A 144,179-nucleotide genomic window follows, 5' to 3' on the forward strand; every position below is an offset into this window, starting at 1 on the left:
GTGTGGCTAGCTCTGTTTGTTTTTATTATCATTACAGGCAGACTTTGCTATCTCAACCTGTGTTATCTTGTTAGCCCAGGGAAGTTTGAAGTTGAGAAATGGTCCCATGACGTATTTTCATAAACTATTATGGTTATCCTGAGCCACCGATCCCTCCAGCTATTTGCTATCATCCTTCCAACAATAAGGTAACCACCTTGATTGACTGTATACATGCTAGCAATTTGTTGATGGTCTCGGGGGGGCAAATCCAGGATTTTGTAATATGGAGAGGGTGTCACAAAATTCTTAAATAGCAAATTGAGTATGTCGAAGGCAAATAAACTGAGCTCCCAAAGGGGGTAAGATTAGGGGGGGGGGGGGGGGGGGGGGGTTGAGGTGTTTGCATGCCAAATATTTTTGAAATAAATATGCTTAGATGCATTTTCAGGGCAAAGTTAATGGTGTATATTGTTGGTGAATTAAAAAAAAAAAAAGTAATTAAAAAGGGTATTTCAAACGGGTCATGTGAGCAGTTTTAATAGTTTTATTTTTTTAATTATTTTTTATTAGCCCAGAAATGTCGATAGTGTCAGGGATGGGGCCCTGAATCACTATCTTGGGAATTTTGAAGTTGAAAAATTGTCTCATAGCGTATTTTCATAAACTATTATGGTTATCCTGAGCCACCGATCCCTCCAGCTATTTGCTATTGTCCTTCCAACATTAAGATAACCACCTTGATTGACTGTATACATGCTATCAAATTGTTGATGGTCTTGGGGGCAAATCCAGGATTTTGTAATATGGAGAGGGTGTCACAAAATTCTTAAAAGGCAAATTGTTGATGGTCTTGGGGGCAAATCCAGGATTTTGTAATATGGAGAGGGTGTCACAAAATTCTTAAAGGGCAAATTGAGTATCGTATGTCGAAGGCAAATAAACTAAGCTCCCAAAGGGGATGAGATAAGGGGGTGGGGGGGAGTTGCATGCTGAATATTTTTGAAATAAATATGCTTAGATGCATTTTCAGGGCAATTTAGTGATGTATATTGTTGGTGAATTTAAAAAAAGAAAGAAAAAGGCATTAAAAAGGGCATTTCAAACAGGTGATGATGGGGTCATGTGAGCAGTTTTAATAGTCGAAATCATATTGACCTCTTATAAATTATATAGGTTTCATTATTACAAGAATGTTAAAGAAATGAACAGTACTTGAAATGATGAACCTTGATCTCTGAGATGTTGAACTAGTAGTTGTAAATACAGCTTTAATAAAAAAAAATATGGAACTGTGTTGCGATTTCTTGTCGTTTGTATCATCTACGTTCGTATGTTTTTAAATTATCGAAGGTTAGTTTAAACCACTTTCCATGGCGATGTGATTTCCACCAAGCCATGTATTGGTTACTGCACATTTTTAGTCACCTACCAGTCCAACCGGAGGGGACTATAGGTTTCGTCTCTGTCTGTCTGTCTGTCTGTCAGTCAGCCAGTCAGTCAGTCAGTCTGTCTGTCTGTCTGTCTGTCTGTCTGTCTCACATATAGATTTCCAGACGTTTTTCTCCTGCAACTCCATCAGTTGAAATTTTCTGTAAAGCTTTTCAATGTATTGTTACAGATCAAGTTTGAGTTTCATGACGATATACCCTCTTTTTTTGGACAGTTATGGCTTTTGAACTTAGGAGGCTCCATTGGTGTCGTTAAACAAAACAAACTTTGAACTCCAGAGACACACAAAAAAAAATCTTTTCCGGACTATTTTCACAAGACCTCAAGATACTGAGCTGAAATTTTGTGTATAGCTTTATCATATACCGTTACTGTTACAAAAATCAAGTTTGATTTTCATGACAATTTTGCCAATTTTTCACAGTTATTGCCCTTTAACTTAGGAAATTGGGTTTTTTTTTAGTTTGTAATGAAAAAATTAGGTTTTTTTAAGAGGTTTTTATATGAATTAAATTTAAATCTACATATAGTTGTCGATATGTCTGTATTATGGACTACAACTTGCAGGAAATAATTCAGCAGTGTCTGTGTGTGTGCGCGTGTTTGTGTGGTTTGTGTGTGTGTGCGCGCGCACATGTTTGTGTGTGTGCGCGTTTGTTTGTGTGTGTGCGCGCGCGCGTTTGTGTGTGTGTGTGTGCACACGTGTTTGTGTGTGTGTGCGCGCGTGTTTGTGTGTGTGCGCACGTGTTTGTGTGGTTTGTGTGTGTGTGTGCGCGCGAGAGTTTTTGTGTGTTTGTGTGGTTTGTGTGTGTGTGTTGTCTAGACGTTTATTATGTTATTAAAGTTGTTAACTATTGTTATATTTTAACACTGCATCGTTTGTTTACGTTGTAGAGTCAATTTCAACATTACTTTGATGATTTTCATTTCAACTTATTTTTGTGCTTATATCCAATTGAAGTTCAAGCACGCTGTCCTGGGCACACACGTCAGCTATCTGGGCTGTCTGTCCAGGACAGTGGGTTCGTTGTTAATTGTTAGTCACAAGAGTATATAGTGTCTTACACCTACCCATTAAGTCGTTAAAACTCGCTCTGAGCGGGAGCCAGTACCGGGCTGCGAACCCAGTACCTACCAGCCTTATGTCCAATGGCTAAACCACGACACCACCGATGCCGGTACCGGGCTGCGAACCCAGTACCTACTAGCCTTATGTCCAATGGCTAAACCACGACACCACCAATGCCGGTACCAGGCTTATGTCCAATGGCTAAACCACGACACCACCGATACCGGTACCGGGCTGCGAACCCAGTACCTACCAGCCTTATGTTCGATGGCTTTACCACGACAATACCGAGGCCGGTGATATATCTGTTTAATATGCAGTTACGTGCCGCAGTCTGTTACAGCTTAACGCAAGACGTGATTATGGCTTTACAATGGTCATGCAGCAGCTGGGACAGTGTATCAGAGGCGGATCCAGTGGTAGGGGAGGACCAGGAGACACGCCCTTTTTTATATGTTTATTTTTTCCATTGACGAGTTTTTCCATGTTTCCTTCTCCCGTTAGTATACCGCCCCCCCCCCCCCCCCCCCCCCAAAAAAAAATAAAAAATAATAATATATAAATAAATAATATATAAAAAAATCCTTGATTCACCTCTGCATATTTGCTCATGCCAAATGGGTTGTCCCGTCTCGTATAAACCAGATACATATTTATTCTGACAACTAATGAGGGTTAGACATAAACTGGGCACGTTAACTATTACCAAGACTAGGTAAATGGAAATTGTGTGTGTGTGTTTATGCATTTATGTACTGTATATGTGTGTGTGTGTGTGTGTGTGTGTGTGTGTGTGTGGTGTGTGTGTGTGTGTGTGTGTGTGTGTACACGGATGTAGGAAGGTGCCAGAAAGTGGGGGAGCACACCCATGTACATATAAACTCGTATTAATATATAAAAATCATCGATGCTGTTACAAAGTGGGGTGCACATGCCGCCCTAGCCCCCCCCACCCCCCCCCCGCTTCCTACGCCAGTGGTGTGTGTGTGTTAAATACGCACGTACGCATGCAAAACCCAATTCTACCAGTTGAAGTACCAGACCCTAGTTTCTAAACACTACCGCGTATTTTGCAGTATTAGAGCGGGGCGGGACTTAAGTCAATCGCTTAAGGTGTTTGCGTCACAGGATCGAACCACTTCGGTGGCCAGGCACTGAACCGGAGCCCATTCCTTCAGTGGCCAGGCAGCGCCCGTGACCAGGAAGAAGAGTCCGACACTGGACCGGAGCCCATTCCTTCAGTGGCCATGCAGCGCCCGTGACCAGTAAGAAGAGTCTGAACCGTAGCATATTCCTTCAGTGGCCAGGCAGCGCCCGTGACCAGTAAGAAGAGTCCGACACTGAACCGGAGCCCATTCCTTCAGTGGCCAGGCAGCGCCCGTGACCAGTAAGAAGAGTCCGACACTTAACTGGAGCCCATTCCTTCAGTGGCCATGCAGCGCCCGTGACCAGTAAGAAGAGTCTGAACCGGAGCATATTCCTTCAGTGGCCAGGCAGCGCCCGTGACCAGTAAGAAGAGTCCGACACTTAACTGGAGCCCATTCCTTCAGTGGCCAGGCAGCGCCCGTGACCAGGAAGAAGAGTCCGACACTGAACCGGAGCCCATTCCTTCAGTGGCCATGCAGCGCCCGTGACCAGTAAGAAGAGTCTGAACCGGAGCATATTCCTTCAGTGGCCAGGCAGCGCCCGTGACCAGTAAGAAGAGTCCGACACTGAACCGGAGCCCATTCCTTAAGTGGCCAGGCAGCGCCCGTGACCAGTAAGAAGAGTCCGACACTTAACTGGAGCCCATTCCTTCAGTGGCCAGGCAGCGCCCGTGACCAGTAAGAAGAGTCCGACACTTAACTGGAGCCCATTCCTTCAGTGGCCAGGCAGCGCCCGTGACCAGTAAGAAGAGTCCGACACTTAACTGGAGCCCATTCCTTCAGTGGCCAGGCAGCGCCCGTGATCAGTAAGAAGAGTCTGACACTTAACTGGAGCCCGTTCCTTCATTGGCCAGGCAGCGCCCGTGACCAGTAAGAAGAGTCCGACACTTAACTGGAGCCCATTCCTTCAGTGGCCATGCAGTGCCCGTGACCAGTAAGAAGAGTCCGACACTTAACTGGAGCCCGTTCCTTCATTGGCCAGGCAGCGCCCGTGACCAGTAAGAAGAGTCTGAACCGGAGCCCATTCCTTTAGTGGCCAGGCAGTGGCCGTGACCAGAAAGACGAGTCAGACACCGAACCAGAGCCCTTTCCTTCAGTGCCCATTCCTTCAGTGGCCAGGCAGTGCCCGGGATGCGATTAAAACGTAAACGTTTCTTTTTGTAGAAGGGAATCAATATTCTGATTTACAATGTTTATAAATACTTAAAATATTTTACATTTTTTACCTGGTTGTTTTTATTTTATTTTAGTTTTGTTATCGTTCGTTTGTTTTATTTAAAACATGTCATTCTGTTGACATTTAGGAACTTAAAAAAAAAATATTTGGTAGTAAACCCAAGACACTATACCGCCAACTCGACATAACGCCAAAAACTGCATTGGTAATTTGTGATCGTTAAATCGAGGTTATACTGTACTTTGATTTTATTGTTTAGATTATCCATTTACCTACATTCGAAGCGTTTCTGGTCATCCTTATGAAAAGAAATGTTTTATTTAACGATGCACTCAACACATTGTATTTACGTTTATATGGCGTCGGACATATGGTTAAGGACAAACACAGATATTGAGAGAGGAAACCCGCTGTCGCCACTTTATGGGTTACTCTTTTCGATTGGCAGCAAGGGATCTTTAATATGCATCATCCCACAGACAGAGCAGTACATACCACGGCCTTTGATATACCAGTCGTGGTGCACTGGCTGGAACGAGAAATAGCCCAACAGGCCCACCGACGGGGATCGATTCCAGACCGACCATGCATCGAGCAAACGCTTTATCACTGGGCTACGTCCCCGGGGAGACAGACCAATACATGGTATATATAAGGTTGTGAGAAAATTAAGAGATATGATTGGGGAGCCATGGTTCCATGATAACACCCCCCCCCCCCCCCCCATTTGGCTATTTCGCTGCCCGATAGTAAGGATTTCGGAAAGTGTTCGCCCTTTGTAAATTTATATAGTATTTTTTTTGTCCTACTGTATATAAAAAGGTAAAAAATATGGCTTTGTGCCCCCCCCCCCACCACCACCACCACACACACACACACACACACACACACACACACACATACACATACGAGGTTGTGCCCACCCTTTAATACTCCAGATATCTTTCCGTCAGGGCGTTGAATATAAACGCAAAATAACTGCCGCTTTGAATACAGTTTATGTTGTGTAAACAACAATTCAGTAACTAAAATACACAACACTATATGCAGTGAACACGCTATAAAATCAAAAACACAACACGAATTATAATATTATTATATAGTATAGTATAATAAAATCATAAACGACTAATTCCGAACATTGCCGACAGTTTCCGAATATATACTAGCTACTATCTTGCCTTACTTCTAAATGTTGGTCAACTAATATAAAGGTCACCCGTTTCCTGTCGTGTATCTCTTACCGAACGTATGTAAGTAATTTTTATATGCATCAAAATTAAAACTTAGAAGTGTTTAATTATAATGCTGATTAAGCCAGTCACTCTGCAACATTTTTGTTTTACTTAAAAGAAAATTAGTTACAGTTAAAGGATGGAAGTTGTAAATAACCTACATATGTCATATAGCTTTACGTGTCACACTGTCAGTGGTGCGGGGTTTGTGGAGGTGGTGGTTCAATGAACCGTCCGCCTTAGTAAGTCATGTTAGGATAGACGGGTCAATATATAACATGGGGTTGGGGGTGGGAGTGCACTTCACTCTAGCTACGTGTCATGTGTGTACCTGTTGAAGATACCTGGCGTTAATGTAAACAAGGAAGGTGTTTCGACTCGAGCTGTGTAACTGTAACATACATAGCCCTTCATCTTCTAGCATTGAACATCTCAGCATGGCCGTACCACTTTTTTTTCTTCTTTTTTTTGTGGGTTCGTTTTGTTATATCTGTGACATGGACGTACATGGGGGGGGGGGGGGGGGGGGGGGGGGGGGTTCGATGGGTTCGACCGAACCACCCCTGAAATCGCTTTTTTATATTTTAATATATCTGACATTATTATATTTACTCAACAAAGAAATATATGCCCAATATCTCTGCAATCTACTTTGGAACCCCCCTTTTCAAAATCCTATGTACGCCCATGTGTAAAAATGTCGTCACAGATGAATTTGATAGGAGAGTGTGGCAACCTCGAGCCGTACCACTACACTGTTCCGGGTAAGACATTTATGTACGGTAAGCCAGTAAGGCCATGAAGAGTACCGTTACATCGACAAAGATATGAGCTGCGTCACGATTTGGACAAATTTGTTATTTTAATACGGACGGTCAAGCAGAACAGGTTAAGATACCTTTGATAACCTAAATGGAATTACATTAAAACAGTGTGGTGGGAGTCAGGGTTAGGTTAAGTCTATGTATTGCTACTTGGGGAAAATATTTTGAAAGGTAAAATATTAATTAATGAGCATATTTATACAATAAAACCAGCAAAAAAAAAACCCCAACCCCCCCACCCTACCCCCCCCCCATTTTGTTAAGAACGCCATTTTAAAAATAATTTCTTTGAAAAATGACCAATACATATTCCACGCATCCTACCCCCAACCCACTAAAAAGAACAAAAACAAAAACAAAGAACCCCAATCCCCCCCAAATAATAACAACAAAAAACAACCCTCCACCCCTCCCCCTCCCAACACCCCCCCCCCCAGCAAAAACAACAACAACCGTCCCACACAAAATACCCCTACAACAAAAACAAAACAACAAAACAAAACAAAATCCAACAACTAGAAACATCTACTCTTCGCATTACATATACTGAACTAGGTAACTCCAGATGGCGTCCAACAACACTTGGTACGGATAATTATCGTTCCGCAAAGTTTTCATTCCATATTTTCGATATCCCATTACCTGAGGTTAAAAATAAAGCCCGCAATAAATGTCACAATAATGAATAACGAGCCCAGACGTGTATCATAAGATTATTGATGAACTAGAAGTTTATGAATATCAGACATGATGTAATAAGTAAAGAATGCTTGCTCATGATTCTCGCATATCTGGACGTCAACATTTTTTTTTTATGGGGAATGATTAATTTCTTCCCTAACTTAGTTAAAGATTTGTTTTGTGTAAAAACACCACTAGAGCACATTGATTTATTAACCATCGGCTATTAGATGTCATACATTTGGTAATTCTGATATATAGGCTTACTTAGAGAGGAAACCCGCAAGTAGCAAAGAGTCCTTTATATGCACAATCCCACAGACAGGATAGCACATACCACGGCTTTTGATATACTAGTTTTGGTGTACTGGCTGAACAAGAAATAGTGCAATGGGCCCATCGACGTGGATCGATCCTAAACCGACGGCGCATCAGGCGAGCGCTTTACCACTGGGCTACGTCCCGCCCACTTCCTGATTTGGATTATGGGGAACCATTTAAGATATTGCCATATTGAGGATTGATATTTAATCCTTTTTTTTTATATTACTTTCATTTAAATTCATAAGCTAAGAGGAGTTAAAATTACTCACCTTGATATCGTGGAGTGACAGAGAGCCATATTGGTAGCTCCCTTTAAAGTGCGAGATCTGGCTCGTATGTGGGTAATTTCTGGCATATTTCTATCAGAGAATTGTTCAAACACGCCTGTCGTGGGCACGACCTCTGACATCGCCAGAGACTTCTGACTCGTAGTGATATGTAACGGCGCTATGGCACTGAATATGTCACTTGCTTAACAGCGACCTCTGGCGGATTAGTACCGGTACTGCGGTACCTCGATGCCATTATACTATGCCAATCCCCAGATCTTGTTTCGATTAACACGGTTCAGTTACAGACGAGCGAGCGATGCCGCTCGTGAAGTACCGTGACGCTGGCGGGGACACGTTTCTCGTGCTGGAAGTCGACGGCTATCTCTACCCTAGGACGTCGGAAGAGGTGGTGCGAGGCATCAAGGATGTCACCATACGAGATGATGACGTCATGATTTGCTCCTACCCAAAGAGTGGCATGTACCTTTTTTATTTTGTTTAAAGCTTCATTTTCATGTTTTCGAGATAACAACCCCCCCCCCCCCCCCCAAACCCCCCCTCAACAACAACAACAAAAACCATAATCGCGAAAAACGTCGAGGTGCTTTTGAGCCTAGTATATTTTTTCTTTCTGCCTCCCTACCTGGCCTGCGTTTCTCTCTGTCCTCTTGTCTGTCTGTCTGTCTGCCTGTTTTTATTTCTATTTATCTGTCTGTCTGCCTGTCTGCCTGTCTCTCTATCTCCTTGTCTGTCTGCCCGCCTGCCTGCCTGCCTGCCTTTCTGTCTGTCTGTATGTCTGTTTGTCTTTCTATCTTTGACTGTCTGCCTGTCTGTCTGCCTGCTTGTCTGTCTGTTTATCTATCTGTCTATCTGTCTGTCTGTCTGCCTGCCTGCCTGCCTGCCTGCCTGTCTGCCTGCCTGCCTGTCTGTCTGTCTGTCTGTCTTTTTGTTTGTTTGTCTGTCTGTCTTTCTATATATCGGTCTGTCTGTTTGTCTGCCTCTTTGTCTATCTGTTTGTTTGTCTGCCTGCCTATTTGACTGAATGTCTGTTAGCATGTCTGTTTGTACTCACTGGGTGTGGGAGAACACGACTGAGTTCTATTACTATGTTTTATCACCAGGTACTCACTGGATGTGAGAGATAACACGACTGAGTTCTATTATTGTGTTTTATCACCAGGTACTCACTGGGTGTGGGAGATCTCACTAGGTGTTGGGAGATAACACAGCTCAGTTCTATTACTGTGTTTTATCGCCAGGTACTCACTGGGTGTGGGAGATAACACGACTGAGTTCTATTACTGTGTTTTATCGCCAGGTACTCACTGGGTGTGAGAGATAACACGACTGAGTTCTATTACTATGTTTTATCTCCAGGTACTCACTGGGTGTGGGTGATAACACGACTGAGTTCTATTACAGTGTTTATCACCAGGTACTCACTGGGTGTGGGAGATAACACGACTGAATTCTATTATTGTGTTTTATCACCAGGTACTCACTGGATGTGGGAGATAACACGACTGAGTTCTGTTACTATGTTTTATCACCAGGTACTCACTGGATGTGGGAGATAACACGACTGAGTTCTATTACAGTGTTTTATCACCAGGTACTCACTGGGTGTGGGAGATAACACGACTGAGTTCTATTACAGTGTTTTATCACCAGGTACTCACTTGGTGTGGGAGATAACACGACTGAGTTCTATTATTGTGTTTTATCACCAGGTACTCCCTGGGTGTGGGAGATAACACGACTGACTCCTATCACTGTGTTTTATCACCAGGTACTCACTGGATGTGGGAGATAATACGACTGAGTTCTATGACTGTATTTTATCGCCAGGTACTCACTGGGTATGGGAGATAACACGACTGAGTTCTATTACTGTGTTTTATCGCCAGGTACTCACTAGGAGTGGGAGATAACACGACTAGGTTCTGTTACTGTGTTTTATCACCAGGTACTCACTGGGTGTGGGAGATAACACGATGCATCCTGTCGGGGACAACCGATCTTGTCGTGGCGGAAAAGGATGCACTGCAGCTGGAGTTTATTCCGAATTCCACCCTGGAAACGTTCGCCTCGCCAAGAATACTGAACTGTCATATCTGGTACCGACAGCTGCCCGGGCAGTTAAAGCAGAAGAACTGCAAGATCATCTTTGTGAGCAGAAACCCGAAAGACGTGGCGGTTTCGTTCTTCCACCACCACAAGAAGCTGAGGCAGTATTACGAATATACCGGACAGTGGGAAAACTACCTGCCGCTCTTTCTAAACGGACAGGGTATGTTGATACTGCTGAAACAGGCTTTGGCAAGAAATATCATAAATAAGCTGTGTGTGTATAATGTGTGTGTGTGTGTGTGTGTGTGTGTGTGTGTGCGCGCGCGCGCGCGCGCGATCGCGTATAATGTATGTGCGTGTATGGAATGTGTGTGTGTGAATGTGGGTACGTTTGTGTGTATAATGTGTGTGTACGTGTGTGTATGTGTGTATACTGTGTATGTGTGTGTGTGTGTGTGTGTGTGTGTGTGTCAGTGTGTGTGTGTATGTGTGTACAATGTAATTAAAATTAGCTCCACTATTACATGTGGATCTAACAGCAGCTCGTTGGAGCTCATGTCCAGTTGACCTTTCATTCGACCAATCAAAACCTTACTTCCAAAATCATGCCAGTGATTTGAAAAGAATTTGAAAACATTCGGGATTATGCCGAGGGTATACGAAATAATTCGGGTGAATTACGAAGTATGCCGAAAACATAATTACAATATAAAATTTTATGTAAAATTCGTTTCAACACAACAACAACAAAAAAAAAAACCGTGAAGGTATAGCCATAAAATCTAGTTTATTACGATGCCAGGGTTGGGGTGCCCTGATTCATCGCCTCACAGAATATGAATTAGATTATACACGCTAAATACTGGGAGTGCATACACTTTGTGGTAGTATGCTGATTATAGTAATAGTAATACTTATACAAATAATGGTGATGGTGGTATATTTAATATTCATGCATATGTACATGTAGATAGTAGTATTATAAATGGCTAGTTAATAGAAATATATTTAAATAGGCTGGCTGATGTTGAAATAGACCAACAAGTTCACCTATTGCATAAATAGGTTCGCCCGATATTTTTAGAATTTGTATGCTACCGAATAACGCTATAAAAGGCGAAGTGTAATTGGTCGATATTAAAATTATTATTTATAGATGAAATGTCACCTGGACATGGGAGTCCACGGAATGCTGTTAGATCTACTGGTAGACCCAGTAGAGCTAATTTTAATCAGATTGGTGTGTGTGTATGTATAACGTGTGTGTGTGTATGTATGTGTGTGTGTGCGTGCTTGCGTACGTGCGTGCGTGTATGTGTGTGCGAGCAAAATCTATAGAAAAATTCAATTCATGTTCCCCACACAATATTTAAAAAAGGAAAATTCGCTTTGAGCAGTGAGAAGGGATTTCGACCCCTGAAACCCAGCCTGTGCCCCGTCTACTACACAAGTGCCTTATATGGACGCATGTTCGAACACACAAGTCAGCTAGGTGTGGAGAGGGTAGGGGATAACGTTTGCCACAGTGTGGATACCAGGCACAGGCGTACGGGCTCCCATTTTTGAGGAGACAGGCTGGCTTTAGTTCAAATTAAACGAAAATGCCTGAATCTGCATAACAACATTTCGAGGGGTTAGTGCCTGAACCACTTATCTCCTTTCCACTTCAGTCTGAGAAAACTGCACTGAAAACTTTAGAATATTTTACTTTTAGATGCTAGCAGTTATTTGTTTTAGTATAAACCTTAAAAGTTTTGTCTGCTAGTAATAATAGATAATGATGTAATTAGATGAAGTACTATTTAATTTATTCTGGCTCCTGGAACTTGAACACAAACAGCTTCAACCAGCATGCCCGAGCAAGCTATTTTATAAACAGTTTTTCTTACAGTCCAGCATATGTGACAAATTGTGTGAAATCTAAGTCAAGAATAATGATATCTTGCAGTGAGTCCACGTGGCATACAGTAAATGTTTAATTTCGCAGCAGCTCCGAGACACCTAATTGGGTCTGTGTTGTTAATACTTTGAAAATGTACTGGCGGCAGGAAGTAATTGTAAACAATAACAAATTATCTTTGGATGGCAGACACTGGAAATGGTCATGGGTGTTTCCAGCTGTGTGCACAGTAACCTTATCCTACACTGAGATGGTGAATTGGGCTCCCTGGTATTGTAGAAGGTTGCTAGAAGCTCTTAACAACTTTAGAAAAACAATTTGTCAAACAAAGCAAAACCTTAAAACCAGTTATAACAGATACATTTGTTATACTAATTATTACATGAAATGTAAGCTATCATACCAGTTATAACAGATATATTTATTACACTAATTAAACACGAAATGTAAGCTATCAGAGTAAACTGCTCCATCTGTAGTCTTGAGCTACTGACCGTTAAAATAAGTTAATACGTTTAATGATTTTTAATACACAGTAATTTAACAAAACTAAATAAATAAGGGCCAGTAATTATATTCGGCTTTTTACCTTAAAAGTGTTCACTCGTTCTAAAGGGTCTACGTTTTGACATGTTCTAAAACAAATGTTCTTCAACAGCAATTTAGAGAGAATAAAATGACAAATATATTTACAATCCACATGTAATGATTGCTAGCAGAATGCGCATTTTCGTAGGTTTTACAAAAATGCAAAAAAATCTCATTATGTGTAAGATGTTTACATGTAACATAGGTCAGATGTTACTGAAACAATGTTTAGAAGTTATATGTGATAAAAACTTATGACATGACATGATATGACATTAACAAATAATTACCACAATTCTATTGTCCCTTAATTCATTTTGTTGAGTACATTTTAAATATGCAAGTAATACTACTAAAGGTACCCGTGTTGAAACCAAAATCTATTGATTGATATACTTTAAATTGCACATATATGCACTGGCGTATCCGGGTAGCCAGGGATTGGGCACAAGAGGACCTTGCCTTCTCGAATATACCTCTTTTTTCACAATACCAACATTTATAATGCATGTCACCCCATAACATGTGTAAAAGCAGTGCCCTCTATCTCCACTCCACCCCCAATAAACAATCCTGGCTACGTCAGCACATGATATTTTTAATGCCTTCTAGCCTATACTTGAACAGACAAAAACGATTCCTAATAAAACTCGCCATTTTATTGACACTGGTACTCAAACGTGTTATTCTTAGTAATACACTGTAGGCGAAACGCAAATGGTCAACAGTCAAATTCACAAAATTAGATTTCATTGTTGATAATGTAAACATTTTGTAATAAAACATTTATCTGATCAAAACAATGTATCGATTTACTCAGGAAACACATACAACGTGTGGTACCTTGCATTTTATTTTACCAGCAAAACTTAGGGTGTCTCGTGGCATTTGAGATAAAATAAATGTGTTAATTAGAAACCCCCAATTTTGTAGAAAGTAAAGTTTGTATTTTTAAATTTTGTCTTAAACAAATGTCAACCTCAGGTGAACTGTAGATGCATTGCAATTGTACATTAAATGGAATTAATTTAATGGGATAGTTTTAACATGGTATGTGCACAAATATTTCACAAATTGCGTGCTAATTATTAAAGTGATTATAAAAGTGTTTTGGTCATGTTGGATTCTGGTTTTATGTTCTACTTGTAGTATTATTAGCACCAGTGTACTGTATACACAGGAGAAGGGCTGGTAGGTGTTTTACTATGGCTAATGAATTGTTAAAATCACCTATTCCATGTTTAGTGCATTTTATTTTTTTAATCCTCAAACTCTAGGCGTTTGATGCTTGTGGATAGTTGTGTATCAAGTTTTAACTGTTATTTTTGTTCCCCTAAGAATTCAATATGGCGGAGGTGGGAAGGTGTGTGTGTCCCGTGATCGTGACTATGTGGATCTACAAAACAAAGCTGGCTATGACACAGCACAACTCGAAACGAATCCGGCAAGTGATATCTTGAAATCTGAGCTGGATTATTATCACATCTTAAGCCACTGTCTTTCCGCAACGTTAATTGTCAATCCAGACCCCGGCAACCTGATCTGGAAGTTGTTTAAACCATAGTTATCACAATCTTTAATGTACCAGTCCTGGGCACTGGTTGAAGTAAGATAAAAGGCGATGGCTCCACTAAGGGCAATCAGTCATATATCCCATCGCATCTACCTGTACCACTGAACTATGCTGACATGGGTGTTATACTGCATGCATGCGTGAACTACTACACTAGTATATAAATTGCAAATACATTGCGGTAAATGTAGATTAAAAATAAGAAATTTTCAGGTATAGTTTCATGTTTTGATTGTCAATGTTTTGAAAACATTTTAATTTGTTAATTGAATAAAGATTGTTGATTAAAATATTTAATAAATTGCTGTTATAATAATGACAACAGTGAATGCCATTAAGTACAATAAGACCAGGTGTAAAAAAAATATCTAAATACAGTTTAATGCATTCGTCATCAGCATTGATCTGGTGCGTGGTTAAGTATAACGTTTGTCTAATGCGCTCGGAGAATGATATACATGTACACACACACATTTTATTTAAACACACTATAGCAGTAACCACTTTGTTATAATGACCAGAGATCCCTCATCATTGGAACATCTGATATGTTACAATTATTCCAGTTAATGTAGTAATATCTAGATATTTTAGCCCAGAACATACGAATGTGCATACATTTCAACTACTAGAATGAACAATATTTATTATTAGTATGCATATTTATTTTATGCCATTTATATAAAGGGGTCGCTTCTTCTAACCAATTAGTTATAATATGAACTACCATGAACGGACTCCGATTTAAAGAAAAAATACTTGACCTTTATCTACTACTTCATGTTCAACTATATGTCAAATATTACATAATGTCTATAAAATATACAATGACTGGAAAAGTTACAATCCTGTGATGATGCCTTTGAAATAATATAAACTAATTCCCCTCTATGCTAAGTAAATTAAAATATTTTATTGCGTATGGTCATAAAACATTTATCATCTTAGGGCCGGCATCCTTTTTACAATAAACAGTTCCCAGGCATTTTCATTTTAAATTGCAACTTAAATTTATTTTTTATATAATATTCAAATTGTCTACAAAATACAGACATAGCTAGACCATAATTTTTAACTAAGGTTGTTGCATATGGGAACCATGTTTAAAAAAAAGAAAGAAAGAAAGAAAGGAATTTTATATTTAATGACACACCCAACACAGCTACAGGTATGTGGTGTCAGACATGTAGTTAATGACCACAAATATATTTTAGAGAGGAAACTATGGGCAGCTATTTTTTGTATTAGCACCAAGGGATCTTTAATATATGCATCATCCCACAGACAGGATAGCACATATCATGGTCTGTAACACCAGTTGTAAAGCACTCGCTCGAACGAGAAATAGTCCAATGATTCCACTAACAGGGATCGATCCTAGACTGACCGTACACCAGGCCAGCACTTTACTACTGGGCTACGTCCTGCCCCAGGCAAATTAATTTAATTATATTATTTTTTCTCTAATACACATAGTAACTGTTCAAACTAAAATAAGGGAAACAACTTTCCTGTTTAACTAGTTTCTCTATGTCTCTGTTCAGTTAATATTTTCTCAACTGCGTGTTTCTTCTGTAGAACTAAATGAACTTTGCAATCACTTCTGATTAAACTATTTACATAATCGGCATTTATTCAGCGACTAGTTAACAACTCACACACATTCCAGATGTCTAAGCACTAAAGACCGGTCATTGTGATGCGTAAACAATTACTTCTAGCTACTTCTGCCAGCGTTGTTATTTCTTTGTAAGCCAAAACACCCAGCCAGAGATAGTTTACATAAAACACCATTGCTGGATGCAAACACTTAGAGCTAGCATGTGTCATTAGCATGTCATGCGCTATGGCACCTAGGATTCAATCTTCTCAGACCGTTTACAGCCCACAACACTCCAGTGTTGTGAGCTAACGTGTTATGTCTGTCAGCTATGGGTAATTCTAAAGAGACAGAATAAGGTAGTGCTGAAAACATGGTTTTTGCCTTTTGTGGAAATGGACATAAAAAATAATTGGTTTGGGTTCTGTTCTATAAAAGCATAAATAAATGATTGGTTTGAATGAGACATTGTGAAATGATAGTACACCTTCCCATGATGCTGACAAGGTGATTAACTCATGTTTGTATAATTCACCATATAATGGGTTCTGGCACTAACCCCTCGATTTATTCATATTAGCATAACCGTGTGAAAGCTATATACGGTTTCGTACGAATCACTACGCATTTTTACATGGATTACAACTAATTTTGAGCGTAGAATGATGGAAATACATGGTAAAAAGGCCTCTGGTCAACACGTTTTGACCGAATATCTATTTCGTTTTTGCCCGAATTTGAGGATTCACCCCCCCCCCCCCCCCCCCCCCCGCCACCGATTCGTATGCTACCAGGGGACGATGTTTTAGCTACTCTGCAAGAATTCACGCTGTTGAGCATTAGCGTTAATTTTCCCAATAACTTACATTTATTTATTTATTTATTTATTTATTGAGAGTGGTACTAACCGCAAATATTGTAATCATGTTATTGATCACCATCGCCGTATGCTACATACATTTAATACTGTAGTACTTTAGTAAATAACATCCAGCTGACAAAGATTTCAAAGTGCACCCTACATTTGTTAGCTCAGTTAGCTACAAAACATAACCTCTCAAAACCGAATTCCTCTTATAACCGGACTTAAGGACAGGCGCGGATCCAGGATTTTTTAACAGACGGGGGCCCAAAAGCCGTTCTTGTTTTTGAAAATAGAATTTAAAGGTCCTTGACAGATGGTCGGGATAAGTTTGCATTTTTGGTGTATTCTGTAATATATTGTTTGACCAGAAGTAGGGGTGGGGGGTGGGGGGGGGGGGGGCCGGAATGAGAATCACTGTATATATATTCTGCTGTAATTAAATTGAATCATTTATACCATGTGACTGAACAATAATTACTAGTCTTCTTCACAGAAACATATTAATTACCAATACACACATTACAGGAAAAAATGTGATCAATCACTTCAGAGAGTATTGGGTGCAGGACGTAGTTCAGTGGTACAGCGCTCACTCGATGTGCGGTCGGTCTGGGATCGATCCCCGTCGGTGGGCCCATGGGGCTATTTCTCGTCACAGCCAGTGCACCACGACTCTGGTATATCAAAGACTGTGGTATGTGCTATCCTGTCTGTGGGATGGTGCATATAAAAGATCCCTTGCTACTAATGGAAAAACATAGCGGGTTGCCTCTCTAAGACTAAATGTCAAAATTACCAATTGTTTGACATCCAATAGCCGATGATTAATAAATCAATGTGCTCTAGTGGTGTCGTTAAACAAAACAAATTGCGTCACTTATACCGTGTGATTGAACAATAATTACTAGTAGTCTTCTTCACGGAAAGCCGATTATTAATAAATCAATGTGTTCTAGTGGTGTTGTTAAACTTGTAACAAACTTCACAGAAATTTCGCTAAAAAGCGACGTTGAAAATCCATACTGGACGCTAAAAATTGATATTTATTAAAGAAAGAAATGTTTTATTTAACGACGCACTCAACACATTTTATTTACGGTTATATGGCGTCAGACATATGGTTAAGGACCACACATATTTTGAGAGGAAACCCGCTGTCGCCATTACATGGGCTACTCTTCCGATTGGCAGCAAGGGATCTTTTATTTGCGCTTCCCACAGGCAGGATAGCACAAACCATGGCCTTTGTTGAACCAGTTATGGATCACTGGTCGGTGCAAGTGGTTTACACCTACCCATTGAGCCTTGCGGAGCACTCACTCAGGGTTTGGAGTCGGTATCTGGATTAAAAATCCCATGCCTCGACTGGGATCCGAACCCAGTACCTACCAGCCTGTAGACCGATGGCCTGCCACGACGCCACCGAGGCCGGTATATATTTATTAAAGGGACACACCCTAGTTACGGCTATTTGTTAACCATTACGGCGTTGTTTTTCGCTATTAAACCCCATTTTTCACAAATAAAATTGCACTTTACTTACATTTTATTATTTAGGATACACATTTCCATTCACCTGAAGTGCTTTTTGGTAATCCTGATGTTTGTAAAACCACGAAATGCATTTTTTGCATTTTTTCACAAGACGTGTTGTCGAGAAAAAACCGTTAAGCAAGCGAGGTCCAATCTATTTTTAGAGGGGATATTTCCATTTCAATGTCACAGACGGTTCGCGCAATCAACATCCGATTTGTTGTTCATTTGTGAGATTTTTCTTCACAGTTCGTGAACATTTTCAGTAACAATAAAGTTCAGACAAGTAAGTGTCTCAATACAAAACGTTACAAACCCTTAAAACCAATAATTTTGCTAAGTCTTACGATATCTGGAGAGGGGATACAACCAGGACAGAACAGTTGGAACATGTCCAGGAGAGGTGAAACGAACGCACCCCAAGTCTGTGAAATTTGTCGTGACGTAGGCATTGTTGTGCTTCGAGCGACATCTACCGGTGACATCAGAATACTAACTTTCAAAATAATTTCAAGCAATTGGGACATGGGGATTCCCATGGTATTTATCGATATAAAACCTGCTTTTTCACTCCATTTGATAAAAACGTGATCTAAGTGTGTTACAGGTTTGTAGATTAACCAAATTATAATTTATTTTCGCTGGATGGAACTAGGGTGTGCGGCTTTAATATTATATTATATATTGCCTCTCTTTCTGTGTTAACTAAACAGTGGATTCGGGATCGTGGTTCGAGTATATGCTTGAGTGGGAAGCAGCGATCGCCAATAATGCAACACAGCCCATTCTTGTACTGCGATACGAAGATATCAAAGAGGTGAGTCTTTAACTTTCATTTCAAACTTGTCTTTCTTCCTATAGCCACGTTCTAGCCAGTGCTCCACAACTGGTGTAATAAAGGCCGTGGTATGTACTATCCTGTCTGTGGGATGGTGCATATAAAAAATCCCTTGCTGCTAATCGAAAAAGAGTAGGCCATGGAGTGGCAACAGTGGGTTTCTTCTCTCAATATCTGTGTGGTTCTTAACCATATATCCGACGCCATACATGTATTGAGTGTGTTATTAAATAAAACATTTCCTTCCTTCCTTGTTATAGCCAGTTTATGTTCCATCACACTGTCATGTGTCTCTGGCTGAACTTATCCCTCTCATAATATATATGCACGGTCAAAGTGGAGTCTGATAACAATGTATGTTTTTGTTTAACGACACCACTAGAGCACATTGATTTATTAATCATCGGCTATTGGCTACTGTCAAACATATGGTCAATTTGACAGTCATAATGAGGAAACCCACTACATTTTTCTTTTAGTAGCAAGGAATAATTTATAGGCATCATACCACAGACAGGATAACACATACCACGACCTTTGATATACCAGTCGTGTCTGATAACAAAAGCAGGACAGAGAGAAATGGAACTGTGCAAGCCCCAAACCACACTTACTAGGAAAACCTCATTAATAGCTTATATTCGAATTTAAAAAAAAAAAAAAAAAAAAAAAAAAAAAAAAAAAAAAAAAAAAAAATTATTTAAATATTAACAGAAGAATAATAAATAAAATAAAATAAAAGTACAAATTTTTTAAAGCCTTTTTTAAAATATTAATTTTACCGGCCTTGATGGTGTCATTGTTAAGCTGTCAGAAATAAAACTGGTAAGTACCGGGTTCGCAGCCCGGTTCCGGCTTCCATGCAGAGTGAGTTTTAACGACTCAGTGGTAGGTGTAAGACCACTACAGGTAGGTGTAAGACCACTACACCATCAGCTCTCTCACTAACCACTAATCCACTGTCCCGGACAGACATCCCAGGTAGCTAAGGTCTGTGCCCAGGATATCGTGCTTGAACCTTAATTGGATATAAACACGGAAATAAGTTGAAATGAAATATCAATTTTTATGTATATATTTGTTCTTTGAACCCCAGAACCCCCAGAGAGAAGTGTCTAAGATCGCCAGGTTCCTGGACAAGGACTGCACTGCCGAGTTCCTGAGCCAGGTGTGTGACAAGTGTGATTTCGGTAACATGAAGCGGACAAAGGGCCACCTTCTCACCTCGATCGACGACAAGAACGACTCGGTCATGTACAGGAAAGGTAAAGTTAAAAGGGCATTAAGGTCAAATAGAACTCAGTCATGTAAAGGTAAGTTAAAGTTAAAGGGGCAGTCAGGTCAAATATGACTCAGTCATGTACAGGAAAGGTAAAGTTAAAGGGGCAGTCAGGTCAAATATGACTCAGTCATTTACAGGAAAGTTAAAGTTAAAGGGGCAGTCATGTCAAATATGACTCAGTCATGTAAAGGTAAGTTAAAGTTAAAGGGGCAGTCAGGTCAAATATGACTCGGTCATTTACAGGAAAGTTAAAGTTAAAGGGGCAGTCATGTCAAATATGACTCAGTCATGTGCAGGAAAGTTAAAGGGGCAGTCAGGTCAAGTATGACTCATTCATGTACAGGAAAGATAAAGTTAAAGGGGCAGTCAGGTCAAATATGACTCAGTCATGTAAAGGACAGTTAAAGTTAAAGGGGTAGTCAGGTCAAATGTGACCCAGTCATGTACAAGAAAGATAAAGTTAAAGTTAAAGGGGCTCAAATATAAGCCTTATTGATTGAAAACTTACTTTATTGCATATAATATATATGCACAAAAAGATTGGGCACAAGTTATTCAACTTACGAGGCCCTCTCTTAATTATAAACATGAAACTGTACAATAATGGCGACGGCAATGTTTGTTCAATCAACCGATCAATCAATCAATCAACCAACGAACCTAAAACCAACCACTCACTCCCTCACTCACTCAATCAATCAAAGTAAATGTGTGTGAAAACGATTGAATAAACTGAAAGGACAAAAAAGGAAAAGAGGTAGCAATAATCGATGATATAACAGTCTTCATTTTAAACCTTTTAACATCTGAGACAGCCGACGACTACGATTAGGTCTACAACAACTACAACTACTATATATATGACGAACTACTACGACTTTTACCTTAAAATGTCACAAAATCTGCATTTTAATTTTTAAAAACAAATACTGTGTATTTTAATTTCAGTTGTGTATACAGTGAAACTTCTCAAAACCGGACCCTCTGTAAACGGGAATTCCCTCAAAACCGGACCTCTGTAAACGGGAATTCCCTCAAAACCGGACCCTCTATAAAGGGGAATTCCCTCAAAACCGGACCCTCTGTAAACGGGAATTTCATTAAAACCGGACGTTTTACAGAATCCCGTTTTCAAAATCAGAACAGAACGTAACCTCTCTAAACCGGATCCCTCTTTAAACCGGACACAAGAGTGTCCGCTTTGGAAGGGTTTCACTGTATATTATCATGGATAAAATAAAATAATTGTGTCCATTTTCATCTTTCATTTTAGGCCAAGTGGGAGATTGGAAAAATTACTTTACAGTTGCACAGAATGAAGTTTTTGACCGAGTATTTGCGGAGAAAATGAACCAATCGTCAATGAAGTTTAAATACGAGCTATAACACAGTGCAGTAAATGTTATCTTATTGTTATCTCACGACTGTTATTGCTCATTGTTGACGTTTAACTTTATATTACATGTATATTGTTTATCACCCGAAGTGTGCTAGGATGCACGAAACGCCTGGCGATTATATATTTACATATTTACAATCTTTATGTGATCAGGTTTAGCATTAAACACAGATAAGCACTTTTATTGCATTTTTTAAACTTTCGACTATATATTTATATATTTACAATTATCTAAGATCAGGTTTGGCATAAACACAAATAACTACTTTTATTGCATATTTTTTACTTTCAACTTTATCACCCGGTGTGTGCATGTGCGTGTTGGTGCGTGCAAGTACAGATTCGACGAAATAGCAGTTCTTGTAAGCTAATTGTCTTTTGTGTAGCACCTTTTAAAAAAGTATTTATTTACAGAAAAATTATGTTATTTACGCAGATATTCAGTTATTTATAATAAAGTACAATATATACACAGTGATGACAAATGTTGGCGTTTTTGTTTTGTTTTAGTGAATGCACAGTTTTAACGCATGAAGGAAGACATTTTTAATGGAACGGGTTGTCACTCTTCTGTATATTGGACTCTACCATGTTCGACCGGCCTCGGTGGCGTAGTGGTTAGGCCATCGGTCTGGTAGGTACTGGGTGCGTGCGTGTGTGCGTGCGTGCGTGTGTACACAGAAACTCCTATTAACCGGACATCCACGGGGCCAAGTACAGATTCGACGAAACAGTAGTTGTTAATACTAATAATAGCTAATTGTCTTTTGTGTAGCACCTTTTAAAAAAGTATTTATTAACAGAAAAATTGTGTTATTTACGCAGATATTCAGTTATTTATAATAAAATACAATATATACACAGTGATGACAAATGTTGGCGTTTTTGTTTTATTTTAGTGAATGCACAGTTTTAACGCATGAAGGAAGACATTTTTAATGGTACGGGTTCTGTATATTGGACTCTACCATGTTCGACCGGCCTCGGTGGCGTAGTGGTTAGGCCATTAGTCTACAGGCTGGTAGGTACTGGGTTCGGATCCCAGTCGAGGCATGGGATTTTTTAATACAGATACCGACTCCAAACCCTGAGTGAGTGCTCCGCAAGACTCAATGGGTAGGTGTAAACCACTTGCACCGACCAGTGATCCATAACTGGTTCAACAAAGGCCATGGTTTGTGCTACCCTGCCTGTGGGAAGCGCAAATAAAAGATCCCTTGCTGCTAATCGGAAAGAGTAGCCCATGTAGTGGCGACAGCGGGTTTCCTCTCAAAATCTGTGTGGTCCTTAACCATATGTCTGACGCCATATAACCGTAAATAAAATGTGTTGAGTGCGTCGTTAAATAAAACATTTCTTTCTACCATGTTCGATATTCACACACTACAGGAAGAAACCCGACAGCAACTGCAGCTTTGATTTCTAGTTTACGGTCACGGTGTTTACGTCTGCAGATTCTATCATTCATACTAAGTAAACAAATAAATTAATATATTAATATTTAATGTACAGAAGAAAACGGGGACCTTTCATAACTCATAATGATATATTTAGAACACCGCTATTATTTCGTACGCAATTGTAGTATTTAGTTTTACAGGTGTCTCACACGTATGCCAAGCACCATGGAAGGCCTACTTAACACAGCGGTGCTGAATGAAATGAACTTGTAAATATTGTTGCCCAGATATAATACATTTTTTTTTTTTTAAATGGACAAAAACACGCATTTTACACCACTGGCAGGTATTAACTGCTCTATCAAATGTTGGTGTCACTTCGAACTTTGACCCATCAAATGGGGTAGAGACGTAGCCCAGTGGTAAAGCGCCCGCTAGATGCGCGGTCGGTGTGGGATCGATCCCCGTCAGTGGGCCTATTGGGCTATTTCTCTTTCCAGCCAGGGCACCACGACTGGTATACCAAAAACCGTGGTATGTGCTATCCTGTCTGTGGGATGGTGCATCTAAAAGATCTCTTGCTGCTGAAAAAGAGTAGCCCATGTAGTGGTGTGCTCTAGTTGTGTTGTTAAACAAAACAAACTTTTTTCTTCATAGAAAGCCTATGATTAATAAATGAATGTGCTCTAGAGGTGTCGTTAAACTTGTAACAAACTTCTTCATAGAAATTCCTCTAAAAAGCCATATATTCGTCGTTGAAAATCCATACCGGACGCTAAAAATCCATATTTATTAAAAACATGTATATTGCTTCTCTTTCTGTGTTAACTAAACAGTGGATTCCGGGTCGTGGTTCGAGTATATGTTAGACTGGGAAGCAGCGATCGCCAATAATGCAACACAGCCCATTCTTGTACTGCGATACGAAGATATCAAAGAGGTGGGTATATAGCTTTCATTTCAAACTTGTCTTCCTTCTTATAGCCACGTTCCAGCCAGTGCTCCACAGCTGGTGTAACAAAGGCCGTGGTATGTACTATCCTGTCTGTGGGATGGTGCATATAAAAGATCCCTTGCTGCTAATCGAAAGGGAGTAGCCCATGAAGCGGGTTTCCTCTCTCAATATCTGTGTGGTCCTTAACCATATGTCCGATGCCATATAACCGTAAATAAAATGTGTTGAGTGCGTCGTTAAATAAAACATTTCCTTCCCATCAGATGTTACGGTGGCTTCAAACTTTGACCCAGCCAAAATGCTATCTACAGCGTTGAAAGAAAAACGTTTTGTGTGAAAATTAGTTCTAATAAAACATTTCATTTTCTCGCAAGTAGATTTCATGTGGAGACTTGGATGCTACTCTTTGTTCTACATATAACTGTTTGGCATGCTCGTCTGCTCATATCACCGTGTTTGTTTGTTTTGTTTTGTTTTGTTTAACGACACCACTAGATCACATTGATTTATTAATCATCGGCTATTGGGGTGTCAAACATATGGTCATTTTTGACATTCATATAGAGGAAACCCGCTACATTTTTTCATTAGTAGCAAGGGATCTTTTATATGCACCATCCCACAAACAGGATAGTACATACCACGGTCTTTGATATACCAGTCGTGGTGCACTGGCTGAAACGAGAAATAGCCTAACGAGGCCACCGACGGGGAACGATCCCAAACAGACCAAGCGAGCGCTTTACCAGTGAGCTACGTCCCGCCCCTTTTTTTGTTTTGTTTTACAAAATGTTAACACTATTCAAAACTTGAAAGATACATGTATACTCAACAAAATTAAACAAGGGCCGGTAGATATTTCCGCATTTTTCTTTTTATATACTCTTCAAAAAAGTAGGGGAACCTGAAATATTAATGTTAATATCAACTATTAGACCGAACATACGTTTTGACCACAGACATCCTAGTAAAGAACATTCAGGTCTGTTTATCAACACAATGAAACACATTTCATAGTTTGCACGTGCATCACGCAATTGTCCCGTACACGTGCGTGAGGTGTCATCCTCGATTTTGTCAATTTCCAGGAAGGTCGATTAATCACTGTGGAACATTATTTCTTTCAATCTTTATCATTCTGTTGATCATACAGTTGTTATCGTTTTGTTTTTAGTCATTTTTATTGTTTGAATTTGCGATTTACTGATAAAAAAACCCCGTCAACTTTCAAATAATTTCATTTCTGACTCCAATCGGCCTTCAAGATCTTTAGTGGTAATAAAACCTACTGTACTACTGAACTACCGGTTGTAATGTTTGCCCAATTAATTCACTATTATCATATAATCATTCCCCACAGCTAATATACCTTACAATTTTGGCAACTGTAAATTCTTATTAGAGTTCCCCTACTTTTTTTTAAGAGTATATATAGTACAAAATACGAGAAAAAAAAAATCATGTGCGAAATTTTTGCGTGCATGACTGCTGAAAATTTACTCAAATAACGTTCAGAATCATCTGTGACGAAACCTTGCTTACAATATATCACTAGCAAAAACCGTCGAAAGCGTTTACTAGATCTTGATTAATTTTGTTGAGTATAATTGGTGTAATAAGCCGTATGATAAATTGACCGCATTCTCCGTCGTATTGCATTATTCATTAAACTGTTGGACGTGACAGCCAAATTGACTTCTATTTTATAACTGTACTTCCGGAACGAATGCATGGTGTGAGTGTTGGGGATGCGCATCCCTTCCCTGAAAATCCAGTTTTTAACAAACATTTATATAGAGAACAATACATGAGTATTTATCTCACAATGAGTTGTTTTAAATTGTATCTAACGAGTTGTAAGATAAATGGTATCTAATAGACACGAATGTATTATTCTATTTCTTACATATCCTTACATTTATTGTACCACACCATGGGCGGATCTAACCTAATTTCAGCGATTGCTGAATGGCTTAAGGATGTTAACTCGAACAATGTTTTAAGTTGTAGCTAATCAGAGGCATTAGAAATAGCATTATGGCAATTAATATAAAACAGATCTATGAAAACATTGTAAATTTTTTCTCTTTTGTTCAAAAACAGAAATATAATAAAACATTTTGACAAGCCAAAGAAAAAGGAAAATTAAACAAATAATATTCCTCTAAGCTGAAAATAATTTTTAAAAATATGTTCACCCCACGTTAAAGCTGCCACAACTCCCAATTTTACAGATCTTTGTCTTGACTAAAATACAAACACAACTACACTTTTAAGTAACTGGTTTTCGTTTTCAACCTATACCTATGTACATGTACATGCTTATAAAACATTGAAACTTCTGGACTTGCTGCATGCTGTATAGTTTTGCCATGACTTTAGTTTGACTTTATTAAAATTGTAAGAAATTCTCGATACTAGCCCTTAGCAGGACTTAAATTACCACTTACAGCTGAATGGTGTGTAATGGATCGGATCGGTAAAGTTTTAACGTGCATATGTGCCACGAGAGCTTCACGCGGGGGGGGGGGGGGGGGGGGGGGGGTAAGTTTGAAGTGGGCGGAATTTGGAATAAATTTTTTAGTAAAGGTCTAAAAAGCCTAAGTCGACGGAGAATAACCTGCACCCCAATCATGTCCGGACTAAGAAATTAAATCCAAAAATATATTTGACTGCTCGGCCTAAAAGGTTTTAAGGTGATTTGAGCAATTGAACTGGCGCCAAAATGAAGTGCGTTGGACTATTTATGAAACAAATAAACATAAGAATTTTGAGCCACGGCCAAACAAATTTAAAGTCCAACTAAGCCCAAAAAAGGAGGTTACCTGTCCTAGGTAAGGTTGGCGTCTACGGTGAGGCGCTGAAGAGGGGCACCAACTTCCTGAAGTTGTGGGTTCGTAGGCAGGTCACAAGCTGAAGGTACTGGGCGCCGACGATGATCTTGATGATCCTGTGTACGATGTAATTGTCCATCTCGTTATAGAGGATCCCCTGTCTGTACAAGCCATCCTGGCGCAAGGTGACCACTAGAACCTGCCCGAGTCCCCGTAGATCCTTCGGGTGGATGGCGATCTGGTTGCCATCCGGGAACGTCTGGAAGTCGACCTCGTTGATCCCGCCTGGCAGTGTGTCGGGATCAGAGACGTCACCCACCACGTACTTAGAGTACTGGCTCTTGATCTTCCGTTTCGCGAGCTGCCAGTCGTCCCTGGCGGAAGCAGAAGGCCGCCTCTTGGCTGGTTGGTCCCCCGGGGGGGTCACGGCCTTCCGCTTGGCAACTCCAACATCCAAAGTCGCCGTCGCGGAGTCCCCCGTGGGGGGGGGGGGGGGGTCTCGACGCAGACGAACAACGGGCGGGAGCAGGTAACGCTCGCCGCGGTGCATTTGTTGGCTGCTCCACTTGCCGCATCTGTACAGTCGGTCCGGTTGGTTGGCGAGTCGCCTCCCGTCGATCCGTCCGGTCTAGTCGTGGTGGGGGCGGCGACGCAGACGGGACCGCCGCTGGCGGTTGAGCCACCAGCTTTGTCCCCGCCTGAACCGCCCCTGGCGCACGTTTCCTCTTCCTGGTTCCCTTCCTCTTGGCTGTAGCCGAGTCGCCATACACCAAGGTCACAGTCGCCCGTGACCCGGTGTACGCGACGCGGTACTCCAACAGTTTTCCGTAACTGGCGATCAGTCCCCCCAGGTGGGGGGGGGGGGGGGGGGGGTGGCAAGTTGAGAGCGCATGAAATGACGTCCAACTTCATCGCTGGTCAATCTGAGAGTGTAATGGGGGAGAAATTCAGTTGATTATTCTAAATGGATTAAATGCATGTTAAACGACATCCCCAAAGAAAGAAAGAACGCCTTTGGGTGTCAATCAGTGTAGGGATCACTGAAGTAATGTCAATAAACAGTTGCGTTAATATAGAGCTGTGAATAATTATACATTGTTTCAAACTTTACCATAACAAAATTTGAGCTGTGGTGAGAAAACATACTTATCGGGTCATTTTTTATTACTAACCTGTATACAAAATAAATAATAAATAATAATAATAAACACTTTAAAAGAAAAGCAACTTCAATATTCTCTAGTCCAAAATATATAAATTATGATGGAAAAAAACCTCTGGACATTGAAATACAGACTTTATGAAAAACACAATGGGGGTATAATCTGGACTAGAGGGGTATATTCTGGGCTAGCCTGTTTCATACCCCGGGGTATATTCTGGGCTAGTCTAGTTTATACCCCGGGGTATAAAACAGGCTAGCCCACTTTAACCCCGGGTATAGTTTGGCGGGGGTATATTTTGGTTATTACACTGGTCATCCTTATGGAGATGAGCTTTGGTCTATGTTTAAGGATATTTCACGGTTTTAACGACATAGAGTCTTGTTTAACTTTATTGTAATTGAAAATGTGTTACAGGTTTGTAGATTAACCAAACTTACTGACTATTTTCACGGACTGAATTATGGAAAAAAGAAAGAAATGTTTTATTTAACGACGCACTCAACACATTTTACTTACGGTTATATGGCGTCAGACATATGGTTAAGGACCACACAGATTTTGAGAGGAAACCCGCTGTCGCCACTTCATGGGCTACTCTTTCCGATTAGCAGCAAGGGATCTTTTATTTGCGCTTCCCACAGACAGGATAGCACTGAATTTAAGATCTGCGACTTTAAAGCATGTTGTATATGGAGAACTAGGAAGAAGGCCTAGACTGACAATATAACTGTTTGTTGAATAATTAATTCAGTCGTGGTATGGGCGACAGACAAATACATGACATATATAAGCAGTGGCTAATCCAAAAAATCCATTGGGGGGGGGGGGGGGAATGACATGAGGCGGAATGCCAAGGGAACTTTGGGGGAGGTTTGGAAGGGGATCATAAAAATTAAAATTAATATGTAATAAAATTATAACTGTCGCAAAATTTAGTTGGGGGGGGGGGCGGGCCCCCCTAGATCCGCCTCTGATAAGGTAGTGGGAAAATTAAGAGATATGATTGGGGAGCCATGGTCCCATGATAACACCCACCCAACCTTCTGTCTGGCAACTTCGGTGCCGATAGTAAGGATTTCGGAAAGTGTTCGCCCTTTGTAAATTTATATTGTGAATGATACCGATGTTTTGTTTAAAAATATTAAAGATAAACATTCTCATAAATGTGGTTATAATCATTTAAATCTGCTGTGGAATAAATGTTACAAATATTTCCATACATTTATTTATAAAATTTGACTCAAACTAATATGTGAATACAGGCCCGTGGGAACCGCAAGGTTGGGGTGTGACACAGCTCTCTCCACTCGAGGACGAGGGTTTTTTGTCCTACTTTATATAAATAAAGGTAAAAATATGGCTTTGTGCACCCCTCATACCCCCTCCCCCTACACACACTGGAAGTTGTGCCTACCCCCACTCCAGATATCGTTCCGTCAGGGCGTTGAATATAAACGCAAATATAACTGCCGCTTTGAATACAGTTTATGTTGTGTAAACAACAATTCAGTAACTGAAAAACACAACACTACATGCAGTGAACACGCTATAAAATCAAATTAAAACACAACACGAATTATATTATATAGTAGTATAATAAAATTATAAACGACTAATTCCGAACATTGCCGACAGTTTCCGAATATATACTAGCTACTATCTTACCTTATTTCTAAATGTTGGTCAACTAATATAGGTTGACTATACCAATTGAAATCCCATAGGCGACCATGTTAACGTTTGTGTTTTAAAACACTATATGCAATATATCAACCAAACTATGACCCATAAATATCAGTACTACAACCCCTACCTCAAAGTATTAACTGCAGAAAATGGTACCTTTCATGGCTCATTTTCGGTATAACCAGATGTTTTTACAACACACCTAGTTTCGCACAACATGTTAGTACTTTTTTTACATGTACCCCATACATGTTCCAAGCACAAGACTACTTGACACAGTGGTACTAGATGAATTAAAATTGTATACATATTTAGCCCAGATGAAACTATTTTTTTTTACAACCAACACACTCACATTTATAATCAACCACAGGACTTGTGGTGTTAACTTCTCTATCAAAAGTTCGCTGTACCTCGAACTTCAACCCAAGCGGAAATTAATTGGTTTAGTGCTACCTATATACATGTAGGTCACCCGTTTCCTGTCGTGTATCTCTTACCTAACATATGTAAGTAATTTTTATGTGCATCAAAATTAAAACTTAGAAGTGTTTAATTATAATGCTAATTAAGCCAGTCACTCTTCAACATTTTTGTATTACTCAAAAGAAAACTAGTTACAGTTAAAGGATGCAAGTTGTAAATGACCAACATATAGCTTTACGTGTCAGTGGCGTGGGGTTTGTGAGTCATGTTAGGATTGCAAGACAGATCAATATATAAGATGGGGTGGGGGTGGGGGTGGGGGTGGGAGTGCACCTCACTCTAGCTACGTACACCCCCAAAAAGAAGAACAGAAACAAAAACAAAAACCCCCAATCCCCCCAAATAACAATAAAAAAATTAGCAAAAAACTCCACGCCCCGCCCCCCACCCCCAAACAAAAACAACCGTCCCACAAAAAAGCAACCCTACAACAACAAAACAACAACAAAACAACAACACCACCACCACAACAACAACAACAACAAAACAAAATCCAACAACTAGAAACATCTACTCTTCGCATTACATATATTGAAATAAGTAACTCCAGATGGTGTCCAACAACACATGGTACGAATAATTATCGTTCCGCAAAGTTTTCATTCCATATTTTCGATATCCCATTACCTGAGGTTAAAAATAAAGCCCGTAATAAATGTCACAATAATGAATAACGAGCCGAGACGTGTATCATAAGATTACTGATGAGATAGAAGTTTATGAATATCAGACATGATGTAAGAAATAAAGAATGCTTGCTCCAAGTTCTCGCATATCTGGACGTCAACATTTTTTTTTTTTAATTTTATGGGGAATGATTAATTTCTTCCCTAGCTCTATAGAAAAACATTTATATTTGAGTAAGAACAGTCTTAGCAATTTTTTTTACCAAGTGGTCACTGTATCATTCATTAGTTGAAAATATTTAATATAATAATTTTTGTATTATTATTATTATTATTATTATTATTATTATTTAAATCCTCTCGTCTCCAGCAACAGATGTAATATATAGTAATTTAATAAAACATCTACTTCCCGCAGTATTACAGAACATTAATAAACTATAATACAACTGATAGGAAACTAATCACATGTATACAATTGTTATCAGCTATGTTGCGTTCTGTTACATGTGTGTGTATGTGCGTGTATGCTTTTTTAATGTTAAAACTGTCTTGCTGTCCTGTTTTACTTATATCTCTCTCTCTCTGGGCCAATAAAAATAAATAAAAAATTCTTCCCTAACTTAGTTAAAAAGTGTAATGGGTCCACCTGCCCGAGTCCCCGTAGATCCTTCGGGTAGATGGCGATCTGGTTGCCATCCGGGAACGTCTGGAAGTCGACCTCGTTGATCCCGCCTGGCAGTGTGTCGGGATCAGAGACGTCACCCACCACGTACTTAGAGTACTGGCTCTTGATCTTCCGTTTCGCGAGCTGCCAGTCGTCCCTGGCGGAAGCAGAAGGCCGCCTCTTGGCTGGTTGGTCCCCCGGGGGGGTCACGGCCTTCCGCTTGGCAACTCCAACATCCAAAGTCGCCGTCGCGGAGTCCCCCGTGGGGGGGGGGGGGGGGGGGTCTCGACGCAGACGAACAACGGGCGGGAGCAGGTAACGCTCGCCGCGGTGCATTTGTTGCCTGCTCCACTTGCCGCATCTGTACAGTCGGTCCGGTTGGTTGGCGAGTCGCCTCCCGTCGATCCGTCCGGTCTAGTCGTGGTGGGGGCGGCGACGCAGACGGGACCGCCGCTGACGGTTGAGCCACCAGCTTTGTCCCCGCCTGAACCGCCCCTGGCGCACGTTTCCTCTTCCTGGTTCCCTTCCTCTTGGCTGTAGCCGAGTCGCCATACACCAAGGTCACAGTCGCCCGTGACCCGGTGTACGCGACGCGGTACTCCAACAGTTTTCCGTAACTGGCGATCAGTCCCCCCAGGTGGGAGGGAGGGGGAGGGGTGGGGGGGTGGGTGTAGCGGATGGGAGGGGTGGGGGGTGGCAAGTTGAGAGCGCATGAAATGACGTCCAACTTCATCGCTGGTCAATCTGAGAGTGTAATGGGGGAGAAATTCAGTTGATTATTCTAAATGGATTAAATGCATGTTAAACGACATCCCCAAACAAAGAAAGAACGCCTTTGGGTGTCAATCAGTGAAGGGATCACTGAAGTAATGTCAATAAACAGTTGCGTTAATATAGAGCTGTGAATAATTATACATTGTTTCAAACTTTACCATAACAAAATTTGAGCTGTGGTGAGAAAACATACTTATCGGGTCATTTTTTATTACTAACCTGTATACAAAATAAATAATAAATAATAATAATAAACACTTTAAAAGAAAAGCAACTTCAATATTCTCTAGTCCAAAATATATAAATTATGATGGAAAAAAACCTCTGGACATTGAAATACAGACTTTATGAAAAACACAATGGGGGTATAATCTGGACTAGAGGGGTATATTCTGGGCTAGCCTATTTCATACCCCGGGGTATATTCTGGGCTAGTCTAGTTTATACCCCGGGGTATAAAATAGGCTAGCCCACTTTAACCCCGGGTATAGTTTGGCGGGGGTATATTTTGGGCTATTACACTGGTCATCCTTATGGAGACGAGCTTTGGTCTATGTTTAAGGATATTTCACGGTTTTAACGACATAGACTCTTGTTTAACTTTATTGTAATTGAAAATGTGTTACAGGTTTGTAGATTAACCAAACTTACTGACTATTTTCACGGACTGAATTATGGAAAAAAGAAAGAAATGTTTTATTTAACGACGCACTCAACACATTTTACTTACGGTTATATGGCGTCAGACATATGGTTAAGGACCACACAGATTTTGAGAGGAAACCCGCTGTCGCCACTTCATGGGCTACTCTTTCCGATTAGCAGCAAGGGATCTTTTATTTGCGCTTCCTACAGACAGGATAGCACTGAATTTAAGATCTGCGACTTTAAAGCATGTTGTATATGGAGAACTAGGAAGAAGGCCTAGACTCTGACAATATAACTGTTTGTTGAATAATTAATTCAGTCGTGTTATGGGCGACAGACAAATACATGGCATATATAAGCAGTGGCTAATCCAAAAAATCCATTGGGGGGGGGGGGGGGGGGCAATGACATGAGGCGGAATGCCAAGGGAACTTTGGGGGAGGTTTGGAAGGGGATCATAAAAATTAAAATTAATATGTAATAAAATTATAACTGTCGCAAAATTTAGTTGGGGGGGGGGGGCGGGCCCCTGTGGCCCCCCTAGATCCGCCTCTGATAAGGTAGTGGGAAAATTAAGAGATATGATTGGGGAGCCATGGTCCCATGATAACACCCACCCAACCTTCTGTCTGGCAACTTCGGTGCCGATAGTAAGGATTTCGGAAAGTGTTCGCCCTTTGTAAATTTATATTGTGATTGATACCGATGTTTTGTTTAAAAATATTAAAGATAAACATTCTCATAAATGTGGTTATAATCATTTAAATCTGCTGTGGAATAAATGTTACAAATATTTCCATACATTTATTTATAAAATTTGACTCAAACTAATATGTGAATACAGGCCCGTGGGAACCGCAAGGTTGGGGTGTGACGCAGCTCTCTCCACTCGAGGACGAGGTTTTTTTGTCCTACTTTATATAAATAAAGGTAAAAATATGGCTTTGTGCACCCCTCATACCCCCTCCCCCTACACACACTGGAAGTTGTGCCTACCCCCACTCCAGATATCGTTCCGTCAGGGCGTTGAATATAAACGCAAATATAACTGCCGCTTTGAATACAGTTTATGTTGTGTAAATAACAATTCAGTAACTGAAAAACACAACACTACATGCAGTGAACACGCTATAAAATCAAATTAAAACACAACACGAATTATATTACTACTCAAAAGAATTTAAGGGTCAAAAATTTATAACCAAATAAGTTTCAGAGTGTATTAGATTGATGATGTAAACTACACCAACATTTTTATTTATTGTTCCATATTTACAAAAAAACACAAATAAACGTCACTGTATACAAGAAAGTCACATGACATGCTGTCAAAGTTGAAGGTTGTCAAACATGGATTTTACACATTAGAACATTCGTTTAATAGTGTGTGAATCCACCCCTGGCGCGAATACACTCGACACATCGTTGCCTCATGGTGTTGTTCAGACGTCTGAAGAACTCTTGGGGAATGGCCTGCCACTCTGCCATACGACGTTGACCCAGATCATGAAGGTTGGCCGGAGGGGCATGGTTATCCCGAACTCTCCTGCCTAATTCGTCCCAGGCGTGCTCTATTGGGGCCAAGTCAGGCGAATATGCTGGCCAATCCATCCTGGCGATACCTTGTTGTCTGAGAAAGTCCGTTACCACCCTGGCGCGGTGGGGTCTGGCATTGTCATCCTGCAGAACTGCCCCGCCGCCAATCTGCTGAAGGCCTGGGAGAACCAACGGCCGGATAATCTCATTCAGATAGCGGATTCCATTCAGATTGCCATCCACCACATAGAGGGGGTCCTGTGGTGGATAGAGATGCCGCCCCACACCATGACGCTGCCACCACCGAAACGGTGACGTTGTCTAACGTTAACGTCAGCGAAGCGCTCCACAGGACGTCTGTAGACACGAACCCGACCGTCGTTGAACTGGACTCATCAGTGAACATCACTCGACCCCACTGAACACGTTGCCACCGCAGATGAAGCGTGCACCAGTGACGTCTGGCCGTTCTGTGACGTGGTAGGAGTGGTGGTCGAACAGCCTGGCGACGGCAGCGTAGATTATTGGCTCTCAGACGATTGCGTATGGTTTGATCAGACACTCGAGTTCCAGTCGCAGTCCGCATATTGTCACGTAATCGGCGTGCAGTGGTTGTGCGTTGACGTAGAGCCATATTGGTGATGTAGCGGTCCTCTCTATTTGTAGTGCTTCGGGGTCTTCCCGAACGTGGACGATTTCGAACAGAATTCGTTGCTTGGTACCGTTGCCACAGTCGGCCAACGACACTCTGACTGACACCAAGTCTCAGAGCAACATTTCTTTGCGTATTGCCATCCTGAAGCCAAGCAATAGCCCTTCCTCGATCTTCGATAGTCAGTTGAAGTCGTACCATTGTCGAATTTGGAGTGTGCACCGTACACGAACGCAAGCTCCAATTATACGGAAATTCAGCATTGGGAACATGGAATACGCGTGCAAAGCGTGCAAATGAAGCGCTTTGTGAAAAAGCAAGTTATGGGCACTTAGCAGACCTTTCGCTTTCGCCCTAATTTACGTGCAAATGTAAGCATGTTTTCGCCATTAGAACTAGTCGACAGTGTCAATGACAGTGGATTTTAATTCATTTATGGGTTGCTTAGACCCACTTTCGTCAAAATGGAACAATACCATGCGTGACATTATGGTCTAGCTAATATAACTGACATTCAGAAAATAATGTCGAAAATATCGTCTGACCCTTAAATTCTTTTGAGTAGTATATAATAAAATTATAAACGACTACGAACATTGCCGACAGTTTCCGAATATATACTAGCTACTATCTTACCTTACTTCTAAATGTTGGTCAACTAATATAGGTTGGACTATACCAATTGAAATCCCATAGGCGACAATGTTAACATTTGTGTTTAAAAACACTATATGCAATATATCAACCAAACTATGACCCATAAATATCAGTACTACAACCCCTACCTCAAAGTATTAACTGCAGAAAATGGTACCTTTCATGGCTCATTTTCGGTATAACCAGATGTTTTTACAACACTCCTAGTTTCGCACAAAATGTTAGTACTTTTTTTTACATGTACCCCATACATGTTCCAAGCACAAGGCTACTTGACACAGTGGTACTAGATGAATTAAAATTGTATACATATTTAGCCCAGATGAAACTATTTTTTTTTTTACAACCAACACACTCACATTTATAATCAACCACAGGACTAGTAGTGTTAACTTCTCTATCAAAAGTTCGCTGCACCTCGAACTTCAACCCAAGCGGAAATTAATTGGTTTAGTGCTACCTATATACATGTAGGTCACCCGTTTCCTGTCGTGTATCGCTTACCTAACATATGTAAGTAATTTTTATATGCATCAAAATTAAAACTTAGAAGTGTTTCATTATAATGCTAATTAAGCCAGTCACTCTTCAACATTTTTGTATTACTCAAAAGAAAACTAGTTACAGTTAAAGGATGCAAGTTGTAAATGACCAACATATAGCTTTACGTGTCAGTGGCGTGGGGTTTGTGAGTCATGTTAGGATTGCAAGACAGATCAATATATAAGATGGGGTGGGGGTGGGGGTGGGGGTGGGAGTGCACCTCACTCTAGCTACGTACACCCCCAAAAAGAAGAACAGAAACAAAAACAAAAAACCCCAATCCCCCCAAATAATAACAATAAAAAAATTAGCAAAAAACTCCACGCCCCGCCCCCCACCCCCCAAACAAAAAACCCCCAACAGAAACAACCGTCCCACAAAAAAGCAACCCTACAACAACAAAACAACAACAACAACAAAACACCACCACCACCACCACCACAACAACAACAACAAAACAAAATCCAACAACTAGAAACATCTACTCTTCGCATTACATATATTGAAATAAGTAACTCCAGATGGTGTCCAACAACACATGGTACGAATAATTATCGTTCCGCAAAGTTTTCATTCCATATTTTCGATATCCCATTACCTGAGGTTAAAAATAAAGCCCGTAATAAATGTCACAATAATGAATAACGAGCCGAGACGTGTATCATAAGATTACTGATGAGATAGAAGTTTATGAATATCAGACATGATGTAAGAAATAAAGAATGTTTGCTCCAAGTTCTCGCATATCTGGACGTCAACATTTTTTTTTTTTAATTTTATGGGGAATGATTAATTTCTTCCCTAGCTCTATAGAAAAACATTTATATTTGAGTAAGAACAGTCTTAGCAATTTTTTTTACCAAGTGGTCACTGTATCATTCATTAGTTGAAAATATTTAATATAATAATTTTTATATTATTATTATTATTATTATTATTATTTAAATCCTCTCGTCTCCAGCAACAGATGTAATATATAGTAATTTAATAAAACATCTACTTCCCGCAGTATTACAGAACATTAATAAACTATAATACAACTGATAGGAAACTAATCACATGTATACAATTGTTATCAGCTATGTTGCGTGCTGTTACATGTGTGTGTATGTGCGTGTGTGCTTTTTTAATGTTAAAACTGTCTTGCTGTCCTGTTTTACTTATATCTCTCTCTCTCTGGGCCAATAAAATAAAAAAAAATCTTCCCTAGCTTAGTTAAAAATGTGTTTTGTGTAAAGACACCACTAGAGCACATTGATTTATTAACCATCGGCTATTATATGTCATACATTTGGTAATTCTGATATATAGGCTTACTTAGAGAGGAAACCCGCAAGTAGCAAAGAGTCCTTTATATGCACAATCCCACAGACAGGATAGCACATACCACGGCTTTTGATATACCAGTTTTCGTGTACTGGCTGGAACGAGAAATAGTGTAATGGGTCCATCGACGTGGATCGACCCTAAACCGACAGCGCATCAGGCGAGCGCTTTACCACTGGGCTACGTCCCGCCCACTTCCTGACTTGGATTATGGGGAACCATTTAAGTTATTGCCATGTTGAGGATTGATATTTATTCCTTTTTAATATTACTTTCATTTAAATTCATAAGCTAAGAGGAGCTAAAAATTACTCTCTTTGATATATGGGAGAGATAGGGAGCCATAATGGTAGCTCCCCTTAAACTGCGAGATCTGGCTCGTATGTGGGTAATTTCTGGCATGCTTCTATCAGAGAATTGTTCAAACACGCCTGTCGTGGGCACAACCTCTGACTTCGCCAGAGAGTTCTGGCTCGTAGTGATATGTAACGGCGATATGGCACTAAAGATGTCACTTGCTTAACAGCGACCTCTGGCGGATTAGTACCTGTACTGCGGTACCTCGATGTCATTATACCATTCCAATCCCCAGATCTTGATTCGATTAACGTGGTTCCGTTGCAGACGAGCGAGCGAGCGATGCCGCTCGTGAAGTACCGTGACGCTGGCGGGGATACGTTGCTCGTGCTGGAAGTGGACGGCTATCTCTACCCCAAGACGCCGGAAGAGGTGGTGCGAGGCATCAAGGATGTAACCATACGAGATGATGACGTCATGATTTGCGCCTACCCAAAGAGTGGCAAGTACCAGTTTATTATTTTTAAAGCTTCATTTTCATGTTTTCGAGACAACAAAAAACAACAACCATAATCGCGAAAAACGTCGAGGCGCTTTGGAGCCTAATATAGTTTTTCTTTCTGCCTCCCTATCTGACCTGCGTTTCTCTCTGTCTGCTTGTCTGCTTGTCTGCCTGTTTGTCTATCTGTTTGTCTGTCTGTCTGCCTGTTTGTCTATCTGTTTGTCTGTCTGTCTGCCTGTTTGTCTATCTATCTGTTTCTTAGTCTGTCTGCCTGTTTGTCTCTCTGTTGTCTGTCTACCTGCATATTTGTCTGCCTGCCTATCTGACTGAATGTCTGTTAGCATGTCTGTCTGTCGTTTGTACTCACTGGGTGTGGGAGATAACACGACTGAGTTCTATTACTGTGTTTTATCACCATGTACTCACTGGGTGTGGGAGATAACACGACTGAGTTCTATTACTGTGTTTTATCACCAGGTACTCACCGGATGTGGGAGATAACACGACTGACTCCTAGTATTGTGTATTATCACCAGGTACTCACTGGATGTGGGAGATAACACGACTGCTCCTAGTATTGTGTTTTATCACCAGGTACTCACTGGGTGTGGGAGATGACACGACTGAGTTCTATTACAGTGTTTTATTACCAGGTACTCACTGGGTGTGAGAGATAACACGACTGAGTTCTATTACAGTGTTTTATTACCAGGTACTCACTGGGTGTGAGAGATAACACGACTGAGTTCTATTACTGTGTTTTATCACCAGGAACTCACTGGGTGTGGGAGATAACACGCTGCATCCTGTCGGGGACAACCGATCTTGTCGTGGCGGAAAAAGACGAACTGCATCTGGAGTGTATTCCGAATTCCACCCTGGAAACGTTCGCCTCGCCGAGAATACTGAACTGTCATATCTGGTACCGACAACTGCCCGGGCAGTTCACGCAGAAGAACTGCAAGATCATCTTTGTGAGCAGAAACCCGAAAGACGTGGCGGTTTCGTTCTTCCACCACCACAAGAAGCTGACGCAGTATTACGAATATACCGGAAAGTGGGAAAACTACCTGCCGCTCTTTCTAAACGGACAGGGTATGTTGATACTGTTGAAACAGGCTTTGCAAAAGAAAAAAGAAAAAAGAAAAAAAAAAAAAAAAACCCCCACCAACAAACAACCACACCTCCCACCCCAAATAAAACCCACCAAAGAAAACAAACCACCCAAGAAATATCATAAATAAGCTTTAAAATAAGTGCATATATTAGTCCAGGGGCGTAGCGTGATCTTTGTATTTAGTTTTGCACCACCAGAAACCATATGTATAAACCTGTATGTTTGAGTTCTGGAAGCGGACCATTTGCTTCACGGGGGGGTGGGGTGGGGTGTGTGTGGGGGGGGGGGTGTCGTCTGGACCCCCGAACCCCCCCCCCCCCTCGCAGCCTACGCCTCTGATTACCGTAGCTTATATTATCTTACCGTATCTTATCTTATCTTATCTTATATTATATTATATGTACACACAGTCGCATGTGCAGGAGTTATGCGGGGGAGGAGGGAGTTCAGTCTCGGGGGAGGGGAATTCAGTCTCGGGGGAGCGAAGTCTATAGAGGGGTTCGATTCATTCTCCCCACACAAATATATTATACTGAAAAAAGAAAGATCGCTTTGAGCAGGGAGAAGGGATTTCGACCCCCGTAACCCAGTCTCTGCCCCGCCTGCTACACACGTGCCTTGCACATGCACGCATGTTCGTACGCAAAAGTCATCAAGGCATTCGTACGCACAAGTCAGCTAGGTTAGAGGATCACACATACGCGTACGAGACAGGGGGCAAGGGGAGGGCAGTCCTGGATCAAACCCACAAATTCGGGAAAAAATTATAAAGTTATTGGGCAAAATGTGCTAACCTGAGACCTTTTTACAATGTATTTCATGTAAAAATGTAAAAATGCGACCCTATATAGCTGTTTGGTAGTAATGGTAATATGATTAAATGTTGTTATTCAGATTCGAGCATTTTCGTTTAATTCGGACTAAAGCCAGTCTGCCACCCCCACCCGCACCCCCCAAAAATAACGGGAACCTGTATACCTATGGGATCACGTTAGCCACAATGTGGTTACCAGGCATAGGCATACCTACTTTACATGCCACCCCCCCCCCCCCCCCCCCCCCCGTTCTCGTATGCTTATGCTACCAGGGGATACCGTTGTAGCTACTCTGCAAGCATTCACAATAACGTACATTTAGTTATTAAGAGTGGTACTAACCGCATGTATTGTGACCATGACCGAGTGTTACATACCTTTAATACTGTAGGTAACACTATAGTAAATGACATCCGGCTGAGACAAATTTCAAAGTACCGGACACCCCTTATAACCGGACTTAAGGAGAATCGCTTTCTGAATTCTGCAGTAATCAAATTGATTCATTTATACCACGTGATTGAACAATAATTACGAGTCTGCGCAGAAAGGGGCGGAACGTAGCCCAGTGGTAAAGCGGCCGCTTGATGCGCGGTCAGTGGGCCCGTTGGGCAATTTGTCGCTCCATCCAGTGCGTCACGACTGGTATATCAAAGGCTGTGGTATGTGTCATCCTGTCTGAGGGATGGTTCATATAAAATATCCCTTGCTACTGATGTAAAAAATGTAGCGGAGTTCCTCTCTAAGGCTATATGTCGACATTAACAAATGTTTGACATCCAGTAGCCGATGATTAATAAAACAATGTGCTCTAGTTGTGTTGTTAAACAAAACAAATGTTTTTCTTCATAGAAAGCCTATGATTAATAAATTAATGTACTCTAGAGGTGTCGTTAAACTTCTTCATAGAAATTCCTCTAAAAAGCCATATATTCGACGTTGAAAATCCATACCGGACGCTAAAAATCCATATTTATTAAAAACATGTATATTGCTTCTCTTTCTGTGTTAACTAAACAGTGGATTCGGGGTCGTGGTTCGAGTATATGTTAGACTGGGAAGCAGCGATCGCCAATAATGCAACACAGCCCATTCTTGTACTGCGATACGAAGATATCGAAGAGGTGGGTACATAACTTTCATTTCAAACTTGTCTTCCTTCTTATAGCCACGTTCCAGCCAGTGCTCCACAACTGGTGTAATAAAGGTCGTGGTATGTACTATCCTGTCTGTGGGATGGTGCATATAAAAGATCCCTTGCTGCTAATCGAAAGGGAGCAGCCCATGAAGTGGCGACAGCGGGTTTCCTCTCTCAGTATCTGTGTGGTCCTTAACCATATGTCTGATGCCATATAACCGTAAATAAAATGTGTTGAGTGCGTCGTTAAATAAAACATTTCCTTCCCTCTTATAGCCAGTTTATGTTCATCACACTGTCATGTACAAACATCTCTGGCTGAACTTATCCCACTCATAATATATATGCACGTCAAAGTGGAGTCTGATAACAATGTTTGTTTTTGTTTAACGACACCACTAGAGCACATTGATTTATTAATCATTGGCTGTTGGATGTCAAACATATGGTCATTTTGACAGTCATAGAGAGGAAACCTGCTACATTTTTCCTTTAGTAACAAGGGATCTTTTATATGCACCATCCCACAGACAGGATAACACATACCACGGCCTTTGATATACCAGTCGTATCTGATAACAAAAGCAGGACAGAGAAATGGAACTAAGCAAGCGCCAAATCCCACTTACTAGGAAAACCTCACTAATAGCCTATATAGCATTAAGGAGTTAAAACGCAGTAGTCTATCACTATAAAAAAGTTTTTTTTATTTTTTTTTTAAATTATATATATATATTATTTTTTAACTAAGCAGAAGAATAATAAATAAAATAAACTAATTGTAAAAATTATTAGTACAATATTGATACAAGAAAACACCGTTATTGAAAATTCGTTTTAAAGCCTTTTTTAAAATATTAATTTTACCGGCCTTGATGGTGTCATTGTTAAGCCATCGGAAATAAAGCTGGTAGGTACTGGGTTCGCAGCCCGGTACCGGCTTCCATGCAGAGTGAGTTTTAACGATTCAGTGGTAGGTGTAAGACCACTACACCATCAGCTCTCTAACTAAGCACTATCCCACTGTCCTGGACAGACATCCCAGATAGCTAAGGTCTGTGTCCAGGATATCGTGCTTGAACCTTAATTGGATATAAACACGGAAATAAGTTGAAATGAAATGTCAATTTTTATGTAAATATTTGTACTTTGAACCCCAGAACCCCCAGAGAGAAGTGTCTAAGATCGCCAGGTTCCTGGACAAGGACTGCACTGCCGAGTTCCTGAGCCAGGTGTGTGACAAGTGTGATTTCCGTAACATGAAGCGGACAAAGGGCCACATCATCACCTCGCTCGACGACAAGAACGACTCGGTCATGTACAGGAAAGGTAAAGTTAAAGGGGCAGTCAGGTCAAGTATGACTCATTCATGAACAGGAAAGGTAAAGTTAAAAGGGTAGCCAGGTCAAGTATGACTCATTCATGAACAGGAAAGGTAAAGTTAAAGGGGCAGTCAGGTCAAGTATGACTCATTCATGTACAGAAAAGGTAAAGTTGAAGGGGCAGTCAGGTCAAGTATGACTCATTCATGAACAGGAAAGGTAAAGTTGAAGGGGCAGTCAGGTCAAGTATGACTCATTCATGAACAGGAAAGGTAAAGTTAAAGGGGCAGTCAGGTCAGATATAAGCCTTATTGATTGAAAACATATTTTATTGCATATAATATATATACACAAAAAGATTGTGCACACATTATCCAACTTACGAGGCCCTCTCTTAATTACAAACATTAATTTGTACAATAATGGCGACGGCAATTTTCAATCAATCAATCAATCAATCAACCACTCACTCACTCACTCGCTCACTCACTCACTCGCTCGCTCAATCACTCAAAGTAAATGTGTGTGAAAACGATTAATAAACAGAAAGGACAGAAAAGGAAAAGAGGTAGCAATAATCGATGATTTAACAGTCTTCATTGTAAACCTTTTAACATCTGAGACAGCCCACGACTACGGTTAGGTCTACGACAACTACGACTACGACTACTACTATATATGACGAACTACTACGACTTTTACCTTAAAATGTCATAAAATCTGCATTTTAATTTTTAAAAACAAATACTGTGTATTTTACAGTGAACCTTCTGAAGACCGGACCTTCTGTAAACCGGAATTCCCTCAAAATCGGACATTTCACAGAGTCCCTTTTTAAAAACCAGAACAGAACTTAACCTCTCTAAACCGGATCCCTCTTTAAACCGGACCCAACTTTACCTTTCACTGTATATTATAATGGATAAAACAAAATAACTGTGTCCATTTTCATCTTTCATTTTAGGCCAAGTGGGAGATTGGAAAAATTACTTTACAGTTGCACAGAATGAAGTTTTTGACCGAGTATTTGCGGAGAAAATGAAACAATCGTCAATGAAGTTCAAATACGAGCTATAACAAAGTGCAGTAAATGTTATCTCATTGTTATCTCACGACTGTTATTGCTCATTGTTGACGTTTAACTTTATATTTTATTATTTATCACGGGAAGTGTGCACAAAACGCCTAGCGTTTATATATTTACATATTTACAATCTTTATGTGATCTAAGATCAGGTTTAGCATAAAACACAGATTAGCACTTTTATTACATTTTTTAAACTTTCGACTATATATTTATATAAATAATTACTTTTATTGCATATTTTTAAGTTTCAAATTTATATTGTTTACCACCCGGTGTGTGTGCGTGGGTGCGTGCGTGTGTGTGTGTGTGTGTGTGTGTGTGCGTGCGTGTGCGTGTGTGTGTGTGTGCGTGCGTGTGTACACAGAAACTCCTATAAACCGGACATCCACGAGGCGAAGTACAGATACGAAACGGGCAGTTGTTGATAGCTAATTGTCTTTTGCGTAGCACCTTTTAAAAAAGTATTTATTAACAGAAGTGTGCTAGGATGCACGAAACGCCTGGCGATTATATGTTTACATATTTACAATCTTTATGTGATCAGGTTTAGCATAAAACACAGATAAGCACTTTTATTGCATATTTTTTACTTTATCACCCGGTGTGTGCATGTGCGTGCGTGCGCGTGTTGGTGCGTGCGGGTGCGTGCGTGCGTACGTGTGTACACAGAAACTCCTATTAACCGGACATCCACTGGGCCATGTACAGATTCGACGGAATAGCAGTTGTTGTAAGCTAATTGTCTTTTGCGTAGCACCTTTTAAAAAAGTATTTATTTACAGAAAAATTATGTTATTTACGCAGATATTCAGTTATTTATAATAAAGTACAATATATACACAGTGATGACAAATGTTGGCGTTTTTGTTTTGTTTTAGTGAATGCACAGTTTTAACGCATGAAGGAACACGTGTGTGAAAATTAGTTCTAATAAAACATTTCATTTTCTCGCAAGTAGATTTCATGTGGAGACTTGGATGCTACTCTTTGTTCTACATATAACTGTTTGGCATGCTCGTCTGATCATATCACATTATTTGTTTTGTTTTGCAAAATATTAACACTATTCAAAACTCGAAATATACATGTATACTCAACAAAATTAAATAAGGGCCGGTAGATATATCCGCATTATTTTTTTTAAAATACGAAAAAAAAAACCCCCATCATATGCGAATTTTTTGCGTGCATCACTGTTGAAAATATACTCAACGTTCAGAATCATCTGCAATGAAAACTTGCTGACAATTTATCACTAGCAAAAACTGACGAAAGCGTTTACTAGATCTTAATTAATTTTGTTGAGTATAATTGGTGTAAAAGGCCGTATGATAAATTGACCGCATTCTCCGTCGTATTGCATTATTCATTAAACTGTTGGACGTGTCAACCAAATTGACTTCTATTTTATAACTGTACTTCCGGAACGAATGCATGGTGTGAGTGTTGGGAATGCGCACCTTTCTAGGATACACAAGTCCCTGAAAATCCAGTTTTTAACAAACATTTATATAGAGAATAATACATGAGTGGACGTTAGATACCGTTTATCTCACGAGTTGTTTTAAAATGTATCTGACGAGCGAAAGCGAGTTTGATACGTTTTTAAACAACTAGTTGTAAGATAAATGGTATCTAACGGACACGAATGTATTATTCTATTTCTTACATATCCACAAAAAACCAGGTTTTAAGCAAATTTTAACATCTTTTTCGACTAAACGTTATTAACAGCCGTTGAACTTGTAGCTAACTTACGCGTCACATACCCATGATTGTCAGGTTAACTATATGTCACAATGTAATCGATTTCCATCGTGTAGTTTTTCATTAGATGTATGGCAGTGGTGACCTGGGCCCCGTTCCACGAAGCGATCTTAGTCCTAGGAGCAGCCAATCGTGTCTTAAAATTGTTAACACACGTACATGTGTAAACAAGTATATGTTATATATAAAAAAAACCGAATGGTGTTCAAAACGAACGGGTGTGCAAGAAAAGCTGCTTATGTTTTAGTGGGGGTTAGGTATGCAGTGTCGGTGGATCTACTCATTTTGTAGTGGGATATTTACTTCATGAATAACTACTAATACAATCAAAAATGAAGTAAACTCAACAAGCATTGTTCTTAGAGTTTTGTCATGTTTTGTCGTCATGCGACACTATAAATGAGGTTTAAAAAATCAAATGTAGAAATAATTGAATGCTGATACAATAAATACAAACTGTGTATCAACCATGTGTCCCATGTAACCATGTAATCAAAATAGAAGTTGATCGACCCTATGTTACGTGTAATTTGATTAGAACACACATTTTATTTTTTGCCAAAAAATATACATTTTGTAGGCATACATACATATTTATACTCTTCAAAAGAAGAAACGCAAAACCACATTGTCGTAACATTTGGAGAATTGATTTAATTACCGTCCGATAATTACCAAATGTTGCAGGATTGTTCACAATTCACTCTAGTCCATTGTGAGTAAGTGATAGGACACACCACCAAGGTCAAGGTCATCTGGCGTCAATACCGGGTGTGGCCTCCGCGTGTGTTGACAACTGCCTGGCACCGCCTGCCCATTGAAGCTACCAGAGTACGGATGACGTCCCGGGGGATGGTGGCCCACTCGGCCTGCAAGGCTGCTGCCAGCTCGGGCAGGGTCTGGGGCTGTGGTTGTCGCTGTCGGAGGCGTCGGTCCAACTCGTCCCATAGATGCTCAATTGGGTTCAAATCCGGTGATATCGATGGCCAAGGAAGGACATTAATGTTGTTGTTCTGTAGGAAAGCCGTTGTGAGACGTGCTGTGTGAGGCCTGGCGTTGTCATGTTGGAACACTGCGTTGGCGTTGGCCATAACTGGAACGATGTGTGGCCGGAGGATCTGGTCAATGTAGCCCTGTGCATTCAGGTTGCCCTGCACGTGGACCAGGTCAGTTCTGCCAGTGTGTGAGATGGCTGCCCACACCATGACACTACCCCCGCCGAATCTGTGCACTTCCTGCACGCAGTTTGCCGCATAACGTTCACCACGACGCCTATACACGCGACATCTTCCATCATGACGTCGGAGCAGAAATCGGGACTCGTCACTGAACCACACCTGTCTCCATCGCAGTTGAGGCCATTGTCGATGAATCGACGGTGTTGTGGTGTTAAGATGACACCTCGAACTGGACGTCTGGCACGAATTCCTACCTCACGTAGGCGGTTCCGTACGGTCTGGTCGGATATCCTGCGCAAACCTGATATTGCTGCGGCTGTGGAGGTGGCAGTAGTCAATCGTTCCCGAAGGTGGCGTACCCGGATGTAGCGGTCCTGCCCGGGGGTAGTGACCTGTGGTCGACCGGATCTAGGGAGGTCACGTGTTGATCCATGTTGCTGGTAACGGTCCCACAGTCTGGAGATGGTGCTTGGGGACACATGGAATGCCCTGGCAACGGCCGTTCTGGATTCGCCTGCGTCTAGTCGGCCGATGGCATTGTTTCTCTGCGGTTCACTGAGACGTGGCATGTCCTGGATTGTCAACTGTCGGCCAGATACAGAGGCCAGGCAAGCGAACACCCTGCACTTTTATACTGTCGGTGTTCATGTTGTACGTGCAGACAACGCACGTGCAGTGGTGACATGGTTTGCACGTGGCTGCGTTTTTGCGAATATTCACATTTTGGAACTTTATTGTACAGTAGCTGCGTTTTATCGAATGTAACCGTGGGAATGTGTTTGGGACATGCAATGACCTTATATTCACAAAGCATGAACCGGTAGGAAACATAAAATCGGAGTTATAACCCATTTGTACCCTTTTGCGTTTCTTTTTTTGAAGAGTATATATAAAATAATATAATGTGCACACTGCGGGGAATGGTATGTAGCACCGGGTTACAATCGATAAAATTCTATTGTGAATGGGTAATGCATGCATAGCAATAATATACAATAATAACATATGTCATGTATCAATGTTGTCTGTTCATGCGTGGTAGCAGTTTTCAAATATTTACACAATTTAATTAGCTGTTTTGAATTGTCGCTGGACAGTAGTTGCGTTAATTTAAATGTTGATGGTTTATTGTAATAAAAAGGTTTAATATATTTATCTCTTATGTTAATGAAGAAAGGACACACTACAAAAAAGTGATATTCGTCTTCTACTACATTCATTTTGCACAGACGACAAATTCTATTATTCCTGTCAATATTGTGGTATCTGCCCGTTTCTATAAAGAGATTATGGGAAGATAATCTATATTTACTCAAAATATGTTTGTATTTCAAGGCAATAGGTTTCTGCAGATAAGGTTGTAAGCAATAATTATTAACAACGAATTTGTATAACAGACATTTTGGAGAATTGTTGAATACAGCATACATAGATTGGATAAATTGATCAGTCATTCTCTGAATAGTGATATAAATGTATAAATGATTAAGCGTATTCTGATATATACTGTTTTAATGGTATACACGTATTCTGGTATCATATATCATATACAAGGTTCAGCAAATGAACGTGTAACTTGAATAGGTACTTTAGAGCAGTGATTGGTCTTTAATATTGTGAAAACATTTGCCGGATTAGGCTGTAGTGTTTAGCACGTCAGATGACCTTAATTAGTCCTCACGAGAGGCCAGTGTGCATGAAACGTGTTCCATGGGTGACATTAAACGGTATTGGTAGAAAAATTATCATTCTAGGAATCGACCGATGTACGTTTTGTGGTGTAAATGTCTTTTTGGCTTCTATAATTTTTAATCGACCCTAACTCAATGTTATAAACTACAATACACCGTAGGGCGCATGACTCGTTTCATCGTTGGTACTAACTAAACACCACAACACTCCAATCAGGACCCGAACGTCCGTGCATATTAACGCCAGGTCCACGCCAGGAACTGTCCAAAACTGAGCAGTTTCAAAAATTCAAAACAACCAAATCTTTTTTCACATTAAGTTTATTTTATTTTACAACAATATATACAAATATACAAACATACGTGCATGCATCAATACATACATGTGTGTGCGTGCGTGCGTGCGTGTGTGTGTGTGTGTATATATATATATATATATATACAATATATATATATATGAAAATATATCTAGTTTTTTACTGGTCAAAAACCAGTGACATGACCTTCCGTAAATAGTGATATTGTCCTCAAACAGTCTCACCAGTCCGATCAAAAGCGATATTGCCCTGGTAGATTTAACCAATGAAAATAAAGATGAGACAAAAGTCTATCAAATTAATGAGTACGTAGCGTAATGCAACATTGACTGCTAATTATAATGTAAACAACCATAAACTTGTGACAGAACATACTCTTTTAGATTCTAGACTGGCAAGCAAAGCTTTTGCCCTGAAAAATATATTAAAAATAGAAAATGTGCTCGACCATGGGGAGTGGGGTGGTGTGTGTGTGTGGGGGGGGGGGGGGGGGGGGGGGGAGTGGTTTGGAGTTTGGTCGATCCCCGAAAACTCGTTAGAATACATGGCCCCCAAAATCCAGTTTTCAACAATTGTTTATAAACTGGTTGACAGGCCAATGCTGTTGTATATGTACTTTAAATTGTCATTAAGTTTTGGTTTGTGAAAAGTATCTAAAGACAAAACTTATTTAAATCTATCATAAAAAAATAATATCCAGTTTACACTTCTGGTAAAGACGAGTAATGTGAAACTTCAAAACATCTTCATAATGATGCAGTGTACATTGCATTTTCTTTAATCCTTAGTATAAACTCATTAGTGAAATCATGAGCCAAGTGTGAAATATACCGTAATTATAGCCGTTTCTGTGAGTAACTAAATATCTAACACATCATTTTTTGATAGCACAAAAATAATCAAAATGTACTCTTTTAGCAAACAGTTTATTTAAAATAAAAACCTTGATATAATGATTGTTCATTTAATTAACTGGTCTCTTCTTTGACTTGCCTTGACGTGTGATTGCCGTTTTCAGATGTATGTGCTAACGTACAGCCACTGACCGAGACTTAATATAATGGGAGATGTCATTGGAGTCTATTGTGGAGATGTTTTATAAGACAGAGGTGTTATTTGGCAAAAATCAATTTGATCAAGTTCAGTTTTCTATTTAGCAGTACTCACTGTCAACACACGACCACGGTAGGTTGGAATTAAAAAAAACAATTCTTAGAACATTGCAATTATACGAGAGAAACATCCTCCCGGGAGAAACATCCTCCCGGGAAGGTGAACGGGAGACGTAATCAAGTACCGGGAGATTCCCGCTGAATCCAGGTTGGTTGACAGGTCTAGATGTAATCAGATAATAAATAACGACAAAACATCATGTTGTTTTATTTAAAGAGAATTATTTCTATAGAGAACAGAACTTAATAAATTTTTATCAAATTTGAGACACCAGCACATATGTATGTGATCACAGGTCGGGTGAAATCACTCCAAGTCCATCTTGAGAACCGGGACAGCCATTGATGAAATCCTTGTTTGTTTACTTCTGGACAGAATATAAATGATACCTGCAAAATAGAGCACCACAGCCGTACAGAGTGGACTACAGGTGTCAAAGCACCAGCAAATTAATTATGTACTCGGGAGCCTTCAATGTAGCTTTGTAAACAGTATCTGTAAAACGTATATCTATGTTTCAATAAGACAGCAATTGGTTATGTTTCAGAACACTATATATACATTGTTCATTATTACATCTATGCTATGTGACAAATGGCATGTCGGAGTTGCACCTGTTACACCGAATAGATGCTTCTAGGTTAACCCCTATACCGCCAGTCATGTTGTGCTTCGATTAAAGTAAAGTAAAGTTTGTTTTATTTAACGACGCCACTAGATCAAAATGATTTTTTAATGCTTCGATTAAGCTATTAAAAGTTAGTTTGTTTTGTTTAACGACACCACTATAGCACATTGATTTATTAATCATCGGCTATTGGATGTCAAACATTTGGTATTGTGAAACAGTCTTAGAGAGAAAACCCTGTATATTTTTCCACGGCCTTTGATATACCAGGCGTGGTGCACTAAAGTACTAATCAAAATTAAACCCAAGTGATTTTCCAGTCTTATATATTAGTTATGAAAATCCCTGGAATAAAAACCATAAAAATGTGTCAGTATTATCATGACCTGTTATGGTATTCAAACAACCGGTAGAAAAAAATGACGATAAATGACCTGTTATAGATAGAAATAAGAGATTTTTACTTATTAACAATTATACTGCAAAACATATGTAATTTGGAACAGACTATAACACCCAGATTGATATTGATTAAAGCTGACAGGTAAAATCACAAGTACTAAGCTAAGCAGAGGGTTGGTCTCAGGTGTGTTCAATATCAAACTGGGTGTTTCAAATTACATATGTTTTATAGTAAAATTATAAATACATCTCATATTTCTATCTATAATTGGTCATTTATTGTAATTTTTGGTATCAGTTGTTTGAATACCATAACAGGTCATGATAATACTCACACATTTGTATGGTTTTTATTCCAGGTATTTTTATAACTAATATGTAAGACTGGAAAATCACCTGGGTATAATTTTGATTAGTACTTTAGTTAGAACGATTAATACGGAGAAGAAGTGTAAACCCTGTGTATTTGTGTTTAACTACGTACCAGCTCTGCTCGGTGCAATGCAAGTAACACCAAGGATGAGGCATGCCGTTGAAGGACGTCGACAAACACACGGAGTAAGCTCCCATGTTCTCGAAGAAGAGCCAGTCTCCAACATGAAGTTCTGGCAGGCGATAGTCCTCCACTATAAGATCAACTCCGCAACAAGTTGGTCCCCAGATAGTTGAGGTAAACATGGTTTCGTCAACACAATCCTGAAACAAAAGATTTATCAATAGGCTGAAACTAAATAAATATAGAAAACAGTGAGTCACACTCAATTATGATTCACTATAGCTATATTTATTCCAATGAGATCTGTTCTGAGCTAGTTTTGATTTAGTAAACTAGTCTGGGAGTGGCAGTCTTCTTTGTGGGGGCACAAGAAGGATGCATTGTCCAGTAAAGATCTTCTCGGGAGTGGCTGTCCTCCTATATACAAGGCACTAGATACAGGTAATAGCAAACCCTAGCCCGAGTACCCTGACTGTAATAGAGCTAGACGGACATTTGGACGGTTATGATGCTCTGTAATAAGTGATGCTCTGTAATGAAAGCGTCAGAACCGTCCAAATGTCCGTCTAGCTCTCTTACAGTCAGAGTACTCGGGCTAGGTAAACCTTAAAAGACACTTCAAGCCATACATCGTAACTGAACTAAGGAAACCTCATATCTGCATAGTTTATGTCTTTCAGGAGGCAGAAAAAGACCTGTTTGGTTACAACCTGATTAAATGTAACAAATGGCTCTTAAAGAACTATAACTGTTTAAAATGGCTTTATGCTTTATGTTATAGTTCTCAACAGCCATATGTTACATTGAATCGTCTTGTAACACACAGTTTTTGTCGTCTCCTGAAATCTTTTTAAAATTCAGATACAAGGTTTTCTAGTTCAGCAATGAAATGAAGTACTTGTGGCATAAAATAAGAAGCAAAACCATACAACCGATAGTTATGGTATAAACAAAAAGTATACCAATAAAACGGAGATTGAAACAAAAGATACAACCAAAACGTGTGTGAGTGTAACCATAAGCATACGAGACAGTGGGACGGGGGGCACATATCGTAACCATGACAGTTTCTGTAACACCTGGGTCCAGTTTGCCAATAAGATTTAATGGAATCTCAGTACTATTGTCAGACTGTCACAACATATAATATCACTGTAACATATCATAGACAATGTTGGCTACTGTAACACCTGGGTCCAGTTTGCCAACAGGGTTTAATGGAATCTCAGTACTATTGGCAGACTGAGACAACATATAATATCACAGTAACATATCGTAGACAATAGTAGCTACTGTAACAGATAGGTCCAGTTTGCCAATAGGATTTAAAGGTCCTATGTCAAAGTTGAAACTATAATATTTTGTTATTTTCACAGTTATGTGTAATACATAATTACAAATTAATCACGCATAATCTTTTCATAATTAACTGAAGAATAAAATTTAAAAATATTGTATTAGACGACAAATGTGGCTCTTTCATATATACATCATATATACATCTATCTATCTATCTATCTATCTATCTATATATATATATATATATCTATATATATATATATATATATATATATATATCTCTATATCTATATATATATATATCTCTCTCTCTTCTCTCCTCTCTAGCCGTATATATATATATAGTTCATAGGCTTTATTACAAACATTAAAATATAATACATATATCATTAAAAGGGGAAAACAATATACACTGTATTGAAAGTGATGAAAATATTCTATATAAAATGTAATAAAAAGTATCAATATAACAAAGAGTGTATATAATAAAGAGAATGTATCTACTCCATTAATATATTATCATGTCTCTGCGTGGTTGCCCCTAGTACATATTTACACAGTGTTATTAGCTGCTTTACATTATCTATGGACAATAGCTGTATTAATTTAAAAGAGGATGGAGTCAGGTGTAATAATATGGTTTTATGTGCCTGCATCTGATAGTATTGTAAAAAGGACATACCAAAATAAAATGACACTCATCTTCAACAGCATTGCAGTCTACACTATTTTGATTAATAATATATCTTTCTTTGACACCCAATAGCCACTGCTTTTTATTGTTGTGCTTGGATGTCGTTAAACACCCATTAACTTTCATCATCTCATTGTTGGCTGCTTTTGTGCAGCCAAGTCATTTTATATTACCACTGAACAGAGTTCCCACATGCATGAAAACAGTAACATGGTTTCTCTGTTGTAAGAAAACAAGAACAGATATATTTTGTGGAAGAAATGTAGTGGAATATTTTCAAATCCACGTTAAACGTGTGCAGATGTTTTTGACAGACACTGACCTTGCAAACAGTGGGGTGTTGTGAGCATGAAACCACCTGATAGCGTCAAAAATGTTTGAAACAAATAGTGGCTATTTTCGAAGATAGTGGACGTTCCAGAAACAGATATTCATAACTTGGTAGTCTCGACCCTCTATCCCTGTTTCCGCATAAAAAAACGCCAACTAATTTTAAAGTGCCTATCCGTAAATGCAAACTACTTTGGGAGTGGCAGTTCTCTTTGTGGCGGTGCAAGAAGGATGCAATCTCCAGTAAAGGATCTCCTCGGGAGTGGCTGTACTAAAGACGAGTCACTGAACAGAGAATCATGGAATCATCCACTATTTTGCCAAATGCTCATTCGATTCTGCATTGTGCGGAAATACGGCCCTGAACAAGTATTACGGTTTTGTCGTTCAGACGTGTTCTATTATATATAAAGTTTGGTTCTCGAATATAAATAGTTTTGGACACCCCCTGCAAATTATCCTACCACTTTACTTCTCGGTGCATATACTAGAATATCAGTCCTTTGATAGTATTATGTAAACCAAATTGAACATACCCGGACTACACGTGGTTGGACCGTATCGTGATCAAACAGTAGATTGCCGAATGAGCCAAACAGTCCATCATTAACATAATACATGTACCCTGGCTCACTGTTCGGTGATGCTAGCATTTCTTGGCCATCATCTGAAGTAAAACATGACCACCACGTTAAATTCAGACAGACAGCAACAAAACAAAGACACTGCAATGAAACGAAGGCATATAAATAATGTAGTAATATAATTATGATACTGGTCACACACACACACACACACACACACACACACACACACTCTCTCTCTTCTCTCTCTCTCTCTCTCTCTCTCTCTCTCTCTCTCTCTCTCTCTCTCTCTCTCTCTCTCTCTCTCTCTCTCTCTCTCTCTCTCTCCTATTCACCCCCCCCAAAAAAAAAAAAACAAAAACCCAACCCCGATAACCTTACTGAATATGCAATTATTTTTATTAAAGTATGGGGTCTGTAATTTTGATATTTCACACCCATCGCTATATGGGTCTTTGCCATATGCAGTGAAAACGTTTGGTACATAGATCAAATATTGTTAAAATAGCAACAGATTCAAAATTGTAAGTAAAGTACATGCAACACCAAAAGCTAAGTGGTCCGCCTCAAACAACGAGAACCTTATTGAATATGGAATTGTCTAAAAAGTATGGGGACTGTAATTTTTATATTTCACACTCATTACTATATGGATATTTGCCACATTCAGTAAAATTGCAGGCCCATGGGTTAAATATTGTTAAAATGACAACATTCAAAATTGTAATAAAAAATACGTTTTAAAAGTTTGTTTTTGTTTAACGACACCACTAGAGCACATTGATTAATTAATCATCGGCTATTGGATGTCAAACATTTGGTAATTATGACTCGTAGTCATCAGAGGAAAACCTGCTACATGTTTCCATTAGCAGCAAGGGATCTTTTATATGCAATTTCCCACAGACAGGAAAACACATACCACAGCATTTGACCAGTTGTGGTGCACTGGTTGGAATGACAAAACCCCCAATCAGTTGAATAGATTCACAGAGCAGCAAGCACTCAACCGACGGAGCTAAATACAGCCCGTGTAATAAGTCAACAATGCAACGCCAAAAGCTAAGCGAAATTATATAAGAGTAATCCATGCATGTGTTTTATAAAATGATATCATATATAATGATATAACTAATGATATCATATATCAATCGTGTCACTACCTGATACAAAACCTTTATAAATATTTGTAATCAGTTTAGTTTATATCTTCGCTTGATGGGCGGTCGGTCTAGAATCGATCCCCGGCGGTGGACCCATTGAGCTATTTCTCGTTCCAGCCAGTACACCACGACTGGTATATCAAAGGCCGTAGTATGTGCTTTTCTGTCTGTGGGATGATGCGTATAAAAGATCCCTTGCTACTAATGGGAAAATGTAGCGGGTTTCCTCTCTAAGACTGCACCAAATGTTTGACATGCTATAGCCAATGATTAAAGGGACATACCCTAGTTTCAACCCGTGAAAATTAACACTAAGTTTAGTTAATCTACAAAACTGTAACACATTTGGATAAAGTTACAATTGAGTGAAACATGAGTCTGTGACTTTGAAATGGTGAAATACCCTCTAAAATAGACTAAAACTCGACTCCATAACTGTTACTTCTCAGACGCACGTGCGTTTTTTAAAATATAAGAAATACATTTTGTGGTATTAAAAACACCACGATGATCAAAAACACTTCGAATGTATGGAAACTGATAATCTAAACAATAAAATCTAAGTAAAATATAATTTAAGTTATGAAAAACGGTTATAATAGTAAAAAAAAATATGCGTTAGTGTTTAAAAACTATGGTATGTCCCTTTAACAAATTAATGTGCTATAATGGTGTCGTTAAACAAAACAAACATTTTTTTTAACTTCTGTATAATTCATGATATCATATATCAATCGTGTTACTTCTGTATATCAACCTGATAGAAAACCTTTAACTATATCTATAATCAGTTTATTTTAAATCCTAAAGTATCAGTATTTCAGACTTAAGGCGCATACAAACTGGAAGCGGCGCGAGCTGCGGTCCGATAGTTACGTCTGTCCTATACGATAATTATTTCATTGCTGCTGGCCGCATGCGTTGTAGCAGACACACACATCCAATCTAGACGCGCTCATTGAAGACCGGCCTCGGTGGCGTCGTAGTTAGGCCATCGGTCAACAGGCGGTTAGGTACTGGGTTCGGATCCCAGTCGAGGCATGGGATTTTTGTATCCAGATACCGACTCCAGACCCTGAGTGAGTGCTCCGCAAGGCTCAATGGGTAGATGCACACCACTTGCACCGACCAGTGATCCATAACTGGTACAACAAAGGCCATGGTTTGTGCCATCCTGCCTGTGGGAAGCACAAATAAAAGATCCCTTGCTGCTAATCGGAAAGAGTAGCCCATGAAGTGGCGACAACGGGTTTCCTCTCAAAATCTGTGTGGTCCTTAACCATATGTCTGACGCCATATAACCGTAAATAAAATGTGTTGAGTGCGTCGTTAAATAAAACATTTCTTTCTTTTTCTCTCACTGAAGCTAATGTATTTCGATTTATTTGTTTAGCCGGACCGCACGGATACACCGCATCCTGTCTTTAATGAGCCTTTACCGCAGTCTGGTTTGTCTTGTGGTGCCATGCGTTTGGCGATGACGTTAACTGCTAGCGTGAAGGCTGACGCAACAAAGTATCTTCCCGGTTCTGCTATTATTTTTACTCCAGCGCCCTCTGGGAAGTATTTGTCCAACGCCGTGTTGAGAACGTCAGCAATCTGAACACACGTGAACGAATTTATCAATAAGCTTGAAAATTGATAAGTAGGTTTGTGGTGGGTTAAAGAATAATAATTACTTTCAAGGATATTTGTGTAATTAAATATGATTTTGATTCAATTTTCTTTTGTATATTATACCATAACCCAACATATTTAGCGAACAATCTATCAGTAAATGGCAAACCACAACAGTCATGTACTAAATTAAATAGAAATAAAAATCGTGTTATTTATACATTTTTATAATACTAAAAACATTAATACAATATAATATTAATATAATCCAAGTTTATGAAAATAAATTAAAAATAAACTACAACTACACACTGTTTTATTCTGGATTCATAACTCAATATTTTTGCATTACTTTGATTCATGGCATTTTAGTAGGAGGGGGTGGGGTGGGGTGGGGGTGGGGCCAGGCTGATTTTTGCCCAAATTAAACAAAAGTGCCCGAATCTGGATTACAACGTTTATTCATATTAGCATTACTGCCAGACAGCTATATGAGGTCGCAAACAAATCCCCACGCATTTTGACATGGGTTACAACTAATAGTTTGGGTGGAATAATGAAATTACACGGTGATAAGTGTTCAGGCCAGCTCATTTTGCCCGAATTTCTCTATTGGTTTTGCCCGAAGATATGTGTTTTGACAATTTTGTTTAGATTTTAAGTGTCTGACCTCTCTGAAGGTGAGTGTTGTATTCTCCACTCCTGGAAATCCTCCTCCAACATCGAGCAGCTCAAATTTGAAACCCATTTCCCGCCCTAACTCAAACACGTAGTACGCATGCTCAACTGCTGAAGCATATGCTTCAGCCTTCTCAACCCCACTTCCAATATGAAAACTGGAAACAAACAAAGATAGTAAATACAGAATATCAGTTCACTACGTTTTCACATCGTGGTTCTTTGGCGAACATAACGATAGTAAATACAGAATATCAGTTCACTACGTTTTCACATCGTTGTTCTTTGGCGAGGTTTACATAACGATATAACAGGCGAGGTTTACATAACGATATAACAGGCGAGGTTTACATAACGATATAACAGGCGAGGTTTACATAACGATATTTACATAACAACAGGCGAGGTTTACATAACGATATAACAGGCGAGGTTTACATAACGATATAACAGGCGAGGTTTACATAACGATATAACAGGCGAGGTTTACATAACGATATAACAGGCGAGCTTCAGGGGGCGGAGAGGAAACACTGAAACATAAAACAGGGGCGGCACAGTGTGAAAACGTGGTATGGCTCGAGGTTGCCAGTATCCTTTCAAATTCACCAGTGAAGAATATTTTCACAGATACAACAAATATAACACACACAAAACAAAAGAGTGGTGCCGTCTGCGCCGCCCCAGTAAAAGGTATTCTAATGTTACAGAAAGTGTAAAAGTTACATTTATTTATGCAGTTCAATATTTATTACTAAAAATGTATGTTTGACAAAATGAGGAAACGAACCACTGTTATGCATAGAACAACAGACTGTCTTGCGCAGAATTCATTTCCTAGTGACCCGATAATACATTACAACGTCAAAGTTATCACGCTAGCAACGAAGGTATTATCAAACAGTGACGTTATATTAACACTTCGAATTATCAGATAGAGGTTATCAGGTTATAGGAAACTTGGCTGCATGGTAAACACAATTCGTATTATTTTACAGTCATGTTCACAGGTGAATTAAAGGAACAGACCCTACTTTTTAAACACTACAGGCATATTTTTCACTATTAGAGCCGTTTATGATCACTAAAATCAAACATTGCTTGTATTTTATTGTTTAGATTATCCATTTCCGTACAACCGAAGTGTTTCCGGTCATCCTGGTGTTTCTAATACAACAAAATGCAATTTTTGTATTTTTACAAACGCACGTACGTCTGAGAAGTTAACGGTGATGAAGTCGCGTTTTAGTCTATTTTTAAGGGTATTTCAATGTCACAGACTCTTGTTTCACTCTGTTGTATCCAAATGTGTTACAGGTTTGTAAATTAACCAAACTTAGTGTCCATTTTTACGGGTTGAAACTAGGGTCTAGGTGAAAAATATGACTTAGTGTTTAAAAACTAGGTTCTGTCCGTTTAATACACTTGACACATCTAAAGAAGTCATGGATGCTACTTGTGGATCTGAACTTGGACAAGTAAGCCCTTTCCATCCATCTGGGTGAATTATACAGATATGATCACCATGAAATAGTCACCAAAAATGTTAGAGCGCATTACACAGTAATGAATGATTTGCAACTTATATCGATTTATGGGAGCATATTGTCACGATGTTGTTAAAACGTCCTTTGGACTCGTTTTGTGCAGAGATGCGAGTGTGAAAAGTTAGTTTGTTTTGTTTAACGACACCACTAGAGCACATTAATTAATTAATCATTGGCTTTTAGATAACAAACATTTGGTAATTCAGACATATATTCTTAGAGAGAAAACCTGCTATATTTTCCCCATTAGTAGCAGGGGATCTTTTATATGCATCAGCTCACAGACAGGATAGTACATACCACAAGCTTTGATATACCAGTTGTACGCGTGGTGCACTGGCTTGAAAGGAAAATATCTCAATGGGCCCACCGACTGGGATCGATTCTAGACCGACCGCGCATCAATCGAGTGCTTTACCCGGTACTGAAGTTTTTCGTCAGTTGGTTTTTGTACATATGGCGGCGTGTTTCCTTTGATGTCCAGTGTGCATTTTGAAATAGCGGAGCTGGATGCGGGAAAATATAGTAGGATGCGGGAAAATGCGATGGGGCGCAGAAAAATAAAGGAGGGTGGCAAAAGACGAAAGCAGGGCGGCAAAATCCAATGCCCCGCTTAAATGGAAAAGCGAGAAGACTGTTACCACTGGGTTACGCCCCGTCCCCTGCGAGCTTGAATGTTAACGGTTTTCTCATCAGGTCATATGATACAACTTAATTGCCAATGTTATAAAACGACCGACTTATGAACACTATGACCATTAGTTAGGCTTCAATAAGTTAGCTCTAAGACTATATATACGTCAGAATTACCAGTTGACATCCAATAACTGTGTCTGTGCTCTTGTGGTGTCGTTAAACAAACTACCCTTTTTAATAAGTTAATAATTCAGGACAACTTTGTCATCGTTTGCTAAAATATTTGAATGGAGGCACGTACCAAATTCCTACGACATTGAGCCCAAGTTCTTTGGCTTTCGTCAGTAGGTTGGCAGCATTCTTTGGGTCACATCCAAATTTGTCTCCAACTCTAACCTGAACCTTGAAATTACCCGGAGGCAAGATGCGTAAAACCAGTCTAAAAAAAAGAGGAAAAAATATCCTAGTTGTACGTCAATTGTTTCAAGAGCATGTTGTTTTCAATTATCTCGTACTGATGTGTTGTTTTCCAAGAAATGACGTTTACTTCTTGATGACAGGAAAGTAATAGATTATAAACAACAACACACACACACCCAAATCAAAACAATAACAACAACAAAACAAAAAGAACTGAACCCCACTGCTTCAATAATTTTAAAAAATCCCCACATGCCCCAATTTACCTGGCTTCTGGGAAGAACTGTTTGATCTTGCACAGCTCTGCTTCGTTGTCAAACGGCATTGTGTTCACGTTGTGTTTCGCCGCATAGCGTATGAATGATTCCTGTTTACATGGATTCGCATAAATAATGCGAGATGGCGACACACCAAGATTCAAAATCGTTTTAATTTCGATCTGAAAACATAAATCATAAGTATATATAACAAATATTGTAAATGTATATGTCCTAAAACTATTAAAAGTGATTATGACAATTTAAGTCCCTATTATTATGTATTAACATTTTGAGAGCGAAATAAACTGGATTGTTCTTTTAAAAATCTTTTAATTCGAGCGTTGAGAAATACCGATTACACACACACAAACACACACACACACACAGAGAGAGAGAGAGAGAGAGAGAGAGAGAGAGAGAGAGAGAGAGAGAGAGAGAGAGAGAGAGAGAGAGAGAGAGAGAGAGAGAGAGAGAGAGAGGAGAGAGGGAGGGGGGGGGGGGGGGACGGATATATATTAGGCAAAAACTTAAAGGCGGCTTTGCCTTTTCTTCATGCATATATATATATATATATATATATATATATATATATATATATATATATATATATATATATATATAATTATAATTCCGCATTAAACGTTTCCGATATATAACATTATATATATATATATATATATATATATATATATATATATATATATATATATATATATAATCTAGAGTATACAAATGTCTAGAACTTACCTTGCTGGCACAATCAAATGAGGCGCCTAGGTCCGCTAGCAGCTTGATTACTGTATGATCCGTATTGCACTTGACAGCTGAAGAAAAAGCCACCCTCAAAATAATGATAACAACATATTTTAAGAGATCCACTAACACCAGTGTGTTGTGATGATACCATTCTAGAGTGAAAACTCATTACAATTACAGGCGGAGCGACGATAACTAGTATTCTGAATCAAAGAACTACTGTCATTTACACGCATTTGTCATGATTAATTTTACAGGAAACTGTAGCGGGATGGGGGAGGCGGAGGGGCGGAGACATCTGGAATCATTATAATTCTGAATCAAATAAGTATGACTGGCATTTATCCGCATTTGTCATTAAATTTACTTGTAGAATGCAGGAAACTGGAGCGGGATGGGAGAGGGGCGGAGACATCTCGAATAATTATAATTCTGAATCAAAGAAGTATTACTGGCATTTACCCGCATGTGTCATGGTGAATTGCATTCAAGGACATTCACTTTTAAGCTGTTTTGGAGTTGGTAACTAAGCATTTAACTTAGGATTCGTGTTTAAAGATTACCACGAAAGCACCACACTACACATAAACAGAAGACAATTTAAAATATTAATAGAAAAAAAACTTTTATAAATCGCTGACAAATCGAATGGGTCGTTGCCATGAGCACTGACTCATGCATAAAATGTATGTCTGCATTACATATCAACTATGAGAATGTTGTTAACATAATGTGTGGTAAACATTCAGTTTGTCTTGTTCAAAGAAACACTCATTCAACACAATGCTTTTGTATGTGAATAGTTTGTTTACTGTAAAAGTTAGTCTTACGAAATTCTAATGTGGATTTGTAGGCCCTATCTGACGAACAAAAAGTTGTTTACTAAGCCAGGAAATATTTGGTTAAGTATCGCATTGCGATACGCCACGCACGTTTGAGAGGTTGCTACACAATTTTAAAACATTAAACAGTAGAACTTTGCAAATCATTTTTCAACTGACTACAAATATCGCTAATTAAAATTTTGAAACCACAATGTTCCTTGTAAGCATCGGCTATTAGATGTCAAACAGTTGGTAATTTTGACACATAGTCTTAGAAACGAAACCCGCTACATATTTCCATTAGTAGCAAGGTATCTTTTATATGCACAGGATAGCACATACCATGGCCTTTGATATTCCAGTCATGATGCACTGGCAGGAACAACAAGTAGCCCAATGGTTCTGTTGACTGGGGTCGATCCAAGACCGACCTTGCAGTAGGCGAACGCTTTACCACTGGGTTACTTCCAGCCCCTTTACTTGACGAACAATAATTTCAGGCCTTACTTACCATAAAGGGCGAGACATAGCTCAGTGATAAAGCTCTCGCTTGATGAGCGGTCGGTCTCGGATCGATCCTCATCAGTGGATCCATTGGGATATCTCTCGTTCCAGCCAGTGCACCGCGCCTGGTATATCAAAGGCCATGGTATGTGCTATCCTGTCTGTGGGATGGCGCATATAAAAGATACCTTGCTACAAAACGGAAACATGTATCGCGTTTCCTCTCTAAGACTATATGCCAAAATTACAAAATCTTTGACATCTAATAGCCGATGATTAATAAATCAATGTGCTCTAGTGGTGTCGTTAAACAAAACAAACTTTAACGTTACTGACCATAAAATGGGTGAACTCGAGGAAACAGCTCCTTCCACGTGTGGTACTTGATGATAATGTCTCCAAGATCCACCAGAAAAAAGGGATCCTCGCTGTGCTGTGGAGAGAGAAAGAAAGAAAGAAATGTTTTATTTAATAACTCACTCAACACATTTTATTTTACGGTTATATGGCGTCAGACATATGGTTAAGGACCACACAGGTATTGAGGGAGGAAACCCGCTGTCGCCACTTCATGGGCTACTCTTTTTCGATTAGCAGCAAGGGATCTTTTATATGCACCATCCCACAGATAGGGGTGGAGAGAAAAGAAACATCATAAAAACAATCACTCTGAGAGCAATACATGACCCTGCCGGGAATAACGGAGAAAAATGGGTAAATAGCCATGAATGAACCTTGATCTATAACAGTACATGATAAAGCTCTACATAAAATTTCATCTCAGTATCTTCAAGCATTGCCCCCTCCTAACCCCCCCACCTCCCCCCCAACAAAAATAAACAAACAAACAAAAACAAACAAAAAACCCCAAACAAACAAACAAAAATTTAAAAAAGAAATTAAAAAAAACCCCCAAACAAACAAACAAAAACCAACTAATGTTTTTATCTCCTAAGTTCAAAGAACATAACTCTATGAAAAATGGGTAACTTGCAATGGAAGTCAAATTAGATCTGCAACAGAACATGTTAAAATATATATACAAAATTTTAGCTTTAGGAATTCGTAAGTATGTATGTATGTATGTATGTATGTAGCAAGTTTCGTTTCTAAAACTATATGTCCAAATTTTAGATTTAGGCATTCCAATTTCCTTTGGCGGAAAACTAATTTTTGTATCTCATAAGTTTAAGGGCCAAAACTTTGTCATAACTGTGTAAATCGCAATGAAAGTCACAAAATTGATCAGTAACAGTACTTAAAGGGACATTCCTGAGTTTGTTGCATTGTAAGATGTTTCCGACTAATAAAATATGTCTATGATTAAACATACATATTAAATATATTTTCTTGTTTAGAATAGCAGTGTCTGTGTATTCAATGTGTTTCTGGTCGTCTTAATATGTATAAGAAGCCCAAACTGAATTTTGTCTTCAAATAATTTTGTATGTACGAAAAAAACAATATTTTAGGGAAAAAGGGAAATTTAACCTAAGACAAATATTAGAACGAACAGAAACACGTTTAATATACAGCCACTAATATTTTATACAGAAATATATATTTGATATGTAATTACAATCGTTAAAAAGTCTCTGTTAGTCGATAACATCTTAAAAATTCAGCAAACTCAGGACTGTCCCTTTAAGCTATAGAAAGGTTTAGCTCAATGTATTTAAGCATTGTGGGAAAACACATCCAAAACAACTATAGGAATCTGTAATCCCTTAGGGTTGGACCGGTAGGGGACTCATAACAGTAGGTTAAGATCAGTGCATGTCAAGTATGATATAATCGGCTACAGAATGTCGAACATATAGTACTTGAGTCGTGACACTGTCTTCAGAGAAAACCTGCTGCGTTTGTCCAGTATCAGCAAGGGATCTTGTATAATGATTTCCCAACAAAAAGTGCAGCACATACCACAGACTTTGATACACCAGGCTGGGTCAGTAAAACCCCAATCATAGAATGGGTCCACCCAGGGTATTCGATCCTTCGACTGAAGCACCTATCAACTGGGCTAGATATCACCTCCTGGACATAGTACAAATTGCATTTGATAGATATCACCTCCTGAACATAGTACATATTACATTTGATAGATATCACCCTCCTGAACATAGTACAAATTACATTTGATAGATATCACCCTCCTGAACATAGTACAAATTACATTTGATAGATATCACCCTCCTGAACATAGTACAAATTACATTTGATAGATATCACCTCCTGAACATAGTACAAATTACATTTGATAGATATCACCCCCCCCCCCCCCCGAACATAGTACAAATTACATTTGTTAAATATCACCCTCCTGAACATAGTACAAATTACTTTTGATAAATATCACCCCCCTGAACATAGTACAAATTACATTTGATAGATATCACTCTCCTGAACATAATACAAATTACATTTGAATAGGACCATCCCTAGCCTAAAACAAATGGGGAGATGGATTTTCGCAAGCAATAACAGTTAATGATTGTTTTGTTTAACGAGAGCACTAGAACACGTGGTTTATTAATCATCGGCTATTGGATGTCAAACATGTGGTAATTCAGACATATAGATATATCAGTGTCTGTATATTCAATGTGTTTCTGGTCGTCTTAATGTTTATAAGTAGCCTTAAGCGGATTTCGACTTGGTACGTACGTAATTTGGTACGTACGAAAAAAAAAAAAATAAATTAGGAAATTAGGAAATAAAATTAAAAGTGATCTAGTGCAAATATTAGAACGACCATAAGACATTTGAAATACTGCCACTGATACGTTATACAGAAAACATATATTTAATATGCAATTATAAAGTTTATTTGTTTAACGACACCATTAGAGCACATTTCCTTTTCAATCATCGGCTATAACATGTCAAACATGTGGTAATTGTGACATATAGTCTTAGACGTAACCCACTACATGCTTCTGTTACTAGCAAGGGATATTTTAGATGTCAGGACAGCACATACCACGGCCTTTAATATATCACGCGTGGTGCACTGGCTGGAACGAAAAAATAGCCCAAGTATGCCGATCGCGATTCACGAGATCGCTGTACCACATCCCGCCCATAGGCGCGTCACATAGGCTTTATTCTCTCTAGATTGTTGTAGATTTGCTTTTGGAAATCTCAAACGCTTACCTTTAAGGAGGCTGTTACATCGGCAATGAGTTTTCTCTTTGTTTTAATATCAGGCAGTACGTCAACAATGCGGCCATTTCCAATGTCGTGCTTCATTCTTTTATGATAGTTGTGCTAGTTATAATAGTTATGCGTCAATCTGAAATAAGCAAAATATATGGGCTAAAACATTTAAATAAAACAAAGGACAACAATTTGCTAAATTAAGTTGTATGCGGGAAATAAATTACCCCCACCGCCGTCTTTGCCAAACTTAACATTAAAATGTAGTTCAAGACTGGTTTTACATAATTAGTTACGCACGTTTTACATAATTAGTTACGCACGTTTTACGTAATTAGTTACGCACGTTTTACGTAATTACTTACCCCAATTTAAACAAATCAGGTACGTCAAAGTCGTTTTATCAAAATACCATACATACACTATCTTCCCCTTGTAATATATGGAAACGTGGAATGTGAAAACGGATAAAAAAAACTATATTATATGTGGTACATATAGAATGCAAAGCGAGCTTGCTTGTCATACCATGTTTATGTAATGAGTTAACAGGTTTGGTATCTGACGAGTCAAAGCGAGTGTGAAGGAACATGCTCTTAATTTAGTTTTCACCTGTGGCGATATTAATTGTTTTAGAGGGTCGTGTGCAGTTCCAATATGCACTTAAGCCCAGGTGGGCAACTTGTTACGTAATACCCCCGCGCGACAGTCGTCGAGCTTTTTCTAATACACACCCAGTCCAGATGTGGAGGCCATGTGGCCAGTAGTTACGTAATACCTCCGCGCGACCATGGAATCTCTAGCGAACTGGCGTCATCAAGTCTGGCGATCTAAGAAAAATATATCGCTTGGTCGCTGTGGAAATAGCACTTGTAGGGATTCGGTACCGCCATGTATCCCCCAGGCGATATTCGGATTTTTATGATAAATAGCTAGGGTTTTAGAGATATCAGGGAGAAACATAGGAAGGCTTCCAGGGATCGCTGTCCGTTTGGACTTGGTAATTATATATTTTCTGCTCTGTTGTATAACCTTGATGTGATTGATGTGACTTTAAATATTTTAATACTGTATTATACCAATATTATTTAGACGGTGCTGCCGGTCATCTGACGCAGTAATCTGTAGGCTCACTGTCTAATATATATAAAGCTTAACCAGTCATCCTAGAGGACCTGTAGGTTATTGTCTTTATTGTGATAGGTACCAGTATTAATTCTGTGTTACAAGGTTACTGAATGAGTAGTAAGGGTTAATTAAAAATTAACCAGTTAGGAATAGAGTTGTAATTCCTTTATTAATTAAGTTCCCCCGGCAGCGTTTCTCAATTATCACACGTTACTGAATGAGTAGTAAGGGTTAATTAAAAATTTTCCACGGTGAAGGGATTAGCATATTGTGTAAACTAGACACCTAGAGATTAACTAATTAAGTGATCAGTTCTGGGTTGTTATTATTTGTTGTTTTTAATTAACTACTGCGGCAGTACATTTGTCAGCGTAGGTTAATACAGATTCCAAAGTGTAATGTGTTTTTGTTGTGTTTTCTAGTGAACTAAACGTGCTATATTACATATACTTTATATAAGATCGTATCTCTGATCATACCTAGACGAGCCACACTAGGGTATAACCGCCCGTTACAGAGAGATCTAATAGATGTACAGTTAGCAGAGATATTTTGATAATCGTGTTTTATTCAGTTACGGGTATTAGAGGATCCCCGTGACAGCGAGTCATATACCAACACTGTTCACGAGTTTCATAAACAATGGTATGACTGGCAAGCTAGTTTAGTATTTTATTTATTATAAACCAACTGCAAACAAGCCACAACGCAGAAGTAAGCAGATGTTGATACCTACAACACGTTGTTTTTCTACGAGTCTACAGGCTGGTAGGTACTGGGTTCGGATCCCAGTCGAGGCATGGGATTTTTAATCCAGATACCGACTCCAAACCCTGAGTGAGTGCTCCGCACGGCTCAATGGGTAGGTGTAAACCACTTGCACCGACCAGTGATCCATAACTGGTTCAACAAAGGCCATGGTTTGTGCTATCCTGCCTGTGGGAAGCACAAATAAAAGATCCTTTGCTGTTAATCGGAAAGAGCAGCCCATGTAGTGGCGACAGCGGGTTTCCTCTCAAAATATGTGTGGTCCTTAATCATATGTCTGACGCCATATAACCGTAAATAAAATGTGTTGAGTGCGTCGTTAAATAAAACATTTCTTTCTTTCTTTTTTTCTACGAATTGGGTCAGCAAGTGATCTACGTCACACTCACGTCATGCCAATATTACACTAGTTAAATATTGAATGATTGTTATGACATGGGCAGTATCTTACACTGGTGTGTAATAAAAATCCGTATTCCGGATATGAATCCAGTTTTTAGTATCTACCGTTATCTATGAATAAAGTCTTGAAATGGCGTCCTATCCTAGTTGATGGAACTTGGTAATATACCCTGTTTGCATCCTCTAGTCTTCTAAATTGAGGGGTGCCAGCGTCTGCTGGATGATGTAGCGTTTTGCTTCTTATGCCACCGGAAATATGTTGGGGCGTTTGGGCGTGGGCGGTTTGGGCCGTGTGGTGGGTTTGTCTGGGGGGACTGCCCTCCCCCCCCCTCCCCCCCGGGTCTTTCCCGAGTCCGACCACGCTGAAGTTCCCAATACGACTGGTGCTCCTCATCAATCCTCTTTTCTTACTAAGCAAAATCCCTGTGGCGGCTGCTTAACCTCCCTTAATCAACCTCCTACTAAATAATAATAGGGCTAAAACAAAGAGTTTCTGTACTATTTGTATTTTTGAAATGTTCGTTCTAAATTAGCGACAAAGTTTTAAATTAAATGGATTATATATTTTATATTAATTATTATTTTTGGAATTGCGCAAATAAAAACTAATTATATAATATCCGTATTCCCCATTGGCTTAATTTCAAAATTGTCCTAAGTAATTTCTGTCCCGGATTGGGCTCCTGGCCTCCAGAGACCGAACCCGGGGTGGACATGCTCGAAGCCTTAGTGGTATAGGAGCATGGAAAAGTCTTCACTGACTCTGAAATGGCGTGTTTTAATCGACCATCATCGGTCACAAATACTATAGTCGAGTACATAGATATTATTATACGATCTTGTGTGTGACGTACTGATTTTACGAAACGAGTGTTAGGATTATTTTATTGCCCGAGCGAGAGCGAATAATACATGAATCCTGACACGAATTACTGAGGCAGAAAATATTAATTTTGAGACTATTGTCCGTTTGCGTCAAAAGGGAACTAATTAATTAGCATGTAACGTCATAATAAAAAAAAGATCAAATTCATATAAAAACATATTAATTTATTAAGTTTTAAACCCATACAATTTCAAATAGTCCGAGTACTCTGCCGTTCGAGAGCTAAACGGACATTTGGACGATATGATCGCTCTCTCAGCCAGAGATCACTCTATAGCGAAAAAGCGGAATAAAAAGAAAAAAGAAAGAAATGTTTTATTTAACGACGCACTCAACACATTTTATTTACTATTTACGGTTATATGGCGTCAGACATATGGTTAAGGACCACACAGATATTGAGAGAGGAAACCCGCTGTTGCCACTTCATGGGCTACTCTTTTCGATTAGCAGTAAGGGATCTTTTATATGCACCATCCCACAGACAAGGTAGCACATACCACGGCCTTTGATATACCAGTCGTGATGCACTGGCTGGGACGAGAAATATCCCAATGGGCCCACCGACGGGGATCGATCCCAGACCGATCGCGCATCGAGCGAGCGCTTTACCACTGGGCTACGTCCCGCTCACGCGGAATAGCTGACTAGCACACGGTAGACAAAGATCCCCGCTCTAAGTCTGACGCTTTTCACCGGCCTCGGTGGCGTCGTGGTTAGGCCATCGGTCTACAGGCTGGTAGGTACTGGGTTCGGATCCCAGTCGAGACATGGGATTTTTAATCCAGATACTGACTCCAAACCCTGAGTGAGTGCTCCGCAAGGCTCAATGGGTAGGTGTAAACCACTTGCACCGACCAGTGATCCATAACTGGTTCAACAAATTCCATGGTTTGTGCTATCCTGCCTGTGGGAAGCGCAAATAAAAGATCCCTTGCTGCCTGTCGTAAAAGAGTAGCCTATGTGGCGACAGCGGGTTTCCTCTAAAAAAACAGTGTCAGAATGACCATATGTTTGACGTCCAATAGCCGATGATAAGATTAAAAAAGCAATGTGCTCTAGTGGCGTCGTTAAATAAAACACACTTTACTGAATAGCTTTTCATAGATAATTTTCGAGTTCGCACGCACGCACTACAGGAAGTAGCCCTAGCTCTAGGTCTCGAATGGCTAGGGCTACATCTGAAATAACATTTTTTTGACAATAAAGGTTCAGTGTACATTCTTTACAAATTACCATCAAGCTGCATAGGTAAAATTGTCTTTTCTGATACATGTTTTAAAGCAATTAATGGAAAATCCAAGGCAATCTGAACGACAAAACCATAATACATGATCAGGGCAAAATGCAGAGTCGAATGAGCATTTGGCAAAATAGTGGATGATTCCACGGATCTCTATCTAGTGCCTCGTCTATAGGAGGACAGCCACTCCGGAGGAAATCCTTTATTGGAAATTTCATCCCTCCTGCATTGCTACAAAGATTATTCCATACCTCTTGCATCGCCACGAAGAGTACTGCCACTCCCAGACTCGTTTACTAAGGAACGCGCAGTTCTACCTTTAGTCTCTTTGTACTGCATTATATTTTATTTCAGAGACAATGCAAGTCAAGCTGCATACCTTTTTTTGGGGGGGGGGGGGGGGGGGGGTTATTGCAGCATTTTGTCTTCACCCTTGTATTAAAGATGATATTTAATCTTTATATAATTTAATGGCAATTTGTAAAGAAACATTTTTATTTATAATGGATTTCTTTTTCAAAAAATGTTATTTCATTTGGTATGAATTTAAAACTTAATAACATATCATTATATGAATATTAACTTTATTCATTTTATTTATTATCAGTTTTCTTTTAATGCAAACGGACTATATACGGTCAGCACATAGTTGTTATTTAACAAAGAACATTCTAGTTTTAAATTTGGCTGCACTGTAAAATTTCAGTGTGATAATTGGAGAGCTAGTTGAATTTGAGAATGGCCAGTAAGATTTTTCTTCAACTAGCCCTGCTGGCGACCATGGTGTTCAGCCTGTTTCCTGTACATGTTGGATTATGTGGATAATAAATGTATTTACCAACACATGAAAACCCTCCCACCCTGTTACCCTTTACTGTGTTAAAAACGAAATCGTCACGGCTGGATGTGTGATCACTCGCACGAGTAAATCTAGACAGCATTTTATTTCAACTTATCTTCGTGCTTATATCCAGTTAAGGTTTAAACACGCTGTCCTGGGCACACACCTCAGCTATCTGGGCTGTCTGTCCAGGACAGTGGGTTAGTTGTTAGTTGTTGGTGGTTAGTGAGAGAGAAGAGCGTGTAGTGGTCTTACGCCTACCCACTGAGCCCTTAAGAACTCGCTCTGGGTTGGAGCCGGTACCGGGCTGCGAACCCTGTACCTACCAGCCTGTAGTCCGATGGCTTAACCAATGCGCCACCGAGGCCGGTTTTTAGACAACAGTGACAGTTGCGGACATCAGATACTGTTTAATAACGGCAGTTTCTCGCTCACCAACAGTACCGGTTTTTTTTTTATTAATTTGAATTTTATTTGAACTGGATTATGCAATATTTTCACTGATGATTTATTTGCATATTTGCGACATCTGGATCCAATGTGCACTGTTGCTAAATTTCAACAAACATAAATTCTCACATATTTACAATATGTTATTTCATTTTCATTTATGTCTATTTGTGTGTCGTTTTATTTATATTTAGTTTGCCCAATTACTCTGTTTTTGGGTGGTAAATTAAGCCGTGGCCAATTCAGCCAATAATAATAATAATAATAACCCCCCCCCCCCCAAAAAAAAACCAAAAAAAAACCCCCAACAACAACCCAACAACAAAAAAACCAACAACAACAAAAACAAAAAAACCCCACCCACATAATATTTTATACTGTATTCTTTGATAATGAATTAAATTTAAAATATGAATACTATAATATAGAGCGTTGAACATACAAATAATAAATAATAAAATATTATGGATACTCATCCTCTGGGCTGATCCTGTCCTGTAGCTTGTATGGTACTGAAAAAACCCCCAATGTATATGTATGTAATCCCACATCTGACCGTCATATCAGATGTCGGAATTTAACGTCCTTATATCAAATTAATGTTCAAACACGTCCACTGGGGCACAAACACTTTAAGTTATGTCAGAAAACGTGTCCCAAATGAGAAACTTAATCCTAGCCAGCGGGTTGTAACATCTCGCGAAATTACTTCATAAGCCACGCCCTTTTTCGTCAGCCACGACCTATGCCACGAGTTAAAGTTAAGTTTGTTTTGCTTAACGACTCAACTAGAGCACATTGATTTATTAATCATCGGCTATTGGATGTCAAACATTTGGTAATTTTGACATATAGTCTTAAAGAGGAAAAGCCCTACATTTTCCATTAGTTGCAAGGGATCTTTTATAAGCACCATCCCACAGACAGGATATCACATACCACGGACTTTGATATACCAGTCGTGATGCACTGGCTAGAACTAGAAATAGCCCAATAGGCCCACCGACAGGGATCGATCCCAGACCCGACCGTGCGCTTTACCCCTGGGCTACGTCCCGCCCTAGATATGTTTTAAACAACTCATAAGATACATGGTATCCAACGACGACTTGTGTAAAATTATATATGTTTATAGCATAGAATGGTATACCTTTACCTTTGCAATAAGATTTTATTTTCGTGTTATTAAATTCCCTACTAGGGTCGCCACGAGTAATCGGGCACGGGCTGAGTCTTGCAAGACTCGAATACGCGCGCAAAGAAGAGCACTTTCATATAATTCTATTTTTAAACATTATTTTGCCATATGCGTTCCGCCGGCTACCTTATAGGGCTATGAAACATAATATAGGGGAAACAAACGTCAAATGTGTGGAATGCAATACATGTACAGTGGCATGGTTTGGCATCTGTGTTCAGCGCTGGATTTAAGATGCACAATGCTATTTTACTTTATTTCTTGTTAGTCCTCATTACCATCTAGTGTAAGTGTCGGGTAATCGGGTCCGGGTCGAGTTTGACCCTCCGAGTACTCGAGTCCAATACTCGTGGAGGCCCTATATCCGTATCTTACCTGATATTATGATTCTCGGCCGATGTGCGATGCTTTAATGACAGATTTTAGTCTTTCAGTATCCACATCTAATCAACTTGAGAAACAATTGAATGTTGTTTGATATTTTAAAAATGTAACACCAATTTTCAAAGAAAATGTTTTTTTCTTTTAACGCTGTAAGTAGCACTCCGGCGAGTCAGTGTTCGAAGTGACCCGAATATTTATCAGAGCAGATAATACCGACAGACCTGCAATGCAAGTGGTTTTTTGTCAATGAATTTTTTTTTATCTGGGCAAAAATGTTTACAATAGCATTTCAATCCAGCACCGCATTGATAAGTGCCTTTGTGATCTAAGTGTGAGACACTAGTGAAACTAAGTACTATATTTCTGTGCGACACTATAGGGGTGTCAGGGCCGTAGCTAGAATTTTTAGTTTCGGGGGGGGGGGGGGGGGGGGGGGCAACTGAGTAGTTAATAGTCTAAAACTCCTTAAACAGTTAAGAAGATAAAAAAAAATAAGTTTTTATAATGCTTTCCGGATTTTTTTTTGGGGGGGAGGGGGGGGGGGGGGCAACTGCCATGAAAGTCATGAAATCTCCCACATTTGTTATGTACATTAAATATCAGTATTGTAGCGGGGTCGCTTAGTGACGATTGACCGGCCTCGGTGGCGTCGTGGTAGGCCATCGGTCTACAGACTGGTAGGTACTGGGTTCGGATCCCAGTCGAGGCATGGGTTTTTTAATCCAGATACCCGACTGCAAACCCTGAGTGAGTGCTCCGCGAGGCTCAATGGGTAGGTGTAAACCACTTGCACCGACCAGTGATCCATAACTGGTTCAACAAAGGCCATGGTTTGTGCTATCCTGCCTGTGGGAAGCGCAAATAAAAGATCCCTTGCTGCTAATCGGAAGAGTAGCCCATATAGTGGCGACAGCGGGTTTCCTCACCAAATCTGTGTGGTCCTTAACCATATGTCTGACGCCATATAACCGTAAATAAAATGTGTTGAGTGCGTCGTTAAATAAAACATTTCTTTCTTTCTTTCTTTTAGTGACGATTGTATGTATCCAAGACATAGCGCAGTGGTAAAGCGCTCGCTTGATGTACGGTCGGTTTGGGATCGATCCCCGTCGGTGGGCCCATTGGACTATTTACTCGTTCCAGCCAGTGCACCGCGACTGGTATATCAAAGGGCGTGGTATGTGCTATCCTGTCTGTGGCATGGTGCATATAAAACATCCCTTGCTGCATTAGACAAAATGTAGCAGCAGCGATGGTTTATATATATATCTGTGTGTGTGCCCCCCCCCCCCCCCCCCTTACTTTTGGCATAGCAATATGTATTGAAGAAATGATTAATTGTAGGCTAGATCATCACACGAGTGAACTGTGGAAGTTCTCTCTGTCGGGGACCGCTCTATAGTCCGAAGGTCCAATGGTCCGAAGGTTCAATAGTGCGGGATTAGGTATATAAACCTTCGGACTACTGAACCTAGGATTAGGGTTAGTGTTGAACCTTCGGACCACTGAACCTTCGGACTATAGAGCTGTAACCCTCTCTGTCAGGTCCTCGGGCGGTGACTGGACACGTTCACGGTCTTGAACGATTGAGCTGTGCACTTGGCACGCATGCGTCTTGGTCTCTCAAGCTGGATGGAAGGGGGTGGGTTGGGTGCGTGCACCACTCCGTCTTTTCGTCGGGCATCTCTCGGTTGCTCGAACGTGCAGATCTCGGTCCCTCGAGCCGTGCACTTGATTTTGAGAGGGGGGTTGCTCAGGCTTATGGTGAGGCACGAAGGGGGGGGGGGGGGCTGTCTCGGTCGCTCGGGACGGAACGTAGCCTAGTAGTAAAGCGCTCGCCTGATGTGCGGTCGGTTTAGGATCGATCCCCGTCGGTGGGCCATTGGGCTATTTCTCGTTCCAGACAGTGCACCACGACTGGTATATCAAAGGCCGTGGTATGTGTTATCCTGTCAATGGGATCGTGCATATAAAATATCCCTTGCTACTAATGGCAACATGTAGCGGGTTTCCTCTCTAAGACTATATGTCAGAATTACAAATCAGTGTGCTCTAGTTATGTCGTTAAACAAAACAAACTTTAAAATCTTTTTTCCCTCGTGGAACGAACTTTCAGAGCGTGCCACGTAGGCCTACATAAAGCTTTCGTCATGACGTCATAGAAATTGACGTACCTACGTTAACGTTTACGTTCTTGGAATATTTTCAACAGCCCGTGCAACGTTCGTCTAAACTTTGCATCTTTAAGTCCAATAGCTCGATAACACGTCTTGTAGTGTTCACCACGTTTTGTCGCACGCTAAAAGGAATATGTTGTGGACTGTACTCCTACTCCGCCTGTGCCTGCACGCCGCTCTGACGACTGTGGTTCCAGCCTGTGACTCGAGGCATGGATCAGAATGTAGGAACCGGCGCGTCAACAAGCTGCACGTGTTCTTCCACGGACATCGCGTTATGTGTGGTCAACGTCTACGGAAGACACTCACGGCCAGCAGCCCGGTTTTGGTGTATGCACAAGCAACAGAGGTAACCGATAAAAAAAACCCAGACACACACACCAACCAAACCGTATTATAGATAACTGCCCTTTTGTGGATAGGTCTGTCATTTGTTTCAGTCTGTGCGTTCGTGCCAGCCAGTGAAATATTGTTTTGTTTAACGACACCACTAGAACACATTGATTGATTTATTAATCATCAGCTATTGGATGTCAAACATTTGGTAATTGTGATACGTAGTCGGAAAAAACCTTTTTTAAAATTGGTAGTAAGGGATCTTTTATATGTACTTCCCATAGACAACACAGTACATACCACGGCTTTTGATATACCAGTCATGGGGACTATTTGGAACGGAAAAAGCCTAATCAAATAATCGGTCCACCGGCTGGATTCGATCCTTGTATTGAAGCACGTTAGCCGAATGCTCTACCGACTGAGTCAGATCCCGCCAAGCGCGTCTTTCTCCTTGTATATTGTGATTTTATATTTGCGATTGCGAATGCATGTGTTGAACTTGTATATGTGTGTGTGTGTGTGTGTGTGTGCGTGTGTGTGTGTGTGTGTGTGCGTGTGTGCGTGAGAGAGAGAGAGAGAGAGAGAGAGAGAGAGAGAGAGAGAGAGAGAGAGAGAGAGAGAGAGAGATTTTAGAACATGGATATGTATGTAATGCAGTGACTCTGGCCTCCCAGCCCCGATACTGCTATTTGATCTGGGACCATAAATATATTACAAAATTTAATTTTAACTGGCTCATTTGAAATACAGCAAAGAATGGTTGTGTCTTAAAGAACCATGCATTCCATATTCAACAAATCTAGAGGTCACACGATAATACATTCCACCTTTAACCGAGGTCACAATCATACATTCCACATTTAACTGAAGTCACAGTCATACATTGCACATTTAACACAGGTCACAGTCATACATTCCACATTTAACCCAGGTCACACAGTCCACATTTAACCCAGGTCACACAGTCATACATTCCACATTTAACCCAGGTCACACAGTCATACATTCCACATTTAACCCACGTCACACAATCATAATTCCACATTTATCCCAGGTCACACAGTCATACATTCCACATTTGACCCAGGTCACACAGTCACACATTCCACATTTAACCCACGTCACACATTCCACATTTAACCCACGTCACACAGTCATACATTCCACATTTAACCCAGGTCACACCGTCATACATTCCACATTTAACCCAGGTCACACAGTGATACATTCCACATTTAACCCAGGTCAAACAGTCACACATTCCACATTTAACCAGGTCAAACAGTCATAATTCCACACTTAACCCAGGTCACACAGTCATACATTCCACATTTAATCCAGGTCACAGAGTCATACATTCCAAATTTAACCCAGGTCACACAGACATACATTCCACATTTAACCCAGGTCAAACAGTCACACATTCCACATTTAACCAGGTCAAACGGTCATAATTCCACACTTAACCCAGGTCACAGTCATACATTCCACATTTAATCCAGGTCACAGAGTCAAATATTCCAAATTTAACCCAGGTCACACAGACATACATTCCACATTTAACCCAGGTCACAAGTCATACATTCCATATTTATCCCAGGTCACAGTCATACATTCCACATTTAACCCAGGTAACACCGTCATACATTCTAAATTTAACCCAGGTCACACAGTCATACATTCCACATTTAACCCAGGTCACACAGTCATACATTCCATATTTAACTAAAATCAGTCATACATTCCACATTTAACCCAGGTCACAGTCCACATTTAACCTAGGTCACAGAGTCATACATTCCATATTTAACCCAGGTCACACAGTCATACATTCCACATTTAACCCAGGTCACAGTCATACATTCCAAATTTAACCCACGTCACAAAGTTATACATTCCACATTTAACCCAGGTCACACAGTCATACATTCCATATTAAACTAAAATCACAGTCATACATTCCACATTTAACCCAGGTCACACAGTCACACATTCCACATTTAACCCAGGTCACACAGTCACACATTTAACCCAGGTCACACAGTCATACATTCCACATTTAACCCAGGTCACACAGTCATACATTCCACATTTAACCCAGGTCACAGTCATACATTCCACATTTAACCCAGGTCACACCGTCATACATTCCACATTTAACCCAGGCCACACAGTCATACATTCCATATTTAATTAAAATCAGTCATACATTCCACATTTAACCCAGGTCAGTCATACATTCCATTCGTATTAGTGCCATCACGCACAATAGAATAATTATATTTGCCAACACGATTTTTCCAAGATTAAAGTTGATTTTTTGCAAGTTTAAATGTTAGAAAATATAATTGTTTTATTGTGTGTGGTGGCACTAATACGCTTCCGTAATTTTCATTTGAGCAATACACTTGTGTTTCAGGGTAGCCGCTACCTGGTTGTGATGGTGGACCCCGACGCGCCCTACCACTGCGCACCGCCAGGCAGGAGCCTCGCCGACTTTATACACTACGCAGCTATAATGGAACCAGTGGGTATCAGTTGACACTCAGTCTAAATAACAAAAACAACAACCCCATCCACCGCATACATATGTATATCTATATGAAGATTTAATCACTCTTAACATGGAGAATAATGGTTAAAAAAAAAACAAATCATAAAACAAATCAAAAAATCAAATAAAAAAAATCATTTTTTTGCAATGTTCCTTTAATTAATTTACCTTGAAGGTATACGATTTCTACAGTAGTCAAGTGTTATCAGAAGGCATACATAGTTCAGCTTTATTACAGTATTTGTACATTCATGTACATATGTCGAGCTATAGAATTATGGAAACACAAACAAAAATATCGCCTTACCAAAATGAGTCATCACAGGTTATTCTCGTAGATCACTCATATATTATTCTCTCTCTCTCTCTCTCTCTGTCTCTCTATCTGTGTCTGTGTGTCCATCTGTGTCTATGTGTGTGCGTGTTAGTGTCTGTGTATGTGCGTGTGTGTCTGTGTCAGTGTCCGTGTGTGTGTGTATATGTCAGTGTCTGTGTGTGTGTGTGTGTGTGCGTGTTAGTGTCTGTGAGTTAGTGTCTATGTGTGTGTGTTAGGGTCTGTGTGTGTGTATGTATAGGGGGCATGTGAGGTTGTTTTTTGTGTGTGTTTTTTGGTACAGTTACACACGTGTGTTAAGTAACAGTCACCTACGTTGGTGTTGCCTAGTTTGTGACCCATCAGTGTTGTGTGTGTTTTTATTCACATCTTCATTTGTCTACACTTCCACTGTTTCAGCACAATGGACGTCTTTCGTCAGTGTTTAATCTCATTTGTAAGTACATACTGTACCTGTCTGTCCGTAGATACGACTGCCAGTCCGCATAGACTCCCTCTCTTCATCTTTCTTCTCTCACTTCCTCCATTCCTCTTTCCCTTCTGTCTGACCGACTGACTCGTTTTCTTCCGTTCGCTCTCTCTCTCTCTCTCTGTCTCTCTGTCTCTCTCATCTTCTCCCTCACTCTCATCTCCTCCCTCTCTCTGTCTCTCTCTCATCTCCTCCCCATCGCTCTCTCTCTCTCTCTCTCTCTCTCTCTCTCTCTCTCTCTCTCTCTCTCTCTCTCTCTCTCTCTCTCTCTCTTTCTCTTTCTCTCTCAGTAAATAGATATAAGAGCATAATATATCAAATATAATTTTTTTATTGATCTTAACTATACACTGCAGAACATACAATATATTATAGTGCAATGACACAGTGGTCTCTACAGCCTCGTTTCAACAATATTCCGAACTGGAAAACACAAACACACACCATACTACTGAAAATACAATATATGATGCTATTAAAAATACATCGTGCTACTAAAAAAATACATCATACTAATGATAAACAAAACATCATGATAATGAAAAAATATAAATCATCCTACTGAAAAACAATACATCATACTATTTAAAAACAATACATCATACTATTTAAAAACAATACATACTACTATTTAAAAACAATACATCATACTATTTAAAAACAATACATCATACTATTTAAAAACAATACATACTAGTATTTAAAAACAACACATTATACTATTTAAAAACAATACATTATACTATTTTAAAATATATATTCATACCGCTGAAAAACAATACATTATATTAGTTAAAAACAATACATACTACTATTTAAAAACAATACATACTAGTATTTAAAAACAACACATTATACTATTTAAAAACAATACATACTACTATTTAAAAACAATACATCATACTATTTAAAAACAATACATCATACTATTTAAAAACAATACATACTAGTATTTAAAAACAATACATCATACTATTTAAAAACAATACATCATACTATTTAAAAACAATACATCATACTATTTAAAAATAATACATCATACTATTTAAAAACAATACATCATCCTACTAGCTAGCAGAAAAAAGTACATCATGCTATTTAAAAGTAATACGTCACGCTAGTGTACAACGAATATCATGCTACAGGAAAACAATACAAATTAGTAATACTAATGTAAACAAACTAACTCTACAAGAAACAACACATATATTACTGAAAATCTACATACCATATGTCACAACAACTACTATAATCATGTTATTGAGAAGTACTAAATCACGCTAATGAAAATAATGCACCATAGCTATGAACATAAATATAATGCTTCTGAATATCTACGTCATGATGCTGAAAGACACCCACCCCCCAAAACCCACCCCCCCCCCCCAAAAAAAAACCCCACACACACACACAAAACCCCCCAACCAAAACCCCCAAACAACCCCCCCCCCCCCCCCCAAAAAAAAAAAAAAAAAAACTCCACACAAAAATCCAACAACAAACAACAAACAAATATATATCATGGTTTTGTTATTTAGCACCAGTAACAGACCTTTGTTTTTAACAACAATAAAAAACCCCACCCTGAAATAGAAAACAACAACAAAACAAAACAAAACTAAACTAAAACGAGACCCTGACAGATCTAACTAAGTATTAGATAACAATAATTACAAATGCCGACGACGACAAATCCAGCTCAGTAATGCTATACTCAGACTATCAACTGTCACGACGGAGTTGTCCAAGTTGACAGCTGCGTTATAAACCCCCCCCCCCCCCCCCCCCCCCCCCAACTTACGACAGGTGCTCTCAGATTAACAACTAATCAGTTGTAGGATTTGTATACAACTATAATCGAGTTGTACGAGCGCTCAGACTAGCAACTGGACAATCTTACAAGTCGTGAGATCGGTGAGTTGATCAACTTCGTCGCCACAGTTGGTAGTCCGATACTAGCATTTATAACGGGTAATACTTTGTCTTGCAGCCTATCAAGGTCCAAACCCTCCCATTGGGGTACATCGATATCAAATCTATCTCTACAACTGGTCACGTTCCGGTATACCGGTGCTCAGAAACAACGCCTCCGTCAGAACTAATTTCAACAGAACCAAGTTCCAAGCAGAGAACCACTTGGCTAGACATGAAGCTTTCTTTCAGTTCAAAGTCAAAAAATAAAACTTACAAACTGAAGTCAGCAGCAAAACACTTTCAAAGCGCGACGTAGCCCAGCTGATCGATCCCCGTCAGTGGGCCCCATTGGGCTATTTCTCGCCTTAGAAAGGAAACCCGCTACATTTTTTTCCATTAGTAAAAAGGGATCTTTTATATGCATCATCCCACAGACAGAATAGCACATACCACGGCCTTTATTATACCAGTCATGGTGCATTGGCTGAAACGATAACTAACCCAATGGGCCCACTGACGAGGGTCGATCTCAGACTGACCGCGCATCAGGTGAGCGCTTTACTCCTATATCCCGCCTTCATTTAACAATGAAAAACGCTTTAAAAAGTGACTCACGTTGATGCTGAAGTTTTGTTAATCTGTAGGTAATAAGTTGCATTAATATATAGTTAAATCATTAGTTGTGTTTGATCAATGAGTCCTTCGATTATGTCTGTATGGAATGTTAGTCGTATAATCAAAGGACTTATTGCAGTACAACTAGACCAGATAATGCTAAATTCTCAGTTAGCCCTTTTGACTGAAAACGTATTTGACTGTACAAAGAACAGAACAATCAGGCACACGTTTGACAAATTAGCCATTAAGTAGTAACACAGTGTCAGTTTTTCTAGTGTTGTTTTACCGGAATGTTAAATGAATAACGGAAGTCAAATGTTGGCTTGTTAGTTCTTATTTTCCTTTCCAACATGAAACATTGTTACCAACGTAGTAATACAGATAATATAGGTCTCAGCTGTTGGGTGAAGGACACACAGGTCTCCCGATACTGTTGACATTGAGACTGAGAACCTCAAGGGTACGAACAACAGAGCTGCTCTCCTGAGTCTGTCTTTCATGTACTAGCATATAAAACTAGTATTTATAACATGCATATTATATTTCATTCATTCATTTCAACTTATTTTCGTGCTTATATCCAATTAAGGTTCAAGCACGCTGTCCTGGGCACACACCTCAGCTATCTGGGCTGTATGTCCAGGACAGTGGGTTAGTTGTTAGTTGGTTAGTGGTTAGTGAGAGAGAAGAGGGTGTAGTGGCCTTACACCTACCCATTGAGCCCTTAAGAACTCGCTCTGGGTTGGAGCCGGTACCGGGCTGCGAACCCTGTACCTACCAGCCTGTAGTCCGATGGCTTAACTACTATGCCACCGAGGCCGGTTGCATATTATATTTGTTGACACGTAATCGTCATGGTTTATAAACCGTAGCTGTTAAGCCGAGGGCAACAATTAAAATCCACGGTGTCCTTGATTGCCATAATTTAGTTTGGCGTTAACTGGTTTGATTACTAGCCCCTATTTAACAAAAAATTAAGTTAATGCATAAATGCCAGGTACCATAATAACAATTCATTGAATCGCACATGAACAACTAAATATATAAATTGCATTTGAATATACATGTAGATGTAAATGCTGCACTATAACAGTATCACCATTAAACGTGTCTCGACCGTTTAGTATCATTTGGTTCAAAATTGCTTAGAGGTGTTAAAATAATTTAAAGTGTATAGACGCAAAGAAAATTTAATTATTTTATTATGATTGCCATCTCTCATGAGGACAACGGATATGAATGTGTGTTTTGTTAGGCATATTACAATTTTATTATGATACTAAATTACACAATGTTCATCCATCCATCCATCCATCTCAGACTGTCAGCTGTCACGACTGAGTGGGTCAACTCAATCGTAGGAGTTGTATACGACGAGAATAGAGTTGTAAGAGCGCTCAGACTAGCTACTGGTCAGACATTGAAGTCGAGAGATCGGCACTGGCCTCGATGGCGCAGTTGTTAAGCCAGTGGACTACAGTCTGGTAGGTACAGGGTTCGCAGCCCGGTACCGACTCCCACCCAGAGCGAGTTCTTAAGGACTCAATGGGTAGGTGTAGGGCCACTACACCCTCTTCTCTCTCACTAACCAACTAACCCACTGTCCTGGACAGACAGCCCAGATAGTGAGGTGTGTACCCAGGACAGCGTGCTTGAACCTTAATTGGATATAAGCACTAACATAAGTTGAAATGAATGAACGAGAGATTGCCGAGTTGTCCAACTCTGTTGTGACAGTTGGTAGTCTTTTGTCTAGATTAATCTAAGTAGCGATAAGTAATATTACTGTTATTAACAGTTCATACAGGTTATTAATCTTAAATTGTGTATCTGGTGTGCCATGCGTCAAAGACGTTAAAGTCAGAATAAATGAGTATGTTTACTATCTACACCGAGATGATGGTCAATAATTCATAATAATTATTACTAATGGTAACTAGGGAATGGATGGGAGTATTTGACGCTGATTTGGCGACAATTTTTCAGTTTGTAAACTTAAAAATGTGTTTACTCCAACATTGTAAATACAATAATTATTTATACAAGTAAGGACCATCATGTAAACGTAGGAAACACAGCAACCAAAAGATAATTTACGTTCACAGAAGTACGGGCTCCCATGGTTGTAAGAGGGACAGGCTGATTTGTGTCCGAATTTAACGAAAATGCCCGAATCTGGATAACAATATTTATTCAGATTAGCATTACTACCAAATATGGCTGGTTGCAAATGAATAACTACGCATATTTACATGAATTACTAATATTGTGGTTAGAATGATGGAAATACATGGTGAAAAGGTTTCAAACAAACTCAATTTTTACTGAACATTTCAATCGGTTTTTTTCCTGAGAATTTTCCCCCAGCACGGGGGTAGTGCAGTTGCCCTTGTGCCCCCACCCGTCGCGAACGGTTACGATTATTTATACAAATAATGCATATCATGTAAACCTCAAAAACACGACAATGAAAAGATAAATTTATCTTTTCATTTACGTTTTTAAAACGCTCTCTCCGGGCTCTTGTAACTTCTCACGTTCTTCCGCCGTGTCGACGTCAAGACCTTTGTCCGCCGTGTCCACGTCAGGTGTGCGCCTAGACTTAGCGCCGTCTTTTCTGCGTAAAACCAGGAACGCCGCCAGGACAAGCGCGCTACCCACACACTGTCCTATTGTAGACAGACACTTGAGCCTCGTTCTGAGCTTCTCGATGTCATAGAGCGCGCACTCGTTGGCCACTCCGCACGTGGTGTGCCACACCTTGCACGCGCTGTCCACAACCATCCCGTACAGAATGGGCGCCGGCAAAAATCCTAAAACAAGATCATTTATTTAGATCATTTACATTTGCAGCGTTACAATTATTATTATCTTATACATAATTGCGGATCTAAGCGCATTGGCGTGGGTGGTACTCGGGGCTGGGGGTGGGGTGGGGTGCGGTGCGGGGGTGGGGTGGTGGTGGTCTCAAGCGGCAGATGTATTAAAGAAAAACCAGCTTCGGTCGCGTAGTGGTTGGGCCATCGGACATCAGGCTGATAGGTACTGGGTTCGCATCCCTGTACCGTCTCCCACCCAGAGTCAGAGTGAGTATTAACGACTCGGTGGGTAGATATAAGGCCACTACACCGACTACTCTCTCACTAACCACTAACCCTCTGTGCTGAACCGACAGGCGACATAGCTGAGGTGTGTGCCCAGGACAGCGTGCTTGAACCTTAATTGGATATAAGCACAGTAAGTATAAATGAAATGAATGAAAGAAAAGTCAGTAACATTCGGTAGATTATGAAGAATCCTGTGACTTTGTCATGTCATCCATAGGGTGTTTACGTGCACAAACCAGAACAAGCTATTGTTTGCATTGTTGGGCGCAAGAGCCGGCCTTGGACGGCTGCTCCATCAGGAAAGGTGGGGGGAGGGGAAGGGACCGCCTTGGCAGGTGCAAGGGAGCACCAACAGCCCGATCAATCGGTATGGGGGTTGGTGGTGCGAGGGGATATTTGAATGGAGCATTTCAATGCCAAAGAGAAAAGGGTGCGCAATTTTGATTGAGGGAATTTGGCGCAATTTTGAACGGTTATCAAAAGGTAAATGGCCGTGTTCGGTTTATAGTTGATTATTACTCGTGCACGGTTCAGCGCAATCCCTTATGTTTATAGACCAGAATTAAAATGTTTGTGTTATGTTAGGGGGCCAGCACACCATTTTGGTGAGATACTATTTCCACTCACGGGCGGGAGTAGTGATGTGGGGGATCTTTTTACATTAACGGCCCACCCCGTTTTGACGCTTATGCTTTAGTTCAAGCACGCTGTCCCTAACAGGCAACTCAAACACCCACCTGGATTGAGTTAAGTCAGACCGAGCAGAAAAACGTCAGCCAGACTGGTTTATGCGCTTCACGTTAAACCAAATGACCACGTCGGGAATCCATCAAATAGTTGGCGAACGTTAGCGAAATGTTTGCTGACTGAACTTGGAGCCTCTTAAGAAATGTGTATGTCAAGGCCGTCATGTTACGTCACAGTACTATGAAATGCCATGCGAATCAGCGCCGCAGGTTCGAATCTTGCAAACAGATTGTGTTTTTATATTCATATTTAAGAAAGTCACTGCCGCCATATCGATGACCAAACACTATTATGGATATCATATTCTGCAGGATTGCAGGATCAATAAGATAGGCGGTTACTGTCTTAAGATATCGGCTTTATCCTGCTCGGATCGAATAACGAATGCCGCTGGCATAGCTTTGAGGCATTAGCCATTTTAACCTCCATACAATAAAGCCGATATCTTAAGGTTCCACACTACCATAAATTATTCCATGCAGTTCAATACAATTTCTATGTCAGAATATATTCTGTGAAAAATACAACACTATCGAGAGGTCATGTGACTACTAATTTTTGGGAGTGCTCTCAACTGACAAGTACTGTGTAAAAAAATCAACATAGGTTGGCCACGAAATTTTTCAGTCAGCCACCCTCATGTTAGAGTTCCGCCCCGTGTTGCTGCTATACAAGTGGCACTGGCGTAGGAAGCGCGTGTGTGTGTGTGTGTGTGTGTGTGTGTGTGTGTGTGTGTGCACAAAGGGGCATGTGCCCCCCCACACACACACACACACTTTTCAGATATTTTGCTTTATATTCGTTTTATAATAGTGTAAAAGTGTGTAAGTATAAAAGTGTGCCCCCCACACTTTTTCGCACCTTCCACTATACCACTTGCACAGTCGTTATCAGTTAGTACTACATTATAACAAGTAGCTTCAAACCAATGTGTTATTAAAATACAGCAGAGGTCAACCTACTTGTAATCATCAAAGAAAAATTACAAAATGCATATCAGATTTTTTAAAGGTTGTTTTTATTTTTTATTTTTTAAATAGTTTTTTTTATTGTTTTTTTTTATGAGGAACTATTTCCTAAACCTGACTATATTAAGCTGCTCCGTCAAGTAACAACACGACAAATGGTGGGTGGTGTAGCGCCTTATGGCAGTGACTTGTTATTCTCTCTTTATTTCCTTTGCACCCACGCCTATTGTGGTAATTTCAACATACTAATATAAAATCAGAGACAAAACGGCAGAGTGACTCACCTAGCAACGAATTTAAGAACGAGTTCAGCGCCAGTGACAGAGACTTATCGCAGTCGTCAACAGTTCTGAAAACAACAACAATAACATCAACACCAACAATAACATCAACAACAACAACAACAACAAAAAACCCAAACAATACAAAACAAAAAAACACGCCTCGTGCTACGAAAGTTATTTGTCTCATAATACAAAATTATAATGTGTACAGTACGGCAGTCGCTTAAAGGTGCAGCATCGACTATACTTAGTTCGAGCGACCTGTAGCCCTCCCCTTTGTGTGTAGGTTATAGGGGAGACCTAGAGACAACTGTGTGTAAATACTTAGGCAAATCGTCGTCGACCAAATGGTAACCAGCTACTATGTCTAAAATAAAAAATCTTTGTCTAAATCTGATGCAACAGAGCTTTAATTTAATTATTCTCAAGTCCAGTCATGACGTTAGACTTACATGTTGTTAACCACTACCAAGGCTACATGAGGAAACCCGACGCCTCTATATCACAATACAGCGCAGATTCGTTTTGCATACAACATGTAAGCGTAATGTCATGACTGAACTTACTCTTCGATAATTTAACCATATAGAACGGGTCATCCACATTCGTTTTCTTACTGCCACGCGCCATTCTTCGATAACGTTTAGCTACACTCGCTAATCGACCGCCATTTAGGAGATATCCATATGGAGTTTTTAGATTTGCGGGTGTTATTGTCTATTTGATCGTTTTTCTACGGAACTAACTGTATAGTTGGTACAATCTAACTGTAGACTTCGCCTGTTCCTTTCCGGTTGTTATTGTCTATTTGTATCCCGGAAAAAGAATGTAATTAACCAATCACAATACAGAACACACTTGCAGTCAGTTTACAATAAAAGGTATATACACGCAGTTTTGATTTGATCGAATATTAATGCACCAGATACTATAGTGATTCAAACACGTGTCGGATGCCAGTAAAATTATTATCAGCACATTTTTTACGTGAAACTCTGGTAGTCATGCATGTCGGAACCTAGCAACATGAATATTTTTTTGTTTCATTAATTTTGAGAACAATGTGTTGTAGTGTATATGTTGACAGAAAGTTTGCACATAGCAGCTTTAATTTAGCTATCGTGTTAAAACATGTCTTCTACGGAATTTGATTTAGTGGAATGCACCTTACACCTGGACGTACATTTTGTTATATACCTAGACTGTGAAATTAATTATTTTCGTAAGTGTATATTTTCGTTTTTTTTGCTAAAAACAGTGAGGGACCCCCCCCCCCCCCCCCCCCCAAAAAAAAAAAAAAAAAAAAAAAAAAAAAAAACCTACAAAAAACCGCACACCTCAAAGCAACAACAAACGAATTCAAACGAACAAATAAAATAAAACAACAACAACAAACAAAACAAAAGAAAATCAACAACAAACAAAACAACAAAAACAACAACAAATTTGCTGATTACTTAAATTCTTGGATTAAAAAGTAGTATAATAAATTTGTCTTATATGTACACATGTATTATATTTTCGTTGTGTTCTTAAATTCGTTGACTGCACTATGCCAAAATCAGACCGCAAAAAGTTAAAAAGTTGTTTTTTGTTTAACGACAGCACTAGAGCACATTGATTTCTTAATCATCGGCTATTGGATGTCAAACATTTCATAATTTTAACATAGAAAGTCCCAGAGGGGAAACGCGGTACATTTTCCCATTAGTAGCAAGGATCTTTTATATGCACCATCCCACAGACATGATAGCACATTCCAAGGCCTTCAATATGCCAGTCGTGGTGCACTGGCTGGAATGAGAATTGGCCCAATGCAGCCCACCGATGGGGATTGATCCCAGACCGACAGCGCATCAGTCAAGCGCTTTACCACTGAGCTACGTCCCGACCAGAACAACCACGACCTAAACTGATTGCACAGTATTATATAACAGGTCTCTGTGGTGTCGTCGTTAAGCTATCGGACTTAAGGCTGGTAGGTACTGGGTTCGCATCTCGGTACCGGCACTCACCCCGAGCGAGTTTTAATGACTCAGTGGGTAGGTGTAAGGCCATTACACCGATTTCTCTCTCACTAATCACTAGCCAGCTAAACTACTGTCCTGGTCAGACAGTCCAGATAGCTGAGATGTGTGTGCCCAGGACAGCGTGCTTGAACTTTAATATTGCAATTGGATATATTCACGAACGTAAGTATAAACAAACAAGTATTACATATCTCATGGCCGGCCTCGGTGGTGTCGTGTTTAAGACATTGGACATAAGACTGGTAGTTACTGGGTTCACATCCCGGTACTGGCTCCCACCCAGAGCGAGTTCTTAAGGGCTCAATGGGTAGGTGTAAGGCCACTACACCCTTTTCTCTACCACTAACCGCTAACAACTAACAACTAACCCACTGTCCCGGACAGACAACCCAGATAGCTGAGGTGTGTGTGCCCAGGACAGCGTCCTTGAACTGTAACTGGATATTAAAGTTTGTTTTGTTTAACGATACCACTAGAGCACATTGATTTATTAATCATCAGCTATTGGATGTGAAACATTTGGTCATGGAGGAAACACGCAAAAAATATTTTTCATTAGGAAACCCGCTGTCGCCACTTCATGGGCTACTCTTTTCGATTAGCAGCAAGAGACAGGATAGTACATACCACGGCCTTTGTTACACTAGTTGTGGAGCACTGGCTGGAACGAAAAAAAAGCCCAATGGGTCCACCGACGGGGATCGATCCTAGACCGACCGCGCATCAAGCGAACGCTTTGCCACTGGGCTACGTCCCGCCCCAGATAGCTGAGGTGTGTGTGCCCAGGACAGCGTGCTTGAACCTTAGTTGGATACACGCACGAAGATAAGTATGACCAACAAGTATTACACACCTCCTGACCGGCCTCGGTGGTGTCGTGATTAGGCTATCGGACATACGACTGATATGTACTGGGTTACACTAACAACTATTAAACTACTAACCCAGTGTCCCGGACAGACAGTCCAGATAGCTGAGGTGTGTGTGTGTGTGCCCAGGACAGCGTGCTTGAACCTTAATTGGATATACGTACGAACATAAGTATAACCAACAAGAAGTATTACACACTTAATGACCGGCCTCAGTGGAGTCGTGGTTAGGCTATCGGACATAAGGCTGGCATGTACTGGGTTAGGTGTAAGACCACTACACCCTCTTCTCTCTCACTAACCACTAACAACTATTAAACCACTAACCCAGTGTCCCGGACAGACAGTCCAGATAGCTGAGGTGTGTGCCCAGGACAGCGTGCTTGAACCTTAATTGGATATACCCACGAACGTAAGTACAACCAACATGCATTACATACCTCATGAAGCAGATCCCGAGTGGAGTCATGCACATGGTGGCTATCAGTATGACCGCGAGATCAGTGGCCATGTAGTAGTACAGGAACGAGCAGCCAGTCTCACAGATCCCAGCATCCGCCAGCCCACCTGAGATCAGCGAACAGTTGGTGAAAGTCTAGATTGAAACGAAAAAACTCAAAACACGCCTGCAACACATACAGATAAAAGCTTCAGTCATCATATAGGTGACTAAATAAATCAGTGACGGATGTAAGGGGCCTCAGGGGCCCGCTCCCTCCCCCCCACCCCCCCCTCTAAATTTTGCGACAGTTATATATTTCGAGGATCTGAGGAATCCTTTCGGGAATGTTCGTGGCTTTCGGCCACATGCCACTGTACCCCCCCCTCCCCTCCCCCCTTCTAAATGAATTTTTTGTATCCGCCACTGTAAATGATACTAAATAAGTGTCATTATTTTCCCAGAAGTGTCGTGATATTTGTAAGTTGGTGATAAATAAAATACAGTAAAGTACACTTATAACGAACATGCTTCTAAGAACGAAGTACTGCATATATCGAACTGATCGTCCCGTTTTATCTTACTATATATTATCAATAGATTTTAATGTATACTGTACTACATTCGGCCCGTTTAAAACCATTTATCTTAAACATATTTATAATACATCAAACGAACTTCCATTTCTAAAGCTAAAGCTCGTAACAACTGAAAATTATTTCACTCGGGACATAAACATGATACCAAATGGTAGCAAATTTAATATCATATTTATTACCCGTAAGGGACATATCACTTTGATATGTACCAAGACAGGCCTGTAGCCAAGATTTTGAGAGGCGGGGGGTCATTTAGGCTTATTGTGAGACTCACACGAGAGCGCGAAGCGCCTAAGTTGCTTATTGAAAAAAAAAGCCACCGGTAACGTTTACATGGGGAAGCACGTGAAATCATTATGTCACACGTGTGTCATACTGGTTATATTTCCCTGAATATCTTGAACTATGTTAATCATAAATCAATGGACTTACTAATCATGCATTGTTTCAGACATAGTCCTACAGAATTATTTGGAGGTAGAATCAATGTTGGGCTACTTGAAATATTAGGACATGAAACACACTGTCAAAGGTGGAGAAACCAAGAAGTAAAGCTTGCAGAGTTTTGCCTACCGTTCCGGTTTGCTGCTTGCATCCAGCTACGCAAGGTGAAAAGTATGACACGCCATCATTGCCACAAATAGGGTAATAAGACGTGACGTCACACAGACACGACGATAGATTGTTGTTGCTGTAATATATGGAAAACACATTTACAGGTGAGAGCTCACCAAAACAAATAGACACGTATGATCTGCCATCCATCCATTCATTCATTCGTTCATTCGTTCATTCATTCATGTCAACTTAGTTTCGTGCTTATATCCAATCAAGGTTCAAGCACCTACCATAACAAAATAAAAAATAAATAATAAAACTATGTTCAATGATTATGGCTCGCATACATCTTCCAGGAAAGAATAAATGAATGTTTAACGACACACCAGCTGAAAAAAAAACATACGCCTTTCGGTAACAATGGTATGTCCTAGGTATATGCTTAGTGTAAAACAAAGTGTAAAACGATGTGCAGAAATATAAATATTACAGGTAAGTATATTAAAATTTAGAATAAAGTCCTAAAAATTTCGAAACGATTCCATCACATTTCTTTTACTACATCTATTTTCTCATTTGTTTCAGATGATCAGATTACATCCTATGGGGGTACTGTGATAAAACACTGTGTCAATATGAGATAGCACTAGTCTTAGAGTGTACCCGACTACAAGTATAGGCGAAAGAAAAGAAAGAAAGAAATGTTTTATTTAACGACGCACTCAATTCATTTTATTTACGGTTATATGGCGTCAGACATGGTTAAGAACCACACAGATACTGAGAGAGGAAACTCGCTGTCGCCACTTCATAGACTACTCATTTCGATTAGCAGCAAGGGATCTTTTTATGCACCATACCACAGACAGGGTAATACATACCACGACCTTTGATATACCAGTTGTGGTGTACTGGCTGGACAATTATAGGCGACTGCTGTTTAAGGAAAAATCTAACTCTTTATTGCTTTACGTCGTAACAACTTATCGCCAAATAAAAACATAAACATAAAATAAAGACTGTATATGATAATAATGGTGGACAGCGAGATATACATGTGTATATATATATATATATATATATATATATATATATATATATATATACTCTTCAAAAAAAGAAACGCAAAAGGGTACAAATGGGTTATAACTCCGATTTTATGTTTCCTACCGGTTCATGCTTTGTGAATATAAGGTCATTGCATGTCCCAAACACATTCCCACGGTTACATTCGATAAAACGCAGCTACTGTACAATAAAGTTCCAAAATGTGAATATTCGCAAAAACGCAGCCACGTGCAAACCATGTCACCACTGCACGTGCGTTGTCTGCACGTGCAACATGAACACCGACAGTATAAAAGTGCAGGGTGTTCGCTTGCCTGGCCTCTGTATCTGGCCGACAGTTGACAATCCAGGACATGCCACGTCTCAGTGAACCGCAGAGAAACAATGCCATCGGCCGACTAGACGCAGGCGAATCCAGAACGGCCGTTGCCAGGGCATTCCATGTGTCCCCAAGCACCATCTCCAGACTTTGGGACCGTTACCAGCAACATGGATCAACACGTGACCTCCCTAGATCCGGTCGACCACGGGTCACTACCCCCGGGCAGGACCGCTACATCCGGGTACGCCACCTTCGGGAACGATTGACTACTGCCACCTCCACAGCCGCAGCAATACCAGGTTTGCGCAGGATATCCGACCAGACCGTACGGAACCGCCTACGTGAGGTAGGAATTCGTGCCAGACGTCCAGTTCGAGGTGTCATCTTAACACCACAACACCGTCGACTCCGACTGCAGTGGTGCCAGATTCATCGACAATGGCCTCAACTGCGATGGAGACAGGTGTGGTTCAGTGACGAGTCCCGATTTCTGCTCCGACGTCATGATGGAAGATGTCGCGTGTATAGGCGTCGTGGTGAACGTTATGCGGCAAACTGCGTGCAGGAAGTGGACAGATTCGGCGGGAGTAGTGTCATGGTGTGGGCAGCCATCTCACACACTGGCAGAACTGACCTGGTCCACGTGCAGGGCAACCTGAATGCACAGGGCTACATTGACCAGATCCTCCGGCCACACATCGTTCCAGTTATGGCCAACGCCAACGCAGTGTTCCAACATGACAACGCCAGGCCTCACACAGCACGTCTCACAACGGCTTTCCTACAGAACAACAACATTAATGTCCTTCCTTGGCCATCGATATCACCGGATTTGAACCCAATTGAGCATCTATGGGACGAGTTGGACCGACGCCTCCGACAGCGACAACCACAGCCCCAGACCCTGCCCGAGCTGGCAGCAGCCTTGCAGGCCGAGTGGGCCACCATCCCCCGGGACGTCATCCGTACTCTGGTTGCTTCAATGGGCAGGCGGTGCCAGGCAGTTGTCAACACACGCGGAGGCCACACCCGGTATTGACTCCAGATGACCTTGACCTTGGTGGTGTGTCCTATCACTTACTCACAATGGACTAGAGTGAATTGTGAACAATCCTGCAACATTTGGTAATTGTCGGACTCACCATTCAATAATGAAATCAATTCTCCAAATGTTACGACAATGTGGTTTTGCGTTTCTTCTTTTGAAGAGTATATATATATATATATATATATATATATATATATATATATATATATATATATATATACATATAATAGGACCGTCACAGCTGAGGAACAACTCTACAGTGAAGATGGAAGTGGACACGGTGAGTTACTCACCTTTGTAGAGGTATACCGACAATGTGATGATTGTCACAGCCGAGGAAGAACTCTAGTGAGCAAGATGAGTTACTCACCTGTCTAGAGGTATGCCGACAATGTGATGATTGTCACAGCCGAGGACGAACTCTAGTGAGCAAGATGAGTTACTCACCTGTCTAGAGGTATGCCGACAATGTGATGATTGTCACAGCCGAGGATGATCTCTATAATGAAGATGGAAGTGGACATAGTGAGTTACTCACCTGTCTAGAGATATGTCTACAATGTGAGGATTGTCACAGCTGAGGAAGAACTTTAGTGAGCAAGATGAGTTACTCACCTGTGTAGAGGTATGCCGACAATGTGAGGATTGTCACAGCCGAGGAAGATCTTTATAATGAAGATGGCAGTGGATACAGTGAGTTACTCACCTGTGTGGAGGTATGCCGACAATGTGAGGATTGTCACAGCCGAGGAAGATCTCTATAATGAAGATGGCAGTGGATACGGTACGGTAAGTTACTCACCTATCTGGAGGTATGCCGACAATGTGAGGATTGTCACAGCCGAGGAAGATCTCTACAATGAAGATGGCAGTGGACACGGTGAGTTACTCACCTGTCTAGAGGTATGCCGACAATGTGAGGATTGTCACAGCCGAGGAAGATCTCTATAATGAGATGGCAGTGGACACGGTAAGTTACTCACCTGTGTAAAGGTATGCCGACAATGTGAGGATTGTCACAGCCGAGGAAGATCTCTACAATGAAGATGGAAGTGGACACGGTGAGTTACTCACCTGTATGGAGGTATGCCGACAATGTGCGGATTGTCACAGCCGAGGAAGATCTCTATAACGAAGATGGCAGTGGACACTGTGAGGACGATGAAGACGAGTTTGAGACAGCCCAGTCTCGTCAACTTGAGCTTGTACGTGATGAGCCCACCAGCGATGTTCCCCACCACGGCCGACACAAACTGTTCAATACCTAGCGGTAGAAAAAACACACAAAACACCATACAGACCATGGCAGTGACGTCCGTGCAAACATCTATAAAGGCTTATATCTAGACTGGATGCAGCGAGTGCCTGTGGTCCGACAAAACAAAATCGAAATACATTATTAGTTTCAAATAGAGCGTCTAGATTGGATGCATGCGATACGTGCGTCTACAAAACGGATGCGGGCTTGATGAGCCACCCGCAATGAAATACTCGTATATGGTGTATATATGCCCAAAACGCAAGCCACAGACGCGTCAGACGCAAAGGTCGGACCGTACGCACGCACCGCATCCAATCTATATAATGCTTAAGTTTTAATTCTTATACAGTCATGCACTGGAGGAGACACGAATTTGTGAAAATGCATTTAATTTAGTGTTGGGGGGTTCATCATCGATTATCGACTATAATCGATTGGCGACAACAGACTAAATTTCGATTACAAGATCGGTTAGAATTATATGAACATAAGAAGGATTTGACTTATAAGGACCATGCACCTGTTGTCGTATGCACCCTACAAATAGCTACTTGTACCTTTAATACCTAGTTAATAATTTTGTTCTTTATGTAGACATGAAATCAAACCCAAACCTAAGCACATTTTTAAAAATGAGTCTTAGCCTTCATATTTTGTTTTGCATATTTACTTCCTTTACAGTAATATAAATTGATGTGAGATGTATAGTGAATTAACTAATTGTAATATACATGTCTGGGCATTCTTCACATTTAGTGGTGTGTTTTTTCTGGCTCTGTTAAGTGTAACTCACCTAAAATAAAACTTGCCTTGTAAGAAGGAATCATGAACTGATGTTCGACATATTTTGATGCAAATATCACCTCTCCCTCGATGATAAACAAGAACGAGCAGCTTGTAGCCAGGAGTAGCATGAAGACCGGGTTGCAGAAGAGGTTTCTTAGTGATTTCATCAAGTCTGTCAATAATATAGTCAGAATTCACAAACGGAGTAAAGACGGGGTTACACAAGAGGTTTCTTAGTGACTTCATCAATTCTGTCAATAATATAGTCAGAATTCACAAACGGAGTAAAGACGGGGTTACACAAGAGATTTCCTAGTGACTTCATCAAGTCTGTCAATAATATAGTCAGAATTCAGAAACGGAGTAAAGACGGGGTTACACAAGAGGTTTCTTAGTGACTTCATCAAGTCTGTCAATAATATAGTCAGAATTCAGAAACGGAGTAAAGACGGGGTTACACAAGTGACTTCATCAAGTCTGTCAATAATATAGTCAGAATTCAGAAACGGAGTAAAGACGGGGTTACACAAGAGATTTCCTAGTGACTTCATCAAGTCTGTCAATAATATAGTCAGAATTCAGAAACGGAGAAAAGACGGGGTTACACAAAAGGTTTCTTAGTGACTTCATCAAGTCTGTCAATAATATAGTCAGAATTATGAACATGACAAAAGACGTTTCTTGGTTATTTCACCAAGTTGGTGAATAATATATTCAGTATGAATGAATGAATGAATGTTTAACGACACCCCTGCACGAACAATTTGAAATATATTCAGAATTCCTAAACGGTTTAAAGACGAGGATATATACATATGTATGTATGTATGTGTGTGTGTGTGTGTGTGTGTGTGTGTGTGTGTGTGTGTACATGTATATAGAGGATAATAAACGAGTTACCAGTTATTATCAAATTTATGTCCCGACTGAAATAATTTTCACTTGTCACGAGCTTATTTCACGAGGGACCTAAATTTGATAATAACTTGTACCATGTTTGTTATTCTGTTTATTATCTCAGCTATTTGGGGTGTTTTAAAAGCCTTTATTTTATATATAGCCGACCTCGGCTACACGTCCATGTATATAGAAACGACGTAAACTACTTTACTGTTCTGGGTATTGTTTTAACTTTGTATTTTATTCACGGTTCACAGATAATTTTCAAACCCCCCAAAAATCTATAACGAATTGCATTAAACTACCATTTAATTACAAGTTTAACACTGCAACCAGAAAGACGTAAACGCAAACGCGTTAATCTACGTGAAGTCATTGTGTGTGCTTTGCGAAATCGTGATGACGTCATATTTAGTACCGACAAGGTGATTGGTTTGTTGGCGTCAAATCGTCCAATAGTAGTGTACGTCAAACCATGAAATTATGATTTTTATTTTGCCCGTTATGAGTGCCTGCTGGGATAATATATATATACAGAACTTCACATACGTTGTTTTCGCTTCCTATTGCACGAGTTTATTTTGCGCAAGAATATATACCACGAGACCGCGTAGAGACCGTGATTTGATTTAATCAAATTTGTGCTTTAAAAAAAGGGTAAAAAATACCTATAAACGCATGGTGCAGCGACCGGTTTTGTAGTTTGATTTCCTCCTTCACACGTCGTCCTTTCAGCTTGCGAGGGAAGAAAAACATGGGGACGGCCGTGCAGACAGACACCCCTCCGAAGATAAGAAACCCCAACCACCAAGCACCAATCCATTTGTGGTGTTCAGGCTGCAGCAGTGAAGCTAAAACAATATCAACCACTGGGTCAAACATATACTCTTCAAAAAAACAAAAAAACTTGACATTGGTAAAAAATAATGCTATCGGATTATTTTTACAGAATCAAAGGCATCGTAAAGATGATCAAGTAAGTGAGCGAATGATGATTCAAAAACACTAGAAAACACATCTGATTCGCATAAAGGTAGCCATAGTGAACGTTTGTACTGAAACGCAAAACGCAACCATCAGAGTTGCACGTGCATCATGGAGTTCTGTAACTCTGAATGCCGAACCATGGTGGGGCATAAAAGGCCACATCAGCAGATTGACGTCAGCTCTTAGAGAATAACTAACGAGCTACGAGGAGTTACGAATTATCTGTCCTGAGTGAATGAATATTGTAAACCCGAGCCTTTGTTGAGGGTTTTACAACATTCATTCACGAGGGACAGATAATTTGTAACTCCTCGTAGCGAGTTGGTTATTCTCTTTAGTACCCATTGTCAATTGTAACTGATTTTTAATGTAAACATTCCTCTGCAGTCTACAACAAATCCATCAGCCATTACGTCATATAATCTTACGCGCATTACATTACGTAATGTAAGTGACGTCATATCATAACGGCGTTCCTTTCACAGCCAAATGCTTACAGTACAAAATAATACAACCGTATTCGCATTTGAAAATAATTATTTTTATATATTACTAAAGCCGCTGCTTATGAAAATATACCATTTCATGTTTACGAAACAAATGTGTCCATTTGTTTTTGTAAATCTTTGTAGATCGTATGACGTATGTGCAATCTGACTCATGAATGGAAACGTTATATCAATGAAAGTGAAGTTCTGGCCATGGCAAGCAACCAACCAAACGTCGTGATTTTTAAGCCAGCCAATCAGTGGCTGCAGAAGCAATCTGCACACTGTGCAGAGATCGAAAAAATATTACCCCGTATATTTGAGCCCATATGGGAAATAAAATGCAATAATGCCATTGGGAGATTGCAAGCAGGGGCAACTCAACAACCTCTGGCAAGGCAGTCTGGCGTCTCCAGGCAGACCATCTCTGATGGGCACGGTACAACACCATTCAAAGTGTTAATGACAGGCCAAGGTCAGGTCGTCCCAGTGTAACCGTCGCCGCTCAATATCGATACATCCGGGTGCGTCCTCTTGGAAATCGAACCACAACAGCAACAACCACAGCGACACAAAGCCCTGGACTACGCAGAATTTCTGACAAGACAGTTCGTAATCGGCTGAGGGAGGCAGGAATGTTCCCTATAAGACCAGTGCGACGTAACGTTTTGACACCACGTTACTTAGCGGAGCGTCTGTAGTGGTGCCAGCACAGGGTGAGATGGACACGTATCAGTCAGGAGTTTCTGCAGCGCCACAACGTCCAAACATTACCTTGGCCTGCCCGTTCGCCGGATTTAAACCCTAATAGAACATCTATGGGATGCACTGGATCAGCGTGTGCGCCGGAGGAATCCACCACCCCAGACACTTCCGCAACTTCTTACGGCATTGCAGCATGAGTGGCAGAACATTCCACAACGTGTTTGCAACGTTTGATTGCTTCTGTGCGTCGCCGTTGTCAAGCTGTCATCAGGGCTCGTGGTGGTCATAAGCGATACTGACATTTTGCCCACACCTATGTCACACATATGCTTGTGTACATGTTTCAGGTGGATTCCTAGAGATACTGTTTCGGACATGTACAGAGTAATCCCCTTCCCATGGCGTCTTGATCTTTGGTTGCTTGTATCGTGTCTACTAGTTTGTTTGTTTGTTGTTGTTGTTTTTTTTATTAAAATTTGAAGAGTATAATACATAAAAGATTATAGCTGACACATGTGTAGGCAACATTGTTACAGTCCTTCCCACAGGAATTAACCACAAGTTATTTCTGAGACGACTGTTTTCTAAATTACACACAAAAATAGTTTTAAAAATTTGTTATTTGCAAAATACTTTTTTACTTTTCTTCTTACGTCAAACCGAACTGAAATTATATAGAAAAAAAACTACATTTTTTTTTTGTAGGAGGATGGGACGAACTATTGATGTGTATTTATAAAATAAATAAATGTTAATAATAATAATAATAATAATAATAATAAATAATAATAATAATAATAAAATAATAAATTTGACGTTTTCAGTGTTAAACTGATTAATTTACAGATTTATAAATGCATAACTAAAATCTAGCTTGTGCTTCATCCGGTGGACAAGGAAGGGGGAAAAGTTTGTTTTGTTTAATACCAATCATCGGCTATTGGATATTAAACATTCGGTAATTTTTATATTTAGTCTTAGACAGCAAACACGCTACATTTTGTAATTTCAAGGAATCTTTTATATGCACCATCCCAGAGACAGGATAGCACATACCATGGCCGTTGATATACAAGTCATGGTGCACTGGCTGGAACAAGAAATATCCCAATGGGTCCAAAGACGGGGATCGACCCCAGACCGACTGCGCATCAAACGATCACTGTTTACCACTAGGCTATGTCCCGCTACAAAGAAGAGAAAAGAGACGTTTGTCCGACACTAGCCATCCTCAACATATTTTAAACTACAACTATTTGCTGTCTAGCATACAGTGATCGCGACACGTGGTCTGGGCAAGGTGAAGAAAGAGACCTTTTAGTTTTACATTGGGCTACTGTTGAACAGCAGTAGGTCTAACTGACCTTTTGATGCACTTTTCTATAAACATATACATGCCAGTCATGGTCCACTGATTAAAAGAGGACACAATAACCCCAGCGGGGAGGTCCACCGAGGACGGGCGATTGTACGATTCAGTCACACCCCACATTTACTTTCAACTTATTTTCGTGCTTATATTCAGTTAAGTTTCAAGCACGCTGTCCTGGGCACACACCTCAGCTATCTGTCCACCGAGGACGGGCGATTGTACGATTCGGTCACACCCCACATTTACTTTCAATTTATTTTCGTGCTTATATACAGTTACGGTTCAAGCACGCCATCCTGAGCACACACCTCAGCTATCTGGGCTGTCTGTCCAGGACAGTGGGTTAGTTGTTCGTTGGTTAGTGGTTAGTGAGAGAGAAGAGGGTGTAGTGGCCTTACACCTACCCGTTGAGCCCTTTAGAACTCGCTCTGGGTTGGAGCCGGTACAGCCTGTAATCCGATGGCTTAACCACTGTGCCACCGAGGCCGGTGACCGCTCATCAAACGAGTGTTTTACGACTGCGCTACGTCCCGTCCCCTAGTAATATAATATTAATACTATACCAACTGTTAAGATCAACTGGTATCCGTGCTACCGCTCCGCCCACAGACATCGCCACGGCCGGTCCGATGACACTAACTGTGAAAATGATTCCTAAAATTCACAAAATGACAAGCTTTGAATTTCAATACATACATGTCAATTGCTTTTTAAAGCGTTCGATTTATCTAACGAATATATGAATACAACTTTTCTTTTCAGTAAAAGCAAACATGTATATCGATCACCTTTCGGAACATCTCGGCAAACATCGGATTCTCCGCAATCATTTCTGAAATATGAAGATGAACAATATGTCGTGAACCATTACATTTATTAGCGTTACATATTGCGCCCAAATAGTTGAGCTACTATTCGGCAAACTAAATCAAAATTACTCGCTAGCTTCATTTTCTCTTTCAATGAACCGTTTCAAATTATGCGCCAAAATTACCTCATGAAAATTGTGCAATCCTTTAATGTTTTTACGTGATCCTACGGGACATTCAAGATTCAATAGTACCAAAATACCCAGAGGAGCCGGCTTAGACAGACACCTGCGCCCATGACAGGCGTGCGCTACAACAGCTTGCTCTGAATATGCACGTTAAACCCTATGACCTGACCTGACCTGACTTGACTTGACCTGAACTACCCTGCCCTGCTTAAATAGTAATCATTTGAAGAACAAATATTCTATATCAAAATTGACAATTTAGTCTTATCTTAAAAGACCAACCAATATAGATGTTAAAATAGCCATAGTAAAGTAAACACAGAACTCATGTACACACTGGATGCGGCGCCTTTACGCCCGTTTTTATGCTTTAAAAAATTGCCACAAAACACAGGTTAAATATCCTTTGTTTTTTTGTTGTTGTTTTTTTGCTTACCAAGATACAAACTTGTCTTGGAAGAGTGAGATACATTGTCGTCAACGAAAGCCATGGAAAGTGACATCGAAGGTGATCTGGCCACACCCAGCAGCGCAATTATCATTCCTAGTAAGACAGCCACCCATTGGTCGTTTGACTGATCACGTGACGTATCTGAACAAATATCCAATGATGACATATTACCCATCTGAGAATAGTTCCTGCCAGTACAGAGAGGCGCATCTGAGAAACCGCCGCTGGCTGATGCATTGGCGTCGAAGACGGGTAACGTCGCAGGTTTCATGAAATTACACGCACTCACCAGTATTCCGGATATGCCGCCGAGAATGGCGGTAAGGGAGAGAATTCTGGGTATGTGACCACGTTGACCAAAATGTCCGAATGGCAACACGGTAACGAGAAAGCCCAACTCAAAACAACCAATGAGAGCTCCAATTGTGGTGCTGTTTAGACCGAATTGTTTCTCTATTGAGGAAATCTGAGACCCAATGTACACTTCCATCGCTGTCAGAGGCATCAGCGACAGAGAGAAAACGAAAGTGAAAGTGTTAATATTCGCCAACCACGCCAGTCTCTTCGGTCGGCAACGTCCGACACCACAGGAAGTGATGTCATCGTCATTCACTTCAAGAACCCTTTTATTTGAGTCGTTCTCAGATTTGCTGTTGCTGTTGCTGTCATTTGGTTCAGTAAGTGATTTAAGTTCCTGTGACGTCATTGCTGCACATCTATTTCTAGTTCGAGAAGATTAGCTTTGTCAGCTTAAAGAAAAAAAAAAAAAAAAAAAAGAAGAGAGGAAAATTAAACGTCACATAATTTTCTTTTAAAACACCTATAATGAAAAATACACTCAAGCGACGCTAACGTTTGCGAATTATTTGTCTGGGCCACGATGTGTTAAGCACATAAACCAGTCTTGCGAACGTCTTTCTGTTCGGTCTGGCTGAACTCGGGCCTACGTTCCTGGGCATTTTACTGGTTTCCAAAGGGTTCATTCGGCTTATTTTTCATTTCTTTTTAACTTATTTCCGTGCTTATATCCAGTTAAGGTTCAAGCACGCAGCACTGGGTACACCCGTCAGCTATCTGGGCTGGCTGTCCAGGGCCCCGTTCCACGAAGCGATCTTAGCACTAAGATCACCTTAGTGCATAAGGTAGCTATGCACTTACGGTGATCTTAGGGCTAAGGTCGCTTTGTGGAACGGTGCCCTGGACAGTGGGTTAATTGTTAGTGGTTAGTGAAGAGGGTGTAGTAGCCTTACACCCACCCATTGAGCCTTTAAGAACTCGCTGTGGGTTGGAGGCGGTACAGGGCTGCGAACCATGTACCTACCAGCCTGTTGTCCGATGGCTTAACCACGACGCCACCGAGGCCGGTTCACTCGGCTTAATGTGTACCGGAAAAGCCAGTCTCAAGCGTAAGCGACATACGGTTGGCTAAACTTGCCCCAGCTGACCAAGCACTGGTTGCTAGAACCACGTGACCAATTAATCGAGAATAAGTTTCACAATCGAGTAAAACCAAATTTTAATACATATCTTTAATACAAGATACAGTGATTACGTAGTGTGTAGTGTTACGCACTATTGCACAGTGCGTAATAGTGCAATAGTGCATAATACGTATTGGAAGAAAATGTTTTATTTAACGACGCACTCAACACATTTTATTTACGGTTATATGGCGTCAGACATATGGTTAAGGACCACACAAACATTAAGATAGGAAACCCGCTGTCGCCGCTTCATGGGCTACTCTTTTCGATTAGCAGCAAGGGATCTTTCATATGCAACATCCCACAAACAGGATAGTACTTACAACGGCCTTTGGTATACCAGTCGTGGTGCACTGGCTGGGACGGGGATCGATCCGACACCGATTACGCATCGAGTGAGCGCTGTACCGGTTATATGGCGTCAGACATATGGTTAAGGACCATAGAGAGGAAACCTTCTGTCGCCACTTCATGGGCTACTCTTTTCAATTAGTAGCAAGGGATAGTTTTATATGCAACATCATACAGAGAGGATAGTACATGATATCACGGTCTTTATTACACCAGTTGCACAACAAGTAAAGTAATTATAGTTGTTGGGTTAAGTATACTTGTAACAACTAATATATTGTGGGTAGAATGATGGAAATACATAGTAAACACATTTCAGGCTAGCTCAGTATGCCCGAATATCCCTATCGTTTTTAAACGAATTTGAGGATTTTCATACACACTTATGTTGGTGAGTGATGTCCTGTGAGATCGGTATTCATCCCTCCCATGGAGCGGGGGTGATGGGGAGGGGGGAGGGAAGAGTACGTATTGGGCGTGTATCAGGAAAATCAAGCGATGGGCACTGCAATACTGTTAAACATAAAACAGACAAAATATATATAAATATATATTTTGTTGGACAATATCCGAGTTTTATCTACTTGTATATTTTTATTTGCAGTTAAACAGATCTAACAGCGATTTGATCAATATTATTTTGTCACAGGTTTTAAAGGGACATTCCTGAGTTTGCTGCATTGTAAGATGTTTCCGACTAATAAAATATTTCAACATTAAACTTACTTATTACCTATATTTTCTTGTTTAGAATATCAGTGTCTCTACATTCAATGTGTTTCTGGTCGTCTTAATATTTTTAAAAAGCCCAAACTGGATTTTGTCTTCAAATAATTTCGTAATAAAATGAAATATAACCTAGCACAAATATTAGAATGATCAGAAACACGTTTAATATACAGCCACTAATATTTTATACAGAAAAATATATTTGATATGTAATTACAATCGTTAAAAAGTCTTTTAGTCAATAAGATCTTAAAAATTGCAACAAATTCAGGAATGTCCCTTTAACGTACACGGTCCTCTAAGAACAAACATAAAAGTTTGTTTTGTTTAACGACCCCACTAAAGCACATTGATTTATTCACCATCGGCTGTTAAACTTAACACATTTCGTAAATATGACACGTAGTCTTAGAAAGAAAACCCGCTATATTTTTTCATTAGTAGCAAGGGACATTTTATATGCACCATCTCACAAACAGGATAGCACATACCACGGCTTTTGATACGCCAGTCGTGGTGCACTGGTTTTACCATAGTTTGACACCCAATGGCCGATGTATTTTTCGTGCTGGGGTGTCGTTAAACATTCATTCCTAGCCTGGTGCACTGGTTGGAACGATAAATAGCCGAATGGGCCCACATATGGGGATCGATCCTAGACCGACCACGCATCAGGCGAGCGCTTTACCACTTGGCTACGTCCCGCCCCTGAAAGAACAAGGCACGGTACTAGCTCAAAATAACACTCTAGTTTTGATGACTGAAATTAGACAACTTATTGTTTATTGTTTGAATTATTAATTTCCGTACATCAGAGGTATTTCTGGACATAGGTGTTTCTGATACCACAAAATGCTGTTTGTTTGTTGTTTTTTAAATGCTCATACCTGAGAAGTATCTAAAGCTAGGCGGTATTGAACTTTCAGGTTCAGTATCGGTATCGGTATTTTTGGGGCGATACAATACCGAATGGCGATACCGATACTGATACCGATATCTATCGGTATTTTCGATATACTTGGCTTTAAAGGGACAGTCCTGAGGTTACAACCTTTGTAAAATGCCTTTTCAATGACGTATCATACAAATTAAATACACTTTCTTATTTAAAATATCAGTGTTTCTGTTTACAAGGTGTTTGTTGTTGTGCTAATGCTTATAGTAGTCCAAACCGGATTTCGTACGTACGAACAAATATATATCACGAATTAAAGCAAACACATTCAATATACAGACACAGGTATTCTATCCCCCCCCCCCCCCCCCACCACCACCACCACCACCACACACACCAATAATTCTGAATAAAAAAATATTATTGGTAGTAAATCTTAAGGCAGAGATGAATTTTACTTGCAGAATGCAGGAAATTACATTTCAGGACATCTAGTTTTCATAAGTTTACGGGAGAGGATACCCCACGAACCCCTTTGAAACTGCTGTGAGCTCGATCTCAGTCAGACATACCCCCCCCCCCCCCCCCCCCCCCCCCCCAACCACACACACCGCAATCTTTACTCGTCACCTGTCACTCAGCAGACGACAGATCACAGCCTCGATGTGCGCTGTTGAAATATACAGCCTAATATCTTGACTTCAGTTGACCCCAACTACTCGAAAAAACTATTTTTAAAATATAGGCCACAACTGCAGCGACTCTTCCGACACAATGTTGTCACACAGTCCCTGCACGATGACATACTGTGTATAGGTAATACGTGCTCTAACATACGACTGCCGGGATACTATAATTGCAATAGGTACTTACCTGCCATGTGCGTGTACTGGCAAAACAGAGCACTGTTTCAAGTTTGAGAACTCTAGTAATAGGATACCGAGACCCACTTCTATTGTGCCTAATGTCAAGGTCACCGTATTTATTGTTAATTGCAGTAATATAAGTAGGACCGGCCTCGGTGGCGTAGTGGTTAAGCCATCGGTCTACAGGCTGGTAGGTACTGGGTTCGGATCCCAGTCCCGACTCCAAACCCTGAGTAAGTGCTCCGTAAGGCTCAATTTGTAGGTGTAAACCACTTGCACTGACCAGTGATCCATAACTGGTTCAACAAAGGCCATGGTTTGTGCTATCCTGCCTGTGGGAAGCGCAAATAAAAGATCCCTTGCTGCTAATCGGAAAGAGTAGCCCATGTAGTGGCGACAGCGGGTTTCCTCTCAAAATCTGTGTTGTCCTTAACCATATGTCTGACGCCATATAACCGTAAATAAAAGTGGTTTTTAAAACGTTCGTCTAGGATCCAGCCCTGTCGGTGGACCCATTGGGCTATTTCTCGTTCCAGCCAGTGCTCCACAACTGGTGTAACAAAAGCCGTGTTATGTACTATCCTATCCTATAAAAGATCCTTTGTTGCTAATTGAAAAAGAGTAGCCCATGAAGTGGCGACAGCGGGTTTCCTCTCGCAGTATCTGTGTGGTCCTTAACCATATGTCCGACAATAAAATGCTGTTATCTGTGCTACATACCCCGCGGATCCTTATTAAACTGGCTCTGGTCACATGCTAATAAAGTATTTGTCTAGAATGGTTTTGTTATATAAGTAGAAAAATAATAGAAGTTAGAACTTATTTAGGACTTCAAACGCGAAGCGCACGGTAATCATTTTGGACTTATTTTTTTGTGATAATATAAATCCTTAAATATTCTTGGGAAACATAATATAATGTTACGGTATTCACATGCATTAAAAACGTCACCGATTCCTTAAACAAAATGACAATTGAAATCAAATTGTGGATTTCAGTGACAAAAAATATGCAATACCTACGGTATAGATCTGTGTACATGGGCGGATCCAATGGGGGGGACCAGGGGGACGCGTCCCCCCAAAAAATTGTTCAAGTGCCCTCAAAATGTCCAAGTGCCCTTTTTGTTTGTAGAATTTTTTTTTTTTAAAGTAAACAATAATTATATTGTAGATAAATGAAATCAAGATTTTCGTGTACATGCGCAAGCTTGCAGATATGTGTCTGTGTTATTGAGTCTCAATGGGGCCCCATTGAGGTTCTAACGCGAGTGACGCCAATTTACTTCATTATTGCTAGTATATTATGACGTAGAACTGTAGGAATTCATATTAATTGTAAATATCAAAACTTGTAGTAAGGTGCCCTTTTGACGAGTCAATGTGCCCTTCTTTTTTGGTCCCCCCCCCCTAAAAATATTTCCTGGATCCGCCCATGTGTGTATATGCCGAGCTCATACATGCCATTTACAATATCATAGCATGAAGCATATGGCAGGCATCTTGCATTTAAATATGACCGACATTTTGGATTGAAATATATAATGCCTGAAAATCATTTCCTTGAAGGTACAAAATGGAATGACATTTTGAAAACATTATCATATTCCTCCGTATAACTCGGGGCCTTAGCAACAGAAGGAAGGAAATGTTTTATTTAACGACCCACTCAACACATTTTATTTACGGTTATATGGCGTCAGACATATGGTTAAGGACCACACAGATATTGAAGGAGGAAACCCGCTGTCGCCACTTCGTGGGCTACTCTTTTCGATTGGCAGCAAGGGATCTTTTATATGCACCATCCCATAGGCAGGATAGCACATACCACGGCCTTTGACGTCCCAGTCGTGGTGCACTGGCTGGAGCGAGAAATAGCCCAATGGGCCCACTGACGGGGATCGATCCAAAACCGACCACGCATCAAGCGAGCGCTTTACCACTAGGCTACGTCTCGCCCAACTCCTTAGCAACAGCGACGCTATTTTCTACAGTGGTCACAAAATGACAAAATTTGGTTTGCCAGTTTACAAAATGTGAGATCTGAGGATGCGAGATTATTCTGCCATTAAAGGGACATACCCTAGTTTCAACATGTGAAAATTAACACTAAGTTTAGTTAATCTACAAACCTGTAACATATTTGGATAAAGTTACAAGTGAGTGAAACGTGAGTCTATGACTTTGAAATGGTGAAATACCCTCTAAAATTAGACTAAAACTCGATTCCATAACTGTTATGTCTCGGACGCACGTGCGTTTTTAAAAATATGAGAAATGCATTTTGTGATATTAAAACCACCAGGATGACCAAAACACTTCGAATGTACGGAAATTGCTAATCTAAACAATACAATCTAAGTAAAGTATGATTTCAGTTATCAAAAACGGCTCCAATAGTAAAAAATATGCCTTAGTTTTTAAAAACTAGGGTATGTCCCTTTAAAAACAAAGAATGATTAGATCGCCACTTTGTGTTTTTATAAAGTGATGCTTCCACAAAGGTCATTTATAGGTTATTGAATATTCTGGGGCGGGTTGTTCAATCACATAATTTTGAGACTTGAAGGTATTCATTCGAAGATATCATAATTCATAAACAAAACTAAAGTTTATTTTGCATTTGTGTCAAAATAATTAACAGGAAAATATTAGGCTAAACCAGGGTTAATTTATCTATGCTTTGAACAACTGGATCCTGGATTTTAAAACGCGTTTTGAAAATATCATGTCCTTATAACAAAAGTGAAACTAATCCATAAATTTAAGAAACGTGTTCCTTTATAGCTTGAGTCCGCTGGATTAAAACAAAAAATTCGTTTTTAAAAAACAAAAACAAAAAGAAACCCCACAAACCCAACAACAAAAACAAACAACCTCGACACACATTCCTAATATATGAATAGCAAACTATCTCGGAGGCCACCGTTCCCGCTTGTGGCTATATTTATTAGTCTCCTACCGATTCAATCGGTTGTTTCCGTCCGTCTGTCTCGCATATAGTTTTCCGAATTTTTTTATTATTATTATTATTTATTTTTTTTGCAGTGCCTCAATATATTGATCTGTATTGTTCATGATTTACTAATTTGTTCACAGACTTATTGTCCTTGAACTTAGGAGGTATGGAAAACAATGTGGGCTTTGTAGGCGACATGAAAGACTTTAGCAACACTCTCAAACTACTTGTTCTTATTAGAACCCCAAGCATGAATCCCAATATTCGGTACATTAGTTCTGATTATTATTCTAAATTTGTATTCTGGCCGAATGATAGTTTCTAAAAAAATCGGCCAAAATATAAATTTAGAATAATAATCAGAACGAATGTACCGGATTTTCGATTAGCAGCAAGGGATCTTTTATATGCACCATCCCACAGACAGGACAGCACCAATAACGGCCTTTGATATACCAATCGTGGTGCACTGACTGGAACGAGAAATAGCTCAATGGGCCCACCGACGGCGATCGATCCCAGACCTACCGCGCATTGAGCGAGCGCTTTACCACTGGGCTACGTCCCGCCCCAGAATACAAACAAAGTTTTATTCCTTGCAGTTGTCTTAGTACTATCAGAGAAAATGTTTGTTTTTGATTTTTTAAGAGATAAAACATTTTTAATCAAAATTGCTGATACCAAACATTAACATATTTGTATGGATGAACTCAGCATACCCATAAACATATAGGTAGACATTCTTTCCAATGAAATCCATATTTTTTCCAGTTTCTAAAGTTTGATTGGTAGATAATGGCCAATTTTTAAAAGAAAACTACAAAACCATAAAATGAAACAATGGATAAAATACGATTAGCATAATACCAAACAATATTTCTATCAAGAATTGCTTCCTAAACTTTTTTAGTATTTTAAGTACACATTATTATACGCCTTATGACACCGATCATGACACTGACATCTGACCGAGTTGATAAAAATGTAAAAAGGTTGATCAGAACATAAGATAACTTTATTACATGAATTCAGGCCATTCCACAACAGCACACGAAGAACATGCATCACAATAGTTTGTAGTGACAACACAGGGTTTACAGGATATAATAGTATAATACATAGGCACTAATTATTTAAAAAATAATATATCACATTACTACAAAATAATTATCCAAATATATATATATATGTATATTACACACACCTACACGCGTCTACCCATACAAGATGTATATAAAACTATAATTACCCACAGTGACGAATGCGTGCTCCAAAGAGAATTAAATATGTTCTCCATTGGTTTGACCTATACAGTATATAGGATAAACCAATTAAGAACACGTTTTGTAGGATGCACAACTTTTATAGACAGATTAACAAAAGAATAATCTAGAATATATAATTTCATTCTCCATGGAGCAGACATTTTCTAATACTGCTGATTGGTTTATAACTTAACCAATGCTTTTACAAACTGGGAATACAAATAAAACATCTTGGTTATATCTAAAACACTTTTCTTTCTCGTTGAGCCGAAGTAAAATTGACCCCCCCCCCCCCCCCCACACACACACACACCTTAACCTTCTGACTACTGCAGGCGAGATATCTCGCCCGACGTCACGTCAGTCGATATACTGTACACTGTATACAGTGCATTCCCCAATTCATATTTCCCGCCGTTTTGCACACGACACTCACCGGAAACGGAAATATAATTAAAGAAAAAAGATTTTTTTTCAAAATGGTGGTTTTTGTTTTGATTTTTTCAATTGAAAATACCTTGAAATTTTGAGTTCAAAAAGTGGTTTTCGGCAAGTATTTTCGCTTGACAACAATGGCGGCACGTCGCGGTAATTTTCAGGGATCGATAGCTGATTGTAACAGCTAATTTGATAATAAATTTGATCGTTTTACCAACAACGAAAATTACCAAATATTGCTTATTGCAATATGAATCGTAGTTCGGGTTTTTAAAAAAAATTCTGGTCAGAAAACCACTGTTATCGGGAATAATGGACATAAATACTGGACAGCTGGCCACAAATGCCCGTAAGTAAACGCAACTTTTTCGATTTTTTGCCAAATTTTAATCACCATTAGCCGATCTAAAATAATAAAAATTACAAAAAAAGACACGAAAATAATACTTACCGATTCATATATGAACTTTATTTCATGTATTTATGAAACATTTAAGTGAATATATGTGAGTAAAAATTATAAACTTGTACCCACTCAACGTGGTTTTTGTTAAAAATTAATCCAGTAGTCTAAAGGTTAAGGAGGCTGGGACTGGATCTAACTGTTCTCCAGCAGTCACAAGAGATGGATTACAAGAAAGTGCAAGATCATAGCACCTCTCGTTATAGTCTTAGATATCTTGTATACAGATTCTTGTAGAGTATATATATATATATATAAAAAAAACCCCACCCATCACCACACCCGCAAATTATAGTCTTAGATATCTTACTCTTATATTAGATAAACATTTCTTGTAGAGTGAGAAAATATTTCTCTAACCTTTTCCTGCCAGTACGCAACTATCTAGAAGTAATAAAATACACTGCTAAACAAAACTGTTGAAATTATTTGTATTTCTAACTGTGTCAATCGGACAACCTGTATAAAGCATGAATTTTCTTAATAATCATTAATCTATTTATGACACCATACAATATTTATTCCCGTTTCTTCCATCGTTTTGAGTAGTATATTGCTGTAACACGTTATAATAATGAATCACTAACCACAACACAACTAAGTGTTCTCCTAAGAGAGATAGTATTACAACCTACATGTATAATTGCTGTTGCTACAGTGACATCTGGCAATGTTTGGTTCAGCTTCAATCGTTAGGGCTGTACCTAATGAGGAGGGCAGCATCACTCACCCACCCCACCCAAATATGAAACAAATTGCCCATTATGTCCTGCTTGAAAATACCCTCCATGATGTAAAGGGCAGCATCAACATCCCCACCCACCCACCCCCCAATAATATGAAGAAAAAAAATTTTGTCTTGCTTGAAAATACCCTGTATAACTGCACCTCTGATTCTGTTTCCTCCCCTCCCCCATACACCTTAATTAGGTACAACCCTGGCTCAGTATTCAAACAACTACTTAACTCAATATATGATAACTACCTATATACTTGAAATAGGTAGATAAGTATTAAGGGTCTCCGATAATTGTGAGAACGATTGTTTTGTTTGTGTGTCGTTCATACAAATCCAATTCTGCATAACCTATTTTTCCTTCGTGCCTTATATTTAAGACATCATTTCCATGGACATAATGGGTTACTAATACTGGGTTACCCGAATATACTTTTGGCACAACCCGTAAATGGTTTATGAAAATGTTCAGTGCTCAGAGGCCTTATATCATGTTTTGCTGAATTACATTTATGGCCGGTCATGGACAGAAAACTCTTGCGAAGTCTGATGTTGTGCCCACGACAGGCGTGCTTGAACAGTTCTCTGATGGAAACATGCTACAAATTACCCCCCACACATACATTTATAAATACGGATCCTGACCCTACATGTTCCAAACATGAATTACCTCCAAGCAGTCATAATCTAAATGTATTAAATTTTGTATTAAATTAAAATAGGATACAAGACTACAGCTGTGTGTTGACTATTAAGGAATATACATCAAGCCTGTAGAAATGGGGAAGCACAAGCATATTTTTATTTTAATATAATTATATATATATAAAAGACATACAAATACACATATATATAAATATAGATGTAGTAGGCCAAATAGAAATGTTTTTGGTCTAAAGTATGGTGCGCAGATATAACCACATCACCCCCACCCACTCACCCACCCCGGTTCCTATGTGTTTGTACATTTAAATAATGACTTAACACAAGTACCAACATTTTCTACAAACACTGTTATGAAAAATGAAGACAATATCGGGTGGAACAGTGAAGTTAAAATGAAACACAGTACATATAGACAGAATCGCACACCACTAGTATTGTAAGGTAATATACCACAGAAACACATCACGGACATGTATCACAGAAACGCATCACAACCAACTACAATTTCTTCTGGTCCCATTTCACATATTGCCTGCATTTTGAGGTTCAACATGGGTGATATGAATAATTCATCAAGTTTTCACAATATTTGACAGTGGTTCGTCACGAACAGCTGATGGCTGGTCCTTGGTGTTAATAATAATTTCCATCATTTTTTAATGATAAAATTCAGTGCACTCTATTGGTTATGAGTCCCTTTGTATCTTCTAACAGCTTTTCCACTCTCTCTCTCTGAAAGACAAATTAACAAAAAAAAGATGTTACAAAAACCTGTTTGATTTTTAAAACAAATATTGTTCAATATCATTTGGCTATACCATGCCTTTTGGAGGAATTTTTATTATCAGCGGTCTTCTATTGTGTCTGTATACCAGGCAGGCGTGTGTGCAGAGAAATTTGTTTCTCTCAACATTTTCCTAGGAGCATGACTCCCCCCCCCCCCCCCCCACACACACACACCTTAAACTTTGGTAACCATTATCCAGACAACCCCTGCTAAAATTCCTGCACATGCACCTGTGTATTCACATGTGACCAGTCTATCCCCCTGATCTATTGTGTGTACTCACGTTGAGTTTGTCGAGTCGATCCCCCTGATCTATTGTGTGTACTCACGTTGAGTTTGTCGAGTCGATCCCCCTGATCTATTGTGTGTACTCACGTTGAGTTTGTCGAGTCGATCCCCCTTATCTATTGTGTGTACTCACATTGAGTTTGTCCAGTCTATGCCTCTGATCTATTGTGTACTCACATAGAGTTTGTCCAGTCTATCCCCCTGATCTATTGTATGTACTCACATTGAGTTTGGCCAGTCGATCCCCCTGATCTATTGTGTGTACTCACATTGAGTTTGTCGAGTTGATCCCCCTGATCTATTGTGTGTACTCACATTGAGTTTGTCAAGTTGATCCCCCTGATCTATTGTGTGTACTCACACTGAGTTTGTCGAGTTGATCCCCCTGATCCATTGTGTGTACTCACATTGAGTTTGTCAAGTCGATCCCCCTGATCTATTGTGTGTACTCACATTGAGTTTGTTCAGTCTACCCCCCTGATCTATTGTGTGTACTCACATTGAGTTTGTCCAGTCTAAGCCCCTGATCTACTGTGTGTACTCGCATTGAGTTTGTCCAATCTATCCCCCTGATCTATTGTGTGTGTACTCACATTGAGTTTGTCCAGTCTAAGCCCCTGATCTATTGTGTGTACTCACATTGAGTTTGTCCAGTCTAAGCCCCTGATCTACTGTGTGTACTCGCATTGAGTTTGTCCAATCTATCCCCCTGATCTATTGTGTACTCACATCGAGTTTGTCCAGTCGATCCCCCTGGTCTATGTTGTCTGTGTATGGAGGGACAAGAGCCTGGAGACGGACGGCCTTCAGTGCTATGGGCTGACAGGAAATCAAATGACTAATCTCTTGTGCCTGTTAGCAACAAAGAAACAAAAAAAAATTGAAAGTTAATTTAACGTACTAAGTCAGGATTCAAACTTAATGTCAGTACCGATGGGAATTGCCGTAGTGATATGAACTGTCATAGGTCTAGGACTTTACTAATAGTATTTTTTTGCCGTCGAATAAAAATATTGTTGTTAATTTTTATAACTGTTGCAATAGTTACTGTGAGTAAATATCATGATGGGTATGATGGACAATTAATATCATATTACTGTGCTTTAACATCAATTATAAATTGAACATGATAATTTTTAACATTCATGCAAGAAGCAAACACAGAACTACACACTGTATTAATGGCATAGCTTGTTAGAGTGAAGCTGTTCATATAAGTGTGTAAGGTGGCTCTGTGCTTCATACTTGCATGAACGTCAAAAATTATCATGATGTTAATTTTTTATAATTCCAAGTGAATAATAATTTTATTAATATAAATATTATGAAAATAACACTCAGAATCCTTCTTCAGAAAATTAATACACTGAATAAGGGTATTCCCAATGTGGTTAGGCTTTTTTCATCAAAAGCCGAATGAAGGTCTTTTTACATTCTTTCATATCAACAATTTTAAACAATTATATTTATATTCAACATCAATGTCTAATGTACAAACAGTAATTATATTAATCTGAAATAAACAAATTAGCTGAAACAATCTCTTTTGTGTTCTAAATCCTAGATCACAATAGGTGATGCGACTGAAAATGAACGGTTGCCTCGTGTCACGCTAAACGAGTCGTCTGTGTCACACCATATAATGTGATTTAGGCTTAAGCATTGCCGAAAGTAATGCAAAACTGAATTTCATGCAGTTATTAACGTCAGTTGTGTAAGTCACATGACAGAGGCGTATCTGATCGGGGGGGGGGGGGGGGGGGGGGGGTGCAGGGGCCTAGTTATAATTTTATTATATATTAATTTATATATTATTTTTATTTTTTACAATCCCCCTCCAAACCTCCCCCAAAGTTCCCTTGACATTCCACCTCATGACACTGCCCCCCCCCCCCCCCCCCCCCTGGATTTTCTGGATCCGCCCCTGCATGATATTATTTGGACCATTCCAAACATTTATAACAAAAGCATATTCACAGATAGGAATTATTATGTCTATATGGTGACGATGAAATAAAGTAATGTTATTGCTTCAAACAAAGTATAAACAAGCTTTCTGATAGTACTGCTAAAGCCATATGGTCATGTCCTCTTCCAGTCCCCACAAATGTTCATAATATCAGAAGTTCAAGGGCCATAACTCTGTGAAACATGGATAAATAAAATATTATGACAGTTATTCACACTGAAAAACCAATACCATTAATATTCATTTGCATCAAATTGCTAACTTCCACAAAGATGTAAAATTGGGTCTTTTCCAAAAAGATTTTACTAGACTATACTGATTTGAAAGAATATTAATGAATAAATGAATGCCTTGATGGATGGATTGATTGATGAATGAATGGATGAAAGTGTAGTGACACCTCAGCATGAAAAATACATCAATTATACGGCATTAAACAAGAGTAAGTCTATGAAATAACAATTAATTTTAAGTAATTCCAAAGAAAATGTAAATTACAAAAAATCAGTAACAAAGAGTGTAATATACAGGAATCCATAAATTGATAATGAAATATGTTACAATGCCTGTACGTACTCTGTTCGCTTGATATCGGAGTCGCATAATTCGTAATCGGTTTCTGGATTCTGCAGCTCTGAAACAGATTAAACACAAACACATATTTATTCCACCAAACAACTTTTCACATTGATAACTTAACCATTGGATGTTACACATTTGATGATTCTCATAAAATCTCCTACAGCACATTTTTTCACTGGTAGTTAGGAATCCTTTTAATTTATATGCATTTTTACAAATACAATACACAGGGTTTCTGCCAGAGGGTAAAATGGGTATAGCGCCATACCCAAATTTTGTTGCAGATTTTTTTTTAAGGTTAACCTTTTGACAAAATTAATTACTTTTATCATTACTGTATGATTTTCTTAACCCTAACCATAATTTTAACCCATTTTCTTTCTGGGGGATCCCCCCATACCCTATCGACTGTGGTTGCATTCAGTTCCATAGTGCCATACCCAAAAAATTATTTCTGGCAGAAACACTGAATACAGCACATATCACAGCCTTTGATAAACTATTCGTGGGGCAGTGGATGAGTGTGCACCTCAGATGTGACTGCCTAACAAGCAAAATTTTCTTTAAAAGATCCCACTGCAAGTATCTTTATTTTGTTTTGTTTAAAGACACCACTAGAGCACATTGATTTATTATACATCGGCTCTTGGATGTCAAACATTTGGTAATTTTCACATGTAGTCTTAGAGAGGAAACCCGCTACATTTTTCCATTAGTAGCAAGGGTTCTTTTATATGCACCATCCAACAGACAGGATAGCACATACCACAACATTTGATATACCAGTTGTGGTGCACTGGCTGGAACGAGAAATAGCCCAATGGACTCACCGATGGGGATCGATCCCAAACCGACCGCGCATCAAGCGAGCACTTTACCACTGGGCTACGTCACACACCTCTTTTTTTCAAACAAAGACATTCACAGAATGTTCTTCATTAGCAGTGCATTTTGATGGGTACTGGTTACATTTGATTAACACTGATGTACAGTATACACTAAATCACCTAAATTACAAGCCTCTACAAATTCATAAACGTGAAAAAGGGTTAGGATCCCTATATGCCAGAAAAAACACTCTGCATATAACATACATATATTTTGGTTTGCATACCATTTAAAATAAAATAAGCTAAACTAAAATAAAGATGCATTGCTTCATTCAATACAGTTTATGCAAAATAAAACTGCATAACTGCAGTATATAATAACTGTATGAATGAGTCAATTTTTGGAGGTCTGAATTGGCATCAGTTTCTTAAAATTCTTAACAACTCATTTACAACATAATAACAGCTGCTTTTGATGTATAACAAGCATTCTGAGAGAATGCCCATCCGTATCTCCTAAATTCAAGCACCATAACTCTGTGAACCATGGGTAAATCGACATGAAGGTTAAACTTGATCAGCAACAGTACATGATAAATCTACATACAAAATTTAATATCAGCATATTCAGGCATTGCACCACAAATAAAAAGGTCTAAAAAACAAATTTTCATATCTCCTAAGTTCAAGGGCCTTAACTCTGTAAACAAAGAGTACCAGGGAGGTACATGATATGTCTGTCAGGAGTTTGATGGAAAGCCATATGATGTTCAGAATATAAACAAATTATTTGATTTATGTGTATCACAGAGACCTAGTAATAGTACGCGACACACAACCATCCCAAGTTGTTCCTACGTGTGAGGTCTGATGGTCCTGTATGCAAGATATGATCTGGATAAGGATTTACTGTTATGTGCAGGAGACCGTCAAAAGTAAGTCACAATGACCTAGTAATAGTATGCGACAAGACAACCACCCCAAGTTGTTCCTACATGTGAAGTCTGATGGTCCTGTATGCATCTGTATGCAAGATATGATCCAAACAAAAACGGACAATGCCATACCATAATACTACCCATCAAAGAAGGGCGTATAAAAATGGGTAAATTGCCATAAAAGTAAAACTTGATCTGCATGTAACAGTGCATGATAAAGCTATACACAAATTTCCAGCTCAATATCTCGAAGCATTGTGGAAAAACAACAACCTGGAAAACTATATGTGGGACAGACTGACAGACATAGACAGACAGAAGGACAGATAATAGTTATAGTTCCCTCTGGTTGCATGATAAAGCTATTCACAAAATTCCAGCTCAATATCTCAAAGCATTGTGAAAAAACAATCCAGAAACCTATATGTGGGACAGACTGACAGACAGACAGAAGGACGGAAATGAAACGTATAGTCCTCTCTGGTTGGACTGGTAGGTGACTAATAAGGAAGTTCTGTCAGAATGGATCTCGTTTACGTACATTGTTCTTGAATAAACAAAACAATACAAATTCTGTTCCTTACTTCAGTTGTCCAATGAGCTTTGCATGTTTTTCTTTGTCTAAAATGTCCTCTTCTGATAGTGGGGCAGACTCTCTGAAGTTAAAAAAAAACATGTACCAAATAATCTGTTCATTATGTTAAAGTGACAGACTCTAGTTTTTAAACACTACAACATATTTTTCACTATTAAAGCCGTGTTTGGTAATTTAAATTAGAAGTACTTACAGTTTATTATTTAGAATATTCATTTTCATACGCCAAAAGTGGTTCTGGTCATTCAGGTGTTTGCAATATCCCAAAATGAATTTTTCATAATTCTAAAAACGCACGTTCATCTGAGAAATAATTGTTATCAAGAGAAGCTCAAGTTATTTTTAGATGTTATTTCCCTGTTAAACATCACAGACTTTAGTTTTTCTCTGTTATGACCGTATCCAATTATGTGTTGCAGGTTTGTAGATTAACCAAACTTAGTGTCCATTTTCATGAACTGAAACTAGCTTCTGCGCCTTTAATCACTTTTAGTCAGAACTGAATACTTACACTTTATGCAGATATTAACATCACATGTATGTTTCTGACAACAGTGATATCAGGGCACCCTGACATTCAGTATTTACCCGGTAAGTTAAAAATGTAATTTTTAGTGCTATGGTACATGTAGTAGCCTGATTTTCAAAGACTGCCATTCTGCATATGATTTTCAAGCTTCTAATTTCAAACAAAAGTTACTGACAGCGATTATCTTAAAATGAGCAATTATTTGTCTCTTATCACAAAACAATTCAGGCGTGAAGTATGAAGACCAGTGAAAATGATAAGTTACTTACCTTGTTGCACAGCAATATACATTCACAAACAAACCCCACCCCAATTCCTTAACTTTTAAAATAATATGATTTCAGTTTTAATTTAACAGCTACTAAGCTACTTCGATATGATGATAGTAAAAACTGTGTACCGTAGATGTTTGTTTTTCAACTCTACGAGTCTCTTCTTAGTAATTTTCTGAGCTTCAGCTACATGCTTTGGAGGTTCCTCATACTAAAAATAAAAAGACAAAATTCACTGAACTGCTGTGAAAATCAGTATCAAAAAGCTCCATCAATTCTCAGATCAAATTGCATTCTTTCATCTCAAGACATTAGTCTGTAATATTAAGTTAATAAAGATTATAAATAGTAATAATTATTAATGTTAACATGTACAGTATTGTTAAAGTTTTGCACAAAAAAATATTTGTCAGTACAATTTACAAAAAAAAAAAACCCCCACATAAAACCTACCAATAACAACACCTGTCCACCCCTAAAAAAACCCAAAGAAGAGATAGAGAAAACAAAAAGTTAAAATTAACTGAATTTAAATATTGTAGATACATGTATCAGACACATACAACCAATTTGGACATTCAATGTCAAAATAATTTACACCCAACAGCCAGTCTTGTGTTCCATACTGAAAAGTTTGTTTTGTTTAACGACACCACTAGAGACCACTAGAGCACATCAATTAATTAATCATAGGCAATCGGATGTCAAACATTTGGTAATTTTGACTCATAGTCATCGTAGGAAACCCGCTACATTTTTCCATTAGCAGCAAGGGATCTTTTATATGCACTTTCCCACAGACAGAAAAGCACATATACCATGGCCTTTGACCAGTTGTGATGCACTATAGCTGGTTATAATGAGAGAAAAAATAATCAGTTGAATGGAATTTGTGGTAATTTTAGCAGATCAATTTTTCGTTCATCAGTATAGGTCTTTAAAATGGACTGCTTATCGCAGGCAGCTATTTTAAGCCCTGAAGTGTAATCGTGCACCTCAGATGTGACAAACTGTTCATTGATTATAAGGCTCCATCATATGTGGTCATGTGGGATAGAAAAAGTACACCCAAGGTGGTGAAAATTTCGACCTGGGACGAAGCTTGCAGAGTCCAATGGTCGAAATTTTTACCACCGAGGGTGTACTTTTTCTATCTCACATGGCCGCATATGATGGGAGTCTTTTCCTCCCATTCATTCAGTAAATAAACCATTATTTTACATGAACAGACAAAGATAGCTGAACAAGTAACTTTTTTTATTTGACCATTTTATCATAAATAAACTACACTATCATTTACCATGTTTGTTTCATGTGTTAAATAAAACTTAACACTAAAATTAACAAGATATCTTTTAAAATGAAGGTTTTAATAACAAAATATTAATTTAAAACTGTGTCTAATGACTTCACGTCACCATCTCACATTAATATGACGTCATATATTACCAACAACGTTAAACGCAAGCGTGTGATATCCCATGTAAGATAGAAATTTCTTACATAGCTTTCTTTCATGGGATAGCTGTTTGTCACAAGTCAAGGGTAATTAGAGTATAATGTGATTTGAAAGTAATTATTTGTAGATTTACTATACTATGTTTATTACCGTAGTACACATATGGTATTTTTAGTTATATGAAGTTTATAGTATAATATTTATTATCAATTATACAGTAATACAGGTTGTACAGTTGAGAGAAATATAATAGATTAGTCAAAGCTTGGATCGTGAAACTAAAGGTTTCTTGGTATGGGATTAATTAGGCAAGGTAGGAATTTGTATTGTTATAGCTTGTAGCAGGAGTGAGTGGATGGTAACTAAAAAGCTGACTGTGTGAATAAAAGAGATGACTTAGTTATTATCTGGGGCAGTATGATTTATTTCTGAGAGAGAACAGTGAACAAGATTTGTGCAAGTTGGACAGAAGTTTGTTTATAGTTCGGGTTATTGCTTAACCCACTGTAAGATGTAACTGTTATAGCTGGTATAGCAGTAGTGTCTACCGAGAGATGCAGAAGTGGCTTGCCTGTGTGAACATCCAGAGCATCCAGAGTATCCAGAGATGTAGAGATGGCTTGCCTGAATGAAGATGATACTGAGAGTTGAGCTTGTGGAGGTTTGGTGAATTCATGGAGGAGTGGTACACGAGAGGGTACAGTGCGGTGGTAATGTGGAAATGAAGTTCCATGTGTAGGCTATTTATTAGCCATGTTCGGGTTACATAGAAAACAACGGGTTGTTGTTTTGTAATATTATTATTATACTGTGCAAGTATAATAATGGAGGTGTGGTGAATTCGGAAGGTGAAGAGAAGGTTGTGTAATTAGTTCATAATTGTATTAGTTAACAACATGCTCATGTATGTGTTGAAACATTAGCAGTGATAGTTGTTAATGGAAGAAAGTGGTATGTGCAATACTGCTTAATTAGTTAATATAAATAGTGACTTTTGGTGTTATAAAAGAACTGTTTTAATGAAAATATATGAAGTCATAAGTGGACACTGGTATTTTATTTTGAATACGTAATATTTTAAATATTACGTGGTGCTATATGTGTGATGTGATATATACTTAATACATTGAGTAGTATTTGTGTGTAGTTAATATTAGTGTGGTGATCATCTGTACTAAGATGGTGACTGGTGAAATTAGTTAAATGTGTAATGAAGAGAAAGGTTTGGGTGTGAGGGGTTGTGTTAGTGTGCATTGATGTATGATGAATAGGCCTATGATTTGCATAATGATTAAAATGTGTGAGTGTATATGATTATTATTTGCTGATGTAAATAAATGTAGCAAACTTATATTGGTTTTATGTGTTGTTTCTTTTAGTTATCTAATCGATTGTGACACTGTTCCATATACCTGAGGATGAGAGAAACATTCTTCTTGCCCACTGAACAGGGTTATCCAGCTTTTACATGGTGCTAGAAACATCTGTCTGACCCTAGGGCCAGATAATTCTGTATGACCCGAGCGCTAGACGATTTGTACATACGTGTGACGTCATAACTCATGGTTTTCAAAATTCTGTTTACCATTTCACGTTATATCATTTTAAAAAAAATATTTAAACAAATTAATATTTTCCACTTGATATTTATTGTTAAGCTGTTGCATTTTTATATCATTGCATAAGATGGACTATATTTTTCAGTGTATGATTAAATGAGTTTCATTGTTTGTAGGTGAAATGTTTACGCATAGTTTAACAATAAACAAACTGTACGCACATGTAGCTTACAAAATTAATGTTTTGTTACTGTAATTAAACGGGCAAGAAAAAGAATCAATCACCGTTGTGAGCTATAGATAAAGCAATTCCAACCCTCGGTAAACCTCGGCCCTCACAAAAACCATTCTATTAATCCATCACACTGACAGAGCTCTATAGACTACAGATACTATACTCACAGCAAGATATCTACTTCTCTGTTGTAATGGCATCTTTTTAAGTTCAGAAGGGGTTAATTTCTTTTTGGTTCTCTGCTGTGATTCTTCAGCTTGGAAATCCTTGGTGGCTGCATTTGAATCCTAAAACATAATAATGAATTAACTGAAATATAAACTGTAAAACCAACATACACACACACACATATATATGCACACACACATGCACCAGTAAAATATATTTGAGAAATTCCATGCTGTTTGATAATTTATTATTTGCTTTTATTTATTTAATTATTTTTTTTGGTATCCCACTGCCTCCTTTCTTTTCTCTCCTTTGATTTCCATCTTATTTCTTCACGATCTGGCAGCTCTTCCTATCTTTCAACTTCTTTTGCTGTCTACCTCCACATCCCAGGCCCTGTCTCTCCAGTTATGACAGGTGCTCATCTCTTGTGGTTATCCGTGTCACACAACTGTCATTTTCTATCAGCTTTAGCTGTGGGCTTAGTCTGACTACTTTGGAGTGTTCAGTAGTTATATTCTGGCATTTGATCCATTATTTAGAATCACAGATTCCATTTTGATTACCTTGGAAATCAGTGTATTGTTTCAAGCAAAAATTATCACTGAATGACATGAATAAATCTGACAATGTCACATGGTAATAGGTGATCAATGTGGAAAATTTGCCTACAGGCTGCATCTTTGTACGTATCTATTGTCCGAACCAAATTGTTAACAACTACGAAAAATTACTCTCCTACCTTTAATTGCTGTTAGATTTCCTCCAAAGTCTGTCCAGACAGAAATCTTGAAAAAAACATTACAATGACACAGATTCCACATACCAGTTGATAACTATGTCACCTATATCGACTTCGCTGAGAGCGCATAGGGCAAAAGGCATGTAATTTTGTGCCAGCTGCCATTTTGACTTTTTATGGAATATTCTTCAAAAGGGGTGAAAGGATAGAACTTAATCTAACAACGTCATAACAGGTTATGATATAAAAGCAAACGTGATGACGTCATATTATTATTATTTATTTATTTTAATTATTATTATGTTTTTTAATGACTAGAGATCATTGTTTTTATATTAATTGTGTCACATACTCTGGAGGCTTTCACCGCTCTTGAAGAGCATTCCATAAAAAAGCAACATGGCACACGGCAGAAAACTGCATGTATTTTTCCCAATACAATCTCAGCAAAGACGATATCGGCGACATCGTTGTAGTCTCGTGTGGGGAATCTGTATATTTGTAGTGTTTTTTTTGCGATTTGTGTCTGGACAAACTTTGGAGGAAATCTAACGGCAATTAAAGGTAGAGAGTAATTTTTTGTAGTTGATAACAATTTGGTTCGGACAATAGTTATTTTGTAGCCTGGTTATTTGACACCATAGTATTTGAGTCATTATGTAGCTAGTTATTTCACACCATAGTGTTTTAGTCATTCTGTAGCCAGTTATTTCACACCATAGTGTTTTAGTCATTGTGTAGCTAGTTATTTCACACCATAGTGTTTTAGTCATTCTGTAGCCAGTTATTTCACACCATAGTGTTTTGGTCATTCTGTAGCAAGTTGTTTCGCACCATAGCATACACTATTTTATTATTATATATATGTAACCACATTTGTACTTTGGTGATACCCGTGGCCCACACCCTACGGTACTACTATACTGTACGACAATACATCATTCCACATTATGTTATGATGAATCAACTCTTGAATGGGTTATATATCAACAAAAGCAAAAGCTGCGTGACATATATGATATTCAGACTTTCAGCAAGTCACATGTATAAACTCACCTCCATTGCATCTATGCTTTCCTTTTTAAAACAGAAAAACAGAAAACGTTTAAAAAGCTACCATATTGTTTTGGTTGTCTAGCACCTGCATCACGTGACATACATTCTGTCAGTAATTTCCTCCGCTATTACGAATACATTGTCAGGGCCGTACCCTCCGGGGGGGGGGCGGGGGGGGGGGGGGGGGCAGCTGCCCCCCCGAGAATCTTGTCCTTTTTTTTTTTTTATATATATCCAGTAATAGCATAGAAATGTTTAATCTTTATAGTATGTTAAAAATTATTTATAAAATTTAGTGCCCCCCCCCATGGATTTTGGTCAGGGTACGGCCCTGATTGTACAACCAAAAGGTTGGAGATTTGTCGCGGGAGACACATAGGCCAAGGCCTAGGATGCTAAATTTTAGGAGCTAGAAAAATCGACTGTGTTCTAAATTGGACACAAACACTGTATTTTTTTTATTTCCAAAACAACACTTTTACTTTCTTCTTACGTCAAACAAAACTGAATTTTTTTAAAAAAAAATTTTGGTAGTAGAATCTACTCTTTATGTCAGATCCCCCCCCCCCCCCCATTAATTTTTAGGCGATACTAAACACATGCAGTGGTTATTTCTTTATTTTTGCAACCATTTTGGAATCTTGGATTCTTGCAATGATCAAATCTCTCTGTATTACAAAGTGAATACCAGAATTGAAATGCTTGACATATATAGAAAACCCTGTATTTGAAGTATAAATTATTATTTGGGGAATATATCTAGAGTGTAAAATAGGGCAATTTCTTATTCTTGGTGACCACTTTCATTATCATCTTGGATTGAAATGATGACGTAATATGTCAGTTAGCAAGAGGTCGTTATAATGAATTCCTTGGCCTATAAAATTAATTCAATAACATACAAATATCTTTCCAGTTGATGTAAAAACACGATAAATTACGATACATCCTTAATTATACAGACGTGGCCTTCTTGGATTACAATGATGTTGCAATGCCCTCAGGCTTAATTAGCTGGGAATAGTTCAAAATAATTCCTGGTCAGGGGCGGCACAGTGTAAAAAATAGTGGTAGGCCTACGGCTCGAGGTTGTCAGATTCTCTTTTCAAATTCACCTGTCAAGGAGCTTCTCACATATACAACACTTATAAGACATTTAAAAAGTGGCCGTACCGTCTGCGCCGTCCCTGTCTGGTGAATGCTGTAAACTTCGACTAGACATCAGTGATCTTAATAGTCATAAATTCTTTCGTTATATCTCAGATGATCCGTCTTGTTCTTGTGGTCATCCAATAGAAGATACAAATCATTTCATTCTCCACTGTCCCCTATACAATGAACAAAGAAACAATTTCATGTCCAACTATTTACATCTAAATTATAAGAAGATCCTATTGGGAAATTCAAAATTTAGTGAAAAAGAAAATGAAAAAACTACTGAAACTACTTTAAAATACATAACTGCTACTAAACGTTTCTGCTAAAGTTTATACTAATTTTTTGGCTAGAAATTCCCCAATCCAAAGAAAATGTTCTGGTTTTCTATTTACTATACCTACACCTTTGACTCTATCCCCTCTTCTTTTCTTCCTCCTTTAAATCTACTATAATCTGTGGTATCTAAACATGTATCCGCATGTAAATTGTAGGGAGAGGTCTTAATATAGGCTAAGCCTGTTGACCAATCCCAGTATGTTTTTTGGCAAAAAAAATATTGTTTAAACCAATGCTGGCAAGTACAAATTTGGGGTCTGGGATCATGGACTACATGTTCACCCACCTTAATTTCAATAAGCAGTAGAATCTACTCTTTATTCCAAATTAAATGTAAATGTGGTTGTTTGTGTAGAAACACAATATTTAATATATCTTACGTACAGTGCGCTGGCTTCCTCCTCAGATAATTAAGGTCCTCGGAAAAAACATGCCCCCCCCCCCCCCCCCCCCCCCCCCCAATAAAGACATTTCGCTGAAGTGCTAGAATTGATTTGAAATGTAAATGAACACCTCAAAAACAACGTCACCTGAGATAGAATGGTCATGATACTGTGGGGGGAATATTGTAGATATTGCCTGATGAGGCCTAGCCTATATAGTTCATTAAAATAGACCTCGGGCATACAGTTATAATGAACTATATAATATAACTAGCCTATTAGACTGGCTATGTGACACAGTCTACATAGCACTACGATTTTGGAAGCATGGGGATGGGGTGGTGGCGGTGGTGGGGGTGGTGGTGGTGGAGGAGGAGGGGTGTGAGGTGCAAACAAATTAGTGGCCAAGGGGCGCCAAAGACTCAATATACGTCTTTTATTTGATAGAAAATAACTTTTTAAAGAGCAGATAACGTCTGTGATCTTCCTCCCCTTATTACAAGTAATTAATGAACGGCCCCTAATTCATTATAAAAATTCGATAAATTTAATTACGTTTGACTATGTTGTATTTCATTTAAAGCACGCTGTCCTGGACCTCAACTACCTGGATTGTATGTCCAAGGTTAGTTATTAGTGTGTGTGTGTGTGTGAGAGAGAGAGAGAGAGAGAGAGAGAGAGAGAGAGAGAGAGAGAGAGAGAGAGAGAGAGAGAGAGAGAGAGAGAGAGAGAGAGAGAGAGAGAGAGAGGAGGGTGTGTGTGTGTGTATTGGTCTTACACCTACCCATTTCGTCATTAACCCTGTACCTACCAGCCTTATGTCCGATGGCTAAGCCATGACACCACCGAGGCCGGTGACTATGTTGTAAATAACGAGACTGGGGTCAAGTCCCCCCTGTGCTGGTGCAAATCTTAATTAGCATTCGGGCAAAAACGATGGAGAGGTACGTACATGTTCGGCCAAAAATATATTTGGCCCTCAAAAATATTTTGACCGGCCTCGGTGGCGTCGTGATTAGGCCATCGGTCTACATGCTGGTAGGTACTGGGTTCGGATCCCAGTCGAGGCATGGGATTTTTAATCCAAATACCGACTCCAAACCCTGAGTGAGTGCTCCGCAAGGCTCAATAGGTAGGTGTAAACCACTTGCACCGACCAGTGATCCATAACTGGTTCAGCAAAGGCCATGGTTTGTGCTATCCTGCCTGTGGGAAGCGCAAATAAAAGATCCCTTGCTGCTAATCGGAAAGAGTAGCCCATGTAGTGGTGACAGCGGGTTTCCTCTCAAAATCTGTGTGGTCCTTAACCATATGTCTGACGTCATACAACCGTAAATAAAATGTGTTGAGTGCGTCGTTAAATAAAACATTTCTTTCTTTCTTTTTTCAAAAATATTCACCATGTATTTCCATCATTCTACTCATAATATTAGTTGTAATCCATGTGAAATGCGTAGATATTCATACGAACATATGTTATAATTAAAGATCCTTTAAAACTAATTTTTAAAAGATGTGAGGTAGCCCGTAGCTGTTTGATACATATGAGGCCTAATAATGCAGATCTAAGCGAATAAATGTTGTTATAACAACCAAGCATAAGAGGCCATTCAAATATTACGTAACGCATTTTTGGGGGGCCAAAATTAGACACCTTCCCTCCCCCTGTAACGCTCCGTAACGCTAGACTATACACCTCCAATAATATTACGTAATTAACGCTTGTCGACGCCCCACTTTTTTCACATTCACAAACAAGTAATGCTGTAGATGTGTAACAGGCGATTTCGCCAAAGTTCAGAATTTTGTATATGCATTTTGAATATCGCGTGTTTTCAATGTTCTTTTGATTTAGGTAACAACTAGCTATAGTAACTGGCTATCATAGAAGAACAACAAGGATGAACATTTAACAATTATATAATAATATAATTTTAACGTGAAGTTTTGCTAGTTGAAAAAGGCATTTCAACTCTATTTGTAACCTCAGTGTGCTCTAGTGGTGTCGTTAACCAAAACAAACGTTTAAACTATTTATAAGTATTATTGTGTGTTTAGTTAATACGACCTACCTTAATGAGTGTCGCTGTGACAGAGCGTTTATGAAAAAACCCACCAAAAAAACAAAAAACAAACATTGTTTAGTGATAAAAAACAGTGTGTTACGTAACGCTGTTTCGTACATCACCCACCCCCTGTAACACTACATAACGTTTGGACATACACCAACTCCCTCAAGCGATACGTAATATTTGAATGGCCCCTAAAAGAAGATTCGGGTATTTTCATTTAATTCGGGCAAAATTTAGCCTCTCTCCCAACAACCCGAAAAAAAAGGATGTCCGTACGTCTATGCTTAGAATTATTGATAACAAAATTAAGGGTCCGCATATATTAATTATGATTGGATACGACCAATGACGGCGAGTTGGTAAATGTTGTGGGACGAATTGACTCCACAGATTGAGGCTAGTTGGTACGGGGGAGAGTTACTGTATATTTTAAGGCGAGTTGACGTGCTCCAAATCAGGTTACATCGTGTCAAAGTTCAAGTAAAAACGACTAGGGTGAAGTAGTAATAAGGGTAAAATGACCTGTTACCAGTAAAAACAGCTGTGTCTGATCGGTAGTAATATGTGGCATTGATTATGTGTCAAAATACTTTTATCCATTGCCGAAACGACCTAATATTTCCATTGCAAATAAATACAATGGATAAGCAGTATACACAAGAGGTTAAAACCAGTGCGGGCTATCCTTAAAAATGGAAAGTCCTGCGATTTTCAGCAAAAATGAGGAATGTTAAAATATCACACTGTCTTCTCACTGACACGCGTGATACAGTGATTGACAAATATCACACGGTCTTCTCACTAATAATAAAATCTCATAGATGGACAGATCATATTAATGACATATATACTAAAGCTTGTAAACGACTTCACATTCTACGTATGTTAAAATATAAATTAAATAGAAATTCCCTAATTAAATTGTATGTTGCATTTATAAGACCAATCTTAGAATATGGTAATATAATTTGGGATAATTGTACAGCTGAAGAATCCAATACAATTGAGTCAGTGCAACTTGAAGCTGCCCGTATCATTACAGGACTTAGGAAAGGAACATCTCCAGAAAAAACTATATTATGTACTTGGTTGGGAACCTTTATATAAACGTCGCAAAAATAGTAAATTAATTCTAATGCATAAAATACTTAAAGGCGAAACACCTCAATCTCTACTGAATGAAATATTGCCATATGTTAATCCCACTAATCGTTTTACACTCAGAAATCAACGTCCATTCACTCCACCAACATGCCATACTAATTAATATAAAACAGCTTTATTCCTAATAGTTTGGTATTATGGAATGATCTTGACAGTTTAACTCAAAATGAACCAAGTCTGCGTACCTATAAAAAAATAATAAAAAAGGGAAATCCCAATCCTTCATCTACTCTCTATCTTTATGGAAATCGTAAATGTAACATTATCCATTGTCAGCTTCGTAACTATGCTAGCAACTTAAACTATCATTTATTTTTAAGCCATCTTTCTGATAGCCCAAGTTGTGCATGTGGAGATAACTGTGAAGATAATTTTCATTATTTTTATGTCTGTCCTCTGTTCATCAGACAAAGATATGATTTATTTGCATCGTTACGGAATTACCTTGATATCTTAGACATTGATCTACTACTATCCGGGTCAATAAACCTACCAATTGAAGAAAACAATTTAATTTTTAACGCAGTACGTAAATATATAGCTGAAAGTAAGAGATTCGAGTTGAACTAACTTATTATTCAGATTTTACTGCCCCATATAAGGTTAGCTCCAACAATAGGATCATTACTATCATATTTTTTCTCGACTATCCCATTTCTGTTCTATCTACTCTCTACCTTTTATTACTATATATTAAAAATTATTAATTATGTTAAATATTTTATTCCATTGGACATTGTTATTATGTTATATATATATATATATATGATTATGAATATTGTCTGATGTCCATCTTGTTTAGGAGAGCACTTATATAGGCTCTGCCTGTTGTGCAATCCTTTTGATTCTTTTTTTCTGATCAATAAAATATCTCAAAACAAAAACAAAACAATAAAATCTCATAAATGGTATTTATGGCCCCTTATTTTATTGCAGATAGATTAACTGTGAAGTGCCACAATTTTTATTATTGGTGCGTTGCCTCGATGTGTTGACACGCTGCTTAATTTTATGTATAATAATAATAATTCAGTTTTATTAGTAAACGTAACTAACCTTACCGACAACAGAATTTAATTTAGTACATTGGTACCATCAAGGAACAGACAACTCTTGTCAAAGGGAGACAATTAATATCGTGGTAAAATCTCATTTTACTTTATGTCCATATTTTCACAATTAATTGTCATTTATGCTTTAATCCACATGAATATGATTGTACACGTTTTATTGCAAATAACAATGACTAGCAATAATTTATATTTTTTGTTGAATTTCTTGTTTTCATTTCATTTAACTTTGCATGCCATTAAACGTAATCTCAAATAATGTATTACCGGTAAATACCTAATTCCGAATGCTGTGTAGATCTGGAGGGGCGTGGTAAGTGTGGTTTTTACTACGTCCGGATTTCCTTAAATACCAATAATATAGCTGGTATTCAAAACTTGTGGCACCATGTTTCAATCGTTTCTCAACCGAAATAGTGCAACTAATGGACACCCAAACAAAAAATGTATAACTTACCATACCGAGATACTCGCTAAATCATTATACTAAGTATAGTAAATCCCGATTGAAGAAATTGCATCATTATTAACAAAATAAATCTTCTGACAACAACAACAAAACATTTCCACGCCATTTTAAGTTTCCTACAAAGAGTACTAAAGAAACTCGCCGTGCACGTTGAGAAAAGTATTGCCGTAATATGCCCCGTGCACTAGATCTACATGTATATAACTTCAAGAAGCAGAAATAATTGACACCAGCCTCGATGGTGTAGTGGTTACGCCATTGAACTTAAGGCTGTTAGGTACAGGGTTTGCATCAATTACAAGCTCTCACCAGAGTGTTTTATTAATTTTAAGACCTTTCATTAAGAGTTACAACTAACAACTAAGCCTCAAAGGTCAACGACAGTCACTTTTTGCACCCATGTTTTGGCTTCGTACACAATATATATAGCATATCTGACTGTAATTTCACTTAAATTAGAGACCACATAGGAAGACTGGTAGTGCCACACACTGCCACCAGTCCATTGCAGTGTTTCTTTGGTTGAAAATCACATGTTCGTTTTGCGATAATTACAACATTTATCTGTAGTACTACAAGAATATCAGTAGCTGTAACTGGTACAAAATACACTGAAATAACTTTATACAAAACACAGAACTAATTTTAATTGCTATTTTTTATTTTATTCAGTGGCAAAGTCAGAAATTAAGGAGCCCGCCTCTTGTTATTGAAAAATAGTGGTGGTATCACCGTGACAAGTGTCTTGTTTTGTGATATAACAGTGTTCGAGATTAACGGTATCCCGATATCCCGGGGATACCAGAATTTAATTTTGGATACCAGACTTCAAAAACCCAGTATCCCACTGGGATACCATATAATGGGTTTGTTTTGTGTTGTTGTTGTTGGTGAGGTTTTTTTGGTGGGGAGGTTGTTGGGTTTTTTTTTTTTTTTTTTTTTAATCCTGCGTATTTATTTTTCGCTGAAACAATGAAAGTCGTCATTTACTAGTGAAGTTAAGTGACAGTGTCATCCACCTTTGTTACAATGTTATTTATGAATTTCATTTAAGTGGGATACTAAATTATCAGGTGGGATACCAGATTTTGAAATGTTAGTATCCAACTGGGATACTGCCCAAAATTTTTAATCTTGAACACTGTATAACTGTTGTTAATCCATTGCTGATTGACTACAACACAAAATTTAGATGTTTAGAATTATTAGGTAACTTTGATGGCATGTAATACATCTCCCTGTTGGTGCATTTTCTGTGGGTCCAAAATGGTGGACATTTGTTTGTTTTAATTAAGTACTAAATTTCAAGTAACTTATCCATCTGAATAGGTTAACCATTCACAAATGACCTATTTTAACAAAACCTGTAGGGTCAGTGTACATATTATTTCAATATTCAGCTATTACAGGCATTGAAATAAGCATTGTGTCTGGTAACCCATTTACAGGTTACCACAAAAGATAGCTTGGTAACCTATAGGTTACTACAACTATATGATTGTTAGAATTGAATTCCTGTTACTACTACTTTTTAATGCCCTTACATGTATGCCAGATGATTATTTTAGTATACATGCATTTATGAACGTTCAGAAATTGTATTGGTGCACGCGAACATCGGTACGAGAAACAAAATCCGGAAGTAAATTTTTCTAGAGGGCGGTGCTTAAATGCGGATTGCTGAAACTGCTTGCAATTGCAATTTCGTATGAGAAAATGAAATGCAGAAGTAAATTTATCTAGTGGACACTGTTTAAATGCGGAATGACTATAATTGCTTGCAATTACACAAGTATATTAAAATGTTGGTAATATCAGTCGCTGTATTCTTGAACTGGCCAGGACCATATACATAATATGTATATTATCAGGGGTGGATCCATGATTTTTTCGGGACGGTTGCAATGTTTAAAAAGGGCAGCTATAGTACTCGTTGTAGATGCAATGTAGAAAAAAAGCGCCCAACAAAGTCAAAATTACAGTAACTGGCACTGCATAATAAACTTCTGCAAAAACATCCAGCTGACGAAGATATTACATAACCCCACTAATTCACTAATTTTATTATTTTTAAATTGTACATGTGTTTATCTGTTAAACACTAAACTAGATTTTCCAGGCATTTTAAAATTGGGGGGGGGGGGGGGGGGGGGGTGATTACACCCGCTAAAACCCTTCCCCTGGATTTGTGGTTGATTATTATATATATGTATTATGCTATATAATGTCAAATTATATTGATTTAATTAATTGAGAAAACTTAGTAAAAGGGATATACTGGAACTGAATTCATGTATCATATTCTTGAGGCAAGTGAATGGTCCTTTTTTGGGATTGAAAAAAACATTTGGGACTATTTTAATGACAATTTAGTTAAAATATTTATATGGTAAATGCTAATAAAGGTATTAAAAACCAAAGTAAGGCTTAAATTTAAAAACATTTCACTGTGCCAATGTTTTAGGGGCTTCTGTCAATTTTTGTTAAACAGTTATTTCCCCTTAATGGAAAATATCCATTTTAGGGGGTTAGGGGCAATTAAAATTTGTTGTTGTTGAAAATATACTCTTCAAAAGAAGAAACGCAAAACCACATTGTCGTAACATTTGGAGAATTGATTTAATTATTGAATGGTGAGTCCGATAATTACCAAATGTTGCAGGATTGTTCACAATTCACTCTAGTCCATTGTGAGTAAGTGATAGGACACACCACCAAGGTCAAGGTCATCTGGAGTCAATACCGGGTGTGGCCTCCGCGTGTGTTGACAACTGCCTGGCACCGCCTGCCCATTGAAGCAACCAGAGTACGGATGACGTCCCGGGGGATGGTGGCCCACTCGGCCTGCAAGGCTGCTGCCAGCTCGGGCAGGGTCTGGGGCTGTGGTTGTCGCTGTCGGAGGCGTCGGTCCAACTCGTCCCATAGATGCTCAATTGGGTTCAAATCCGGTGATATCGATGGCCAAGGAAGGACATTAATGTTGTTGTTCTGTAGGAAAGCCGTTGTGAGACGTGCTGTGTGAGGCCTGGCGTTGTCATGTTGGAACACTGCGTTGGCGTTGGCCATAACTGGAACGATGTGTGGCCGGAGGATCTGGTCAATGTAGCCCTGTGCATTCAGGTTGCCCTGCACGTGGACCAGGTCAGTTCTGCCAGTGTGTGAGATGGCTGCCCACACCATGACACTACCCCCGCCGAATCTGTCCACTTCCTGCACGCAGTTTGCCGCATAACGTTCACCACGACGCCTATACACGCGACATCTTCCATCATGACGTCGGAGCAGAAATCGGGAGTCATCACTGAACCACACCTGTCTCCATCGCAGTTGAGGCCATTGTCGATGAATCTGGCACCACTGCAGTCGGAGTCGACGGTGTTGTGGTGTTAAGATGACACCTCGAACTGGACGTCTGGCACGAATTCCTACCTCATGTAGGCGGTTCCGTACGGTCTGGTCGGATATCCTGCGCAAACCTGGTATTGCTGCGGCTGTGGAGGTGGCAGTAGTCAATCGTTCCCGAAGGTGGCGTACCCGGATGTAGCGGTCCTGCCCGGGGGTAGTGACCCGTGGTCGACCGGATCTAGGGAGGTCACGTGTTGATCCATGTTGCTGGTAACGGTCCCACAGTCTGGAGATGGTGCTTGGGGACACATGGAATGCCCTGGCAACGGACGTTCTGGATTCGCCTGCGTCTAGTCGGCCGATGGCATTGTTTCTCTGCGGTTCACTGAGACGTGGCATGTCCTGGATTGTCAACTGTCGGCCAGATACAGAGGCCAGGCAAGCGAACACCCTGCACTTTTATACTGTCGGTGTTCATGTTGCACGTGCAGACAACGCACGTGCAGTGGTGACATGGTTTGCACGTGGCTGTGTTTTTGCGAATATTCACATTTTGGAACTTTATTGTACAGTAGCTGCGTTTTATCGAATGTAACCGTGGGAATGTGTTTGGGACATGCAATGACCTTATATTCACAAAGCATGAACCGGTAGGAAACATAAAATCGGAGTTATAACCCATTTGTACCCTTTTGCGTTTCTTTTTTTGAAGAGTATAGTTCTTTAAAATGTATTCCATCGGTACAGCAAAAATCGTTGTCATATTTAGAAAGTGTCCGCGGTCTCTGCTTAAAATCCATATTTCAAAATGGTACAGTTTTTTTAATGACAAGATTTTCTTCAAACTCATCCAGATGCATTAATTAGTAATGTTCAGACAAAAACAATTCAATAGCAATTTTGCATTGGAATTTTACCAGTGTTCTGAAAACGGAAATGTCTTGTAGGCTACCCAGTTTATTGTTATTGTAAGAAGATGTAAAGTGAAGTCACTGGAATACTGATGTTATTCAAATTCAAAATTAGCTATATATTATTACAATGGTTCGTCACATTAAAATAAAAATGGTCTACTAACCTTGATCCCTGTCGAAATTCTATAACAAGCAGCAATGCTACAAACATGTGTCTGTGTGTGTGTGTGTGTCTGTATGCATGTATGTGTGTCTGTGTGTGTGTGTGTGTGTGTGTGTGTGTGTGTGCTTGTGATGGAAACTGTGTATAATGTAATATCAATTGGTACTTTTCTTTTTATTTCAGGATCTTGAGACAGTTATGTGTATGCAGACACATGAAACCAAATTATCATCATGATTAAAGTTATTTGGAACATTATTAAGTTTATTTTTGGCACAGTGTTCAAGATCTTTTCCCCAGTAAAAAAGTTGATATGTCGTCGACGGAAACACTCTGAATCAGACATCTCGGTACCACTGAATGACCACTTCTCCACATCAATCGACATGACTGTCACCCAGTCTGTGCCCGGTAGTGAGGTAAGAATCTACAGTGTTTGATCAGAGAAGAAAGCTTAATTAAAGGTGTACTGAATGTATATATATTAGTTGATATATTTTTTATTTAATGTTATTTACAGATGTTTGATTTTGTGGTTAAAAGTTAAAATCTGAAGTGAAATACATACATGTTCTTTCAGTTTTCTGATGGGGTGGAATGTAGATCAGTGGTTATCTGAAATTCAGATTCCCCTCCCCCCCCCTTCCCAACCATGACTGTTTATATGTAGGCGGAAGGCCCTCAGGTTTAATGGAAACGATCATTTCCGGTACTGTGTCGGTAAAATCATGAAACCGAAATTTTGTTTCCCATCATCAGTTAATCAAGTATGACTGTTAAACGAAAATAATATATATATATAATTATTTTTTAAAACAGTTTCTTATGGGTTCCCATGACCACAAGGCACGTAACTGAAAAAGTGTTTCCGAATGAAATTTGAAATCCTATGGCCTGTATGTGTGAAATTATACATGTTTGTATACATACATACATACAATACATACATACAGGTGTAGAAGTGTTTGTTTTACCGCATGTTGAAATGCAGCGTCAAGCCAAGGAGGAGGAAGAACTGGATACATACGTACAGACATACATACATACATACATACATATACACAAAGAAAAAAGTTAAGCACCTCCACGAAATTTCTGACGAAGCAGCAACAGCCACTCCCGATGCAAAGCAGCTTCCAATTCTCTCAGATTCTGTACAGGGGGGTCCAGTTTCTGTATTCGATGGCCAAGAATGTCCCAAATGTGCTCCAAGGGATTCAGATCGGGGCTCATGGCGGGCCAAGGCAAAGTCGTCACAGCGTTGTTCTGGAGATGCGCTGTCACAGCCCGGGAACAATGAGGCCTGGCGTTGTCATCCATGTACTGAGGCCTTGTAGCGAGTGGGTGATTGTCGAAATGTGGCACGACAACTGGTTCCAGGACCTGACGGATGTACTGGTCACCTGACAAATTGCCCTGAACGGTGACCAGGTCCAGCTTGCAGTCATGGGAGATGCACCTCCAAATCATTACCGAGCCTCCTCCGTATGGGACAGTTGGTTGGATGTTCTTGGGTGCATAAGCCATATTTTTCCGCCTCCAAACCCTCATTCGCCCATCCGTGACATGGAGCAGGAACCGGCTTTCATCAGACCAATGAATCCTTCTCCATGTTCTCAGATTCCACGCTCGCTGTGCTAGACACCATGCCAAACGTAAGCGTTTGTGTTGTTCTGACAGTAAGGGGCGCTTGATGATTCATCTGGATGCCAATCGCAACAGTTTGAGGCTGTTCCTCGCCGTTCTTGTAGAGAGCTGGCAATTGGGCAGCCACTCACGTTTCAGCGCCGTGCTTGTTGCAAACGGTAGACGCCGTACCAGCCGCCCCAGTGCTGCGTTTTCACGGTTTGATGTCACACGAGGTCTACCTGACCGTGGCAAATCCTTCACAGAGTTGGTTACGGCATGTTTCCTGACAAGTCTGCTAATTACTGTGTAGTGGTACCCCAGCTGACGGCCAATGGCTTTGAACGTCATTCCTGCGTTACGCATGCCGATTATTTGTGATCTTTGATCCACTGATATTCTCCTTTGATTCATCTTCACTGATAATGATCGAACAGTGCAAGACGGCCATGTTAAATACCCAATTTGGGCACGCACCCATACTGCACTTTGGAAAAGTCATGTTGCACATGCACGCGACGATGAGATGTGACACCATTGTCATGCTTGCACGATCTCATCCTTTCTATGGAACGCCATGCCTGTCAGAATCGTCATTGCAATTTCAGTTGCAATGCATGCCAATATTATATAAGTAATCATATCTGGGGGTGCTTAACTTTTTTCTTTGTGTATACATACATACAGGTGTAGAAGTGTTTGTTTTACCGCAGGTTGAAATGCAGCGTCAAGCCAAGGAGGAGGAAGAACTGGATACATACATACAGACATACACACACACACATACACACACACACACACACACACACACACACACATACATACACACACACACACACACATACACACACACACACACACACACACACATACATACACACATACATACACACAGGTGTAGAAGTGTTTGTTTTACCGCAGGTTGAAATGGAGGAGGAAGAACCGGATACATACATACACACACACACACATAGATACATACATACATACAGGTGTAGAAGTGTTTGTTTTACCGCAGGTTGAAATGCAGTCGTGGGACAGCTGGGGCATGGATGAACAGTCTCGCCAGAAGCAGATACAGAACGCCCACAGCCAGCACTATGCACAGCGTCAAGCCAAGGAGGAGGAGGAGGAGGAACCGGATATCGACTTCTTCGGGGACATGCAACCAGAATTTAGAAAGGCTGCAAAGGTCAGCACTACAATTTAACATGGGCGGGACGTATCCCAGTGGTAAAGCGCTCGCTCGATGCACAGTTGGTCTCTGATCGATCCCCGTCGGTGGGCTATTTCTCATTCCAACCAGTGCACCACGAGTGGTATATCAAAGGCCGTGGTATGTGCTATCCTGTCTCTGGGATGGCACATATATTAGATCTCTTGCTAGTAATGGAAAAATGTAGTGGGTTTCCTCTCTTAAACTGTATGTGAAAATTACCAAATGTTTGACATCCATTGCCAATGATTAATAAATCAATGTGCTCTAGTGATGTTGTTAAACAAAACTTGAATTTTTGTTTTTAAATCAGAGTTGCCTAGGACCTACACATTTATTATGTAGCTTCTGTTGCAGTTTGTCGGGTGGTCAAAGTGTATTTGGTGGACTATACTGTTACAAATGCTATGCTATCCTACATGTATTTGTGGAAAAGAACATGCTTTTTTCAACTTATTTTCTTTGTTATATCCAATTAAGGTTCAAGCACACTGTCCTGGGCACACAGCTGTTTGGTATAGTCCTAGTAATGCATTTTCATTCGTTTATACTTATTTTCGTGCTTATATTTAATTTAGGTTAAAGCATGCTGTCCTGGGCACAAACCTCAGCTATCTGGGCTGCCTGTTCAGAACTGTAGGTTCGTTGTTAGTGAGAGAGTAGAGGGTGTAGTGGTCTTACACCTACCCATTGAGTATTTAAAACTCGCACTGAGTTGGAGCCAGTACCGGGCTGCGAACCCTGTACCTACCAGCCTTATGTCCAATGGCTTAACCACGACACCACCGAGGCGGGTAGAACATGCTAATGATTCTTTGCTGCAGGTTGGCAGTGGATTTTATTTTCATTGTTTAGTCCAGTGTTGTGATTGCCACAAGTTCATTGACCAAACTTTGTTTACATATTGTTTAAAAAGTTTGTTTTATTTAACGACACCACTAGAGCACATTGATTTATTAATCATCAGCTATTGGATGTCAAACATATGGTAATTTTGACACAATCATAGAGAGGAAACCTGCTACATTTTTCCATTAGTAGCAAGGGGTCTTTTATATGCACCATCCCACAGACAGGATAGCACATACCACAGCATTTGATATACCAGCTGTGGTGCACTGGCTGTGACGAGAAATAGCCCAATGAGCCCACTGACGGAGATCGATCTCAGACCGACTGCGCATCAAGCGAGCGCTTTACCACTGGGCTACGTCCTGCCCCTACATATTGTTTATTAATGTTTAAATCGATGCAGTATAATTTTTTCATCATTTATTTTTGGTGTTACTGTTTTTAACTAAATTAGAAACTTTATTATCATAGTGAGTGATTTATTAGCATTAATGCTGTTTGTCATACGTGTTTTTAAGCTTATATTTCTAGTTTTTATATATATTTGATTCAGATAAAACTGAAGAGAAAACAGGAAGATGAAATCAACAAGGCAGCTATAACAAGTAGACTAGCTGTTAATTCAGAAGTTCCATTGGTGGTAAGAAATATGTCAATGACTCATTGTTACTGTCAAAGGTCATTCATTTATTTATATTTTGATTGACTGTTTTGTTTATTTATCTATTATTTATTCGTCCCATACCAGACCAACTGGAGGGCACTATACATTTCATAATTGTCCTTCTGTCTGTCTCTCTCTGTCTCGCTGTCTCGCTGTCTTGCCGTCTATCCCAAATAGTTCTCTGAACTTTTGTTTCACAATACCACAATATAATGAGGTGAAAGTTTGTGTATAGCTTTATTGCATACTGTTACAGATCAAGTTTGACTTTCATGGCGATTTTTTTAAATTATTTTTAATAAACGAACATTTGTTTTTCCGACATTTTCTCCATGCCTCACGATATTGAGCTGAAATTTTGTGTATAGCTTTATTAGATATTATTACAAATCAAGTGACTTTCTTGGAAATTTACCTATTTGCCACAGAGTTATGGCCCTTGAACATGTGAGATACAAAAATTAGTTGGGCCTGGAAGGGGACATGTATTACTTTAGCAGTACTCTCAGAATGCTTGTTTGTTTGTTTATTTGTTTATTTATGTATTCGTTCATTTCATTTTATTCATTTCATTTATTTATTTATTTATTTATTTATCCAACCAGACCTATTTTATTAGTTTCTGTTTTGGCCACTATGGGTGTGATTCCCACTAAGACTAAGTACATTAAAAAGACAATCATCAATGGTTTTGTTACTGCAGGGATCTGAGTTGGGCTCATGGGAAGACTCGGGCAATGCGTGGTCGGACGAAACAGCGGAAGACTTGTCTTGGGAAGCCGAAGCAGCCATGAAGGATAAGCGCCGTCTGGAGCGGCTAGAGAGAAGTCAGGAGCAGCAGAGGAAGAAACACGAGCGAGAAATGAAAACAAATAAAAAAGACTCTCATTTAGTCGCGGTCAGACTGTCTTGACACATGCACTCTCTTCAGAGGTCTTGTTTTATTGGTACTGATCATACATTTAATGTTCCAGAGTATACAATAGCTATTATAAAACATAGGCATCACTGCTATACAATAGCTATTATAAAGTTGGGTTGTTCCAGAGTATACAATAGCTATTATAAAACATGGGCGTCACTGCTATACAATAGCTATTATAAAGTTGGGTTGTTCCAGAGTATACAATAGCTATTATAAAACATGGGCGTCACTGCTATACAATAGCCATTATAAAGTTGGGTTGTTCCAGAGTATACAATAACTATTATAAAACATGGGCGTCACTGCTATACAATAGCTATTATGAAACCTGATTATCTCTGATGTACAATTGCTGTTATAAAAAGTGAGCATCACTTGTGAACAATAGCTATTATAAAACTTGGTTGTCACTGGTATACAATAGCTATTATAAAGCTTGAATGTCAGTGTATACAATAGCTATATTATAAAACTTGGGTGTCACAAGGTGTATAATAGCTATTATATTACTTGTTTGGCACCGGATATACACTAATTGTTATAAAACTTGGGTGTCACATTACACAATAGCTATTATAAATCTTGGGTGTAGCTGGGTATATAATAGCTGTTATATAACATGGGTGTCACTGCTATACAACAGCTATTATAAAATGTGGTTGTCACTGGGTATACAATAGTTACAAAACTTGGACATCACTTCGCATATTTTAGCTGTTATAAATTATGGATATCACTGGGGATACAATAGCTGTTATAAATTATGGACATCACTGGGGATATAATAGCTGTTATAAAGTATGGATATCACTGGATATACAGTAGTTATAAAACTTGGACATCACTTGGCATACAATAGCTGTTATAAATTATGGACATCACTGGGGATACAATAGCTGTTATAAAGTATGGACATCACTGGTGATACAATAGCTGTTATAAATTATGGACATCACTGGGGATACAATAGCTGTTATAAATTATGGACATCACTGGTATACAATAGCTGTTATAAAGTATGGACATCACTGGGGTTACAATAGCTGTTATAAATTATGGACATCACTGTATACAATAGCTGTTATAAATTATGGACATCACTGTATACAATAGCTGTTATAAAGTATGGACATTACTGGGTATACAATAAAGCTGGGCGGTATTGAAATTTGGGGTTCGGTATCGATATCGGTATTTTTGGGGTGATTTACCTCGGTATCGGTACGGTATTCGGTATTGACACGATATCGATATCGAGCGCTATTTTCGGTATACTCGTCTTTAAATGCATGCCTGTGTTATGGCTCGACCGCTAATTTCATCTAAATACAATTAAATTCCATACACAAGGCTCTCGTCTGACAAACCCATTTCGGTATTTTGATATTTGCTCGGTACGGTAAATCGGTATTGACATAATACCGATACCGAACGGTATATACGGTATACCGCCCAGCTCTAGTATACAATAGCTGTTATAAAGTATGGACATCACTGGGTATACAATAGCTGTTATAAAGTATGGACATCACTGGGTATACAATAGCTGTTATAAAGTATGGACATCACTGTATACAATAGCTGTTATAAAGTATGGACATCACTTGGCATACAATAGCTGTTTTAAAGTATGGACATCACTGTAGCTGTTATAAAGTATGGACATCACTTGGCATACAATAGCTGTTATAAATTATGGACATCACTGGGGATACAATAGCTGTTATAAAGTATGGACATCACTGGTGATACAATAGCTGTTATAAATTATGGACATCACTGGGGATACAATAGCTGTTATAAATTATGGACATCACTGGTATACAATAGCTGTTATAAAGTATGGACATCACTGGGGACAATACTGTTAATAGGACTGTTACAATAGCTGTTATAAATATGGACATCACTGTATACAATAGCTGTTATAAAGTATGGACATTACTGGGTATACAATAGCTGTTATAAAGTATGGACATCACTGGGTATACAATAGCTGTTATAAAGTATGGACATCACTGGGTATACAATAGCTGTTATAAAGTTGGATGGACATCACTGGGTATACAATAGCTGTTATAAAGTAAAGTATGGACATCACTGGGGTTTATACAATGTAGCTGTTATAAATTATGGACATCACTGGGTATACAATAGCTGTTATAAATTATGGACATCACTGTATACAATAGCTGTTATAAAGTATGGACATCACTGGGTATACAATAGCTGTTATAAAGTATGGACATCACTGGGTATACAATAGCTGTTTTAAAGTATGGACATCACTGGGTATACAATAGCTGTTATAAAGTATGGACATCACTGGGTATACAATAGCTGTTATAAAGTATGGACATCACTGTATACAATAGCTGTTATAAAGTATGGACATCACTGGGTATACAATAGCTGTTTTAAAGTATGGACATCACTGGGGATACAATAGCTGTTATAAAAAGTGGGCATTAATTGTGTACAATAGCTATTATAAAACTTGGGCATCACTGTATACATTGGCTTTTGTAAACTAAAAACTATTAATCATTCTGTTTTCGCCTGTACAGACATGCATACATCGTACATTAGGATCTTCAGTAAGATGATTACTGTTACGTTTATTTATTTTTATTACAATGACCACAGATATACTGTTATAATAATAATTATGATTGGTGATGGACGCATTAGGTTTATTTTTGCATTTGGGATTATTTTAAGGCTTATGTAAGCAGATGTCTGTGTGTGTGTGTATGTAACTGTATGTATTTTCATTAAAGGGACATTCCTGAGTTTGCTGCATTGTAAGATGTTTCTGACTAATAAAATATTTCTACGATTAAACTTACATATTAAATATACGTTCTTGTTTAGAATATCAGTGTCTGTATGTTCAATGTGTTTATGGTCGTCTTAATATTTGTAAGAAGCCCACACTGGATTTCGTCTTCTAATAATTTCGTACGGACGAAAACCCCCACATATTTTAGGAAATAAAATGAAATTTAACCTAGTACAAATATTAGACCGATCAGAAATACGTTTAATATACAGTCACTAATATTTTATGCCTAAAATACAGTTGATATGCAATTATAATCATTA

At 39.3% G+C, this 144,179-nt stretch overlaps 7 protein-coding genes across 10 annotated transcripts; 4 read left to right on the forward strand and 3 right to left on the reverse strand.

The window, feature by feature from the left end:
* Positions 1-5,991: 5,991 nt before the first annotated feature.
* LOC121377554 (sulfotransferase family cytosolic 1B member 1-like) lies at positions 5,992-22,673 on the forward strand. Of its 2 annotated transcripts, none has more exons than XM_041505601.1 (6): positions 5,992-6,075; positions 8,458-8,634; positions 10,125-10,448; positions 19,001-19,104; positions 20,222-20,390; positions 21,681-22,673. In XM_041505601.1, exons 2-6 carry the CDS (start codon positions 8,475-8,477, stop codon positions 21,791-21,793), a joined length of 870 nt encoding a protein of 289 aa, XP_041361535.1. In that variant the 5' UTR covers positions 5,992-6,075; positions 8,458-8,474; the 3' UTR covers positions 21,794-22,673. The 2 variants fall into 2 exon arrangements, with proteins under 2 accessions (XP_041361535.1, XP_041361534.1); XM_041505600.1 differs by having other exon boundaries at positions 6,011-6,075; positions 8,464-8,634.
* A 1,380-nt stretch (positions 22,674-24,053) lies between these two features.
* Positions 24,054-44,886, forward strand: LOC121377299 (sulfotransferase family cytosolic 1B member 1-like). 2 transcript variants are annotated; one of them, XM_041505235.1, is made up of 6 exons: positions 24,054-24,146; positions 38,387-38,561; positions 39,333-39,656; positions 41,514-41,617; positions 42,792-42,960; positions 43,918-44,886. In XM_041505235.1, exons 1-6 carry the CDS (start codon positions 24,069-24,071, stop codon positions 44,028-44,030), a joined length of 963 nt encoding a protein of 320 aa, XP_041361169.1. In that variant the 5' UTR covers positions 24,054-24,068; the 3' UTR covers positions 44,031-44,886. The 2 variants fall into 2 exon arrangements, with proteins under 2 accessions (XP_041361169.1, XP_041361170.1); XM_041505236.1 differs by lacking the exon at positions 24,054-24,146 and adding an exon at positions 36,346-36,406.
* A 4,589-nt stretch (positions 44,887-49,475) lies between these two features.
* LOC121377314 (ornithine decarboxylase-like) lies at positions 49,476-73,594 on the reverse strand. Of its 2 annotated transcripts, XM_041505252.1 has the most exons (11): positions 73,455-73,594; positions 66,161-66,299; positions 63,341-63,437; positions 61,668-61,744; positions 60,927-61,099; positions 60,542-60,679; positions 58,050-58,215; positions 57,202-57,361; positions 54,552-54,682; positions 51,681-51,892; positions 49,476-50,555 (listed from the first exon to the last, which is right to left on the reverse strand). In XM_041505252.1, the coding sequence occupies exons 2-11, from the start codon at positions 66,254-66,256 to the stop codon at positions 50,528-50,530; spliced, it is 1,278 nt and encodes a 425-aa protein (XP_041361186.1). In that variant the 5' UTR covers positions 66,257-66,299; positions 73,455-73,594; the 3' UTR covers positions 49,476-50,527. The 2 variants fall into 2 exon arrangements, with proteins under 2 accessions (XP_041361186.1, XP_041361185.1); XM_041505251.1 differs by lacking the exon at positions 73,455-73,594 and having other exon boundaries at positions 66,161-66,386.
* Positions 73,595-75,647: 2,053 nt separating this feature from the next.
* LOC121377294 (CEN-like protein 1) lies at positions 75,648-82,189 on the forward strand. Its single transcript, XM_041505230.1, has 4 exons — positions 75,648-75,989; positions 78,399-78,506; positions 79,267-79,303; positions 81,327-82,189. The coding sequence occupies exons 1-4, from the start codon at positions 75,774-75,776 to the stop codon at positions 81,515-81,517; spliced, it is 552 nt and encodes a 183-aa protein (XP_041361164.1). The 5' UTR covers positions 75,648-75,773; the 3' UTR covers positions 81,518-82,189.
* Positions 82,190-83,515: 1,326 nt separating this feature from the next.
* On the reverse strand, positions 83,516-106,262 carry LOC121377774 (solute carrier organic anion transporter family member 2A1-like). The gene is made up of 10 exons (XM_041505864.1): positions 106,187-106,262; positions 101,840-102,603; positions 100,974-101,060; positions 97,523-97,705; positions 95,962-96,126; positions 94,982-95,171; positions 91,485-91,602; positions 90,314-90,468; positions 86,975-87,039; positions 83,516-84,681 (listed from the first exon to the last, which is right to left on the reverse strand). Exons 2-10 carry the CDS (start codon positions 102,558-102,560, stop codon positions 84,362-84,364), a joined length of 2,004 nt encoding a protein of 667 aa, XP_041361798.1. The 5' UTR covers positions 102,561-102,603; positions 106,187-106,262; the 3' UTR covers positions 83,516-84,361.
* A 5,283-nt stretch (positions 106,263-111,545) lies between these two features.
* On the reverse strand, positions 111,546-124,808 carry LOC121377335 (protein LKAAEAR1-like). The gene is made up of 7 exons (XM_041505282.1): positions 124,718-124,808; positions 122,919-123,038; positions 119,627-119,709; positions 118,687-118,758; positions 116,329-116,386; positions 114,513-114,635; positions 111,546-113,440 (listed from the first exon to the last, which is right to left on the reverse strand). The coding sequence occupies exons 1-7, from the start codon at positions 124,721-124,723 to the stop codon at positions 113,378-113,380; spliced, it is 525 nt and encodes a 174-aa protein (XP_041361216.1). The 5' UTR covers positions 124,724-124,808; the 3' UTR covers positions 111,546-113,377.
* Positions 124,809-135,979: 11,171 nt separating this feature from the next.
* LOC121377271 (receptor-binding cancer antigen expressed on SiSo cells-like) lies at positions 135,980-141,923 on the forward strand. The gene is made up of 4 exons (XM_041505200.1): positions 135,980-136,210; positions 138,436-138,609; positions 140,039-140,125; positions 140,853-141,923. Exons 1-4 carry the CDS (start codon positions 136,025-136,027, stop codon positions 141,060-141,062), a joined length of 657 nt encoding a protein of 218 aa, XP_041361134.1. The 5' UTR covers positions 135,980-136,024; the 3' UTR covers positions 141,063-141,923.
* Positions 141,924-144,179: the final 2,256 nt, after the last annotated feature.

Source organism: Gigantopelta aegis, chromosome 7, assembly GCF_016097555.1.
Source record: "Gigantopelta aegis isolate Gae_Host chromosome 7, Gae_host_genome, whole genome shotgun sequence".
In the NCBI taxonomy this organism is placed as follows: domain Eukaryota; kingdom Metazoa; phylum Mollusca; class Gastropoda; order Neomphalida; family Peltospiridae; genus Gigantopelta; species Gigantopelta aegis.

Coding starts and splice junctions, on each gene's coding strand:
- LOC121377554 (XM_041505601.1), top strand. CDS start 8,475: ATGCCGCTCGTGAAGTACCGTGACGCTGGCGGGGACACGTTTCTCGTG. Junction 8,635..10,124: donor TTGCTCCTACCCAAAGAGTG/GCATGTACCTTT, acceptor TTTTATCACCAG/GTACTCACTGGGTGTGGGAG. Junction 20,391..21,680: donor CTCGGTCATGTACAGGAAAG/GTAAAGTTAAAA, acceptor CTTTCATTTTAG/GCCAAGTGGGAGATTGGAAA.
- LOC121377299 (XM_041505235.1), top strand. CDS start 24,069: ATGTTAGACTGGGAAGCAGCGATCGCCAATAATGCAACACAGCCCATT. Junction 38,562..39,332: donor TTGCGCCTACCCAAAGAGTG/GCAAGTACCAGT, acceptor TTTTATCACCAG/GAACTCACTGGGTGTGGGAG. Junction 41,618..42,791: donor GATACGAAGATATCGAAGAG/GTGGGTACATAA, acceptor TTTGAACCCCAG/AACCCCCAGAGAGAAGTGTC.
- LOC121377314 (XM_041505252.1), bottom strand. CDS start 66,256: ATGAAGCACGACATTGGAAATGGCCGCATTGTTGACGTACTGCCTGAT. Junction 57,362..58,049: donor CAACACTCACCTTCAGAGAG/GTCAGACACTTA, acceptor ACGTGTGTTCAG/ATTGCTGACGTTCTCAACAC. Junction 54,683..57,201: donor ACAAGACAAACCAGACTGCG/GTAAAGGCTCAT, acceptor GTTTTACTTCAG/ATGATGGCCAAGAAATGCTA.
- LOC121377294 (XM_041505230.1), top strand. CDS start 75,774: ATGTTGTGGACTGTACTCCTACTCCGCCTGTGCCTGCACGCCGCTCTG. Junction 75,990..78,398: donor TGTATGCACAAGCAACAGAG/GTAACCGATAAA, acceptor CTTGTGTTTCAG/GGTAGCCGCTACCTGGTTGT. Junction 79,304..81,326: donor GTCAGTGTTTAATCTCATTT/GTAAGTACATAC, acceptor TTTGTCTTGCAG/CCTATCAAGGTCCAAACCCT.
- LOC121377774 (XM_041505864.1), bottom strand. CDS start 102,560: ATGACGTCACAGGAACTTAAATCACTTACTGAACCAAATGACAGCAAC. Junction 95,172..95,961: donor CAAGGCAAGTTTTATTTTAG/GTGAGTTACACT, acceptor TTCTACCGCTAG/GTATTGAACAGTTTGTGTCG. Junction 91,603..94,981: donor GTCGGCATACCTCCATACAG/GTGAGTAACTCA, acceptor CATATATTACAG/CAACAACAATCTATCGTCGT.
- LOC121377335 (XM_041505282.1), bottom strand. Junction 119,710..122,918: donor AGAGAAGTAGATATCTTGCT/GTGAGTATAGTA, acceptor TTTTATTTTTAG/TATGAGGAACCTCCAAAGCA. Junction 113,441..114,512: donor ATCGACTGGACAAACTCGAT/GTGAGTACACAA, acceptor TTTGTCTTTCAG/AGAGAGAGAGTGGAAAAGCT.
- LOC121377271 (XM_041505200.1), top strand. CDS start 136,025: ATGATTAAAGTTATTTGGAACATTATTAAGTTTATTTTTGGCACAGTG. Junction 136,211..138,435: donor AGTCTGTGCCCGGTAGTGAG/GTAAGAATCTAC, acceptor GTTTTACCGCAG/GTTGAAATGCAGTCGTGGGA. Junction 138,610..140,038: donor AATTTAGAAAGGCTGCAAAG/GTCAGCACTACA, acceptor TATTTGATTCAG/ATAAAACTGAAGAGAAAACA.